This window comes from Dama dama, chromosome 6 (assembly GCF_033118175.1).
Source record: "Dama dama isolate Ldn47 chromosome 6, ASM3311817v1, whole genome shotgun sequence".
NCBI classification, from domain to species: domain Eukaryota; kingdom Metazoa; phylum Chordata; class Mammalia; order Artiodactyla; family Cervidae; genus Dama; species Dama dama.
Window position 1 is genome coordinate 6,057,131 of NC_083686.1, and position 144,179 is coordinate 6,201,309.

Here is a 144,179-nt window from a genome sequence, read left to right on the forward strand (position 1 = left end):
AGGAACACTCACACGCTTCTCCTGATGCTGAGCTCTTGGGGGTCTTTTCTTTGACCTAGTTCTTTGACAGAACATTACTTAGAAGCAAACAAACCATAGTTTAGGATGGAAAGTGAATGGGAGAACAGTATACATGGGATATATTCTCTCTCCTTTCATCTCCAGTTCCCGTAGGGTATAGTTCAGAGCTGCATCAGAACGTAAGCAGGCTTCCCAGATTGTGCTAGTGGTAAAGAAATTGCCTGCTGATGCAGGAGACATAAGAGACTCAGGTTCAGCCCCTGGGTTGGGAAGATCCCCCGGAGAAGGGCATGGCAACCCACCCCAGTCTTCTTGCCTGGAGAATCCCATGGACAGAAAAGCCTGGAAGGCTACAGTTGATAGGATTGCAAAGAGTTGGACACAACTAAATGACTGAGCGTGCAGACACACAGAACACAGGCACCCACCCAGCTAACCCAAATATTAAATCAGTGAAGTGGTTTCCTACAGTAAAATACAATTTGCTTACAATATTGTTCTCCGGTGTGCAGCATAGTGATTCAGTATTTTTATAGATTATGCCCCCTCTAAAGTTAATAAAGAACAGTGGCTGTATTTCATCTATTTTATACACAGCAATTTGTGCCTCCTAATTCCCTCCTCCTACCTTGTCCTGCCTCCTTCCCTCTTCCCCACTGGTATCTAGGAGTTTTGTTTTCCATACCTGTGAGTCTGTTTGTGTTTATCTTATTTCTTGGATTCCACATATAAATGATAACATACAGTATTTGCATTTCTCTGTCCAACATATTTCACTAAGCATAATGCCCTCTGGGTCCATAGCAAAATTGGTTTGTATTTGTTAGAAAACAACTTCTGTGCTCACTGGGGTAGAATGTCTCTACCCCAGACCTTTCTTCTTTTTCTCTGGTTCCTCCTTAGGGCTCTTCCAAAGCTTTCTCACAATCTCTAGCTAAAGGGATAATGCTGGGAAGGGTGGGAGGTCTTGGAACCCTACTCTCTGTAGCTACTGCTGACAGCCATTCTGACTGATCTACACACATGCCCTACCGATTGCTAAGTATTCTACATATCATTCCTGGTTGGTTGGGAAAGTTTTGAGCATCTTTCTCTTTTTTTTTTTTTTTTGCACACAAAGGCTTTTGATTACTTGACCTATTTTTATTGAGACAATAAATAATAAAAGCAGAAGCACTTTTATAACAATCTACACCTTGTAGATTTTCTAATACAGTAGCTTATTCAACCAATATTTATTGTCTTACCATGTTCTGTACTGTAATAAGTATTAAACACATGCATGCGTGTGCACGCGCGCACACACACACACACACACACATCACTTACTCCTCATGATAACCCTGTGACTTGGGTGCTGCTATAATAATTCCCCCCCGAAATCATGTTAATATTACCTAACATTTTTCCCTGTGCTAGGTGACGAGCACTATGCTAAGCACTGTGCATAGGTTAGCTCATTTAATCTACAACAGTATCATGAGATACGTGCTTTTTCTCATCCCCAATACATAGATCGTCATCTGGGACCAGAAAAGATTAACTCTTAAGGTGCATGAGCTGGTAGGAACAAAGCAGGCACTCTCATCCAGCTTCTCAATTTCAACTTTTCCATTGCCTTTTCCATTGTCCCCTGTTCCCTTGCATTAGGAGTGGATACGGGCAGACATCTTGAATAATAGGGCTCATGTAATTTCTAAATGGCTCAAAGTATCTTGAGCTCTAAGTTTCAGCTTTTGGATGGCCAACTTACAGTTTTCACGTTAGAGAAGGGCCATGTTCACACCAACAAATCATCTCACTGATCTCTAGATGAAGTTCTACTTCAGCTACTCAATGGTTCTTTTCTTTAAAGAGTGGGCATTTTGCTATTGGGTGGAGACTCTTTCTGTGTTTTTCTTTTACATTGTATTTAAGATTCCCTGGCAGCTCAGAGCATAAACAATCCACCTGCAATGCAGGAGACCAAGGTGTGATCCCTGGGTCAGGAAGATTCCCTGGACAGGGCAAGGCAATCCACTTGAGTATTCTTGCCTGGAGAATTCCCATGGACAGAGGAGCCTGGCAGCTACAGTCCATGGGTCACAAAGAGTCAGACCTGACTCAGCAACTAACACAAGGTTAAAATACTGAGAATTCAACTTCCTGCAGACATTATAGAGACTTGCTCCATTATTGCCCCCTCCCCACTCTCCCCTGCTCTTTTCTAATGGAGAATGCTACTGGGAAAGATTGAGGGCAGGAGGAGAAGGGGACGACAGAGGATGAGATGGTTGAATGGCATCACCGACTCAATGGACATGGGTTTGGGTGGACTCCGGGAGTTGGTGATGGACAGGGAGGCCTGGCACGCTGCAGTTCATGGGGTTGCAAAGAGTTGGACATGACTGAGTGACTGAACTGAACTGAACTGAACTGACACCATAAGCTTAGGGGGCAGGAACTGTGCCTATGTCATTTTATCCTTGGCCACTAACCCAGTGCTCCAGACATGAGAACATGATAAATACTGCTTGAACACAGAAATAAGTATGAGTGAGTGGTGGTGCTTTTTCAGGGTCTCCAAAAGAGACAATTGTCCTAATCATGATGACCATGTGCTTTTGCACCCCCAGCAAACCTCCACTCCCATCAGGTCAAAACTTGACCATGTCCAGGATATGGCCTCTGATACATGGTGCTGTCTCTTGAAAAAAAAATAGATATTTTTGGCTGTGCTGGATCTTTGTAGCTCTGGATGGGCTTTCTCTAGTTGCAGTATGCAGGCTTCTCATTGCGGTGGCCTCTCTTGTTGTGGAGCGCAGTCTCTAGGGAACATGCACTTCAGTAGTTGTGATGTGTGGGCCCAGGAGTTGCAGCTGGAGGGATCCAGAGGGCAGGCTCATGAGTTGTGCCTCACGGGCTCAGCTGACCCGAGACCTGTGGGATCCTCCCGGACCTGGGATGGAAGCAATGTCCCTTGCATTGCAAGGCGAATTATCAACCACTGGATCACCAGGGAAGCCCATATGTTTCTCTCTACACAACAAACGTTTAGTGAAATTTCCATTCATTTACTTAACTGGTGTTTGTGCACACATGTTCCACACAAGGTGATATGCTAGATTCTGGGAATACAGTGATGAAGAAGAAGGTAAGCAAGGCCCCATCTTCAGGGGGCTCACATTCTTGTTGAGGGGAGGAGATGGAAATGAATACTTCCAAAAACTAACGCAAGAAAAAGAAGGCAGAGGATAATTACCAATTGTATGAAGGGCGATGAAAAAAATAAACAGGAAAGAGAGATGGAGTCACCAGGAATAGCGATGAGAGGGGGACCTATGAGTTGAAATGACCTCAAGATGAAAAGGACCTTGTTGTGGTTTAGTCGCTCAGTCAGGTCCGACTCTTTGCCACCCCCAGGACTGCAGCACGCCAGGCTTCCTTGTCCTTCACCATCTCTGGAGCTTGCTCAAACTCACGTCTATTGAAGATGACCTACCTGTGCAAAATGATGGGATGGGAGCCTCCCAGGCAGAGAGAAGACACGGGCAGGTGCCCAGGCTCCTGGGGAACAGAACGGAGGTGGTGCTGCTGAAGTCCAGTGGGAAACGGGGGAAGGGTGAGAGCAGAAGAAGCCAGGCCTCCCAGGTCCCAACGCACACAGTGGGGCTTTTATTTGAAGAGAAATGCAAGACCAGTGAAGGGAGTGTCTTCTGCGGTCTGAAGAGGAAAGATCAAAGACAGGAGGTGATGGGGCTTGGACCAAGAAGGGGGCGGTAGACAGGGAAAGAAGTGGATGGATTTGAGTTCTACGTGAACTGAGTGTATTCGACAAGAGAAGGGGACAGAAAGGGACTGGCCTGAGCAACTGAGATGGGGAAAAGTGAGACCGGAACAGGGTTGCCATCAAGAGTTTTCATTTCGTACATATTATTTTTCCACTGCCTATTAAATACCCAAATGGGGCTATCACGTAAGCAGCTGGATATACAAGCCTTGAGTTCAGGGAGAGAGAAGAATGCGGGAGAGAGAGAGGAGCTGCAAATATTCAATTTGAGTATCAAGAGCAGATGGTGGTGGCCATTTAGCTGTAAGTCGTGTCCGACTCTTGTGACCCCCGTGGACTGTAGCCCGCCAGGCTCCTCTGTCCATGGGATTTTCCAGGCAAGAGAACTGGAGTGGGTTGCCATTTCCTTCTCCAGGGGATCTTCCTGACCCAGGAATCAAACCCAGGTCTCCTGCATTGCAGGCAGATTCTTCACCGACTGAGCTATGAGGGAACTCGAAGAACAGATAGATGGTATCAAAATCAAGCCAAGGATCTGCTCTTCAATATGTCAAGTCAGCAGCTGGCTAATTCTATGATCCTGTGTAAATAACTTCTTCGTGTCTCTATTTTCTCATCAATAAAATGGGAATAAAAGCATCACTCTTTAGGTTTGCATTGAGGATTAATAAAATAATCCATACCTGGTCAGTTGAATGCCCTCTTTGTGCTTCTTTATCAGACATGCGTCTCTATCACACTCTTGAAGTCCTGGATGGTCGTTCCTGCCCTCCGTCCCCAGTTGCCCTCTCAGACAGCTCTGATCAGCCTCCCACCCTGGGGACCCCCAGGCAAGGGGAAGGCCCCAGTCTCATGGTTGGGGGATGTCAATGTCCTCTCCTGGCAGACTTTCCTCCTTTCTAGCTTTGCTGGAGGACCACTTTAATTTGGCTTAAAGGGACAACTCTCCTTTCTCACCCCAGAGAGAAGACCAGAAAAATACTGTGATGCTCTTATACCTAAGAATCCCACATAAAGCATCATCTAGCTTTTTCTTATGTAGTTGAAGGTCGTTGATGGAGTTGATGGAACTGACAAAGAATTGGTTTCTTCACCTCTCAGTAAATCCTGCAGAAATGTGTCTAGCATTGATCTTTATAACACAGGGAATTTGTCATACATCTTAACTAGCTTTGAATTTCAGCCGGAATTCCTACAGGAAACTTCCCATTTCTCATCATATGTATTTTATTTTTAATTTTGTTTCTTAGTGTCAGCTTTATTTGCCCATCACGACCTCCATGCCAATAAATGCTGGCCCATGAGCTTAAAGAGATTCAAGAAGAATAACAGTATAGAATATTGCCTCTCTTTTCTATATGCCTCTGATCTTAGGTTACAAGTCTGCATAAGATATTATAAATTCTGTACTATAGGAGAATGCATTAAAAAATATCATCTGGGTGATGTTTGAGTTTAAGGGAGGGTGATAATTAATTGCTCTTCCTCTTCAGAGTCCAGAAACAATTAAGAAATAGAGTCCAATGTATGAAGGCCAAAGCATTAAATTTACAATTCAGGAAGGCTGGGTTGGAAAATGGAGCTCATCCTGTAGCAAACGTAGGCTCCTCCCACTCAGAAAGGCAGGCCACTACATCCAGCAAGATGAAAATCCAACTTCAAAGTCTACCATACAGAGGTGGGAGCCACAAATGCAAGCTGGTTGTTGAAAGGCAGATCCCAGAGAGACAGTGTCACATGGCCCATTTGAAAATGGGTAGAAGCAATCAGGGAAGCTTGGACAAATGGACGTCCAACTTTCTCTACCTCCCCAATCAAGATAGAGAGAGAAGAGAGAGATACTAAAATTATTCCTTGCCTCCTTTTCCTTCCTTCCTCCTTTAAGGAAAGACTGGATGGGAGATGAGTGCTCCCTCAAAAGGAAGAACTAAATGCTATCAACATTCACCTGGCAGAGGAAAAACCCTGGGAGGACAACATCATCATGAGGTCATTTGCTCTGAACCTACCAGGTGTGAACTTTTCAGGGGAAGGTGTTCAGGAAGCGTTCCTGCCAGAGAGAGACCATGAGTGAACGGGAGGGACAACTGAGTGGTCTAGAAGGACTTGAACATCAAGAGCATCCGTGGGTAGCAGAGGGAGACCCTGGAAAGGCCATCTGAACTTGGGTTGAGGAAAATCTTGGTTACAAGCCGAGGATTTGTATATATTCTTTGGTCAGAAATTGGAAGACAGGCAAAGTTTTTCAGTTGGAGAGGAACATAATTATAGCAATGCTTTAAGAAAATTAAGTCAGCCGCAGAGTTTGGAATATATTATCTGGGGAGAGTTTGGAAGCAGGAAGATAAGTGAGAGGCTCAAGTGGAAGCAATGTTAATTAGTGTCATCTTGGGGTGGACGGGGGTGCTGGAAGGCAAATGATGTGTGTGCAGTGCTTTAGAGTTTACAAAGTTCTTACTCCATCACTTATTTCTATTGATACAGCAATTGTGGGAAGTAAATAGCTCAACGGTAGACACACTGCAAGTCAATCAATTTGCATCAGTAAATCTTAATTGAATTAACACCAGGAAGACGCTAAAGGATTTGGTGGCTCAACACAGGAAGGAAGGCGAGTGAAGAGGCAAAAATGATTCACAGCCCTTACGCTAGAATAAGTCATTCGTCTGTCAAATAGTTATCAAGCTCTTACTGTAATGCCAGGAACTGTTCCAAAATCCGGGCTGCAGAGAATCTGGTGAACAAAGACCTTGCCCTCAGGGAGCATCTGTACCAGGGATAAGATTTCATCAGCAGATGTACAAAGAAATGTAAACTGTCATGGGATAAAGAGATAAAAGTCAGGGTGAGAGTATGGAGGGCGAGAGCATCAGGGAGGTACTTTTTAAGATGTGTGATCAGAGTCCTTTCTGTGGGAGTGTCAGAGATCTGGAGGCTAAAAGGGGAGCCAAAGGCCAGGCTAAGGACTTCTGGTCATTGTGCAAAAGAATCATTCATAGAGGAACACAAGTGGAAATACAAAGAGAAGCAAGAAGGTACTACAAAACATGGGTCCAGGCAAGAGATGATGATGGCTTGACCTAAAGTGTTATTTTTAGAGAAGGCAAAGACCAGTCAGATTCCCAATATATGTCTCGATAAGGCTTACAGGATCTGTTTTATTCAATGTGATGTAGTATAGAAGAAAAGGAGAGAAATTAGGATGCTTCCGAAGTTTTCGCTCTGAGTGGTTGGGTAAACAGTTGTGCCCTTCTCAGATGGAAACTAGTGGGCCAAGGAATCAAGGGCTTTGCCCTGAACCTATTATCTTTGATCAACTTGCTGAAAATTCAAGTGGAGAGTTTGCAAAACAAGGACATGATTCCGGACTTGGGGGAGATGTCAGGGTTAGAGATCTAAACGTCAAATGGCTTTTCCATCACCCAAGAGGGAGATGCTGATTCTTGTATTCATCCAGCATTTATTAAGTACTTACTGTATGTGAAATACTTCTCTAGGCCTTGGGGGTGCAGAGATCAAAGACATTTTCCTTCCCTTCAAAGGGTGCACAGCTTGTCAGGAACACAAATGAGGAAACAGCCAACCAGACTGTAATGTGATAAGTTTCATAACAGGAGTTTCCAGGGGTGATACAGGAAACCACAGAGGGGCAGTGGATCCAGGAATTCAAGGAAGGCTTCCTCGAAAAGGTGATGCTCAAGGGAAGTTTTGAGGACTGAAGAAGGGTTGTCTGGGGGAAGAGAAATCCAGGCACAGAAAGAAGGGTTATTCAGGTGGAGGGAACATAGTTAAGAACATTGAAGTACAAGATTGCATGGCATGGTCATGCACCTGTGTTTATTTAGACATGACTGGGAAACCGGGTGTTTCAGTGAGGGCAGCAAGAGAAGAGACGGGACAGAGGTGGGTGAGGACAGATCATGAAGACCCTTCTAGGCCGTGCTGAGGAGTCTGCCAGGTGGAAAAGAGGACCACCGTAGTCTTAGAAGTGCTGAGTCTGAGATATACACAGGACATGTCGAGAGGGCAACAGAAAATGGAAGATCAGACCCCAGAGAAGTCCAGGGCCAGAGTCTTACTTTCATTTCTAGCTATAATACTTAGCATCTCGCTCACAGAGATCATTGTTGAAGACATTTTTGTTGCTATTATTCAGTCGCTAGGTCATGTCGAACTCTTTGTGACCCCACAGACTACAGCACACCAGGCTTCCCTGTCCTTCACCATCTCCCGGAGCTTGCAGATGAATCCATTGAATCGGTGATGCCATCCACCCATCTCATCCTCTGTCATCCCCTTCTCCTCCTGCCCTCAATCTTTCCCAGCATCAGGGTCTTTTCCAATGAGTCAGCTCTTCACATCAGGTGGCCAAAGTATTAGAGCTTCAGTTTCAGCATCAGTCCTTCCAATGAATATTCAGGACTGATTTCTTTTAGGACCGACTGGTTGGATCTCCTTGCTGTCCAAGGGACTCTCAAGAGTCTTCTCCAACATCACAGTTCAAAAGCATCAATTCTTCAGTGCTCAACTTTCTCTAGGGTCCAACTCTAACATCCATACATGACTACTGGAAAAACCATGGCTTTGACTAGATAGACCTTTGTTGGCAAAGTGATGCCTCTGCTTTTTATATGCTGTCTAGATTGGTCATAGCTTTTCCTTCAAGGAGCAAGCATCTTTTAATTTCATGACTGCAGCCACTGTCTGCAGTGATTTTGGAGACCAAGAAAATAAAGCCTGTCACTGTTTTCATCTTTTCCCCATCTATTTGCCATGAAGTGATGGGACCGGATGCCATAATCTTCATTTTCTGAATGTTGAGTTTTAAGCCAGCTTTTTCACTCTCCTCTTTCACCTTCATCAAGAGGCTCTTTAAGACATAGACATGAATTAAATGTCCTAGAAACAGGGAATGCAGAGAAAAGAGGAGCAGGAAAGGGACCAGGTTGTAGGCAATGTCCATAGTTTGAGGGCTGGGAGAGGAACAGAGTCAGGATGGAAATCAGGGCTGGAAAGGTCCGGGATGGTCGGGAACTGAAAGAGTAAGTACATCGTCAGTGGCCCCAAGGGCAGGGGAAGATGCATGAAGGGAACGGGGGCTGGAAATGCCATATACTGAGCGAGGTTAAGGAAGGCGACATTTGAGGGAATGTCACTCAGTGTGCTGACCAAGTGTCCCTTTGTGACCTTGGGGAGAATAATTTAGAAACCTGCGGGTGAAACTCAGCAGCCAGGCATTAGAGGGACTAGGACTGGGGTGAGAAAGTGAAGGCAGAGAAGGGAGACTTCCAAGCCTCCAATCCTGAGCTCGTCCTAGTTCCTGCCTGGCAGCGGCCATCTGTATTCAACCTTCACTTGACCCTTTTTCCCTGGCTTCCTGTCGTGTCTCTCTGTCTGCTGTCTGCAGTCCCAACAGCACAGCATCTCCTGCCAACAACAATCCCAGCGTTCAGCCAACCAGCAAGCTATGAACTGAATCGTCAAGTGGACTTTATCTGATAACAAAATAGGTCAAGGATTACCTCGATGACACGTGTGCAGTCCTCGATTCTGTAAAACGATTAGGATCTCTTTGAGGACACCATCGACCTGGAAGAATCCACAAGAATCTATGAAGAGTGGTTACTAACTGGGTCCAGAAAGTAGGACATTGTGGGCGGTGGGGATGTTTTCTCCATTTCTACTATATACCCCATTTTATCATTTTAGGTTACTGTTGTTGTTGTCATTGTTTTACAACAAAAATGTGTTCGTTTTATCATTTTAAACACTTTTGGTTAAAAAAAAAAAAAACAAATGACATCACCCCCCTCCCCATGCTTCTAGGCTGCAGAGACAGCATTTGGCCAAGACCATCCACATTTCTTCTCTTTGTGTTCTCCTTTCATCAATCTCTGGCAGCTAGAATTAACTCAATGGAAATGTTGGCAAACCCTCCAGTCAGACGTTTGTTCTCTTTAACATCATGGCCATATCAAGATAATTGTTCTTCTGTATCAACTGATATCTAGCATTTAATTAATTGGCTTTGCATATCCAAAAGCCACTTATGCAAATTAAAACGATGACTCCGCTCAAGAAACTGGGAATGATAACCAGGGTCATTATGAAAATGAGTGAAGCTAATCAAAGCCCCATTGTCATAATTTTCTTTTTAGAGACCAACAGCTGAAACAAGTGGAATCAGCAAAAGAATAATTGGCCACTTATTCCAAATGCCCACCATTTATAATAATAATGAACAGCACAAATAGCAAACAAATTAAGAACTGCTCCCATTGAATTCATCAGTTACCAACGTGACGGCTTTACTTCTCACTGCTTGAATTTCGCCCTTCTACCTCTGGCCCCATCCCTCTCCCTGGACCACAACAACCGCCTCCCAGGTTCCACTCCTGTTCCTCTTAGGTGTAGACTCTACACTGGCTACTGGATTGAACTGTCTAATACCAAAAGCAAGTCATTGTCTTGCCTTGATTAGAACCCTTTGAGCTGGAATTGAGCTCTTTACCAACCATCCAAGATCGCTGGCCTCCTGGCTCCCACCTGTGGATCTTCTGAACTCAGGCTCACGGTGGATCAGCTGAAGCTGATAGACTTGGGACTATCCTGTGGCACTCAGGTTACTGCCAAACTCCGCTCTGTCTTGTGGTGAGCTTCCCTTGGGGGAATTCAAGTGTCCTCTTCTGTCCCAGCACCTTGGTCAGGACCACCACCATCCACTGTAGCAGGTTTTTCTAATTTTAAGATTTAGGGAACTTTGCTGACCAAAGTCCACATAGCCAAAGCTATGGTGCTACCAGTAGTCATGAATAAATGTGAGAGTTGGACCATAAAGAAGGCTGATCATCAAAGAACTGATGCTTTCAAACTGTGGTGTTGGAGAAGGCTCTTGAGAGTCCCTGGGACTGCAAGGAGATCAAGCCAGTCAATCCTAAAGGAGATCAACCCTGATTCATGCTGTTCAGGCCTGATGCTGAAGCTGACGCTCCAATACTTCGGTCACCTGATGAGAAGAACTGACTCATTTGAAAAGACCCTGATGCTGGGAAAGATTGAGGGCAGGAGAAGAAGGGGATAACAGAGGATGAGATGGTTGAATGGCATCACCAACTCAATGGACATGAACTTGAGCAAACTCCGGGAGATGTTGAAAGACAGGGAAGCCTGGAGTGCTGCAGTCCATGGGGTCACAAAGAGTCAGTCATGACTTAGAAACTGAACAACAACCTGGTGGTCCAGTGGCTAAGGCTCCACACTCCCAGTGCTGGAGGCCTGGGTTTGATCCCTGGTCAGGGAACTAGATCCCACATGCCGAAACTAAAGATCCCTCATGCTGCAACGAAGATCAAAGATCCTGCATGCCACAACTAAGACCTGGCCCAGCCAAAAAAAAAAAGTTTTGGTGGAAGGAGTTGGTACCTTACCTCTTCTCTTTTCACAAGTCTTTTGGGATCTTTAGGCAAATACATCTACTTCCTCCCAAGACCTCGGCAAAATGAGGAGAAGTTTGGCTAAATCACAGGATTATTTTTTTTAAGCTACTTAGTATGCCATTTCCCAAAGTCAAGATATGCCTCAATTGTTAATTTATATAAAGGATGCAACTTCTATGTGACTTTCTATGTTCACCTTTAACTAAAAAATTTCAGCACACCAGGTACTCATTATAGATATAAGCACACACATACATCTTTTTTTTTTTTTTTTTTACTTAGTAAGCAATTTTTAATGTTTCTATTCAGGTTCTTTTTTTTTTTTTTTTTTTTTCCCAGTGGGTTTTGTCATACATTGATATGAATCAGCCATGGATTTACATGTATTCCCAATCCCGATTCCCCCTCCCACCTCCCTCTCCACCCGATTCCTCTGGGTCTTCCCAGTGACACACATACATCTTAAGTCTTATTATCTCTGCTTAGAAAATGACTTTTCTGAAAACATCTTTTAATAATATCATTGCAGTTTTGTAGGTAGTCTGACACATCATTTCCTGGAGTCAATAGCACCAAGATTAGAGCCTTCTTGACATTAACCAGGAACAAAATGAATGGACTGTCTCAATTAGCTGTTAATTACTTATTCTGCCCTAGACTTCTAAAAGAAAGAAGGAAAGAAGCTAGCAATTACAGATTTCTCAGACCATTAATAGGCTCTGTTGAACAGCATCTGCCTCTGTAGCTCTCAATCACACAGAAACACAGAAAGCGGCAATAGCCACAGTTCTTAGGATCAGGTGACTCTTCGGAAGGCAAAATTTTCAAACTCAGTTTTCAAACAGTTCAAGCTCTTTCACCAAGAATAACCTTGCCTCTTGGAAGACATTACTTGGGCATCTAGAAAATGGTGACTGCAGAGACAGGACTGTCCATTGAAAACCTAATGGCAAAAGCTTTAGAGATATGATGCTGGACCGTCTGATATCAGTAAAAATTTCAGCAGGACCCACAGACATACAGTCAACTAGCAAGCTGTGACCTTTTTAAAGACCCTTCAATACACAAAAATATAGTTCAGTTCAGTTCAGTTCAGTCGCTCAGTCATGTCCGACTCTTTGCAACCCCATGAATCGCAGCACGCCAGGCCTCCCTGTCCATCACCAACTCCCGGAGTTTACTCAAACTCATGTCCATCGAGTCAGTGATGCCATCCAACCATCTCATCCTCTGTCATCCCCTTCTCCTCCTGCCCCCAATCCCTCCCAGCATCAGGGTCTTTTCCAACAAGTCAACTCTTCGAATGAGGTGGCCAAAGTACTGGAGTTTCAGCGTCAGCATCAGTCCTTCCAATGAACACCCAGGACTGATCTCCTTTAGGATGGACTGGTTGGATCTCCTTGCAGTTCAAGGGACTCTAAATAGTCTTCAACACCATAGTTCAAAAGTATCAATTCTTCGGCGCTCAGCTTTCTTCACAGTCCAACTATAAATACAGAGTTGGCCATTATGTCTGCAAGTCCATCAGCTTTCTGAGTTCACCCATTCTTACAAGGACAAGTTGAAGCAGAGAAGGAAGTAATTCCAGGACACTGGGAGCTCTGGAATCTCTGGGGTCATGTTTGGAGCCATCTGAGGTATCTAACCAGGAACAAGGCTGCCCAAGTTGGGCACATGTTCCACACATTCAGGTTGAGATTATTGGGAGAGGTTAATAAAGCTTTGTGTCTTTCTTCACATTATAGTTTCCTTTTACTCCAAATAATAGACTCTTGTAATTCAACACTTATCCCATTTTTGTCTTAAGTCTCAGAGCTCAATTTAGAGCCTCCTGCAGTAACTCCCCAACCAAAGGTTTTGGCACCAATTGCCAGGAGAAATATCAATAACCTCAGATATGCACATGACTCCACCTTAATGGCAGAAAGTGAAGAGGAACTTAAGAGCCTCGTGATGAAAGTGAAAGAGGAGAGTGAAAAAGCTGGCTTAAAACTCAACATTCAAAAAAGGAAGATCATGGCATCCGGTCCCATCACATCATGGCAAATACATGGGGAAACAATGGAAGAAGTGACAGACTATTTTCTTGGGCTTCAAAATCAGTGCAGATGGTGACTGCAGCCATGAAATTAAAAGACGCTTGCTCCTTGAAAGAAAAGCTATGACCAACCTAGACAGCTTATTAAAAAACAGAGACATTACTTTGCCGACAAAGTTCCATCAAGTCAAAGCTATGATTTTTCCATTAGTCATGTATGGATGTGAGAGTTGGACTATAGAGATAGCTGAGCACTGAAGAATTGATGCTTTTGAACTGTGGTGTTAGAGAAGACTCTTGAGAGTCCCTTGGACTGCAAGGAGATCAAACCAGTCAATCCTAAAAGAAATCAGCCCTGAATATTCATTGGAAGGACTGATGCTGAAGCTGAAACTCCAATACTGTGGCCACCTGATACAAAGAGCCAACTAGTTGGAAAAGACCCTGATGCTGGGAAAGATTGAGGGCAGGAGGAGAAGGGGATGACAGAGATGGTTAGATAGCATTACCAACTCAATGGGCAGGAGTCTGAGCAAATTCTGAGAGATGGTGAAGGACAGGGCAGCCTGGAGTGCTGCAGTCCGGGAGGTCACAAAGAGTCGGACACGACTTAGCGACTGAACAACAACAAACATACCAGGTGTCCTGGGAAACGCTGACACAGGCATACACAGGGAGGTGCCATCTGCACCCATTTAGCACATCCCATGTCAGTATCTCCAAGGTGCCCGTGAGGTCATATTTCTAGTCATCAGTATGTCCTCTTAGCTTCCTCCTTCCACTTTGCTCCTCCAGGATTGTGGGAAAAAATCTGTGGGCACCCAACCAAACGGAGCTACATCATCCAGGAGGTTCAGCTTCCACCATCCCTCCTTCAGAGAAGACAGGGATAATGACTGACCAACACAAGGGTCTGAAACAGCACCCCTTCGCCTGAAGAGAGGACCAGATGACGCAGCGCATGCGCTGAACCTCCCCATGGGGTCAGGTCCGAGTCAGCCCCAAGGCCTCGTCCATGTGGGGTCCCCCGCTCTTCTCCTCTTACACCCCTTCTGCAGGGAGCACTCCCTCAAAACATCAGAGTCACAGAAACCCCTGCCTCAGGCTCTGCTTCTAAGGACCCAGCCTAACCCAGCTGGGTTTAGCAAACGTTTTCCAGAAGGGGACTGAGAACCAACACAGACCCGCAAGGACTCAGATCTGTGTGTTCTTTGCTGTGTTGCTAAACCAAGGATCCCCAAAAGGAAGAGGCACAGAGTAGAGAACCTTCTTCTTTCTGTAGGACGATGAGACCAAACCATAACTACTTTCATGGCTTCAGAGATTTTTATTTCGTTTTCTCTTAACTGCCTCCTACGAAGCAGATGAGCATAGGAAGGAGAGGCCAGCAAATCCTCGGTGTAGGAATCTCCCAGAGTTTGACACTCATATTAAGGAGTTTCTAGGACCTCCCTGGTGGCCCAGGGATGTCTAAGACTCTGCACTCCCAATGCAGGGGGCCTGGGTTCAACCCCTAGTCGGGGAACCAGACCCCGTATTGCCACAACTAACGATGCCACGTGTCACAACAAAGATAGATGATCCAGCGTGCGGCGACTAAGACCCAGCACAGCCAAATAAACAACCAGATAAATACTTCTTTAAAAAAGAAAAGTGCTGGAGAAGCATAAAGATGGTGTGGCCATCAGATTATTTAGCTCCTATAAATCTGCCCTTCACCAGGCTCACTCTTCTCATTGTCTTTGGCAACTACTTTTGTGCACAGAAAAAAGCACACTCGCCTCCATTCCTGTTGGGACGGTGACTAGTGCTGGGAAGAGGGAGGTGGGATGGCGTGAGCGAAGGTGGAAGGCGCTCTGATCCCAGCAGATCCTGTGGGCACCTAGATGCGCAGGAACGGCACGGCGTTCCCCTCCGTGGGGCCGGGTAACCTGGGGTGCACACTGTTTTCCCTGCCGCGGCCACATCGGAGGGACTGACGAATTGCCAGGAGACTGCAGGCAAGACAGAAGGCCACGTGACATGGTGATGAGGAGGGGAGAGTCAGCAACGTGGTCACTGAGCTCGGGACATCTGATCTGTGCCTGAAGGGTGAGACGCGGATATTAACCAAGGGGGGAAGGAGAAAGAAGGCAAGCCCCGCTGAGAGCCCCAGGGGGCAGAGAGGTGATCACAGGTGGCAGGGGAAGGTCCAGGGAGTCCTGCAGGGCTGCGGCAGGAGAGGAGACTGGGAAAAGGGCTTGTGGACCTTGAGAAGGCCCACAGGATCGTGCAAGCTGTTCCCACAGGAAGCAGTCTGCCCAGCCTGGGGGGGATGGATTAGAGAGAAACAGAGAAGGTAGCGAAACCAGTCAGGAGGCTCTTGAAGTGATCTCTAGTGCTCACTGTGTACTTAAGACTTGCCAGGTGCTGTGCCAAGGATTTTCCACATTTTATTTCACTTAATCCTCACGAGGGTTGAATGTGACAAAGCCTATCATGCATCTCAAATGGCAGGAGGAAACTGAGACACGGACGTCTAAGTAAGTGGTCCAGGGAGTCAAGGCTCCTAAGCACAGAGTAGTCACTTCAACCTGCGAGTCAGGACCTCCCTGGTGTCCAGTGGTTAAGATTCCAAGCTTCCCATGTGGGGGGCATGGGTTCGATCCCTGCTTAGGGAACTGAAGTTCCACATGATGCTCTGCAGAGCCAAAAGCAAATAAAAAAACCTGGGATTCTGGCTCCAGAGTCGGCAGGCTTTTCTGCTTGACTCCAGGGGAGAAACGTTGAGGTTCTGTCTAGGGCAGAAAGAACTGGAACAGAGAAGTGTGGAAGCGTTAGTTGCTCAATCGTGTCCCACTCTTTGCAACCCCATGGACTGTAGCCCGCCAGGCTCCTCTGTCCTTGGGATTCTCCAGGCAAGAATACTGGAGGGGGTTGCCATGCCCTTCTATAGGGGGTCTTCCCAATTCAAGCATCAAACCCAGGTCTCCTGTGTTGCAGGCAGATTCTTTGCCATCTGAGCCACCAGGGAACAGAGGAAGGACAAAACAAATGACACTTGCAGGGTGAAGAAGTGACAGAGAACAGCACAGATAACTGAGGTTTCCAGCGAACCAAGGCAAGGCTATTCAAATTAATAAGATGGGGAACAGCAGCATCAGGGGTTAAAGTCTACCTGTGTGTGAGATGTGAAGTTTGCAGGGATTGTGGGTCTCACCCCTCCCCCCACCTCCCATCTTCCCACCTGGCATCGTCACACTCGCTCTGACCTTTGCTCTATCGAAACGTCTTCTCAAGGAAGTGCCTGGGACACTGGGACAGATGCCATCAACATACTGAGGCCAATAAGTGCTCTCCTCTTGGACAGCTCTGATCGTAAATGTCAGGCTTGTTCCTGTAGAAGGAGTCAGGGAAAATCAGGGAATGTGCTGGAGAGGAGGCTTCCTGGCACCACGGAAACCCTGACCTGCTTAAGTAGATGACTGTCAGTCACATACTCCAGGACAAATTCAAACCTCAAACAGAACAGTTGTTCTTGTTTTTGTTGTTCTGTGACTAAGTCATGTCCGACTCTCAGCCACCCCATGGACTGAAGCACGCCAGGCCCCTCTGTCCTTCGCTGTCTCCTAGAGCTTGCTCAAATTCATGTCCACTGAGTCGGTGATGCCATCCAACCATCTCACCTTCGGTTGCCCTCTTCTTCTCCTTCCATCAATTCTTCCCAGCATCAGGGTCTTTTCCAATGAGTCAGCTCTTCTCATCAGGTGGCCAAAGTACTTCAGCTTCAGCTGCAGCATCAGTCCTTCCAATGAATATTCAGGGTTGATTTCCTTTAGGATGGACTGGTTGGCTCTCCTTGCAGTCCAAGGGGCATATTGGACCCCTTCTGACCTGGGGGGCTCATCTTTCAGTGTCCTATATTTTTGCCTTTTCATGCTGTTCATGGGGCTCTCACAGCAAGAATCCTGGCGTGGTTTGCCATTCCCTTCTCCAGTGGACCACGTTTTGTCAGAACTCTCCACTATGACCCTTCCGTCGTGGGTGGCCCTGCACAGCATGGCTCCTAGCTTCATTGAGTTACACAGCCCTTTGACCACAACAAGGCTGTGATCCATGAAGGGGAAACAGATCAGGGTCCCCCATTAATTCAGTGCCTGTGGACGGATTGGGGTAGTTCTCAGGGTTCTCTCACAAGACACAAAAGCCCCTGGGAAGAGAAAACGCTTTGGAATGTCAGCTGATTCCCAAGGGCATATGGGGCTCCTTTCAAAAATGTTCTAGTCCCAGGCACCATCTTTTTAAACAATCAAGCATCTCTCTCTCTACCTCTCCATCTATTCCTTCCTCCTGCCCTACTATCCACACTCCTAGTGGTTTTACCTAAAGGAAGTCACTGACAAAGGGAGAAGGCTATTTATTCACTGTGTCATAATTTATACCAGCAGAGCACTGGACACAATCCAAACCTCCATCCGTAGTGGACTTATAAACTACGATGTTGTTATTACTCCTTCTTTTCAATAGCTCAGTTGTGTCCAACTCTGCGACTCCAAAGACTATAGCCTGCCAGGCTCCTCTGTCCACGAGACTTCCCAGGCAAGAATACTGGAGTGGGTTGCCATTTCCTCCTCTAGGGGATCTTCCCATCCCAGGGACGGAACTCACATATCCTCTGTCTCCTGCATTGGAGGAGCCCTCTCTTTACCACTGAGCCACCTGGGAAGCCCATAAACTATGATACATTCTCATAATCCTGTATATTCAGCCTTGAAGAAAAACAAGGTCAAAGGTATAGGTACCAATATGGAAGCTGAGATAAATGATGTGCAGAAAAGCAAGGAGCAACCTGGCAAGTCATATGCCGTGTTTTTCCTGTATATATTCTCATATTCGCAGAAAGAAATAGTAGAAGGCTATTTGTAGCAACAGCCTGAGTTACCTGCAGACTGCAGAGGCAAGGGGGGTGGAGAGCACAGGAGGGAGGCAATGGGGCCCTGAGGAGCATTCTCTCCTCTTGACTTTGGAGTCACACAAACCTTGGGTTCCAAGAATAAAACTTAACGTTTAAAAAAAAATGCAGAAATTAAAAGGAGATATTTTAAGGAAAGTAAATCCTAGGAAGCAGTCAAAGCGTGGCATATGGCCTTCTGGACAAACCCCCCAAAGTGGGGGTCCGACTGGGGCCCGCCGGTCCTCTCCAAAGGGCTTTCCGGGGATGTCTATAGGACGGGAGGAGGACAAAGGCGGGGAAAGGCAGGGATGAAGGGGACCACGTGGATGAGGAGGAGGGGGGCCCAGAGGAAGTGGCAGGAGAACCGGAAGGGCAGAGCCGCAGGAGCAAGACAGTATTTCCCCAAACCGCCCTCCGCCAGCCCACAGGAACTTCTCCCTCTGTCTTGCCAGGAATCTGTCATTCCCCCAGATTTTTTTAAAATCGGAAACATTTTTTTCTAAATATTTAGGAGAGACCCTCTTCACTCTGAGCGTTTGGGGCTTGTGGGACAGGATTCTAAGTGAAGATAGTAAATTGTGTCTGTTTCTCCACGCGTGTCCCATGCTATGTCTCTGCTCCCCGGTCCCCATCGGAGCAGGGAGGTGGTTTCACAACCACGTGTTTCACTGCCTCAGGGAGCAGACGGGGAGGGTAGACCTCAAATGCTTGTCTGTCCAGCACTCACTGCCCCACCCACTGCACCAGGAAAGAGGGAAGGCGAGCGAGGAAATGATGTCTAGGATCCCGAGAATGAGAGGATCCCTCTAATATGCCAGGAATGGACTGGACACGTGGCCAGGACTCCCCAGGCAGAGCCCAGCCCGAGACCTGCACCCCAAGCAAGGCAGGGAGACGGAGTGGGGGGACCCACACCACGTGAAAGGACTGTGCAGAGCCTGACCTACAAAGACAGGCGGTGAACACTGCCCAGCCCCAACCCCACCCGTTCCCTGGCAGGGGACGAGGTCAGGAACTGAGACACACGTCAGGAAGAGAGCCCGCTCTGGGCCGGGGTGAGGCCTTCCTTTTCCCAGCAACCTACCGTGGGTCTGAAAGTGAAAGTGAAGTCACTCAGTCGTGTCTGACTCTTTGCGACCCCATGGACTGTAGCCTACTAGGCTCCTCCATCCGTGGAATTTTCCAGGCAAGAGTACTGGAGTGGGTTGCCATTTCCTTCTCCAGGGGATCTTCCCCACCCAAGGATCGAACCCCGGTCTCCCGCATTGTAGGCAGATGCTTTACCTTCTGAGCCAGCAGGGAAGCCTGTGGGTCTGAAGTTAGTATTAAATTGGTCTACAGATCATTTGCACGCAGGGTTGATCACACACTTCGATTTAGGGGGTAAAAGATATGCCCAGTATCTCTGATTCTTTCCAACCTAATTAAACAAGGGGAACTCTGGCTTGGTGCGGAGAAACAAAAGCAGGACGTCTCTGATCTTCCCTGGGCTCTTCCAGCCCCATCCTGACCCACCAGAGGGTCACCCCACACCGGGTGTCTCTGCTAAGACCCAGAGGCAGCGGCATCTCTGTGGGGCTGGGAGGGCAACACGAAGCAAGGCAGAAGCTGAGAGAACTTGTCAGGGAGGACTCATGACTGCTCAGTCCACCTTTCTTTAATTCAGAACGAAATTCCAAGGAGGTCACACAAACACGGTTGACTCAAGAACAGCCAACGGAAGTGCCCTGTACTTTGTCCTAAAGGCAAAACAACAGCAGAAAAACAAACCAGAGAAGGGTCAGAACGGGGACAGGGTGGGATGCTAGCTATAAACACAAAGGATGCAAAGAGAATGAGGGTTCTTCGAAGTCCTGGAGGTGGTAGCTGTGTCAGCTGCTACAGAGACAAGCTTTCTTGAAGGTAATCACAGTCCTGAAACCTGTCCAACTTCCTAATACAAAGCTAACCTTTGGGTCTGTGTGAACTGGCAGGGGAAATGACAACATGTGTATCAACAATGATACAAGTGAACTCACTTACAAAACAGAAAGTGAGGCTCACAGACTTAGAAAAGGAACTTACAGTTGCAGTGCTGGGTGGGAAGAGGGATAGTTAAGGAGTTTGGGAAGGTCATGTACACATGGCTATATTTAAAAATGGATAACCAACAAGGACGCATTGTAAAGCACGTGGAACTCTATTCAATGTCACGTGGCAGCCTGGATGGGAGGGAGGTTGGGGGAGAATGAATATACTTATGGGTGGCTGAATCCCTTTGCTGTTTACCTGAGACTATCAGAACACTGTTAATCAGCTACACCCCAATACAAAATACAAAGCTTAAAGTTTAAAAAAAAAAAATGAGTGCATTTCATATGTTCAACTGCCCTCCTAAGATTGCTACTTGTGGTTATTGTTTAGTTGCTCAGCCTTAGTCTCTTTTGCAACCCCATGGACTGTAGCCCACCAGGCTCCTCTGCCCAAGGGATTCTCCAGGCAAGAATACTGGAGTCGGTTGCCATTTCCTTCTCCAGGGGATCTTCCTGACCCAGGGATCGAATCCACATCTCGTGCATCGGCAGGAGGATTCTTTATCACTGAGCCACCAGGAAAGTCCAAGATTGATACAGATTCTACAAAAATAATAATAATAATTAAGGCCATGTACTGGTCTCTGCTTCCCAGGTGGCTCAGTGATAAAGAATCCGTCTACCAATGCAGGAGGTGAGGGTTTGAACCCTGGGTCAGGAAGATTCCCTGGAGAAAGAAACGGCAACCCACTCCAGTATCCCTGTCTGGAGAATCCCATAAACAGAGGAGCCTGGTGGGCTATAGTCCATAGAGTGGCAAAGAGTCGGACACGACTGAGCAATTGAGCACGGATGCATGCACGCGTATCTGCTGACTTTTTATGCCATCTGCTTTCACACATTATTGGAAAAACTAACTCACCTGCTGGACCGTGAGCTCTGAGAGGGCTAGAACAGTGTGTTTTCATATTTTAACCCGTGTTCACCACAGTGCTCGATGCAAGGAAGCACCTAGCAAGCAGAAAGCAAAGTGATGGCTGGGAGGCTGGGGGGAGCTTGGAGGAGGCACAGCTGATACGTGTTGCCTCCGGCCTCCTTTTTTGCGAGGCAACCCAAGTACTGCGCAGTCTGAGAACACACAGGAGAAGCAGGGATGGTCAGGGTCACAGCACCACGCCCCGTGAGCAGCAGTTCTAGGTCGATGTGCTAAACCCTCGCTCACAACTAGAGAGCAAGGGTGTCAAAACATGCATGTGTGTGTGCTAAGACACTTCAGTTGTGTCCAAATCCTTGCAGCTCTATGGACTGTAGCTCGCCACGCTCCTCTGTTCATGGGATTCTCCAGACAAGAATACTGGAGTGGGCTGCCATGCCCTTCTCCAGGGGATCTTCCCGATTCAGGGATCAAACCCACATCTTTTAAGTCTCCTGTACGGGCAGGCGGCTTCTTTACCACTAGCACCACCTGGAAAGCCATGTGGCAGCTGGACATTCACTACAGCAGGTCAAGGCGGATGAGAGCATCATGGGTTTAGAGACAAGAGATAAAATCCCCTTGACTAAAGATTTTAGTGTGAATCAAACAGCAATAGTTTAAGGCAGAGCTCCAGGCCCAGCAAGGCATCAGAACATTAACTGGGACACCAACTGGACAGGTCAATTGATTTATGATGGTAACATCTCTGGGGGCACTGGGTTGCTGACTCACTGGATACAGAACTTTAGGCAGCAAGACTGATGTCAGATCACACCCCCTGGAAAGGACTGGGGTCTTCACTGTCCTTGGAGATCCCATTCCAATTCTCCCGCATGTTCACTCTCTCCCTCCAACCCACTGGCCATTAACCATGCTCAAGCCTCTTTTCTGTTTGTTGCTGGTTTAGTCGCCAAGTCGTGTCCGACTCTTTTGTGACTTCAAGGGCTTTCCCAGGCAAGAATACTGGAGTGAATGCCATTTCCTTCTCCAGAGGATCTTCCTGACCCACTGATCAAACCCAAGTCTCCTGGTTGGCAGACAGATTCTTTACCGCTGGGCTACAAGGGAAGCCCTTCTCTCTTCTGTTAAAAGGAAATAAACAAACCAGTCAACAGATAAGCCAACAAGCTTGCCTTCTTGCAGCCCTGGTTGGCTGGACAGCTTAATCCACGTCTTCTCCTCCCTCTCACTCCTCTTGGGAGTCCCCCCAGCTGTGTTTCTCTCCTGCTCGTGACAATGATGGCGTCACTGTTGCTAACGCTAAAGGACAGGCTCGTGTGTCTCCTGCACGCCCTCGGCTGCACCCTCGTCACTGACCACTGCTCTTCCATGGCCCGACTTCCATGGTGATGCCCTCCGCCGGGGTTCCTCCTGCCTCCTGCCTCTCCTCCATGCACTCCTCCTCCTCAGGCTCCTCCAACTTTCTGGAGTGTTGGTGCTCCCCCTACGTTTCCTGGATGCTCTCTTATCACACTGTCTACCCTCCTTGGGAGATGTCACCCATTCCCTTGTCCTCAACACCTGAAGCAAATGACACCCAAATCTACGTTTGACCCCAACTTCTATCCAAACCGCCATACCTAAATACATATGCTATTTCCTGAACACCCCTCCTTGACTATTAGTGGGCTGAAATAGGCCACTTTTATTCTGTCATTAGAAGGCAGTTTGATCTGAAGGACCAAAATGAAGCTGACAAGGGCCAAGATGAAACAGATTTCCCGGGAAGCTCAATGGTAAAGAGTCCACCTGCAATGCAGGAGACGCAAGAGTCTTGAGTTTGATCCCTGGGTCAGGAAGGTCCCAGGGATGGGTGACATGACAACCCACTCCAGTATTCTTGCCTGGAAGGTTTCACGGACAGAGGAGCCAGGCGGGCTACAATCCATGGGGGTCATGACGAGTCAGACACGAATGAGTGAAGAGTCAGACACGAATGAGTGACTGAGCCCTGAAAATGAGGGGCAGAAAAGTTTATGACAGATGAAAAGCTGACTTGAGGATCATATATCATTGCTAAATTTAAAAACCACAAAAATTTTTTCAGAAAATATTGGGTTAGGTTAAAAAGAAAAGCAAACTACAGTGAACAATAGCAAAAAACAGCAAATGGTAAAAAAAAAAAAAATACATATATTGCTTACAGATTAATGAAAAATTAAAAAGACTTGATTAAAGTTTATGTATATAAAAATTTGGCATGGTAAAAAAGAAAAAAGTGGACCTAAAAGGAAACTTGCATAGAAAAAACTATGATCCAAAAAAATTTGACAGTGATGAAGAAAAAGAGGTTGAAAAATCATGTCTTCCTTATGAAAGGTACATGAGAAAGATTTTATCCTGATGGAAATAACATTGGTAAGATAAAAATGAAAGTAGAAACCAGTGGGAACAGTGTTAATATGCTGCAGAGAAAGTGGATTAAGGAATTAAGTTGCCTCCAAGGCATTCACAGAATTCATCAGTGTTGATATCATCCTAACAGAAGTGTTTACATTCCAGAACAAAACCCAACAGGGTCTAAATATACAAGAGCTGAAAACGATGAAGTCAAAATGTCCCACCCTTCCTCGTGGACACTTCAAACTCCACAGTTTCCAAACGGGACTCTCTTTTCCTCCCCCCACTTACATCCCACATCATTTCTTCTCCCTCACTCCCCTCCCCTCCCTCTCACTCTTTCTGATCACATCCTGCCTTTTCTGGCTCCTAAAGGAAAAGGAGGGTAAAGTGAAGTCGCTCAGTCGTGTCTGACTCTTTGCGACCCCATGGACTATAGCCCACCAGGCTCCTCGGTCCATGGGATTTTCCAGGCAAGAATACTGGAATGGGTTGCCATTTCCTTCTCCAGGGGATCTTCCCAACCCAGGGATCAAACCCAGGTTTCCCGCATTTCAGGCGGACACTTTACAGTCTGAGCCACGGGGGGAGCTTTCTGGCTCCTAAATGTCCCCTGAGGTGTTCCCATCACTTCATCCCCACTATGATTCCTGCTATGGAAGCCACAGCACTTCAGCGTGCCAGCCTCTTTAACTGGTCCTCCTGGTTTCCCAGACTATCGTAAACCACTCCCACTCACTGGACGGAGGGAGAGCTTTCTGAATGTCTCATCTGATCACACATTCGTCACAGGCTCCCTCTGCCTCATGCCTGGCACACAGGGGCCCTCATGAGTTTCTCCACCACCATCCTCAACCCCGCATCCACTGCTCGATGATGGCTCTCTCTGCGTCCTGACCTGCCATCTTCTCTCTGACGCGAGAGCAGTTCACGGTATCCCCTGAGACCTCAAATCCTGCTGCCCGCATCCAACCCCAAGAATCCCTGTGCTCGCAAATTCCTACACGTCCTTCAAGAATGACATTGCAGTCCCTTGTTTTCTTGTCCAATAAATCATAGTGTTCTCGGGGGAGAACCATGCCTCATTCACCATTGTATTCTTAGCACAGAGGACAGTGGCCTATGTGTAATAGGAGCCGTCTCTGTGTGTTTGTCAAAGAGAAGGACGGATCGTGTTTAATCTTCGCAACAATCCTGCACAGCAGGCATTACTCCCTTTATTGAAGGAAGCACAAAGAAGTCAGGCAACTTGTCCAAGTTTCCACGGAAAGTAAACAGCAGTTAAGGTTAAACCTATAACGATTTAACCATACAGTGCACGTTTTTTTATTCCATCCTGTAGAGTCTTTGTTCCAAACTGGGTCTGGTTCCAAACTGGGAAAGGAGTAGGTCAATGCTGTATATTGTCACCCTGCTTATTTAACTTATATGCAGAGTACATCATGAGAAATGCCGGGCTGGATGAAGCACAAGCTGGAATCAAGATTGCCGGGAGAAATATCAATAACCTCAGATATGCAAATGACACCACCCGTATGGCAGAAAGTGAAGAGGAACTAAAGAGTTTCTTGATGAAAGTGAAACAGGAGAGTGAAAACCCTGACTTAAAACTCAACATTCAAAAATGAAGATCATGGCATCTGGTCCCATCACTTCATGGCAAATAGATGGAGAAACAATGGAAACAGTGAGACCTTATTTTCTTTGGCTCCAAAATCATTGCAGATGGTGTCTGCAATGATGAAATCAAAAGATGCTTGCTCTTTGGAAGAAAAGCTATGACCAACCTAGGTGGCATATTAAAAAGCAGAGACATTACTTTGCCGACAAAGGTCTATCTAAGTTAAAGCTACAATTTTTCCAGTAGTCATGTATGGATGTGAGAGTTGGACTATAAAGAAAGCTGAGCACCGAAGAATTGATGCTTTTGAACTGTGGTGTTGGAGAAGACTCTTGAGAGTCCCTTGGACTGCAAGGAGGTCCAACCAGTCCATCCTAAAGGAGATCAGTCCTGGGTGTTCATTGGAAGGACTGATGCTGAAGCTGAAGCTCCAATACTTCGGTCACCTGATGCGAAGAACTGACTGATTGGAAAAGACCCTGATGGTGAGAAAGACTGAAGGCAGGAGGAGAAGGGATGACAGAAATGGTTGGATGGCACCACTGACACAATGGACATGAGTTTGGGCAAGCTCCGGGAGTTGGTGATGGGCCACAACTGCTGAGCCTGTGCTTTGTAGCCTGTGCTCCACAATAAGAGAAGCCACTGCAACATGAAGCCCATAAATGACAACTAGAGAGGGCCATCACTGAGCCCCAGCTCTCTGAAACTTGAGAAAGGCCCACACAGCAACGAAGACCCAGCACAGCCAAATAAGCAAGTAAAATTACTAAAAACAAATAACAATGCAGTTGCAGGTGCATGGATCATGGGTACATACAGAAAAGAGACTGGCCGTGGGGGAAGGGGAGGTTAGGCAAGACTGGGAAGAGGGATATTCCAACTAGGGTTTAAAGGATGACTAAGAGCTTGACTGGGAAAGCTGGGAAGCAAATCCTTGGGCAGATGTAGACAATGAGTTTAGTTTTCTCATATACCAGTTGCTGCAACATAATAAGCTTAAGAAATTAATATTCCCTGCGAGTGCGGTTTAGATGACAAAGCACCAAATGCCAGCATTTTGACATTTCAGAACACTGAAGTGATTAAATGTGTAAGAGCGTAAGCGCCCGCGAAGGTGATTTCTCAGAAGCATCGGGCATTACGCTGGAAGCCGCTTTCCTGGACGCTGCCAGGGTCCTCGGGCAGGCCATTATGAACACATTTCTTTGTGTCGTGTACCTTGTCAACGTATTCTGCTGTTCCAAGTGCTAATTAAAATTGTACACTGCCTGCCAAAGGAAAAGTGCTTATATTAAAACAATAAGTATCTAAATTAAATGGCTTCAAACAGCCTGATTCCAAGTTGACGTACAGTTCTTACCCCACCCCAGAACTGTCGGGGGGAGAGGGGTAAGACTCAGACATATCATTTAAGAGTGTTCTTTCTGATATTTATAATTATTCAAAATAATCTAGAACTTTAATGTTCCAAAGAGCAACCTCCAAGCCATCATCCCATTTTATTCTTTCAAGAGACTGAAAGATTCGGGGCTGGGAGGTGAAATGTGATATTCTCTATGTAAAGAATACATTGCTTATCATTAAATTGCCCCTGTGATTCCCTGTCAGATACCTCATCCTTTGTCTTCTAGCCAAACAAAACAAAACACATCTTTAAGAAATGTGCATTCTGTAAACATACTGAGATAAATCTTCAGAAAAAAAAGATGTCAGTAAAAGTTAACCAGATATGATATTGAGAATAAGACTTGTTGTTGTTGTTCAGGTGCTAAGTCAAGTCCCACTCTTTGCAACCCCATGGACTATAGCACACCAGGCTCCTCTGTCCTCCACTATTTCCCAGAATAAAACTTAATACATAGTAAATGGGGGCCATCCCGATGGACAGTGGTAAAGAATCCTGCAATACAGGAGACTCAGGTTTGATCCCTGAGTCAGGAAGACCCCTTGGAAGAGGAAACGGCAACCCACACCATTATTCTTGCCTGGAGAATCCCATGGACAGAGGAGCCTGGTTTAGCCCTGGAAACAAACCTAGTCTTGAAGCTCTACTCAAACACTGCATCTTCCTGCCTTGCTCCCTCTGTCCACACTGCTCCATGTGCCCATTAAGACCTTTTAGCCACCTCTCTCTGCCCCGTTTTCCACCCTACAAACACATCTTCCAGGTGAAATCGCTCAGTTGGTCCAACTCTTTGCTACCCCTTGGACTGTAGCCCACCAGTTTCCCCCATCCATAGGATTTGCCAGGCAAGAATACTGGAGTGGCTTGCCATTTCCTTCTCCAGGAGAGCTTCCTGACCCAGGGATCGAACTCGGGTCTCCCGCATTGCGGGCAGACTCTTTACCAGCTGAGCCACCAGGGCATCTTCCAAGACCTGTTCAAAAGCCACTTGCTTCTAAACTGTCCTGCCTGCCCCAGCCCACCCCCCCCCCACCCCCACCAAAATTATTCCATCTCCCCTCTGAATAACCACAGCACTTCATTCATTCCTCTACAGTGACACTTACCATGTGTGTGTGCATGCCCAGTTGCTTCAGCCTTTTCTCTTTGCAACACCATGGACTGTAGCTCACCAGGCTCCTCTGTTCATGGGATTCTCCAGGCAAGAACACTGGAGGGGGTTGCCATGCCCTCCTCTAGGGGATCTTCTGGACCCAGGGATCAAACCAGTATTCCCTGCATTGCAGATGATTCTTTACTCATTGAGCCACTGTGGCTCAGCCATCGGGGAAGCCCTGATACTTATCATACTGCAATATATTTACTTGCAGACAGGAAATACATGTCATCTGTCTTTGTTACTCTTGGGTTCTGTATAGTAACCGACATCAAAAACACTCAACGAATGTTTGCTGAATAGGAAATACTGAAGTCTGTGGATTAAAGGTAAGCAATTTAAGATAAGCATGATAATTTAGAATAGGGAACTTGACTTCATCAGAAGAAAAATAACATTACAAGCTTTATGCTAAGTCGACATTTAACTTCAACCTAAAATACCGCCAAGAGGTATTCATACTTAAAACCTCCTAAGTCTAAAACTGAAAGGAAACTACAGGAAAATATAGCCCGTCTTCTGCTATCAGGGAATTAAGACCCAGAGCTCATCCCAAGGATGACTAGTAACGTCTTCAGACACAGTGAAGATCTTTTCTAGCCTACTGCCATCACTTGATGTTAGATTGTAGAATCTTGTCCCATCCTTGTACTAAGTCGATTCAGTCATGTCTGACTCTGCAACCCTATGGACTGCAGCCTGCCAGCCTCCTCTGTCCATAGGATTCTCCAGAAAAGAATACCGGAGTGGGTTGCTAAGCCCTCCTCCAGAGGATCTTCCCAACCCAGTGATCGAACCTGTGTCCCTTATGTCTCCTGCATTTGCAGGCGAATGGCAACCCACTCCAATACTCTTGCCTGGAAAATCCCATGGACGGAGGAGCCTGGGAGGCTGCAGTCCATGGGGTCACAAAGAGTCGGACATGACTGAGAGACTTCACTTTCCTTTTCCTTTCTTTACCTGGGAATCCAATGGGGAAGCCAGATTGTAAAGTCTATGCTGTGCTTAGTCACTCAGTCATGTCCAACTCTTTGTGAGCCTATGGACTGTAGCCCCACCAGGCGCCTCTGTCCATGGGGATTCTCTAGGCAAGAATACTGGAGTGGGTTGCCATGCCCTCCTCCAGGGGATCTTCCAAACCCAGGGATTGAACCCAGGTCTCCCACATTGCAGGCGGATTCTTTACCATCTGAGCCACCAGGAAAGCCTTTGTAAGGTCTAGTTCCAAATAAAGATGCCACCCACTCTGATACAGAAGCAAAACAGATTGTTTTGAGAAAACCATCAGCTAGCTAGAAATAAATGCTTGCATGGATGAATCCACCTGCGTGTTTATACAAGTCCCTTAAGAATCAACGGACACTGCCTATCTGAAAATTTAGTTAAAAAACTACAGATTCTGAAAAAAAAAAAACAACACTCCTAATATATTGTTTTAAAAATACCACTTAACAATCCCCACAAATACAAAGAAAATGATTTGCTTTCAAGGGAGAAGCCAATTATACTACTCTCCATAAAACAGAACATTGTCTATAAAATACCAGTGAAGGGACCATATTGTACCAATTAGGCTTTCTCTATGGAACATTATTACAATGTTAGAAGGAAACAAATGGCTGAAGATTTAAAGTGAATATTGAGCTGCCCAAACTCACCAGAATCAACTTATTTTTGAACCTGTAATTACTTAGTACAAGAATGATTTTATTGTCTGTACTAAGATAAACTGGAAACTGTGAAAGAGAATAATAAGCTTGTAAAAATAAACTCAGATTGCATGAAATTCAACAATATCTAGAAAAAGGATATCTAGCTAACCATGTCAGATCATAAATTCCAGAGTAATACATATTAAAACTGAATAAAATAATAAAAATAGCTTGCAGGACTAGAAATGTATTTTTATTTATATATTGTGTTACTACAGAGCTAAGAATATGGGTAAAAGGTCAGAGTTAAAGTCAAGAGATGATAAATAATGATCAGCATCTGATTTAGCCTATTTCCTTAACAATCAAATATTTATGTGTGAATTACCCATGCCATACTTGTAACTCCAGCATATATCTGTTATCGGTGGGCATATGCACAAGGCAATGTGAATTAATATTAGTATCAGCTTAGGCAAAGCATAATTAGGAGGATAAAACTGTCCCAAGAAAGTAATGCTTAATGGCCAAGAAAGTAAAGCCACAAGACATGTTTGCTTTTTATTGCTGTTTTGAAGAACTAGCTGTAATAATGTTTTTCTCCATGAAACTGTACACCTAAGTTAAGGTATTTATTAAGCATTCATATGGAAGATAAGAGATAAAAGTTGTTCAGTATTTGAAATTGATACTAAATTAGAAAAATATTGGAAACAACAAAAGGGTTTTACATATAAACATAAATTTAGAATATTGAAAAGGAGATTACGATAGATGCTTACAAAAAAGCAATTTGAAAATTCAAGGCCATAAACTCATACAGACAAATTTCTAAAGCCTGGATAGCAAAAACCCTTTTAAAAGGATCATTTTCAGACTCTATTATTTTGGTATCAAAGATCAAAAAGAGATAAATACTTAGGCTTGCACAAGAAGAGGCAAAACTTAAATAATCAATGTTAATAAGATCCAAGGGGTACAGTCACTTCTAACTATATCAGAAACAAAGAGGAGACATGGAAAAAAAATATTAGAATGGAAATACTGATTCATGAGCAGAAGGGAAGCTAATTACAAGGGTAGGACTGCATGTTCACAGCCAAAAAGAACTTAAAAGGGCGTGGAAGTAAAGAGAAACAGTACTCAGTTATTTTGATCCAAGAGAGCTCCACTAGAGACACTAAAAGAAAGAAAAAAATGTCCTAAATAGCATGTGAGGTCTTCTGACTACCAACTACTACTTGGTAACTGGCCAGAAGAAGCAATAAATAACTCACCACCAGGGAATAATGAAAACAGGACAATAAAAACAAAAAAATTCTGAAAGGCAAAATCCAAAAGGCCTAGTGACATGAACCAAGTGATAAATAAAATCTTCTCTGCTGCATGATTCCTAAAATTAAAACATTTGGTAGCTAGAATCCTAATGAAGGATTTTGACAGTTATCAACAGTTCAGTCTGCAAATGGATTCTTGTTAATTAACTGACTAAATGATTAAAACCAGTCTAAACATGACTCGTCTGTTTTTTTAATCGGGATAATGAAAAATGAACAATGTTTTTCTCCTCAAAGAGAGAAATCTGGACTGCAGAGTTTGCTAAGCCATCACCATGGTCTCTCCCATCAGTATTTCAGAATTTTCCAGAAATTTAAAATTTAATATGATGCAAACCTTATAACTGATCATGAATAAAAGGTCTCATTAGCCAATAAAATATGGATTTATGTTCATACACTTTTATTACATAAACAGAACCTACTTTTAGGTGTTCAGAACAGAGTATCTTTTATAAAGCATCTCTTGTAACAAAATACAGTTTTCAGTAGGTCCTGTTTAAAATGGTTTGAGTCCTATATTCTTGTGCCAGAGAAAAGCTTTTAGAAATAAGATTTTGCTCATGACCGTTTTAGTTAAGTTGTAACAGGTATGTTAGAATCAAAATCAAAATCATTATTCAATTTGTGCTACATCTTCCAGAAACAAACTGAGTTGATGTTCTTTAGAAATTCATGGAATAAAGCCCAGACAGGATAAAACATAATAAGTATGAGTCCAAAAATGATTACTGAAGATAGGAAATATTATTACTGAAACTCAGAGATTCAATAAACTCACATAAATTTACTGCAAAGGCTTGCTCGAGGGCCCAGAGTATATTTTATTTCTTTAGAACATCAGTTGCAAAGCTGCTTGGATTTTTTAAAAACCTCAATTCATACTTTTTCTCAGAAAGAAAATGGCTGATGAATTAACTTCAGCAGTACATTTTGTGAATTAGATCCGTGGTATTTATGGTTTAGAGAATAGAAGTAATGTATTGCTGAAATGAATTTTCAACTTGGAAATGCAGAATTCTTTTCAACTGTACACTATTTGGTGGTTGAATCTATACTACCAAAATGAATGTTACAGCAGTAATCATCTCAAATACTGGGTTGGGCCACAAAGTTTGTCTGGGTTTTTCATAAGATGTTATAAAAACCCAAACGAACTTTTTGGCCAACCCAATACCTTTTCAGTTGCTGATCAATGCCACCTTCAAGCAGTATTCTTAGACTTACATATACACGGGTCCAGTAAGGGAAATTTATAAAAGTACAAAAGTCCTGGCGTTAGGATTGGAAAGGTCGGCGGGAACCATCAGTTCTCACACACAGGGATGAAGAACTGATGCTTAGATTATGAAGAAGGGACATTAAAGATAACACACCTTTGATGTGCTATCAACAAAGTTATGTGCCTGCATGCTCAACCTCTAAGTCATGTCCGACCCTTTGTGACCCCATGGACTGCCACACTCCTCTATCCACAGGATTTCCCAGGCAAGAATACTGGAGTGGATAGCCGTTTCCTTCTCCGGGGGATCTTTCCCGACCCAGGGATGGAACCCACATCTCCTGTATTGGCAAGTGGGTTCTTTACCCACTGAGCCACCAGGGAAGCCTCTATCAATAAAGTTACTGCATTTGAAATCCCTGCATTCACCTTTTAGACCTGATTACAAAGTCATTCTATAACTAAGGATTTCATACTTTTCTACGAATCTTGAGAGTGTAGGCAAATATCTAGCTTTTTATAATCCAGGGGTCCAAGAATCTACAAAGGGTCAGGAAGGATTTTATCACAAAATTCTATAAGAGGACACCAGGGTCATCTAGTGCAATGGTCTAGAGCAGAGAAAATGAAACATGGAGAGCTCACATGTGTCATCTTAGGTCAAAAGACTCTGATGGGAGAGCCAGAGGCCAGTCTTCTCCAGATTCAGGGTCCTTTCAAGTCAGCAAAGCATGTGATGTTTTTGTTCCTTAGGATAAGTATATGGAACTAATTTCAAACATATTTTAGAGGCAATATACCAGAAATATCATCAAGAGGTAAGTTGCTTTGTAGTTGAAAAGTAAAACCTACTCAGTCTAAACAAAAGGAAGCATTCAAAGTTAGCACTAAGGAGGAATAAAAAGAAAAATCTTTTTTTTAGCTCCTACTACTGTGGAAAATTCTGAAAGACATGGGAATACCAGACCACCTGACCTGCCTCTTGAGAAACCTATATGCAGGTCAGGAAGCAACAGTTAGAACTGGACATGGAACAACAGACTGGTACCAAATAGGAAAAGGAGTACGTCAAGGCTGTATATTGTCACCCTGCTTATTTAACTTATATGCAGAGTACATCATGAGAAACACTGGGCTGGAAGAAGCACAAGCTGGAATCAAGATTGCCGGGAGAAATATCAGTAACCTCAGATATGCAGATGACACCATCCTTACGGCAGAAAGTGAAGAGGAACTAAATAGCCTCTTGATGAAAGTGAAAGAGAAGAGTGAAAAAGTTGGCTTAAAGCTCAACATTAAGAAAACTAAGACCATGGCATCTGGCCCCATCACTTCATGGGAAATATATGGGGAAACAGTGGAAAGAGTGTCAGACTTCATTTTTCAGGCTCCAAAATCACTGCAGATGGTGATTGCAGCCATGAAATTAAAAGACGCTTACTCCTTGGAAGGAAAGTTATGGCCAACCTAGATAGCATATTAAAAAGCAGTGACATTACTTTGCCAACAAAGGTCCGTCTGGTCAAGGCTATGGTTTTTCCAGTGGTCATGTATGGATGTGAGAGTTGGACTGTGAAGAAAGCTGAACACCGAAGAATTGATGCTTTTGAACTGTGGTGTTGGAGAAGACTCTTGAGAGTCCCTTGGACTGCAAGGAGTTCCAACCAGTCCATCCTAAAGGAGATCAGTCCTGGGTGTTCATTGGAAGGACTGATGCTAAAGCTCAAACTCCAGTACTTTGGCCACCTCATGCAAAGAGCTGACTTATTGGAAAAGACCCTGATGCTGGGAGGGATTGGGGGCAGGAGGAGAAGGGGATGACAGAGGATGAGATGGCTGGATGGCATCACTGACTCGATGGGCATGAGTTTGAGTAAACTCCAGGAGTTGGTGATGGACAGGGAAGCCTGGTGTGCTGTGATTCATGGGGTCACAAAGAGTCGGACACAACTGAGCAACTGAACTGAACTGATTGTGTAGGTATTGCCCCATTTACCAGTGAAAGATACTGAGAACCAGAGTTTATAGGCCTCATAAGAAAATTTTCTGGAGCTTGAACCCATGGTTCATATACAGTGTGTTCAATGTATTTTCTATAGTCATAAAATAAGTTATTAAACATTTACTAAAAAATGAAGTTATGTGATTTATTTTTTTTAATTATATATACTACTCACCCAATTTTCATTTCTTTAAGAAACATTTTGTGTTTTGTTCTTTTCAAAATACAGCAGCTACATGGTAGATATTATCACCATTAGGTAAAGGTTACACAGTTAATTAAGAATATGTGCAGCAATTTACAAGCTCTTGATTTAATTTACATAATCAGTTATTATGTATATATTAAAATACAATTTGAATGTATAAATCCCTTGAGAAGTTTCTCCACTCCTTGAATCGTTTTCTGTCTATCCTGTTTACATGTAGACTATTCTCAGCGTCTCACTCTTGCCCATCACTCTCCTCTATTGGACCTGTCACCCACTGATGAATCATCTCTTTCACTAGCAGTTAACCCAGTGACATATTAACAGCATACCATCCAATTTTTGTTGAATTAATGTTTTAAGTTCAATTCCTGTAGCTTATGGTCAACCAAATCCTGCTGTTAACTTATACCTTAACTCAAAATGCTTTTGGATGTGTCTTTAATGTGAGGGTTATCATGTCTTTTTTAACTACTCCTATTATTTCCTAACAGTAGCATAATAAATCTAAGCTTATACTTTTTGTTCTGCAACTGATAAAGAAAACATTATAAGTTCTATCTATTGTCCTCAGAGAACTGTTAGTTTTCTATGCTCTATAACTGTTTATGATTATGTGTAACTTGCCTTTTTGATGATACAGAATACATATTTGACAATGCCCTTTTCCTGGATTCTGAAATTTTGACAATGGGTGGAATGAACACAAAGAAACTTTTCATGTACAATAAGGTATTTGACTAATTATTAATACCTAGACAAGGAAAGAATAGTGTTGACTGAAAAAGTTATTTAATGTTCATTTCAAAAATGCTTTTTACTTTCTTTTTGGCCACACCGAGTAGTATGTGGGATCTTATTTCCCTGATCAGGGACTGAATGCAAGCCCTTGCGTTGGAAGCACAGAATGTTAACCACTGGACCACCACAGAAGTCCTTCAAAAATACTTTTTATCATGTCCCACTTCAGGGTGGGTTGGTTTGAAGTGGTGCAATTTCACAAAACATTAGAGAAAATAATGTAGCGCCAGTAATAAGATCCACTTGTCGAAAAGTGACCAGAGTTCAGCTTTCCTGTTTCAGGTTTACCCCTCTGCTGAATCACCTTCACACCTGGCCCTCAATACAAGGCGCCCTCCTTTTGCTGACTATTTTAAAGGACAAAGACGGCCTTTAGAACTCCCTGTCTTCCTCAGGCCATTACAGAACAAGAGAGAAATCCATTCCTACAACTGGCTGCCTTAGGAAACAGACTTTACAATTCCTTCCCTTCCAGCTCCTGTGGAGTTAAAAGCAGGGCCCATCAGCCAATCAACGTGGTGAGACAGGAATCGGGAACTGACAGAAACAAGCAGTAAAAGCTTATTTCCTCCTGGACTATCGGTTAATACTAGAACAGGATGATTTTACTCTATTAAAGATCAGAGAATAACAGAATAACAGATTCGAGCCTTAAGGAATTTCAGAGGCCGCACAGTTTACCTTTTGATTTTCAAAATGATTCTGAAGATTTGACCAGAGCACTTGTTTTTGATTGATTTCTTAACTCTGTTTTGACAGATGTAACCAAAACAAGAGAATTTCGTGGTCACAGGGATGCTTAGAAACGTAATCCTCCCAACGGTTCCGTTTTCTGAAGGATAAGCATGTTCCAGAGGCATCAGTTCCTCCTTTCACTGTGGTGCCCGAGGGCCAGTTCCCATCTACGCGGCCTTCTTGGTCCATCTGGGTCCCCCGCCCCCCTCTCAACCTGCTCTTAGTCTGTGAGGAGGCTGTCCTCTCTGCATGGAGCCCACAACAGCCCACTGTGAATTCGCAACCAGGTGGGTACCCGTTGGCGACAACAGAACCCTCAAGGTCTCTGTTCACACCCGCTTTTATCTATCACGGCTTCCCTGGTGGTTCAGACGGTAAAGCGTCTGGCTGCAATGCGGAAGACCCGGGTTCCATCCCTGAGTTGGGAAGATCCCCTGGAGAAGGGGATAGAAACCCACTCCAGTATTCTTGCCCAGAGGATCCCATGGACAGAGAAGCATGGTGGGCTACAGTAGTCCGTGGGGTCACAAAGAGTCGGACACGGCTTAAGTGACTTCACTTTTCTATTTATCTATCTAGCTCTCCAGTTGAGGTCTAGGGAACTTCCAGACAACCTAACGTTAAGCGAAGAATTCCAGTTTTCTTTAAGCAAAAGGGAACCCCCAGAGGCACAGGTTTTAGTTGGCAGGCAAGAAACTGACCGGCCACAAACCCCCCACCCCCATAAACGTAGCGGCCGGCCCCCTCCGGAGTCTGGAGCATCTTGACTCCCCGCGGCGGCGGCGGCGGCGGTCTGGACACCGCGCTCGGTGCGGAGTCACACACGCCCGAGCTGCCCAGGGCAGTCACCCCAAGTAATGAGGGGCGCCCCGGTTGATGAGCGAGGGCGGCCGAAAGCCGCATCCTAACCCTAACGCCGACAGGCGGCCTTAGGAGGTCCGCGGGCGCGGAAAAAAAGCAAACAAACGCAGAAAGCCCCCGGCTTCTCGGGCGGAGTCCCCGGGCCCGGGCCCGGGCCCTGCCCACTCCGCACCCCCACCTGTTGGGCAGCATCTCCGGGGCACCTTCTGGCCCAAATGCTTTGGAAACTGTCAACAACAACAACAAAACCCCCAGAGGCCCGGGATGCTGACGCGCCAGCCTAACAATGCAGAAGAGCGGGAGCCCAAGGAGCCGACCCGCGGGGCCGGGCCTCGCGGGGGTCGGGGATCATCTGGAGGCTGGCCCGCAGCGCCACGGCCGCGCCAGCGGTGCCAAGACCGGGCGGGCGGCGGCGCCGGCGCACTCCGGGCACCGAGCCTGCAAAAGGGGCCCCGGGCGAGCGGCCGGCCACCTCGCAGACGGCGGGCAGCGGGCGCAGCAGCAGCGGCTGCCGTCCCGGGGCTCCTCAGCCGACCCTCCGGCCGCCGCCGCCGCCGCGCTCGGCTTGCTCCCGCCGGGGCCCCGACCCGAGCCCCGGAGGCGCTCGCTCTCCCCGTCCGCGCGGCCCGGCAGCATGGAGCCCGGCGCGGCGCGGGAAGGCAGCGCGCGTCACGGCGACGGCAGGAAGAAGATGGCGGCGGCCGTGGCGGCGGCGGCGACGGCCGCCTCCTCTCACGCGCCGCTGACGCCAATGGTGCGCGCCGGCCGGCGGGCCGCGGATGGCGGCGGCGGCGGCGGCGGCGGCGGCCCGGGCTCCGCTGAGGGGCGGGGCGAGGCGGGAAGGGGGCCGGCCGGAGGCGGAGGCCGGGCCGGCGCCTGGAGGGAGGCGGTGGGGACGGTTTGCTGTGCTCGGAACATGGCGGGCGTCGGCGACGCGGCCATCCCAAGAGAAGGCGGCGCGGACGGCGCCGAGCGGGATGGCCGCGCTGAGGCGGAGCAGCTGGGCGGCGGCGGCGGTCACGGGCCCCCGCCGGCGCCTCAGCACACGGAGACGCTGGGCTTCTACGAGAGCGACCGGCGGCGGGAGCGGCGCCGCAGCCGCGCAGGTGAGAAGGGCGGCCGGCGCTAGGCCGCGGCCGGGGCGGCGAAGGGCGGCGACAGGCGCCGCGCGGGACTCCGGCCGCGAGCCCCGGGGGCGGCCGGGGCTTGGTTGGGCGCGCGCGGAGCCGGCGCGGCTCCCGAGGCGCCGCGGCCGCTGACAGGCTCCTCGGGCGGGGCCGCCGGCAGCGCCGAGGCCCCCGGGCGATAAAGCGGCCGCCCGGCCAGGTGCGTCCTAGAGACAGAGAGAGAGGGGGGCAGCAGCCGGGGGCGTTCGTCCCCACTCCCTTTTCCTGCTGCTTCTGAAAGGGCTTTCTTTAAAACAAAACAAAACAAAACGAAACAGAGCGTCTGGGGTCTCCTCCCGCCTCGATAACGTTGGCGAGCATCTCACCCCCCATCCCCGGCTCGGGGAGCCCAAAACTGAGCAGCGCGAGGCTGGATTTCATTATCTGTGTGCCAAGGTGACTTCTGTTTCCAGCGAACTTGAGTCATCCGAACCTGTTAACTTGCTCTCTAAATAATGTGTTCTGCCGCAGATAACGCGGTGGTAGTAATGACAGTGAAGTTTCAGCCCTTCTGCCCAGGGGATAAATATTTAGCACTCCTGCACATGTTACCTGTGAACTTTTCCTAAACCGAAACTTAAGCCACTTTAAAAAAAAAAAAGAAAAGAAAAGGCAGCACTTGTGAATCCTCCTTTCAATGACCGGTTTTTAAGCCTATTGTTTTCATATTGTTTCTTTCAGCTGTAGGATTTTATTCTTGTGTTCAGAAAGTTTTTAAAAGTTGCCTTGTATTCATACTGCACTTGTGTATGAGGCTCGAAAGAAGGGAAGACATTGAGGTGTATGTTTCATTGAATGTAGAGTGATCATAGCGTTTTAATTTTGGGTAATTCTGAGTTTTGAAGGTCAGTGGAGCCATAATTCCCTTCGAATTTCTTCCAACTACAAATTTTCTGGTACACAGTAGGAGCTGCATTAGTCGTTATTTCCTGCAGTTCGTGCTAATAAATGTTTAAGTCCTAAGGCTTACTGCATCATTGACTGTACTTGTGTATGGAAGACTTGAAAGTCCTTTAGTGCTAACTTGGTCTGATCAAGTGAGATCGTGATTGATTTGCTAATTATCAGAACTAGACAGAGGTTAGCTTTTGTAGAGATCTTTATCTTTGAAAAATTAAGTACAGACTGTGCCTTGTTTTGTCTTTCTCAGTGGGACCACTTAAAAATTCTCAACTCTGTTTGGTTAAGTTGTCAATTTAAACTTTTGCTTGGGAGAGTGTTTACTTTCTGAATTGGTCAGATCTGAGTAAGACAAAGGATTAAATCTCTTAGCTGTCTGTTTACTTACTTGGACTTGAAAATTAAAAGCACTCTGGTGCAAATAGAGAGCAGTGTGGCCAGGTTTCACTGTAATTTTTTGAGGTTCAGGAAATCCACCGTTATAAATGTGGCTTGCACGCACAAAAAAATGAAGTTGTCAGGAGCCTTTTGATGAGCACAGATGTTGGGACCCTTAACACTGTTTCCGTGGCCCTGCCCGACATCCGTCTGGATACCTGTGACCGTGGACTTCCACAGACTTCATGCCGCCCGTGCGTTCTTCCTCATCATGGGTTACTGAGGGTGGTTTACTTAACATGTTTGAAGCTGGACTTTCAACCCAGAGTTGCGGAAAGTCATTATCAGGGACACACTTCCGGCTCTGGTTGTTGGCGTAGTTAAGTGTTCCCCAGTTCCATCTGTTCAGTGGAGGTGAGATGCGTGTGGCAGCTCTTGAAGATCAGGACTTAGGTGAGGGTCCCAGGAGGGTCTCAGCTGGAGTCACCAGCCAGCGTTGTTCTGTCTTGGCCTCCACGTGGGCCCCGTGTCCTTTCTCCCAGGTGTCTGTACCTCTCTGCTAGGCACACAGCTCTCGCCACTGCCAGAACCCACTCCCTAACTCTGATGCTGCTCGGGGCAAACTCTCCTCACTGGACATTAGGATTCTTGCAGTCATTCTGAAAGGCCCTGGGCTGCTTAAGTGCCTAGTGCATTCACCCTGACCCTCCAGCATTGCTCCTTTCCACGGCTTAGCATCCTTTCCTTCTGCTCCCGTCCAGAATTTAGAAAATTCTTCCCTAGGGGCTGCCCTGGGCCAGAGGGCCTTGGAGTGGCACCACCTAGTGTCCTGTGAGAAGCATTTCTTCCTGAGTCAGATGTCTTCCAAGATTGGATGCTTGCCTGAAGGTGTTACTTTGTCCGTTTTTTACATTCTGGAGCTGCCTCTGATAGGCTGGTCTTCCCTCCTTTCCTGCCAATTCAGGGCAACCTTTGTCTTGCCTTTTGGAAGTCATAATTTTAGTGTCTTGGTGGCCTAAGCCATCAGTTAGTTCCAAAGTCCCCTTTATCATTTCTCCCAGGGAGTGTAGGACTTTTATAAGTTAGGCATTTGTTGGCCTGTCCTAACCATTCAAGATCCTGTAAATGAATATGCAGATTAGGTGATTAGCCAGACCCTCTCAGTCCAAGTAAAATAATTCAGAACATAGTGTTTGAGGTCCCTAGTTTTATTTTGTACCTGGCTGTTTATGTATATGTTTGTAGAATGTATATGTACGTTGGTTGGTATATATACAGCTACATCAAGGGTAAGCTTTGTTTTTCTCTTGTAAACTCTTGTAATCACTTTGTTCACTGAACGCACTCTGAGTCGTGTGTAGCCTGGCGGTGGGCTGAGACTTTTCTCAGGTGCTGGTACTTAAACCCTGGTTAGAAATGGCTAGTCCACTCCTCACTCCCAGTTTTGTTCTCTCTCTCATGATGGTCACTGTGTTGAACGCTATTCCACCATTGCCTCATGTGATCCCCGTCTTGAACTCTGGATATATTAGTCATCACGAACTGCAGATTCATCTCTTCTTTTTTTCTTCTTCTTAAAAAATATGTATTAATGTCACTGAGTGAGTTGTACACTTAAGAATAGTTAAAATGGTAGCATTTATATATATTTTTTACTGCAATAAAAATAAATGTAAAAATTAAAACAAACTATGACCAACTTCTATTGTCCTTTTTGCTATAAGACCAGATAATAAGTACATATTACTGGGACTTCCCTGGTGATCCAGTGGTTTCAGGACTCCACGCCTTCACTGCCAAAGGCGTGGATTTGATCCCTGAACAGGGAACTAAGATCCTGCCAGCCAGGAGGTTCCCACCCGCCTCTCCACTCCCCAACCCCCACACCCCACCAAAAAAGAGTACATGTTGCTATGTTTCCCTGCTTGCTCCCCACCTCACTGCTCTGCAGAAGTTCTAAGTGGTAGAGTTTCTGCATAACCCTGTTCCCATTTAGGAATCTAGGTCCAGCAAGTCAACTTTGGACTAAGCGTTGGGCAATGCGTTCTTGGCTTATTTCGGTTGTTGAATTGCTTTGTAGATGCTGTGCTTGCCTAATCTACTTGGCTCTGTTTCTTAACTCTGCCACTCAGTGGGTTAGTGTCCAAAGTAAGTTGGCTCTAATGACTGGAGACCTAACAATAGAAGACCTGGTGTAGAGTGAACACAGCATCTACTGGTGCAGATGGAGCAGTGACTATGTAATGCAGGTATTGGAGTATGAAACAGGAGCAGGCCTTGCTTATAGAACAAACGTGGAGTAGGGCATGGGTGAACGTGGGGTTTCTGACTATAAATGGCCCCAGTGCTGTGGGGCCCGTTTCGTTCCTTTCTCAGTGGTGACTCTTCACTTCTGGAGCTTAAACTTGTTACCACCCCTTTTGCTTCTCTTCACTTTCTTTGCATTTTAGACCTCTTGCTTACCTCCATGAGCGAGTGAATAGAGGAAGGAAAACTAAAGCCCAGAAAAACCAACTGATGCCTTTTTAGCAGCTCCCACAAAAGATTTCGTCTGGGGCTAAGGTTCAGATTCACCATGTCCTGTTGTGTAATTGAAAGTTTAATATGTTAAAATACATTTTCATATAACCAGTCCTAATCCTGTATAAAATGTTACATAGTTATACTTGTGGCCTGAGACTTATCCTGATGGACGATTAAAGGCTGTGATTTGGAAAATTATGCCCTAGAGCAAATCAATTTCTCATCTACAAAGGAAATTAAGAATAGTTGTAAAACTGCCTAAGAAATTACCTGGAGTGACACAACCCTGATACAGATAATGTAAAATTAGCTTCTTTTCTTCTGACAGATGATTGCTTTTCTTTAAAATTCTCACTTGTTTTATTTAACTAGTACCTGCAAACTGAAAAGCAATGCTGTGATCTTTGACCAGGTCAATATCTTGACCTTTTTTAAGATGTTAAGGTTTCATCTGGTCTGCCCTCCAAAATTCAGTCCTAGAAGCTCATTTGCAGCCCACTTTGGGGAACCCTTGCATGAAAGAGGTCTTTGAAAAGACTGTATATAATTGACTGACAAGTTATTGATACTCTGTTCGCATTTTTAGTCCTTTGTAACCTTGGGAAAACTCACTATTCTTTTTGTAATCTGTTTTTCCACCTCTAAATTTATGAGTATCTTTTCTGTTGTTTACTTCCCTAGATGAGGTTATTTATAAGCAGTTTGAGAGCTTTAACAGCTTAAGAGGTACCTTTACTATATTTGACTTAGGAAAGCAAGATTGCTATCATTTCTGATTCCTGGTTGGCCTTGTACAAGGGTGTGCCTTTGTATTTGTGTAATAAACTTGTAACTAATATTTTAGTGTAACTTTAGTAAAGCCTATTAAGGCTCACATTATTTAAGATCATGGAGATTAGCAAGTTTCATAGTATTGTCCTAGCAGTTAGCCAATATTACTTTCCACTTTTTTTGATGGTCAATGCTATTTTAAGAAATCTATATTTAGACATATTACTGAACATGTAAATATATTTATGATTACTCATTACTTCAAATTAATACTTTTTTATCCTGAGTTCTTTTTGTAAAACAAGCTCTCTCAGAAGATAATCATGATATTTCTTTGTTCAGGGATGAGGAGGAAGCCTTTTATACTGTACTTTTTCTCAATTTAGGATAGTGGATCACCAAGGAATTCTGTGGTAGATGTATACTAATTAAAAATAATCTGGAGGAATTGATTTGGATTTATGATATTATTTTCTTAGTGTTAAATGTTCATAACTGGCAAGGCTTACTTATTCAAATGTAGAAGCTCTTATTTCTAGTAAATAGTGAAATACTTCTGTTTTTAAAAGACTTTTACTGAATAATATTTCTTCTTGGTGAGAACTGGATAAATGAACTAAAATTGGTTGACATCTGAAAAGCTCAAACAGTATTGAGAAAACAAACAACTGGGTTATTTTATTTTGGAAAATAATTTGCACTTACACTATAAAGACAGATGTTTGACATAACAAATGAAAGTCAGTCTTGCTAAGAAGGGATGAAGCACCAGCACAGCGTGGAGAAAGCTCAGTTCCTGAGTCATGTCCAGCTCTTTGCGACCCTGTGGACTGTCGCCCGCCAGCCCCTCTGTATGTGGGAGCTCTGGTCCGTTGAGCCAGCCGAGTTCTTGAAGAATGGCAGCCACAGGTCAAAGAGCAGTAGTCATCTTCCTGAATAGTTAGCCAGGCAGTCTGCCAGTATCACAGGACAGGTGAGTTCAGGTATGTCCGTAGAATGGAGAAAACAATGTTTAAAGCAACAGCAACGACAAACAAAAACACTGAAACACAGCTATGCTTCAGAATGGAAGGTTCCAGAACAGAAGTGGCATCCTGCAGAATGTATCCATGACCAGGAAAAGGTTAGTGGAGGGTGGGGGGCAACCACACAGCAGCAGGACTACCTTATCATGCCTTAGGAGCTCGGGCCACACGGCAACAGAATCCCCTTCTGCAGTGTGAATCAGAGGCTCCTTCTGAGAGGTGGAAGCCAGGTCAGGGCTCGGTCATCTTCTCTAGTATGATTGTCAGATAGATGGATGATAATTACGGTCTAGGGGAGAGTGTGTGTTCAGTCGCTCAGCCGTATCCAACTGTTTGCAGCTCCAGGGACTGCAGCACGCCGTGCTTGCCTGTCGTTCACCATCTCCTGGGGTTTGCTCAAATTCATGTCCATCAAGTCAGTGATATTATCTAACTATCTCATCCTCTGCTGTCTGCTTCTCCTTTTGCCTTCAGTCTTTCCAGCATCAGAGTCTTTGCCAATGAGTCAGCTTGTCGAATCAGTTGGCCAAAGTATTGGAGCTTCAGCATCAGTCCTTCCAATGAATATTCAGGGTGGATTTCCTTTAGGATTGACTAGTTTGATCTTGCAATCCAAGGAACTCTCTAGAGTCTTCTCCAGCACCAGAGTTTGCAAGCATCAATTCTTCGGTGCTGGGTTCTATTCCCAACTTGCCTCTTAGCTTTTCAGTGACTTTGGACAAGTCTCTTAAGCTCTGAGATTCTTGATTTGCAAAACATGAACACTGTTAACTGCACCTTTAGCTCTCAGAGCTGTGGTGAGGATTTTATGAAATAATGTGTGCCGCACCTTTGTAAGCCACCTCAGTCAGGTGTTTCATTTGTGTTAGTCCCTCAGTCATGTCTGACTCTTTGCCAGGATCCCCTGTACGTGGAATTCTCCAGGCAAGTATACTGGAGTGCATGGCCATTCCTTTCTCCAGGAGATCTTCCCACTCCAGGGATCGAACCCAGGTCTCCTGCCCTGCAGCAGATTCTTCACAGTCTGAGCCACCAGGGAAGCAGAGGACCCTAGTTCCTTATGCAGGGCCAGGCCTTCAGGAGTGTGGGTGGGTGGACAGAGGAGTGTGGGGAGGGGGAGGTAAGAAAGCTTTCCAGCTGTCTCACCCCATGAAACTCGGTGCTTTTGTTAGTATTGCTTTAATGTTTCTTTTAAAACTGTTCTCCAACCCACTAGTATGGTGTTAATGATAGGTAAACCCTACCCTTACACTCAACTCACTGGGGGCTGGACTTCGGGAAGATCCGGATACATGGCGCTTGGTTTCAGAAAGCTTAAGGGCTGGTGAGGGAGCTGCTTAGTAAACAGTGTAACATCACGGAGGTAAACCCAGGCTGGGAGCACAGAGATTGGGGTGGGGGAGGTCCCAGTTTTCCAGAACACAGTGGCCTATTTACAAAAGCATTTAAGACAATGGTAGAATAATCTAGTGCCAGAAAGCACAGGCTTTAGGGATGGACTGCTTGATTTGAATGCTGACTGTACTGTTTGCTTCTTCTGTGACATTGGGGGCCTCCTTCACTTCTCCGTGCCTCAGTTTCTTCATCTATAAAATGGGCGTGATGATAAAGCCTGTCTCATGGTTATGAGAACTGTGTACTCAAAACATGTTTTGTCCTTTAATGCTTGGGTTTACTGTTAAATTTTCCATTGGAGAATCAAAATGGTGTTTACAACTGAAATTCTTGCATTTCTAGAGGTAGAATCCTGATACAGTACTTTTTCACATTTATAATAGAGTTAAAACACCCTTATAGGTTTATATTTTATAATTTTTTAAAACTTGTTTAAGGAAAATACCTTAGGTTATATAGTTTGTTAAATATGCTTGTTAGATGTGTTCCCTTTTATCCTTGGAAACAGGATTGCAGACATAGCTGTAAGCATTAGGTGACCACCAAACTCGGATTGGCTAGTGCTGTAGACCATGTGAAGTTACTAGTAAGTGGTTCCAGAGAGCGTGTCATGCTTTGCGGTCTTCACACCCTTTCATACCCAGTCCCTCGAACATCCTTTGTGAGTGACAAGCAGATAACAGGTGTTATAAAACGGCTCAGAGCCTCATTTCGCTTTTCTGTGATGTTGAGATCTGTGGGTCGAGCGGGGTCCCAGGACCAGTGGGGACAGAACCGGTGCGGATCCGCCCTCATCTGACTGCTCTTCCTGTGTCCTCTGCTGGACCAGGACAAAACCCTCTCTCTGGAGGAAGCTCCGTCATCTGCGGGCCCAAGGAGGACACCAGCCCGGAGGATAACTTCCTAAATAAACAAGGGTACAGGGTCGGGCTGCAGCCCGTGGGCCCACCCAGCCTGAGCTTGCCCAGGTTCAGGACCGAAGGAAGAGCCGGGACTTGGCAACAGGGACCTCAGTGGTTTAAAATGGTTGAGGGGAGGGGGCGCTTCCATGTGTGAAGCAAAGTCCAGCACACACAGTCACGTGGTGGCGGGCTCGGCTCCCAGGGAGAAGGGGGCTCTTTGGTTACTAGGGAAACCAGCTGAGGGCCAGGCCTCTCCCCGCCCTTTGACCAGCACAGTCTGGAGCCGGCCAGGCCGGGGGCGGCTCTGTAGAAAGGTCAGCCCTGCGCCTGGGACACAGGTGAAGCAGGCCCTGGTCGGTCAGGGCATGGACAGAGAGCAAGAGGACAGCCATCTTGAGTGGCCTGACCACACGGACAGGTCATCCCAGCCTTTCAGTTTAATTTGCTTTTCAAAATGTAAACTTGTGTGACAGCCTGTTTATCTAATCCTTCACATGCCGAGGTACTAGTGCGCGCGCCCCCAGCTCCACTCCCTGCCCTTACTGGCTGTGCCCCTGGGGCGGAGGGCAGGTGCCTGTCGGGGACCATCCTTTGGATGCTCACTGACCGGATGCTCCAGAGCTCTTCCCTGCTGAGAGCGCCTGCATCTCACAGCACACCTGCCCCAGTCCCGGGCGCTGTGCCCGAGAAGCTGCCGCGCTCTGCTGCCGCCACCTCTCATTCCGAATTTTGCTCTCCGGCTACAGCCTCCTCTGTGACTGCCTTCCTCTCCTCTGAGCCACACGTTTGTTCAGGGAGCATGGGCTGAGCTGCCCTTCAGTGCTGCGCCCTGAGGGTGCAGAGGGAAAGGAGAACCCCGAATGAGAGCGTGTGTGTACCCGGGCTCCAGGGGGAAACCGGGGAGTCTTCCTGGAGCCGGGTCACTGGTGAGCCCTGAAGTAACGGTGGGGCTGCGGTAGTGGGCTCAATGGAGAAAGGGTGGGGTGCAGCTTGCTGGCTAAAGGTGCCTTTGGAATTTCTAGGTGGAGTTGCCCGTAAGGCAGTGGGAAATAGGAGCCCAGGCTCAGGAGTCAAAAACGGAAGCTATGGCAACATCAGGATTGAGGTGATGGTTTTGACCTTAGACCACCCCAGGAGAGTATGTGTAGGAAAGAAAGATGAGAAGAGAAAAGGAAAGGTACCTGGTGACACATGAAACAGTATGGCCTTAAAGGGCGACCGGAATTTTACTGTGGCCTTGCTCTGTTGCATGCATGTGTGTGTGAAGTCACTCAGTCATGTCCAGTTCTGTGCAGCCCCTGGGCTGTGGCCCGCCAGGCACCTCTGTCCATGGGATTCTCCAGGCAAGAAGACTGGAGTGGGTTGCCATGCCCTCCTCCAGGGGATCTTCCTGATCCAGGGATGGAACCTTCATCTCTGGCATCTACCTGCATTAGCAGGCAGGTTCCTGGGAAGCCCGTAGGGAACCAGAGCCCCCAACCAGACCCGCAAGACCAGGGAGTCTCGTGACTCGACCCTCGGGGCTTGTGATCCCGCTTTCTGGCCTCAGTGCCAGTTTGTGCCAGCGCAGTTCCTTCTGTTTCCTGAATGTCCCGTGGCTTCCCAGGATTCATTCACATGAAAGAACTGATATTTATAGATATTCGTTAATGAGAGCATCTCTCCTCTGTCCAATTGGAAAGTCGAACTGCGTTCAAGTCTTAACTGTTTTATCTTTCTCTTCCACTTTAACTGTCCTTGTTTACAGCACAAAACACTCTTTTTTTTTCTCTCCTTCACGCAGTAGATCTTGTGCTGGATCTAGCTCGCCATCAACATGTTAGAAAGCTCCGAGCCAGAAGTTTCACTCCGCACGGATACGGTTGCCTTGAGGCACATAGGTGGAGTTCACACCTTGTCTCTGTCGTTTCAGCCGTAGTGTCCAGAGAGCGCCACACTCGTGGTCACTGTGTGGTCTGACCTGCCTCTCTGCCCGGCTGCAGTAGGCACAGGTCGGGTTCTCTCTCCACCTCTTTGAGTCTCCAGGTGGTTTTCATGGTACCACTGACTCTCCAAGTCGATTATGAATCTTGTATTTAAAGAAATCTGTAATTTGGAGGTGGGTGGGACTCTCACTTCTGCATATAAGCAAGCCACTTCACCTGATGTTCACAGAACTACTGTCTGTCCCAGTGCTGGAAGAAGTCAGCTGTTTTAGGCCCACTGAAAGGTAGTAAGTCCACTTCTGAGTCTTCCTGAAGGTTCTTCCAGAGTGTTTAGGACTGTGCAGTCGTCCCCACGCCTGCAGCCTTTAAATCCTAGCATCGCATAAGACAACTCCACATGTGGACGCTCGTAAGTGAAATTGACCTCCCTGCTTTGTCATCTGTGTGAGAACACCAGCATGGGGTTTGGGAAAGGACCATGAGGCCAGCTCAGAGCAGAGAGGCTGGTTTGCAGCCCTTGGTGTCCTGAGTCCGGGAAGAGAGGACGGCCTCCCAGAGAGTGAGAGGAGGGAGGGAGGGGTCTGAGGTCGGGGGCTGAGCGGTCACACAGGCGGTGGGCTTCCAGGAAGTGTTGCTCGCATGGTGGAAACATTGGGATCAGGTAACAGCCTTGTCTGGCATCCCAGGTCTGCCAGATACTGCCCAGTGGAAAGCGTTCAGCCTCCTCTGGCCTTTCTTTCCTCAACTGAGATGAGACGACGGAGGGTGAATTTGCATCAGAGGAATGGAAAACAGGTGGACAGGTCCACGGGGAGTGCAGTCTTCAGATGGGGTTGAGGTTCTGTCTTGTATGACTCACAGTTACCATTGTGTTGGGAAGCCTTCACCTGGGGAAATGGCGTTATTTAGACACTGGCAGCATCTCTGAGGCTGAAGAAGAAGAATTTGCACCAGTGTAGAGTGTGTACTTCACCCCAGCTCACTCCTGGGCTGGAGGCGCACCTCTTGGGTGACTCAGCTCATGTGTGTGTGTGTGTGTGTGTGTGTGTCTCCATTTTCTATGTACTTGGTACCCACTCTCTGTGTGTGTTTCCATTAGTATCTTTTTCCCTGCCTTCTACTCTGCATCAGCCCAGGCCCTCTATCACCTAAGACCCCTCACGAGACTCTCACAGAGAACTTCTGACTTATATTCTGGCTTATAACAGTGGCCCCTGGTGTATTCCCATGACATTTTCAGTTAATATCACACAAAAACGGTAGTTTTCTCACTCTCTGCTGATGGCTTATGTGCAGTTTAGTTGGGCGCGGAAATGTAGATTACTTTATTATCTTGTTTTACGTATGTATTACCTGGGGCCCCAGCTAGCCATGGAAGTTGCTTGATAAATGCTGTTCTTTTTGTTTTGTCATTTTTTTTCTTGTAGAGCTTTCACTGTTGAGGTTCCTCAGCGCTGAACTAACCAGAGGGTACTTCCTTGAACATAATGAGGCCAAGTATACAGAAAGAAGAGAAAGAGTGTACACTTGTATGCGAATACCAAGAGAATTGGAAAAGGTACTGTTTTGGGGGTTTTTTTAATTACTTGCCATCATTTTAAAAATTATGTCAACATGTTAATTCTGTTAAAAACAATGTGAACTGCTTGAGTGGAATTTTTAAAATATTGGAAATAATGTGATCATGAATAATTAGGTGGGATAGGAATTCCCAGATAGGAAGAGTCTTTAAAAGGTGCATTTTTCAGTGTCAGATCCAGTGATCTGTAACTTCGCTATTTATTAAACTTGCTGAATTCCCATTTGAGTCTTCCCTGGTGGCTCAGTGGTAAAGAATCCGCCGGCCGATGCAGGAGTCATGGGTTTGATCCCTGGGTCAGGAAGATCCCTTGGAGGAGGAAATGGCAACTCACTCCAAGTCTTCTTGCCTGGAGAATCCTGCGGAGAGAGGGGCCCTTGCCCACCAGGCTGCCCGTCCACGGGACCACAGATGAGGTGGACACTAGTGGTGGCTACACAGTACGAGCAACAATTCCCATTTATGTTCCATTCAGATAACTTTCTTCAAGGAATTACTCTCTTATTCTTTTAGGTCTCCTCAGTTTGTTTCTCCTAGAAGCAGTTTTTTTTTCCCCATTCAGCACAATATAAATTATTTAATTTCACCCTTTGTTAAAGTGTCAGTTTTTCAGAAAGCCCTCATTTTTAAAAATGTAAAGGACACTTTCTCCAAAGAAGATTGGATAGTCTGTTTCACCTTCAACACAGAAAACATCTCAGTGTGGAATAAACACGTAACAGCACCCACTAATCCTTCCATGTGGTCCTCCCTTGATGTGTCCTAGGCCACCAGGACTGATCAGATACGAAGCCAAGGCTGCCCTTTTCCTCTGCATTCACAGAGTTGATGAGTCAGAACCATTTGGAAATTTCTTATAAGAAGGAAAGAGTTAAGCAATAATTCAGCTTTCAGTTCAATTCAGTCACTCAGTCATGTCCAGTTCTTTGCAACCCCAGGGGCTGCAGCACGCCAGGCCTCCCTGTCCATCACCAATTCCCAGAGCTTGCTCAAACTCGTCCATCGAGTCGGTGATGCCATCCAACCATCTCATCCTCTGTCATCCCCTTCTCTAGCCTTCAATCTTTCCCAGCATCAGGGTCTTTTCTGATGACTCAGCTCTTCACATCAGGTAGCCAAAGTATTGGAGTTTCAGCTTTAGCATCAGTCCTTCCAATGAATATTTAGGGTTGATTTCCTTTAAGATTGACTGGTTTGATCTCCTTGCAGTCCAAGGGACTCTCAAGACTCTTTTCCAACACCACAGTTCAAAAGCATCAATTCTTAGGCGCTCCGCTTTCTTTATGGTCCAGCTCTTACATCCATGGAAGTTTCTTGTAAGAAGGAAAGAGTTAGGCAGTAATTCATCTTTAGCTGTGCTAAAACATGTTCTTGTACATTTTAAGAAACACAGAATTTGTGATATTCGGGTCGGTTCCCTGGAATCATAGTTTCTCTTAGAGTTGGTATGGAAGGGTTTAGTTGGTGTGCTTTCTCCGTGGGCTGTAACAACAGGAGGCGTGGTAGACAGTGAGAAGGGAGGGCGCGGGCGGTCTGACCAAGGTTTGTTTATTTCTAGCCGTCCTTCCGTTTGGTAGAAGGAAGAGGGTCGCATGTGAAGGGGCAGGTTGAGAGACCTTGTTTTCGTGGGTTTTTGGTGGCGGGTGGCACATGAGAGCTTTGGGGGGTTCTGTATTGGGGTGAGATTAGAGAGTGGGGGAGCCAGCAGACGTTTGAGACAATGAAGCAGTTTGGTGCCTTTGGCCAGGATCCTTAAACGCGCGTGGCGGTTACCACATCACTGCCTTTCCCTAGGGCTCTGTGCCGGAGCCAAGGCCTGGAGGTGAGGAGGGAGGGGTTCGGGGGTTGGGGGGTGCAGCCCTCCTCCCTGCGGCGGCAGCTCCCTTGTTTCATGTATTAGAGTAGCTTTGAGGTTTTGTCCAGGAGGAACCTGGGAGGTGATGTTTCTTCTGCTTGAAAAAATAATTTTTTGTTTAAAGTTATCCTTGTGTCTTTCTTAAAACATCTGAACCTGCTTTTCAAAGCTCACTTTTTTCTGTCAGTCATCAGCCCTGGGCTGGAAGTGGGCGGCCACTGCAGATGACCCTGCTGGCGGCCTACCTTCTCTCTGCAGTCTGGATGCTCGTCCACCCACCTGTCTGAGCTGCTGGCCTCCCACTTTGCTCTGGGCGAGCCCAGAGGATTATGTCCCCTGTCCGCAGGCAGACTTTATGGACTTCAACTTAGGAGGTGTCCTGCTGACCCTTTGTACCACTTTGCACCTGTGGTAGAAACAGCTCACAGTGACAGCAGCCCCCCATAACTGTCGCCTCATCAGAGGCAGGCTCAGTACACACATCCTTCTCTTTTCCTCATCTGTTGTTGTTCAGTCACTAAGCTGTGTCCAGCTCTCTGCAACCCTGTGGACTGCAACACGCCAGGCTCCTCTGTCCTCCTCTCTCTCCCGGAGTTTGCTCAAATTCATGTCTGTTGTGTCAGTGATGCTATCCAATTATCTCATCCTCTGTCACCCCCTTCTCTTTTTGCCTTCAATCTTTCCCAGCATAAGGTCTTTTCCAATGAGTTGACTCTTCACATTAGTGGCCAAAGTTTTGGAGCTCTAACTTTAGCATCAGTCCTTCCGGTAAGTATTCAGGGATAATTTCTGTTTGGATTGACTGGTTTGATCTCCTTACAGTAAGGGACTCTCAAGAGTCTTCTCCAGCACCACAGTTCTTTTCCTCATTCAGTTCAGTTCAGTCGCTCAGTCGTGTCCAACTCTTTGCGACAAACCATGAACCACAGCACGCCAGGCCTCCCTGTCCATCACCAACTCCCGGAGTCCACCCAAACCCATGTCCATTGAGTCAGTGATGCCATCCAACCATCTCATCCACTGTCGTCCCCTTCTCCTCCTGCCCTCAATCTTTCCCAGCATCAGGGTCTTTCCAGTGAGTCAGCTCTTCGCATCATGTGGTCAAAGTATTGGAGCTTCAGCTTCAGCATCGGTTCTTCCAATGAACACCCAAGACTGATCCCCTTTAGGATGGACTGGTTGGATCTCCTTGCAGTCCAAGGGACTCTCAAGAATCTTCTCCAACACCACAGTTCAAAAGCATCAATTCTTCTGTGCTCAGCTTTCTTTATAGTCCAACTCTCACATCCACACATGACCACTGGAAAAACCATAGCCTTGACTAGACGGACCTTTGTTGACAAAGTAATGTCTCTGCTTTTCAATACGCTGTCTAGGTTGGTCACAACTTTCCTTCCAAGGAGTAAGCGTCTTTTAGTTTCATGACTGCAGTCACCATTTGCAGTGATATTGGAGCCCAGAAAAATAAAGTCAGCTACTGTTTCCACTGTTTCCCCATCTATTTCCCATGACGTGATGGGACCGGATGCCATGATCTTAGTTTTCTTAATGTTGAGCTTTAAGCCAACTTTTTCACTCTCCTCTTTCACTTTCATCAAGAGGCTTTTTAGTTCCTCTTCACTTTCTGCCATAAGGGTGGTGTCATCTGCATATCTGAGGTTATTGATATTTCTCCCAACAGCGTTGAAATCACACGCAAATTTCTGGGTGGATTTCTCACAGAAACTTGTAAGCTTTTCATGTTTGTTGTTGTGAGTATTAAATTTTCTAGGAAAATCTTTGCAGGTCTTGATGGGACTTCAATATAAACCAGTGTTTTTCTTTTTTTTTTTAAGATTTATTTATTTATTTATTTTTATTAGTTGGAGGCTAATTACTTCACAACATTTCAGTGGGTTTTGTCATACATTGATATGAATCAGCCATAGAGTTACACGTATTCCCCATCCCGATCCCCCCTCCCACCTCCCTCTCCACCCGATTCCTCTGGGTCTTCCCAGTGCACCAGGCCGGAGCACTTGTCTCATGCATCCCACCTGGGCTGGTGATCTGTTTCACCATAGATAATGTACATGCTGTTCTTTCGAAACATCCCACCTTCACCTTCTCCCACAGAGTTCAAAAGTCTGTTTTGTACTTCTGTGTCTCTTTTTCTGTTTTGCATATAGGGTTATCGTTACCATCTTTCTAAATTCCATATATATGTGTTAGTATGCTGTAATGTTCTTTATCTTTCTGGCTTACTTCACTCTGTATAATGGGCTCCAGTTTCATCCATCTCATTAGAACTGATTCAGATGAATTCTTTTTGACGGCTGAGTAATATTCCATGGTGTATATGTACCACAGCTTCCTTATCCATTCATCTGCTGATGGGCATCTAGGTTGCTTCCATGTCCTGGCTATTATAAACAGTGCTGCAATGAACATTGGGGTGCACGTGTCTCTTTCAGATCTGTAAACCAGTGTTTTTCAAACTGTGGTCTGTTGTAGGACCAGTAGTAGGTGGAATAATCCATATAGTAAGCTGTAATCAATGAGGATTTATTCTGTTTAATTGAAGAATAAAAAAGTATCACATTGCATTCATTGCCTGTACTCAGGGTAAGTGTTGTTTTTCTTTTTTTTTCAAACTTTGGTTTCACTTATATGTGTGGGAAACATTATTAACGTGAGAAAAGTTTAGTGGACACCGCTCACACACACAATTGCCATTTTGTTCTAATCCTGTTTCCCATGAGAAAGGCTTTTGGTTTTAGGACTATTTAGGAAATGTTGATTTAGTCTCTGAGAACAATACTTCAGCTGTTTTACTGCTTAAAATATACAAAAGAATATCATCTTTTTCACTTTAGAGGAGTTTCTTCTATTAGGTTGGTGCAAAAGTAATTATGCTTTGGCCCTTTGATATTGGAGTACATTCTTATATAAATGTGATTATGTTATACCCCATTTTAAGGCGCATTTCTCACTTTTTTTTTTTTTTTTGCTAATGACTTATTACTTGCTGTTTGTTTTACATTTATTTTAAGACTATAAAAAATGATGTTAGACAAAAAGGAAATTTGAGCAATTTTTTAATTCAAATTCAAAATGGGTCATAAAGCAGCAGAGACAGACAGTTCATAACATCAGCAATGCATTTGGCCAAGGAACTGCTAAGGAACATATAATGCAGTGGGAGTTCAAGAAGCTTTGGAAAGGAGGCGAGAGCCGTGAAGATGACGGGCTTAGTGGCTGCTGCCCATTGGAGGTTAGCAACAGGCATTGAGGAGATTATCAAGGCAGGTCTTCTTAGAGCTACATAAGAAGTTGCCAAAGAACTAATCCTCCACCATTCTACATTTATTCGGCATTTGGAGCAAATTGGAAAGGTGAAAAAACTCGGTAAGTGGCAGCCTCATGAGCTGACCGAAAAGTCAAAACAAAATCATTGTTTTGAAGTGTCGTCTTCTCTTATTCTCTTCAACAACAACGAATCATTTCTCGATCGGATTGTGATGTGTGACAAGTGGATTTTATACAACCAGTGATGACCAGCTCAGTGGCTAGACCAAGAAGCAGCTCCAAAGCGCTTCCCCAAACCAAACTTGCACCCCAAAAAAATGGTCTTGGACACTGGTGGTCTCCTGCCAGTCTGATCCACTCCAGCTTTCTGAATCCTGGCAAAACCACTATATCTGAGAAGTATGTTCAGCAAATGGATGAGATGCACTGGAAACTGTTACACCTGCAGTCAGCACTGGTCAACAAACGGGCCCAGTTCTTCTCCATGACAACGCCCACCACACGGCACAAAACCAAGGCTTCAGAAGTTGGGCTACAGAGTTCTTCTGCCTGTTCGACCTCTCAGCGATCGACTACCACTTCTTCAAGCATCTTGACAGCTTTTTGTAGGCAAAACACTTCCATAACCAGCAGGAGGCAGAAAATGGTTTCCAAGAGTCCGTTGAATCCTGAAGCATGGATTTTTATACTACAGGAGTAAATAAACTTATTTCTGTTGGCAAAAATGTGTGGATTGTAATGGTTCCTATTTTGATGAATAAAGATGTGTTTGAGCCTAGTGATAATCTAAAATTCACAGTCCAAAACCGCAGTTACTTTTATACCAACTTAATAAGACTAAGTGACGCATAGAGGAAAGCAGACTTAGATTTCAGTTTAATTCCAGGCTTAAATATGTCTCGTAACAGCATGAATTCACTCTTCTGTCTCTAAGGCCTTTATTTGATGTGGGGAGGGGGCCCCGCTTCAGGCGTTTATCGTGAGAGTTGAGAGGCAGTCGAGACGTTCATGGTGATATAACTTATTTTTACTGGTTACCTTTGTGTTTATTTGTCTATATAAAATACCATACTAATTTTTAAGAAACTGTTGTTGTTTTTGAGGGGGATAAATGCTACTGTATTTCCACCTAACCTTTGCAAGAAGAGAAACTTGATAATTAAAGAGCACTTTGTGTCTTCAGGGGTTGCAGATGCTATAAAGCATGTAATTAATGCTTATTCTTTTAAAGTCAAGAGAAAGGTCAACTCAACATCTCCAACCAAACCTGTTTTGCGATTATTAAAAAGAAAAAAAAGACAGGTTTTTGTGTAATATTGTCAGTAGATAAATATGTTATACTTGACATTTAGTAAATGTGAATTGCTTATATAAAGTAGTTTTTCTAGTTTTATTAGCACATTTTTATGCTTGAACTTCTCAATGAAATGTAAGGATATGAAGTTTTGGAGCATTTGTTGGCTTGGGGGCAAGATTTCTTCTTTTCCTCCACAATCCTTTCTCCATGCTCCCACATGCTCCAGTGGTTCTTGTTTAGATCTGCTACTGACTGCTCATATGCTCCACTTTGGGAGCTGTATTTTTTTCTTCCACACAAGGAGGAAGCTAAACTGCAGTATCCCTGCATCCTGAACTGAGATCCAGGATATTAAAGTGGTTAAAGGGCATGAGCTCAAAGGCCAGCCTGCCTGAATTCGAATCTTGGCTCCACAGTTTATCAAGTGTGAGGCCGTGACCAATTCACTTCTGTTTCCACATGCCTCAGTTTTCTCATCCAAGTGTTAATTACATGGTAAGCCTTCTGTGGGCTTCCTAGGTGGCTCAGTGGTAAAGAATCCACCTGCAATGCAGAAGACGCAGGTTGGATCCCTAGGCAGGGAAGATCCCCTGGAGAAGGAAATGGCAACCCACCCAGTACTCCTGCCTGGATAATCCCATGGACAGAGGAGCTTGGCGGGCTACAGTCCGTGGGGTCACAGGAGTCAGACATGACTTAGCAACTAAACAACAGAAACCTTCTGTAAGTGTTTTAAAATCCTTACAAGTCCCACTTCAGCAAATTGGAATGCCCTGCCCTTGGAGAACAGGAAAAAGTTCATAAGGTTTCTTGTCCCCTGGTTGCACTGCAGTGGCCGTTTCATTTGCAGTGGGGATGGCAGTCACCCTGGGCTGAGTCTAGCGGGGAGTGGTTGGGAGAGGACTGGTTTTCAAGGTTCTCTGTGTCCCTCTTTGATCTCCGGCTCTATTTCTAACCATCCTGCCTCACTTGCAAATGAAGGGCTCTTCTTACCCTGGAAGGGTCGTGATTTCTGACCCCCAACCTCTTGGATTGCTGATCTCAGGCAGAAAGAACCTTTATGAAAAATGTTTTCTTCCTTTTCTCCTTTCAGTCAGGCTATCTGAAAGTGAAGCTTATATCTTTCATGGGAGTTTAGCTGATGGCTACAGAGATAATGCTTGCTCTTTGGAAGAAAAGCTATGACAAATCTAGACAGTGTATTAAAAAGCAAAGACATCACTTTGCCGACAAAGGTCCATGTTGTCAAAGCTATGGATTTTCCAGTAGTCATATGCGTATGTGAGCGTTCAACCATTATGAAGACTGAGCATCAAAGAACTGACTCTTTTGAACTGTGGTGCGAGAGAAAACTCTTAAGAGTCCCTGGAACAGCAAGGAGATCAAACCAGTCAATCCTAAAGGATATCAACCCTGAATATTCATTGGAAGGACTAATGCTGAAGCTGAAGCTCCAAAACTTTGGCCACCTGATTTGAAGAGCTGACTCATTGGAAAAGATTGAAGGCAGGAGGAGAATGGGCGACAGAGGATGAGATGGTGATGGCATCACCAACTCAGTGGACATGAGTTTAAGCAAGCTCCGGATGTTGGTGATGCACAAGGAAGCCTGGTGTGCTGCAGTCCACAGGGTCACAAAGAGTCAGACACAGCTTAGCAACTGAACAACCAACCACCCACCCTCATGCAGTTATTTATCTTCTTAGTCTTAGTTTTGAGTGCTATGTTCCAGGCACTTTTACTGTGGGGAAGTACAGAGATAAACATGGGACTCGTGAAGGGAATGGCAAGGTGATGAAAAAGAGGGCACTTGTGTACATTTTAGGGCATACGTGGAGGTGTGTGTTAGTGTTAGTCGCTCCATCACATCCAACACATGCAATCCCACGGACTGGAGCCCACCAGGCTCCTCTGTCCATGGGATTCTCCAGGCAAGAATACTGGAGTGAGTTGCCATTCCCTTCTCCAGGGGATCTTCCCGACCCAGGGGTTGAACCTGGGTCTCCCATATTGCAGGCAGATTCTTTACCATCTGAGCCACAGGGAAGTCCATGTGGAGGTGAGGGGGTGAGGTATACTAGGGAGACCCAGAGCTGGGAGATTGTTAGCACAAAAGAAAGGACAGGTGCAGTGAAAGGAGGGGTTGGAACTAGGGACTCTGAAGGTTAGACCAAGGAGTTTAGACTGGCATCAGAAGGAAATTAAAATTTTTTCTTGAGAATAATTTTATCTGTGTGTGTACAGAATGGGCTTCCCAGTGACACAGTGGTAAAGAACCCGCCTACTGATGCAGGAGACACAGAGACCTACCTGGGCTGGATCCCTAGGTCAGGAAGATCCCCTGGAGAAGGAAATGGCCACCCACTCCTGGAAAATCCCAGGGACAGAGGAGCCTCGAGGGCTACAGTCCATTGGGGTTGTAAAGAGTCGGACACGAGTGAGTGACTGAGCGTGAATACCTAACAGTGACTTAAACTAAAAGGTTTTTAAGAAATTTTGACAAGTCTAGAGGAAAATCTGTTTCCAGCGGATTCATGAGGCCAGCATGAACTCAAGTCCTTTTTATCTTTCTCTTTTACCATCACTGGCAGCAAATTGGCTCTTGGTCCTCTTGCTGCCTTTTACTAGAAGGATGTCAGCTGCACCTCAGACCTTGTATCTGCATTATAATCAGGAGATGGACGGCGCCCCCTTCTCCACCATCCCTTTCATAGTAAATTAGAAGCTTCCCCAGAGGTGCCCAGTGTGCCTTCTTCCTCCGATGCCTTGTTGGCCAAACTGAGTCACACAGCCATCCCGCTGCACGGGGACTGGGCTTTTCCAGCAAAGGGAGAAGCAGGTGGAGGGTGGTGATGGGGTCGTCTGCCCCCCAGAGCTCTGCTTCTGAAGCGTAGCGGTGTTCCGCATGGACTAGAAATAAGAGAAGCCGGGAGAGGTAAGGCCACTCCAGGCGTGCGCTCTTCAGGTTCAGACCAGCTGATTAATTCACCGCTTAAGAAATCTATGTCTCACGTTAAATACATGTCAGATGTAGGGGTGATTATTATGAAGACTTTTATCAAAATTTCTTTCTATGGTAACATACATTTATATAGCTTTGCCTATCCTAAGATGTAGAACTAAAGTGAAATCATAATTTAGACTTTTCTTTGCCTTATATTTCTGCATTTTGACAGTCTTTTTCATTGTTGCCATGCTTTGTACATTAGAGTTATTTATAGAAAATTGAATTCAACTGCTTAGTCTTAAATAGTAACTACTTAAGATCATTGAGTTGAAGAGATAAGTATGACGGTGGGTTTAGAACGTTGTGTTTGGGGCATAGACTATGTCACTTTTGCAAAGGACAGGTTAGTGTCACACAGGCCATCTTGGGGTGGAGACGAACAGCCTCACCTTCTCATCTCAGGTCCTCAAGGAGAGCCCAGTGGCCAATCAAGGCATTGCTTTGGCCTTGACTGTCTTCGTCTGAGATTAGGAGGTCGGGCTTGGTCATCTCAGGACGGCCAGCAGTCCATGACCCTGTGGATGAGTTTCCGCACAAGAACAGGATGTGGCAATAAGGGAAAGAGTCACAGAAGGGAGATTTGATATCTCTAGTGGAGGAACTCAATTCTGCTTTTTTAAGTCAGACAGGTGATAAACATTTAGGAAAAATAAATCAAAAACTTCCTTTCAAAATAAGGAATTGAATGAAAATATCACGTAAAGCCTTCTGTTGCTCCGTAGTGTGAGGGTGTGTTAAGAAGATGTAGCTACAGCCGCTGCTTGGCTTTTGTGTCAGTGAGACAGTCCTGAGGTGGTGCTGTGAAGCTGGCGGAGAGCACACGGGCGCTCTTGGCTTGGCTTGACGTGCGCGTCCTCCTTTCCATGCCTGGCAGCAGCTCACGCCCATCTTTCTCCTCGTGGGGGAGCTTTGCTGACTGTTCCTGCCTCTCCTGGGTGCCCACTCCCCAGCCCCCGTCCCCAGCCCCAGTTCGCGCACAGCCCTTATCTTGTCCCCAGCGCACCCAGAGCACATCCTTCATGCGGCCCTCACTCTGCAGTCCTCCTCGCTAGCTTTGAATTCCCTGGGGAAGCGGCCCCTCCCCAGTGACCTCGTATCCCGTGTACAGGACTGAGCAAGACTCAGGAGTGGACCCGAGCCTCACACACTGAGACCAGGGTGGAAAGAAAGCCCTCCTCCTGCTGGACGCCTGCTTCCAGGCCCCCACCCCACAGCAGCGCCCGTGGCTCCAGGAGCTGCTTGGGGGCTGTGGGGGAGATGGATACAGAATTGCCAGAGGTGTCTTCTGCAGCTCAGAGAGGCACCTTCCAGTCCCTGTGCTGCTTTCAATTATAGCCATAACGTTTTATTTATTTTGAAATTCCAAGTGGCATTAAAAGGAAGGCAGGAGGTTTTGGTCAAAAAAGGAAACATTTTTTAAAAATGAAGAAACCTTGCTCTGCTCTCTGTGGAGAGGGGCCAGCATTTTATTTATTACTTTTCAGGTTGGTATCTTTCAGATGATCAAGAGCAATAGCAGTAGGTTAAAAATGAGTGTGGTAAGAGCTGGTTGTGGAACTTTTCACTAGCAGGTGATGTTGACCAACAGTGTTACAGAATCGTGATTTTCACATTGAAGTTCAGATGTTAAAAACTTAATGGTAAATCTTTTTTTTTCCAACATACAAGCGCAAATCCAGTGGCAAAGTTGAGGCTGAGTGGCAGATGTCGTTGGTAGAAATAGTGCTTCAGTCTCAAAACCACGTCTTCTGCAGACCTGCGGGAGGCTGGCCCTGCCTGTGCTGCTCAGGCCCCAGGTGAGCCCCCGAACCTTGCTGTAGATTTGGGGGCGTGGCAGTGAGGTCCAGGTGGAGATGAGGCTGGACGGAGGATGGACAGAGGCTAGCACCCAGCCCTATTGCCGAATACCTGCAAAAGTCTTCTGAAACCCTGCCACACGAGATCTCCCGCAAGACAGAAAGGCAGGGGACTCTAGAGCATGCACTGAATGCTTAGTTAAGAGAGAGGAGGAGGAAGAAATCAAAACCTGAGTTAGCCCTGGGAAGTTTGCATACAAAACCTTGTGTAGCATTTTGTCATCCATCCCTGGGAAAATCCACCAGCTGGAAAAGAGGTATTAGCTGGCAGCTGCAGTGTAGGATTTCTTCCTGAAGCATGTTCATTATGCTTTGGTGTCTTTGCATTTTGTTATTCGTATAATTGCAGGTTCAGAGAGATGACGTATTTATAAGGCTTCCCCCTCCACCACCCTGTAAAGCTGAGACACAGCTAAGGCAGGAGATAGTTATAACTTACACATACTTATACATAATTTATCATCTCCTACAAGATGGGTAAAGTTGGCGGGGGGAGGGGGGCGGGAATGTGGCACGGAACTGGAGCAGGAGAGAAATGGGGAAGGGGTGAGAGAGAGACAGGGACCCAGGGTGCACGGTGACTTGACAACCATCTGATTGGATGGGTGTTCACCCACGGTCTAAAGAGGCAGATTCCAGCAGCATCGTGCTGCTTTGATTTTAGCCACACCACTGTATTCATTTTGACCTTTCAAGTGACATTTAAAGGAGACTTTTGTTTCTCAGAAGGGAAACAGAGGATGGCAAATGACACCAGTCTCTCTGCTTTGTAGTTACAGCCTCTACATTTTAGGGACAGTTTCATCAGGCATTGCTTAAGACTGCGTGACTACTTTATGGTTATTTGATCCCAATGAAAAGTAAATAATAATACTTGTCTGTTTTATCAAGGTGGGCTTCCCTGGTGACTCAAGGGTAAAGAATCTGCCTGCAGTGAAGAAGACTCAGGTTCAGTCCCTGGGTTGGGGAGATCCCCTGGAGAAGGAAATGGCAACCCACTCCAGTAGTGTTGCCTGGGAAATCCCATGGACAGAGGAGCCTGGCTGGCTACTGCCCGTAGGGTCACAAAGAGTCAGATACGACTGAGCGACTAAGCAACCACAACAGTCTACAACATTTTATCAAGATGCCAAAGCACGCTGCCTTCTATACCTAGCAAAAACTGGGCCTGAGATATTTTGCTGCGCTCACACGGCTTCAAACCTGTGGGGCCTGGAGGCAGACAGCCGCAGGGTGCAGGCCAGCTCCCTGTGGGCACGGCTGTGGGCAGGGGGTCCAGCCGCCAAAACCGTGGCTTCCTGGTGTGCCTAGCGGGGCTGACTCAGCAGCCCAGGAGCTGACGGGGGTGAAGCAGGCAGCACGGTGCTGGGGGCCCGAGGACACGGGAGGCCCCCTTGACACAGGGCCTGGGTCACCGACAGATTAAACCAGAGGCCCTGGAGCAGCAGCAGGGCACCCAGGGATTCCTCTGCCTCCCTCCAGGGTGACTGCTCTCAGGATTACATCTTGTCTATTGCCTTTTAAGGACGTTTTCTCATGGTCATTTGCAAAGGATTTAAAAGAATGCTGTGCTTTGTGAACGAGCGTAACTCCTGAGCAGTAGGTACAGGGATGGAGTCACTTTCCCACATTTCTGAACCCTGAAAGACATAGCTGGGTGCTTTCCTGGCCCCCAGTTGACGTGTCTTTGACCGCAGCCACTTGCTTTCCTTCCATTTTCACGCTGTGATCTGTCATTGCGATAGCTCCTGTGGTCCCTAGGTGCTGAGCGTTCAGGGGTGGGGGGATTTTCGCTTCCTGGGCTGATTTAAAATGCTATCGGAAGGCCCTTGGACATTTGTTACTGTTGCTTGCCCTAGATGAGAAGCAATACTAAAACAAGTTTCTCTAAGCCTAAGAGGGATGACTGTTGTCTGACAGAAAGCCTGCTTCTGTAAGAGACGCTGTCGGTCTGGTGAGGAGACCCCGGAGCGGAGCGGGGCAGGGCGCTGTCACGGCGGCATCTCCTGAGGCCTCGCCCCGCTTGTGTGCCCCGTCCGCTCCGTGCCCTGTCATCATCTCTGGTGTCTGCGTCCTCACGTCTCCTGCGGGACACACCAGTCACGCCGGATGAGGGCCATCCTCATGACCGCATTTTAACTTGATTCCCTCTTTAAAGAGCCCCCTCCCCAAGTACAGTCACATGCGGAGGTGTGGGGAGGGAGGGGTGTGGTCAGGGCTTCAGCATATGAATTGCAGGGAGGGTATGCAGTTCTTCCCGTAACAGTGTGGGTTTTAGCTACTTAGTACATTTCTGTAGGACAGTTTATTGACTAAGAATACCTGGAGTGTTGTGTGTGAGGGTGTGTACATCATACCATGTTTGTGCGTCAAATGTACAGAAAGTCATCCCTCTTAAAATAGTACAAATGTACAGAAAGTCATCCCTCTTAAAATAGTACAGGTTAACAGCCTGGGTGTGGCTACTTGCTAAGGCATCACAAGATTCTACCCTCCATCTGTGAAGTATTGTTGTTCAGTCGCTAACTTGTTTCTGACTCTTTGCAACCCCTGGACTGAAACACTTCAGGCTCCTCTGTCCTCCACTGTCTCCCAGAGTTTGCTCGGATTCAAGTCCGTTGAGTCGGTGATGCTGTCTAAACGTCTCACCCTCTGCCACTCCCTTCTCCTTTTGCCTCAGTGTCAGGGTCTTTTCCAATGAGTCCACTCTTCGCATCAGGGGGCCAAAGTATTGGAGCTTCAGCTTCAGTCCTTCCAATGAATACTCAGGGTTGATTTTCTTTAGGATGGACTGGTTGGATCTCCTTGTTGCCCAAGGGACTCTTAAGAGTCTTCTCCAGCACCACAATTCAAAAGCATCAGTTCTTTAACAGTCAGGCTTCTTTATGGTCCATCTCTCACATCCATACATAACTACTGGAAAAACCACAGCTTTGACTAGATGGACCTTTATCAGCAGAGTCTCTGCTTTTAAGACACTGTCTAGGATTGTCATAGCTTTCCTTCCAAGGAGCAAGCCTCTTTTAATTTCATGGCTGTAGTCACCGTCTGCAGTGATTTTGCAGCCCAAGAAAATAAAATCTGCCACTGCTTCCACTTTTTCCCTTCTATTTGCCATGAAGTGATGAGAGCATGAAATATAGTCCTAAATTTAACAGATAAAAGTGTACAGTGTCACCCGAAATAGGAAGGATGTGGCAGGTACACAAGAAAGGGGAAGCGATGCAAACATTAACAGCTACTCCTCCAGTTAGGAATAATGACTTCTTTGCACAGCAAGTTCAAGTGTACCTAAAATTGTATTAAAATGAATAATCTCTTTACATTAAAGTTAGAGTTTACGTTTTATCTGAAAGGTTTTCTATAACATCTCTGCAGCTTGAGGAAGTACCCAGAGAGCTACATCAGATGTGGCATAGTTGTGATTGAGGGTGATTTGTCTTTGAAATAATTGATTTGTGTAGGTGGTAAACCAAGAGCTCTGGAAGAAGAACTACAAGCTTGCATTTTGAAAGTGAATTCTTCATTAGAATATGGCTCATATACACAAGGAGAGCTGTTAACTTGTTATTCCCGTAGCTAAGTTATGAGAAATGAATTTCCTAACAAGTTTAGAAATTCCTTGATTGTTTGAAATATTCATCTACAGCATTTTAAAGAATATTTATTTTGCATTTTGTCTTTTACGTTCTTCTCTCCTTTTAAAATCCAGCTCATGGTGTTTGGAATCTTTCTGTGCCTGGATGCATTTCTCTATGTGTTCACCCTGCTTCCTGTCAGAGTCTTCCTGGCCCTATTCAGGCTCTTCACCCTGCCTTGCTATGGCCTAAGGTAAGTTTTAAGATGATGAACTATTGTAAAGGTTTAAATTATTTTTGCTACTTGTGCTTAATAATCACTTGGATAGATTTTTTTAGAATAGGGATAATTTATTAAGTTTCTTTTACAATTTGGCCCTTAATGCATCAACTAATGCTGTTTATCTTTGTAGTGAATATTATATAATATGCTTATATAATATTTCTACTTTTTATCTGTACTTTTTTTTTTCCCCCAAATGGTTCTGAACCAGAACCTGTTTTGGCCAGGCGGCAGATGTTAATCATGCAGGAGAGTGTGCGTGTGTGTGTGTTTACTTGCTCAGTTGTGTCCGACTCTTTGCAGTCCTATAAACTGTATCCTGCCAGGCTCTTCTGTCCATGGAATTCTCCAGGCAAGAAAATGGGAGTGGGTAGTTTTTCCTTTCTCCAGGGGATCTTCCCAATCAGGGATCAGACCCAGGTCTCCTGCGTTGCAGGCAGATTCTTTACCATCTGAGCCACCAGGGGGCATAGAAAGGGCCCATTGCTGAGGGTCAGGACCGACCTCATCGCCACTCTGCAGGCACAGCCTGTACCTTTATTTTCTTCCTGTCCCCAGCCTCTTAAGCATCGTCCGTATAAAGTGAGGACCAGGTTCTAGGCTGGAGAGTGGAGGGGCAGGTAGCATCAGTAGCCCCTGTGGAACCCCCACTGCAGGGCTTCTCCTCCATCTCATTTAAGAACCAGCGTCTTTGTGGCCTGGCACACCTTACCTGCTTACAGGTGAGATACCCTCTGATTTGTAAGAGGGGAAAACCCTGACAGACATTGTCCTGGTGGGAAGAATCAGACAGCCTGGCCCAGCACTGATGAACTGATGACTCGTGAGCCACTGCCTGACTTCTGTCAGCCTGGGTCCCCATCCTCAGAAAGGGGATATTTAGAGCCGGCATCTTTTACTGCAAAGACTGAGAGATGTAAAAAGAGCACCCAGCGTAGTAACCGGAACAGATACTAGTTTCCTTCCTTCCTTCTCTTCCGAAACTAGGAACAGGAAGATGAAAATGTAAAGCTTACATGAATCTTGATGCTTTATTGGTCTTGAGGTTAGAAATTGAATTTTACAGTTTTTTTCTCGTAGTTGTGTCTCCATGCCTCTACCCTGTGTAGTCCCTCTCTGTAACATTATTACAGTTCTTAGCACAGTTGCCCAAGTTGCATTTCTAACATTGCTTCACTTTTTAAAATACATTTCATTCCGTAAAGTTTCAGAATACTGAAATGAATAATATGTGAAACTTAGCTATGAAGTAGGTGACTCTTCCATGGGTATATTAAATGTATAATTAATAGCATTATTATCAATAACCACAGAAACTGAGTTATAATATACAATATATACAGAATTATATGTTTTCTTTTCAAAGTCATGGAAGTTTCTCTTTTAGTAAATGAGCGTGTACTTGATATTTAGTAAGTACCGAATGACATTCGGCCTTTTTGAAAATGAGCCTTAATCAATTTTAGTAAGGAAGAAATCCCTCCAATATAAATTAGAAGAATTTTATTTATCATGATATTATGATAAGAATAAAAACTCTCCTTTGCAAGATCACATGGAATAAAACAATTATAAGGATTAAGATTACATCATTGTTACATGTAGTACTTTATACTCTGTCTTCTTACTCTGCTTCCAGAATGAAAGAATTATGTTTTATATTTTATTAAGTACAATTAACCAAGTGGGAGAATCTTTTTTAGGAATTTACCATCAACTTTAAGGTATTCAAGTACTTGATTTATGCCTCTGGAAGAATTTTTAAGAAGGCCTTATTCATACCAGGAGTCCATTTTGGAAGACATCTGTAACATTCACAAAGCCTCACCTTGTATACTATCACTATTTCTTTATCATCTTTGGGAACTCAATAAAGTCATGGTTATTTCAGTTACGTTTTCAGAAGAGTGAAAAAAAAAATCTAATAAGACATGTACTAAACAGAAGTCTTCATGTGTGATTGCATAACAAGGATGAACACATGGAAAGTTGGGTAAAGCCAGGTGAGGCTGCCTAACATAAAATAGCTGATGCCATATATAGATTTTGATGTCTGCTCCATGAGCTAGGTTACCTCTAAGTTATTCTCAGCTCAGCAGTGTGAGGCAAGTTCCTACTCTAGCTATCTTTAAGCTTGTTCTGTGTGGCTGTTGGCGTGGTGAGGTGGAGGGTCAAAAGGATGTGTAACCTAAAGACTCTTTCCTTCTGGAGGGGCTCCTGGGGTCTCAGCCCTCAGTGGATGTTCATGGGGTGAGTGGCAAGGAGATTTGCCGTGTTCTCGGGGGCCTCTGTTTCTGGGCTCTTATTTGAAGAACCATCTTGCTGCTGCAGAGGCGTCTAAACTGTGTCCCTGTTCCTGGGGGAGCAAGGCACCAAGGTCGCCTAGAGAAGCCCTTTGGTGTTTGTTCTGGAAACCAGGAGAGCTGTTGCAGAGTGCCGGGGCGCCTTCAGCCCTCTGCTCCTGGTGTCTTCAGTGGATGGTCAGTGGTCCCTGGAGCCGACCTTTTCTAGACCTTTTCAGATTTTTTTTTTAGCAGATAAAATAAAGATGATAACTGTCAAATATTACTTTAAAATGCTTTTCAATCTAAGTTACTCTGAGTGACATTTTAAAGCAGGATTCAAGTCTTTTCCGTTTTCTTGCTCTTGCAGCCAGGCCCACACTAGAGGGCAGCCGTCACACTGCTGCAAGGCGCCGTTCTGTTTTCCTGGGCAGATGCTTCTTACTGTTCTGCAGTTTGGATCCTCTGAAAAATGACATTTTATGCCATCACTTATATATGTGTATATAACGTGAAGCGCAGTTAAAACGGTATAACAAAGCTTCAGCACTTCTGAGCACTCCGTGAGCATAGGCAGATCATACAGAGTGTGGAGACCCTGCCTTCCTGTCACAGTGCCATCCTGCTCTATCAGAATGCAGTACTTTGCTGACAGTAACGTGGGCTGCAGTTCATATTTTCTTTGAGCAATTTAGGGAGCAATGTCTTCTGAGCATTATTTTTTTTTAAAGCTCCTAACTTGAAATATAATGTAAAAAATTGTATTACCAAAACTATTGTTAATACTTGTCTAAAATCTTTCAAATATTTTAGGAGTATATAAATACATTTCCTTTTTTACAAAAGTATTAATCTAACAAGTTTTGCCTTCTTTTTCTACCAACATTCTACTTCTCTTAAGGATTATTTGACTTTTCTGTCCTGTGGCTGTATCATGTTCCATCTTTTTCAGCAAGCAAAAAGTGTTCTTTCCTTCAGTCTGACTTAATTTTTTCGAAGAGATAAGAAAGAGACCAGCAAAGAGGTCAATTGTATTTTTTTCTATTTCCTTTTTCTCACACTCCTGTGTTTTAGTTTCCTTTCTGTTAAAAAAAAAAAGTTAGGGACTTCCGTTGTAGTCCAGTGGTTAAGGTCCCATGCTTCCAATGCAGGGGCACAGGTTTGATCCCTGGTCAGGGAACTAAAATTCCACCTGCCGCTGGCTGCAGCCCAAAACAAACAAACAGACTTACTGTCTTCCTAGTCTCTTAGTTCTTAGAAATTATACCCAAAAAGTTGGGGATGGAGGAAAAAGGATATTTGTCAAAGTGGTCAGGATGCTGGCTGAAGCGCAGCGCAGTCCGCAGGCCTTGGTGCTGTGTTGTCGGGGTCCCGTCTGGCCAAGGGCTGGCACGGGCCTCCTTTCAGAAATGGGATCAGTGCTCTCACCTCCTGTTCGTGCAGTCACGTCTGGCGCGGCGTTTGTGGGGCCTGTGGAAGCTGACAGTCTCCCAGGTTTTCTGCTTTAGAATGGACTCTCTGCATCCACTTCTGAATCTTCCGTAAACCGGCCACAGGGTTTGGCTTGGGGGTTTTATCGGCCCTGTCATGAAGCCGACTCACTGCCTTTCATTCAGGCTGAGGCCGGGGCCGCTCAGCAGCGCTTACGGAGGCCAGCGTGTATTGTGGCTGCTTCACTGGCGGGCGCTTTGCCGGCCTCTGACCCTGTGAAAATATTTTTTATTTTGAGATGTTGGCAGGGTAATTTTTCTTGACTTTGTGGTTGTATGCATGTTATCTGCAAAGGGTGCACTGCTTCCATAAAAAGTTTACACCCACCCGTAGCAATTTCAAGAATAATTAGGTGAAAGTTATTGCTAACGAATTAACAATCTTGAAAAATCTTTGCTCTTATATATTTTGTTATAGGTTAAAATAAATACATGCAGGTTCTCTAGAAGCCTGTTGATTTATGTATTTCTTCCCTCTTTCTCAGGTAGGGTAGTATAATTTTGGGAAAACATTTGAGAAAATTCTTGAATTTGGATAATTTTTTAAATGAAGAGATGAAAATGAGAATGAAGTCTTGATTTATTATATGAGATATCTTTGTTTCTTGACAGAATGAAAGTATTCTGTTTTTAGAAAAGTTGACTGCTCTACAGTATAATGTGCTTCATGCTAAAGAGGCATCCAGTCTTATTTTTCTGAACCTATGGGATAAATAAATAATAACAGTTGTGTGTGTGTCTCTAATTTACCTGGCATTTTTATGAATCCTTTTTCCTCCTCCAAGCTGTGACTTCATTTTGTGTTTTAGAATCCTCAGTCTTAACTTGAGTTAAAAGTTGAGGGAAGTTGTAGAGAAAAATGATACTATCTGGTGCCAAGAACTGATAGTTTTGAAAACTTTGCTACGATATTTTAGACAGTAAGAAGTGTAGCTGAGGTTTAAGTAATAAATGCTAAGAGTATTTTTCTTTTACTGTTAGAGCAAATAAAATACGTGCAAGTAAATTTTACTGATTTCTCGCCCTGGTTTTAAGCATAACATCTCTTATTGGAGGCTTCATGTACCTTTCTGTTTTTAAGGCAGTGGTAATTTGCCCCACAGAAATCTCTCTCATCTCCTGAAGAATTAGGAATTTCAGATGCTCAAGTGTTTCTTAACCCGTTGGGTTTCCTCCCCTGCCTTACTTCCTCCAAGGTAGTTCTCCCTGAAATGAACTTCACACACAAACACACACACACATAAGAGATTCTTCCTCTCTTTAGACATAAGCCTTAATTTCCACCTGGGTGATTCTTGCTACCCTTGTCATGCTCACATCACTTCTCCGGGAAACACGGCCGGCCGTCATTTCCCCTCCCAGGCTGGGTCTCCGTGCTCATTTGTAGAGAGCGATGTCTTGTTAGAGGGTCTTCCCGCCTCCGGCGGCGGCGTCCCCTCCTGCTCCTCACCGTGGCGCTGTCAGTGGCGTAGCGACATTACAACGTTCTCTCTCTCTTTCTCTCTCGTAAATCAGACCGAAGGGAGGCGCGCTCTCACTTCCCTTGTAGAGTGGAATGTGGTGTCACAGGGACTCCTCGTGGTGAGTACACCTGATTTTTCTTCTCTTCTCTTGCCAAATTGACATCAGTACAGACAGATATTGATTATAATGAGAAACAGACATGAGCGTTTGGAGATGGACACTTCGGAAGGAAACATGCTTCCTTATCCTAACTTGGTGATAAAGTTTTGTCCACATTTGTGCAGGACATGACCAGAATCTCACCTAACCTAGGAAGATCACTTGATAAAATGAATTTCAATTATACATGTTGTCTAGATTTGACATCAAGTCCTTCATTCCCAATGCCGCATCAGTTCCTTCATGTGAGCTTAAGTTCCTTCCATGTGAGCAGTTTTTATTTTGCATCATTCAAGCACCAAACATAGCTTTATCAAGCCAGTGCTTTTTTTCCTAGTATAGTTTGGAACCATTTTAAAGCCCAAGAAACACTTTAGTCATTCAGTGTAAGCATTTGTAATTAAGTTTTCTACTGTCTGTTGCAAAAGCTTAAGGTGTTCAATTTTCAGTCTTCTAAGTAAGGAAAACCTCTTAATCTCAATAGTTTATTGCAGTTTATTTTAAAATTAGAAAATGACTTCTCTTTCAAAAATGGACACCATTTTTGACTTTTCACTTTTTTCCAATAGTCCTTTGTATTTCTTCATTCTTTCAGTCATACCATGAGCAGCTACAAGCATTAAGAGAGAAAGAAAGTTAGATCCAGCCTGTGTATTTTGAGAGGAAGTACCTCACGCTGGTACCTTGGCATGTTTGAACACCGACTTGAAAATGCAATAGGCACGGATTACCCCAGTTCCCTTGGTCATGGGTGCTGCCTGCTCTTCCTTCCTGATCTTTCTATTCACTTGTCAGCTTACACTTCAGTCTTAGTCAGCTGAGCACCTCCTGCTGCCCAGGATGAGGAAAACTGAAGCTGATCATCTTTCTGCTCCATCATTCTGTTCCCCAAGAGTGCCCTTGAAGCAGCGGGGCCCTTTATTGGATAAATGTGCAAATCCAGGGGAAGTATTTGAATGACCGAAAGATAAAATTTAGAAATGTAGAAAGTTTTAATTTCCACAAGCTTGGCTTAACCTGAAAGTTTTAAATGTTTTTAAGTTCTGTTGAATTTCTTGGTTAGTATTACTTGTCTTGTGATAACTGATGGCCAAGCTATAAATTAGATCAGTGGGTTTTTCACTTTGTCTAGCAGCTTCCTCCACTACTTTGTGTGTTTGTGTGGGATTATCAGCATTTGCAAAGTGAATTGCAAGTAACTGCTGTTTAGTAGGCATTTATGAGGAAGAGCTTCACCCTGAAAGCATTATTCAGGAACCAGTTCAGAGCTGACTGGCAGGGCTGGTGGGTAAGCTTCTTATGGAGTTGGAAACGCATATCATACAGACATCCACAAATGTCCTGGCAGAGAAGGAAACAAACAGTGGAATTGGTTCGGGTTGTTTGCACCAGATGAGCTTATCCTGAGATTCGATCTTACTTCAGAGAGGTTGTGATGCCACCTTAGAATTTTTTTTTTTCCTTCAGTTTTTGCAGCTTTCCTTTTTCATTTACAGGTACATGTATATGATAGCAAGACCCTTTGTTTCTGAACAGTTCTGCTTCTTTTATTTTTTATTTGAATAAATCAATTTTTAAAATCAATCATCTCCGTAGTAACCAGTTATGATCTAAGCAATGGAACATTTCCACCAAAGCAGAGCCTGCACAGAAAGCAGTGGATCCAGTGGAAATAGTCCTTTTTTTCCCCTCTCTTTTTAGAAATTAAGAGCAAAAATTATAGCTATATTTGGTATTTAGCACAATCATTTTTCCAAATGAGATGACAGTACAGTGATAAATTATACAGTATTAAACTATGCTGCAAGATCAAACATGCTGAGTTGCTGATTCCTGTGAGTTTAAAAAGTTCTTTTAAAGAAATGTCTAGAATAGTAGGTAGGAGTGAGAAATTGTCTTCTAGAGCCAGAGGCCAAGAGTCAGATCCTGGCTCCGCCACTTGTTAATTCCAAACTGTGCAGCTGCAGGCACGTTCCTAATACCCTTTGGGAAATTAGGATGGTGATGGTCGCTTCCTCATTGGATCTCATAGGATTATTGCGGAAACTGAAAGAGAGCATACGAAGTGCCTAGAATGGTGCCTGCCACAGAGGGCCTGTGGCTTGTAGCATGATTCTACAGCACTTCTGCATTTTCACAACCTGATTTAATCCTAGGCAACATGAAGCTAAATTAAAGTTGTTTATGCCAGATTTTTAACTTAGTATCCTCTTGGTTTAAACATTGTGGTATTAAGTTATTTGAGATTATAGCTTTTCAATGTTTGGTTCAGTTCAGTCACTCAGTCATGTCCAACTCTTTGCAACCCCATGGACTGTAGCCCATCAGGCTCCTCCATTCATGGAATTCTCCAGGCAAGAATACTGGAGTGGGTTGCCATGCCCTCCTCCAGGGGATCTGCCTGACCCAGGGATCGAACCCAGGTTTCCTTCATTGCAGGCAGACTCTTTCCATCTGAGCCACCAGGGAAGCCATTCCTTCTTAGAGAATATACTGACTCATTGTTCCATTGTTGCAAATGTTTATAAAGAGACACAATTGAACATATATGTGTTAAAAGTCCCTTCATCTCTTAAAGAGCTTTGGCTGAGACCAGTTAACTGAGTAGATGCCATTCTAGTCCTAAAAGCTCTACAGATTTCTGCTTTAGTTAGTTACCTAAATCCTTTTGGTAATTAACGCAGATTCACTAATACCATCCTGCATTTCATTCCTGTCATTTTCTTTCATTGATGAAACACAGCCTCCAGTGCTGAAGCAGAAGGCCCCGACCGTGGCTGATGTGTGCTTTTCAGCGTGTGCCCATCTGTGCCTGCACTTCTCCGGGCACGTGGGCGGGCGCTCCCGGCAGAGGCTTCCGTTTGTGCCCCGGCCATCCTGGGGGTACAGGCAAACAGTCCAGGGCCCAAGAGTGTCCAAATGTCTCCTTTTCTCGTTGTTTGCATTAGCGATGTTTACCTCCGGCTCTTGACAAATATGTGTCTCGGGGGGCGGGGTGCGCAGCGAATTCCCTTGAGAGTTGCACAGCCCTTAGCAGAGTTCCGTGCTCTGGGCTCAGTGTCCAAACTAAGACATAGCTCACTCCAGATTTCATGGGGAAAAACAGGGCCGCGTCTGCGGGGTGGGAGAAGAAGAGCATTGGAGACAGGAAGGGATAGAGAAGTGATGGTAGAGATACGTCAGCCTTGTCCTGGAGGCAGTTTTCCCCAAGATTTCCACCTCCACTGCTGAGAAGAACTCCCTTTGGTCTCTTATGCCCGTCTCAAGACCCAGGGTGTGACCTGGACCGTCCTGACCCGTCTCTCCGTCTAAGCTCATTGGTTCAGCCCAGGGTCATCCGCTGCTGGCCCTCCCTGGATGCAGTCTTCACAGAGTCTGCCTCTTCTCAGGGCGTTTGTCGGGTTCCGTGTTCTCCCTGTGAAGAGACGGAAAGCCATGCCCAGCGCACATCGCTGAGGTTCTGCGCGCCTCACCGTCACCTTACGGCACAGCGCTTGGGCAGCGGTTACCCGTCCTTGCCCAACCCAACAAGGATCTTTGGAAGAAAAGTGCCCCTGATCTGAATGTGGCCGAGGGCTCGGCAGGAGCTCAGAGAGTAGGTAGCCAAGGAACAGCCAGTAAGTGGAAGCTCAGGACGCCGGCGGCTCCTGAAAAGGGGGCTCACCCCTTAGTGGGAGCCAAAGTGCCATCACGGGGGCGGAAGTGAAGTGGCTCTGCACCCCTGATGCAGATCTTTGGGCTTTCTGTTGATCGCATGGTATGTAAGCTGCCAAGGTGGGGGCTGAGCGTTTTCCATCTTGAGGAATCAGCCTGCAGTAGACAGAGAAAGCACCTTTCCACTCCAGCCACAGGAACTTTACGTGTCGTGACAAACATCTTAATTTCTTCTTTTCTAGTGTATTTTTTCCCTGTATCTTAGGAATACATTTCCATTCACAATTTAGGTTTAGGTCTTTGTACTCTGACCTTGGAAGTAAGGAATGATTCTGCTCATATTACTTAGCAGACAAAACCATCATTGGCACTTGAGCCCCTGAGGGTTGGGGTACCAGCCTGACGCACAGTGGCCAGCCCGCCATATCCATGGTCCCTCTGTATCCAGGACTCCTCCCTGTCTGAAGTTCCTCATCCGAGGACTCAACCAACCACAGGTCACGTAGTGCTGAAGCACGTGTTTATTGGAAAAAATCCACGTGTAAGTGGACCTGTGCAGTTCAAACCCATGTTATTCAGGGGGCAACTGTATTTCCAACTTATGTTCCAGAGGGCTAATGTTTGTAATATAACAACCATCCTACAAACTAGTAAGAAGATACGAGGAGAGAATTCACAGATAGTATAGATAAATATTTAAAGAAGATGTCAGTGTTCTAGTGAGAGAAATTAACAGTAAAACTGCTAGATTGGATTTCTCACCAGTGGCATTAGCCAGTATCCCTGAATTGATGCACGTGAGCTTCCAGGCGTCTGGTGCAAGTGTAAATTGATACAACTCCTGCAGAGGGCAGCACAGGTCTTACCAGAAGGACAGAGTGAACATAACGTGAGATTCCAGTTTTAAGACTTTATCCTATAGATGTGTTTTCACTTACGAGGTATGACATGTACCTTACATCATGGTTTATAGTTGCAAAAGGCTGGAAATCTGTCAATGTTATGTTAAATTATGATGCATCCATGCAGTGGAACACTGTGCTGTCTGTAAGAACTGATCATGGAAAATAGTGTCGAACGCTACCCCTGTGTCAGAAGGGCCGTGCCAGTGGGGTCCTGGGTTCCTGATGAGCTGGGAGGCCTGTGTCCTCATTGTGGAAACCCATTGCTTCCAGGCGCTCGGCCAGCAGCCACCTGCCCTCTGTGGTCACTCATTAAGGTTCCCACTTCCTCTCATTGTAATTCTGGTCTAGTATCTTTATACTCTCTACCTGGGCAGGAAATTTCCTACTGTTGAGTAGTCAGCATAACTTTCCTCGTTAGTGTGAAGCTTTTGTTTGCCATTTCCTTTGTTTGCCACTGCCTATCCCGTAAGATGGTTTATTCAAGAGCACAGAAGGTGAGACTCACCATTCTACTACTTCTCGTCTGTTTCAGGGACCGACGTGTGCTTCAGCCCGCCCAGGTGTGTGATATCCTGAAGGGGGTCATCTTGGTCATCTGCTATTTCATGATGCACTACGTGGACTATTCCATGATGTATCACCTGATCCGGGGGCAGTCGGTCATCAAGCTGTACATCATCTACAACATGCTCGAGGTGGGTCCAGCAGGCCCGGCCCACGGCACACGGCTTCCCGCACAGGACACCCTCCTGCCGCCTCTGCCAGTGGCGCCTCCAGCCTCTGGGGCTTGTACCGTCATGGGTGGCCTTGTGAGAATGCACATCTCATTTAGAAGCCCTCGAACAAGATGGTGCCTAGGCGTCCCAGGACACACTGGGGGCAGCCAGCCCACAGGGCACCGTGTGTCCCCCGGTGGGGAGGAGGGAGATCGGCTGCTTAGACGTTTCTGAGCCAGTGCCCCCTTGAGAGTGTAAACTATCAGATGGCAGGGGAATTTTCCTGATTCATTGGAAACCCATGTGTGCTTTTTGCTAGAACTGTAAATGTTATGAAGATATTTTTAGAATTATGTGTTTATTGGCTATAATAGATTTATATTTTAAATTGCTTTTAAATTTTCACACATAACAAGTGAACAATTTCCCAGTTTCTCTAAGTATTTAATGCTTTTAATACAATATGTCTTCAAAGTGCACTACACTTTAAAGTAGTCATCCTATGAAAATCTGCATTAATATAAAAAATAAACAGTTATACAAAGCAAAAAAAAAAAAAACGCTTTGCTTTATAGGCAGAATCTTAAGGTTTTTTTTAAATAGTAGTATTAAATATTAAATAATAGTAAATATGTAAATAGTAAAATAACCTGGGTTATATCATTAACCTTTTAAGATTCAGTTTGCACTTTTCGGTACTACTTTTTGGGGACACCAGTAAGGTCTCCCTGTCTCTTAGATTCAGTTCAGTTCAGTCGCTCAGTCGTGTCTGACTCTGCAACCCCATGGGCTGCAGCATGCCAGGCTTCCCTGTCCATTACCAACTCCCAGCATGTACTCAAACTCAAGTCCATCAAGTCGGTGATGCCATCCAACTGTCTCATCCTCTGTTGTCCCCTTCCCCTCCTTCCTTCAATCTTTACCAGCATCTGGGTCTTTTCCAGTGAGTCAGTTCTTCACATCAGGTGGCCAAAGTACTGGAGTTTCAGCTTCAACATCATTCCTTCCGTTGAATATTCGGGACTAATTTCCTTTAGGATGGACTGGTTGGATCTCCTTGCAGTCCAAGGGACTCTCAAGAGTCTTCTCCAACACCACAGTTTAAAAGCATCAATTCTTCGACGCTCAGCTTTCTTTATAGTCCAACTCTCACATCCATACATGACCACTGGAAAAACCATAGCCTTGACTAGACAGACCTTTGTTGGCAAAGTCATGTCTCCAGTGGGTTTTCCAGACACGTGGGGTAATGTGGGGCTGCTGGCCTCTCTGGTCCGCTGCTGCCTGGGTGGGGACTTCTTGTCTCTTCACAAAACCGCGGCCCTCTATCCATCCTGGTTGCGCCTACATTCATCAGCTGAGGTGAGTTGGAACTACACCCCTGCTCCGCAGTGTGGGCTTGTTGCCAGGTCAGGTGAGGTGCTGACAGTGGGTTTGGCTGGGTTTGTGAAGCAGAGTGGCCATCCTGCGCCCCCTCCGTCCCATCAAAGAAGAGCCCAGGCCTCCTGTCCCCTCTGGCCGTGTGGGCAGCTCTCCACGTCAGGCCCCGCTGCCTCCTCTCTGGGGGGATTGCAGCCGACCAGGCTTCTCCCTCCCCCCAGAGCTTAAGACAGGTGCCTCCTGTTGTACAGTGCCCCCCACAAGGTGCTCTTGTTGCTGTTATCAGGAAGTGGGCCAAGCGGGAGGATCCATGAATTGCTGATCCCAGTGGTTTAAATACTCACTCACTCTGTAGTTGAGTTTAAGCATAGTGGACCAGAGTCCAGGCTCTAGAGATAACTCTCTCCAATCCTGGTTATCCTGCACGTGCGTCCAGCTGCTGAGCAGTTCTGCTCTTCGGCTTGTCATCTGTGAGATGGAGATACTAGGAGAATTACAAGGATTCCATGAGACAGCACATAGAAGGAGCTTAGCACAAGCCAGGTGTGTGGTGGGGGCTCCCTTAATGGTAGCTGTCGTTTCTTCATTCAGCAAGTGTTTAACCAACACTTCCTGCATGCTGAGATCCCCAAGAGCCTGAGGTGGACAAGCCTAGTCCCATGGCTAATACTCCACAGGTGGGAGAGAGGCAGTGATAAATACCGTGATGAATAGGCAGGTGAGAGAGAGGCAATGATAAATACTGTGATGAAGAGGAACAGGGTGATGCTTTAGAGACCATGGGAGCCACCAGAGGTTGGATGGGCCAGGAACATCCTGTCTCAGAATGTGATGTTCCAACTGAATCCTGAATGATTTGTGCTTCTCTTTATCTATTAAACTATATTCATGGAGATCAGTACTTGAAAATGTCTTCCAGGAATAAATTTGCTTATTATATTCTTATATAATAAACCTCAAACAAATCACAGCTATTGTTACTTACCAATATTAGGTATAAGGAGAATGGGTCAAATGATATTTGTCCTTAAAAGTTTAAGTTTGAGTCCTGAATTTAAATTCAAAAAGTTAAAACCAGAAGAACTATGATTTTGATGTGTCCTCTCCCTTTTATTTAATGACTAAGATTTTCCTTGTTACAAACGTGGCTAGTTAGACAAATTCTAATTCAGTTAGTGTAACACTTGGGTGTTCAGGTTGTGTCAGACAATAAGAAAATGTGAACGATTAAGTAAACAAAGATCCTGCTCTCTTTTGGAGCTTATCTCCTCTGGTATTTGTGTTACCTCTGAATTTTAATAAGATGTACAGATGGCATAGTAAGAAACATGTTTCCTTAATTTTTCTCTTTAGGTAGCAGATCGTCTGTTTTCCTCATTTGGACAAGATATATTAGATGCTCTCTACTGGACAGCAACGGAGCCCAAAGAAAGGAAGCGAGCCCACATCGGGGTGATTCCCCACTTTTTCATGGCCGTCCTCTACGTCTGTATCCTTCTAGATTTCTCGGAAACGCCAACCATCAACGCATATTTATACTATTCTGTTTGGTTAGCTGTTTCTCACACTTAAAGAGGGGTGTGTGTGTGTGTATCCTAAAGATTAATGTGAAATGTCTACTTTCTTTTGAGAAATTGGTTATAATAGTCTACTTAGTCCTTGAACAACACAGGGGCTAAACCAAGTATGGGGCTTCTCTGGTTGCTCAGTGGTAAAGAATCCACCCACCAGCGCAGGAGACAGAGAAGGTGCAGGTCTGATCCCTGGGTCAGGAAGATCTCCTGGAGAAGGAAATGGCACCCCACGCCAGTACTCTTGCCCGGGAAATGCCATGGATGGAGGAGCCTGGCGGGCTGCAGTCCACGAGGTCGCAAAGAGTCGGACACGACTGAGTGACTGAACAGCGGCAGCAGCCCGAGGGTGAATTATAACCAGTCTCTGTGTCTGAGGGTTCAGCCGCCAGCAGGCCGCTCAGTCCTGCAGTGTTTCACTGTTGAAAACTACCTGTGTGTAAGTGGACCCGTGCAGTTCAAACCCATGTTGCTCAGCGGTCAACTCTAACTGTACATTAGAGAGTCTCATGTGTGCATGCCCCTTTAAACTGCTAGAAACTGGTTATAAGGAGGGATTTTAGAATAAAGGGGTAGTTATATTTATACATACTTCAGATTTATATAGATCTATGTAGTTTTTTCATACTTAGGTTAGAATTTTATTAAGTTGCTCTTAAACCTATGAATTCTTTGTTATAACCTTCAGCTGAGAATGTATGCAGTTCTTCAATAAAAAATAAATGAAAAATAAAATGTATACAGTTCATCTAGAAGTAAAATTTGAAATTAGCTGAGGAGGAATTTTAGAGGTTTTCTTTCCCCCTCCCTCACCTCCATCTGAAAGCTTTTCTTTTGGAAAATAGATGTTTTACCATGTAACACAGTGTGCACATGTATGTATGCTATACATGCCTGTCTGTTTACATACATGTGCATACTCACACTCGTTTCATATGGGAGCTGGACTGGTTCACAGGAATGTGTCATGTGGGTTTTCTTTTGTACTGTCTTTGAAAGAGCAATGCTTAAAAGAATTGGATTAACATTTGGGAAGTTAAGGGACTGTATGGGGAAAACGTCTGTGGCGAGTAAAAGATTGTTTCAGACACAGTGGAACCAAAAGTTACTGTTCTAATTTAAGCTCTTCCATGGAATTTAAGCTCTTCCACAGGCGATATAATTCTAAAACTCATGAATGTCTTCTGAACTGGCATCTGAAGAAGAATCTTAATTACCAGACATTTCTGACTCCTGCATTCCCCATCCCCCAACGAAAACCAGAGAGGAAAATCAGTTCCAGACTGACTCTCACTTTATGTTCTTTTCTGTTTTAGGATGCAAATTATCGGAATTCACAATGTATATATCTAAGTCTCTTCTTTCAGTATTTACCATAATGTATTCCATTATTTAAAAAACTTTTCTGAGATTCCATTTCCCAAGCATCGTGCCAAATGCCACAGCTCCAGAAAGAGCAAGACGGCTGTCCTCCAGAACTCCCCATCTAATTGGTTGGGATCATTTCTGCTTTTGTTTGTTTCATAGTTTATTTCATAGATTTCTTATCCCATCAAATTTGTATCAACTATAGCTAATAGGGAAATTACAAAGATAATAAAGTACTTGTGTAAGGCATGATTTAGAAAGCATAGTCATATTTTTCCCCATTATAAACTTCTGAGATTTTAATAGCATTATCTGTTAACATAAATTGGAAACAGACTTCAGTTTTTCCCTTGACATCGCTTACTGCTAGTTTTGCATGCCATCCTTATAATGGTTCAAGCAACAACTCTGAACGTGGCTTTTAACTCACACAACAAGTCCCTGCTTACTATCATGATGTCTAATAATGTAAGTATGAGATTTTATTTTATATTTTTGAGGTTGTATGGGTATGTTAACAGCAGTATTCTAGATGGGAGAAAGTTTTTTTTTTTTTTCTTAATTGTTATTTATTCTGGCAAGTTTCACATATGGCGTGTCAATTTTTAAAACTGTGGTAATGATAAAGATGACTTTTGTGTTTTCTGTTTCAGTTTGTTGAAATTAAAGGAAGTGTTTTCAAGAAGTTCGAAAAGAACAATCTTTTTCAAATGTCCAATAGCGGTATGTATAATCAGATTCTATTTGAAGCTTTATGCAGTGTTACTGTGTAATTCATTCTGAAACTCTTAATGTCACATTTCCAACAGGCCACTACTTCTTTGACTTAAGCTGTGTTTTCTCTTAACTCTCTCAACATCTTTACTAAGTTTTTTGTATTTTGGTTATTGTGATCTTGAGGATGTTTAATATAATAAATAATTACAGGCATTTGTATAGTACTTTACCATACTTTCATACTATGGTATAGTATGGTACCATACTTTACCATACTATAGCACCAAGTTCTATAGAAATGCCCATAATTATTTATTATCTTATCTTTCTAATTCAGAAATTTCTTGAAAGCTGCTGATATAACTCCATTTTACAGATGTGGAAACTGAAACACAGAGGAAATGATCGGACTTGCTCAAGGTCACTCACTTAGCCATAGAGAGGAGAATTATGACCACAAACCTCAGATTGGCTCTTAGGTCTCAGCTTTCTCAGTTATGACTTACTGCCTCCTTCCTAATTCTGCAAAGTGTGAGGGCACAAAATGTATCCCAGAAACATTATCATAACATAGTTGTCATAATCAGAGCAGCAGTGCCTTGGTTCTCAAGGTGTGGCCCAGGGATCCCTGGATGGGTGTCTGCGAAGTCAAGACTGTTCTTGTGAAGATGCTATTTGTCTCGTTCACCATGTTGCCATTTGCACCGGATCGTCCGGTCCAGTGGCTGCCCGGGCGTGTCAGTGACGCCGAGGCGCGTCCAGCACTGAGGGCCAGCGCGAGATGCTGCAGCTGCTCCCGGAACCCTTGGGGGGTTTCTTCAGCCTTGCACGGCCGCCTGCCCTGTCACCCCGCAGCGGGAGCACAGTTTCACAAAAGGACCTGTACAAGAACGGTTATGGCAGCCTTATTCCCAGCCCCAGATTAGAAACAACCCAGACCCTCCTGTTCAGAGGAGAGCAGATAAATAAATGGGTGTGTCTATACTGCGAACACTGCTCAGCAGTTAGAACTACTGTATTTTCAACCGTATAGAGGAATCTCAAAAGCCTTATGCTGAGTGAAAAGAGGCCAGACATAAATAAGTGCATGCTGTATGATTTCATATTTATGAGGTTTGTGATCAGACAAAATTAATTTATGATAATAGAAATCAAACTGATTGCTTACTGGGGATGGGGATTGGGCAGGAAGGGGTGTGAGGGAACTTACTGCAGTGATGGAACTGTTCACGTTTTAGTTAGAGGAATGGTGGCAGAGCTTATACATTCATCAGAACCCATCAGATTCTACACGTAAAACTTTGCATGTGTGTAAATTTTACCTCTGTATTAGGCAAGGAAAGTAATGGCATGTGAATATATTAAAGCAAAGGAACGTTTGGAATTATAGGAGATTTGATAACTAGGCAGGGAACAAAAAGAGCTCATGAAAAACTTCAGACAGTCTGTGGAACAGTGGTAAAACCTTAGACCTCGAAGCTGTGAGAGGCACTTTTGGCTTGTGCCTTTCTGTTCAGTAATATTCTTTCGAATGTGTGCTGCCAGTCTCTGTGAATTTGAAATTTGAAAGAGGAAAGGGAGAGACAGGAGGGAAGCTGAGATAGGATTTCTTCTTCTGTGGAGGCAGCTATAAAAATTTCACTTGTAGCAGAAATCATGCTGCTTTTACGTAGTAGCCTGGTTTGAGTAGGCACTCTTTGTAGAGCTGTAAACTAGGCTTGCAGGTCTTTTTAAAGTTTTAACAGTTTTTAGTCTTTATTGTGTGGAGGAGATTGTGAACAATTTGCAACCTTATCACCAGTATGTTGAGATAATTAATGTCCCCTTTCCTTTCTTTTAGAAACAAGTCCCCAGAATTACAACCTCTTAACTTAGAAAAATTAGGAATTTAGTATTTCAGTTTTCAGAAAGCTCTGAAAACAATGGCATATTGATCAAGCAATGCGAGTTTACAAGAAATTCAATAGTATATTATGGCATAAATGGTTAGTAATCAGCCTGAAAAGTCTTGCTTTTTGTTAGAGGTAGAAGAGTTCATGTTACGGTGCAGTGTGGTCTGCCTTGTACCCCCTTCTATCTACCTTCAAGTTTTACAACAAATTAATTTTACCAAAGGCAGCATTAAAACCCATTCCCACATAAGAAAAAGAAAAATCTCCTAGTGAGAGATGGCACGTATGTGGGATCAAATTCAGAACCTTGAACGAGTTTAATGTTGAAAACCTAGTTTGGAAACTTTCAATTCAGTTCAGTTCAGTTGCTCAGTCGTGTCCGACTCTTTGTGACCCCATGAATCGCAGCACTCCAGGCCTCCCTGTCTATCACCAGCTCCCGGAGTTTACTCAAACTCATACCCATCGGGTCGGTGATGCCATCCAGCCATCTCATCCTCTCTCGTCCCCGTCTCCTCCTGCTCCCAATCCCTCCCAGCATCAGGGTCTTTTCCAATAAGTCAACTCTTTGCATGAGGTGGCCAAAGTACTGGAGTTTCAGCTTCAGCATCAGTCCTTCCAATGAGTACCCAGGACTGATCTCCTTTAGGATGGACTGGTTGGATCTCCTTGCAGTCCAAGGGACTCTCAAGAGTCTTCTCCAACACCACAGTTCAAAAGCATCAATTTTTCGGCGCTCAACTTTCTTTATAGTCCAACTCTCACATCCATACATGACCACTGGAAAAACCATAGCCTTGACCAGACAGACCTTTGTTGGCAAAGTAATGTCTCTGCTTTTTAATATGCTATCTAGGTTGGTCATAACTTTCCTTCCAAGGAGTAAGCGTCTTTTAATTTCATGGCTGCAATCACCATCTGCAGTGACTTTGGAGCCCAAAAAATAAAGTCAGCCACTGTTTCCACTGTCTCCCCATCTATTTCCCATGACGTGATGGGACCAGATGCCATGATCTTAGTTTTCTGAATGTTAAGCTTTAAGCCAACTTTTTCACTCTCCTCTTTGGAAACTTTAGAGCAACTGTATCCTTTCAATTTATTGCCTGACTGTGCATTTTCTTTCAGGGAATTGTCCAAGGACACGCGGAATAGAGTTTAGTTAATAAAACCCAATTTTTAAACTTTTGGTCCTTTCTTCCACTTCATGTCAGTGTAAGCCCCAGCTGAGTATGGAATCTAGGCCTTTCTGATTTGGGTTCTTAAAATGAAGAGTTTTACATAGTTTTTAACCCACTGACATTGTAAACTGTACATTCAGAAAGATCCTGCAGGCGTTACATTGGTTTGAAGTATGGTTCCAGCTCAGGGTGATTCTGTTTAAGTCTCAACATAAACCTGTGTACCTGCATTCATTTAAATAACTGTTGGAAATGAAATAGTGACTTCACGTTTAAAATGTGATTGTAAATACGTTAAAGCATATCCCTGTTAGTGGTAACTTAGAAAAAGCAGATTAATAATTTGAATATCAAAAATACTTTTAAAGCATTAGTCACCAGTGTTTTTAAGCTCCTTAATAGCGATTAAGAGAAAACATTCCCATTTTGGTAAAAATTTCACTTTTTAACTAACGTAAGAGTTCACCCCAAGTCAGACAGATTTATTTCATTCCATTTCCTAATTACATAGTATCTTAGATGATGATAAGAAGATAACAGGTTAAAAAGTGAAATGTGTTAACTAACCCTTAGCAGGAATTTAGTTCTTTCCTTTTATTACATTCATTCAGAGTAAGCTCAGAATACTTAGTAATTAAGATTACTATCCTCATGAAACCTAATTTTTGCTTTGTTTTATTCTTCTAAGTTCCCTCAGTAACGCTGTTGGCTTTGTTAGCTAGTTAAAGGAGTCATCCAGTTGGTTGTTGTATTCCAGACCTGAAATACTTACCAGATCGGAGGCAATCTGGGAAGCAGGGGTTTTATGTTACCCAAAGTCTTGTATTTTACTCTCTGCTTCTATTTTTTTCTTCTTTTGTAAAATGAAAACAGTTTCCTTATGTCCCCAAAGACCATTGGAGGAATTTGACTAAGTCTGACCAGATAGATGGTTTGAACATTTTTTGAGGTTTGTAGAGAACTGGCATTTCTGTACTAGGATTATGTTGGTTTGAAAGAAGTAAATGGCCTGCCAGTGTAGCACCACTGTATATATAACATATTTATTTCGCAGACATTTACACTGTTATACAATTTCATCATATTCTGACTAAAAATTATTTTAGATACATACTATAGTATTATATTATTTATATATACTACTTTTATGTTGAACTTTTTTTCAGATATTAAGGAACGATTCACAAATTATGTGCTTTTGCTAATAGTATGTCTGAGAAACATGGAGCAGTTTTCTTGGAATCCAGGTAAGGAAGTCTTAACAGTTATGGTGCCTTTCAGTTTTGCTCCTGAGCGAAAAATCATTCTCTTCCATGGAATAAAATGAGTACACAGAAAAGTGCAGAAAACTCCAGAAGCCTTTAGCTGGTCCACTCTTCACGTGTAGGATGGGTTGACTGTGCTCTATGGGGTGGTGGGAGCTAGACCCCCCACAGTAGTCTTTGGCCCAGCATGGTACCACTGGTAAAGAACCTGCCTGCCAATGCAGGAGACGCAGGTTCGACCGCTGGGTGAGGAAGATCCCCTGGAGCGGGAATGAGAACCCACTCCAGTATTCCTGCCTGGAGAAGCCCATGGACAGAGGAGCCTGGTGGGCTCCAGTCCGTGGGGTCGCAGAGAGTCAGACATGACTGAGCGCACGCACACGACTCCCACGAACCACACCGCACCTCCGCAGCCTGTGCCCAGTGACCCTGCTCAGCCCTGCACCGTAGATGCTTTTCTCTCTCGTAGACGAGGAAACTGGAACTTAATAGACAGTTTCCAGCGTCAGGTAGCCAGTCAGTGGCAGAGCTGATTGTCCAAAGAGGTCAAGGTGCCCTGACTGAAGCTCAGCACCTCCTTCCTGGTCAGCAGGGGGCCCGAGCCCTGCACCCTCCACCTGCCGCCAGGTGCCCCAGGGTGGGATTGCCGCGGGTCCCCACCAACATTTCTGATTTTCCTGCTCTGTCCCACTTGTGTATCCTTCTTCAAGGCCTAAGCAGATTATCCTGATGTTTGCATTTGTTAATCAGGCACTTGGTACTGATTTGATGTTTTAATAAATACAGTAAAGGTGAGCAAATCTGGCAGGTTACCTCTGTGTGACGGTGAAATAAGAGGATGGATCAGTATCGTTGAATCTTAGTGATCAAAGAGAGAAAAAAACGGTTCAGTTGACTTTAGCACATTGTCCTCCCAGTTATCTACCATCACTCTGAGGCAGCCCAAGAGGTTTAGACAGAGCCTCTTCACTCACCATCCCACCAGTCGTCCTGTACCTCTCCCCAGGGAGAGGCTGGGCTCCGCTAACCCTGGCGCCCCCCTCAAGGCTTCCTCTGTACCAAGCACGGAGTAAGCACTTGTTGAATGACTTAGCCTTTAGCCTGATAAGATATGACTCTTCCTGATAATTAATTCTATGCCGGTTCTCTCTCCATTATCACTTACTGAAAATGTTACAGTTTTACCCTGTGGAGAATGCAGATTTCTCTGGTAGCCTGTGATAGGATGTTATGGACTCTGTTCATATTAAGAGATGTAACTGTCTCTCTTCTCTCCTACTTTATAGATCATCTCTGGGTGTTATTTCCAGATGTCTGTATGGTGGTCGCATCAGAAATTGCTGTGGATATTGTAAAACATGCTTTTATCACAAAGTTCAATGACATCACAGCAGATGTATGTATTTTAATAAACAATTCAGTGTTTGGTGTTGACTTCTGATTAGTATCATAAGGTTGTAGAATAGCAAGTTAAATTTACTGAATTTATGAGTACAATAGAAAAGTACTACAGTTTTAAAGTTAGAATTATAATTTTAAATTTCTAAAAATGATTATGCTGCCAAAAGTACATTATTTCAATGTTAAACAGTTCTGTGTCTGTACTTTCCGGTAGAGGTATAGACTGACCAGTAGTTGAGATCAGGGTGTCTGTCACTAACTAAAACCATTATAAACTGTTAATACCATCATAACCTGTCTCATTAAACTTTTAAAAATCACGTTCCTATTTAAAATATTAGATATCAGAACCTCTCTCTTTGACTGACTTGTTTAGTTTTTTATATTTTAAAATTGGTTTTCTTTTCTCCTGTGATTATGAGTAGGTTTTTGGTAAGCCCTAGAAGACAAGCACCTTATATTTTTCTACTGAAAACATTTGTTGGAACTTTGAGAGATTTGTTTTATGTTACAGCCAGGTATTTTGTAGCATTTCCAAAAATAGAAATGTGGCTGTAGGCTTGATATAAACAAAATGAAACCTACTCACTGAGTCATCCTACCAGTCTAGTTTTCAAGAGCAATGCTCATTCCTAACCTAGGACCAAAATGAATAGTAATTTACCAGTATCTCAATTTGGTTTGGGTTGTGCATGCTTATTGTCATATTTTAAAAGACAAAGACCTAAAATGCAATGCAGTTGCAGCTGCTACAATTGATGACGGGATTATGGCATTTCTGAATGTTTTAATATCCTTGAATAAAAGATGATCATGCAGTTTTTTGCAAAGACCGGATATAACAATTTTACCCTTCACTCTCTTGGCTTCCTCAAAACAGGAATCCCTTTTCATGCGACATTTTCTCAGCAACCCAAGTCAAAGCTAATAGCCTTGATTCAAATATTTAGTGTGTTTTGTAGTGGAAATGACAGTTTACAAGTGCCTTCAGGACTACTGTGTTCTCCAACTCAGCTTAATATCATACTTAGCATTCACTCTTCTAAGAAGATATCATTATCATTAGATGTACATAGTAATTTTTAAAACTGTTCATTTAATTTATAATTTCAGAATTATTTTCTGTGCCTTGCACTACTTAAAATAGCCACTCTTCCTAAAAGTCTAAACTCTCAATGACCATAATCATTGAATATTTATCCCTCTTTAAAGGAAACCTTTAAAAGGCCTTGAACCTATCAAGGGGAATTGAGGCTCTTTTTCACTCTTATTGTAGGTGAACAAATAGGGAAAAACTACCCAGATGTCACTTGGTTATTAGCAACTCCTTCCTGGCTAGTTATTGAACATTTTATCTACAAAGTAAATCTTTCCATGTTTTATATTTGCACTATATTACTTAATACCTCATTCTTATTTGTCTTTAGGTCTACAGTGAATATAGAGCCAGCCTTGCTTTTGACCTTGTTAGCAGTCGACAGAAAAATGTAAGCATTATATATAAAAGGCATAATCTGAAGTTAACTGAACAATGGTTTAATTAATTAATAATTTTTTGAACAATAGTTTAATGTAGCATGGGATATTAATTAAGGGAAAGTTAGGTAAACCGCCTTATTTCTGTTCTTGACACTAAACATTTACAAAATAATAAAAATAATGCTAATACTTATTACATAGGATATGGTTTCTACAGCATTGAAGCAGTTATGCAACTTTGTATTTTAAAGTTCTTATGAATATTTAGGTCACTCCATTGTTTTACTAAATTTCAGTATAGGTACTAGGGTCTCTTCTTGCTCACAGTCTCACCTGTTTAGAATATTTGCTGGTGATGAATGAACTGTACTATTTTTTTTAAGTTTGAAACATTTCTTATTTTAATTACAATAACAATAAGAAACATTACATATAAGCACAGACAGCATTCCTGTACCTGACTTTTCTGATGAATTCTGCTTTTTAAGTTTAGCTTATCAAATCCCATAAATCCTTTTCTTCTCTCTCTGTCCAGGCATATACTGATTATAGTGACTCCGTGGCCCGGAGGATGGGGTTTATTCCTCTCCCACTAGCTGTTTTAGTAAGTCCATACGCTTTCTATGATGAGATGACCGTCATTAAAGAATATGAATAAATGGATTATCAATCAGTTTGTTCTAAAATGACTTGATAGTAAAATTAAAGGTCCATGACTTAGAAGGAAATTTTGTTTTAAATTATAATATTTTACTTTTGGATTTTGAGCCATTTAATGGATAAAAGATGTTAAGGCATATTTTACGTGATAGCTTTCCTAACAATGAGAATATTCATTTTTGCTTCTTCACTTGGCAGTGGTTTTTCTTTTTGAATGGAAATACCTGGTGGTAGGCATTGAGCGGCCACTGTAACACATATTGGTGGGAGTGTGAGTTGATCCAGCATTTCTGAAGAGCCCCATGACAGTATTATGCTTTGATGAAGTAATTCCAGTTCTAGGAATTTCTCCTAAGAAAACAGTCATGAAAGGCAAATGGTGATTTATAGGAAAGGTTATGCACTGCAGTAGCATTTATAGTAGTAAAAATTTGGCAATAGATGAAATAGATTAAATAAACACGGTTGCTCAAATGAAGAAGTATTCTATATTCATTATGAGTACTACTTAAATTTTTTTCCAAAGTTTTTACAAGGGAATTTTCTGCTGTTATGCACAGGAAATATCATATATATTTTTAAATAATGGCACTGAAACTTACTCGATCAAAAACATTAGTCATCAGCTTCTGATATTTTAATGAATTGCTCAGAACAGCCTTGCAAATAGTTACTGTAATATTTAATTAGAGCTCTAATAATGTTCATTAAGAAGATTTTGCTGACTGCACTTATATTTGATTGCATTCCTTTTTGGCTAACTATTCTCATATCAAAACAAATGCAACTGTCTTTTCATTGAAGGATATCTGAAGTTTTCCAAAGACGCAAAGTCTCATGGAAATTAAGAGATGTAGAAAGAAGTTGTAGGTCATACTAACTGTATTTTTTTACCAGCTTGCCTAACTTTTTTTTAGAGGATGAATGATTAATAGATTTAATGTTATTTAAACTTCAGCAGGACTCTCCAGATAAACACATCCTAAATGTTTTCAGTTGTGTTAGCAGTTTGTTTTTATTATATACAAATATGGCTTTCTTTTGCTTAGGGAAAGGAAGTCCTAGAATTTTGGAAAAACAGAAAATTCTGAAGAGTGAAATTGTTTGTTAATGGTTTAAGAGATAAAATAGAATTTAAGATTTTTTCTTTGTTTTCTGCAACTGGAAAAAGGATACTTGCCATGTGAAAATAAACCTAGGCTGCCTTTTTGTTTTTTTTAAGGATTAGTTAAGTGGTTGGATTTAAATGTGGCCCTGCTTTGCCAAATAATAATTTGTCTAGTAACTTACTTACCAGAAAATTCTGATCATAATTAGTATGAATTTTTTAAATTAGTATTTTTAGATTTTTCATCAATCTTCATTTTATTCTCTAAGTGAGTTTTTATGGTGGTTATACCAGAAGATTTAAGTTTAGTTAATACTTGATTGGCAGAACACTTCTGGGAAATCTGTAGTTTTGAAGGGGATTGTGGAGCTACGTGCAGACCCAGTGGGTTTTCTCCTGCAGTGTTTTTCTCACCGAGCACCAGAGTGACCCCAGAGCTTTGGCAGAAATCTGGGGCCCCTGAGGAATAAACTGAGGCCTCGGGAACCAAGCCAGTTCTTGCATTAAGGCCAAGAGTAGCAGTGTTTCCTTGTAAATGTTACTTTAAGTCCTAGAATGAGTTCATATCCAAGAAAAGTAAATCAAATCAAGGTCTCAAGGAAATTAGACTTGGGACATATGTATCTTAAAGTTACCTAATGATATACTGGGTAAAAATGAAGTCATTGAAACCTCTTTACTTTTCATATTTCTGAACAAAATTCTAGAACCATATTACTTTTCATCACAAATGTTTGATGACAGGTCATTTCCCCATTAGAGACTGAGAGATTTTATTGGATATATATGGCAGTTCATTCTGTCTAGCTCCTCCCAATTGCTCTTTTATTAAAAGCATTTTTAAAATATAATTTGAAATGTTCTTGTGTTATTTATTTAATTGAGACTCTTCCATTTGAGGATGACATTACTGGACAAGGTTGGTTATTTTCCCTGATTTTCTGTTTTCACCTAGCAGTCCCCACATACCCTAATATATGGGTACATTAAGGTGAACCTGTAACATGTGTAAATATTTTTCAGTGACAGATCCCATCAGATTTATTCAGCAAATTTCCAGAGGTAGCGTTGTTACTCTTATGTTTCTGTGAGATAAGTAAGAAAATATAAGATCCCTGGAGGAGGGCATGGCAGCCCACTCCAGTATTCTTGCCTGGAGAATCCCATGGACAGAGGAGCCTGGCGGGCTACAGTCCACGGGGTCGCAGAGTCAGACACGACTGAAGCAACTTAGCAACCATAACTCTCCAAAAGATAGAAATTTTCTGGCCTGTAAGTAAATTAGTTTCCTAACAGTATTTAGTTTGGTTAAACAGTATATGCCCCATAAGAGTTCCCTTTTCTGTCTCCCTCAGCAAGTCCTTAGGGTTCTCAGAGAGTCAAAGAACAAAGGACAGAAAATGCAAGAATGAGGGGCACGCTCACCAAGTGCTTCCAGCCCTGGTGGGGATGCGTGTAACAAGATGAATCCGTTTATAGTTTCCAAAATAATTTTTATTTTTAAAACTAACTCATTTGTATCTCTGTTAAGTACAGGTAAAAATGTCAGTCATGAGCTGGGTGCAGTGTCTGACTTTAGAGTCAGCGGTTGAATTTGGCATTAGTGGGCATTTTAGATTTGCCCAAAGAATCTCTGTCTACCATAAGAGGTTCCACAAGCAGCCAGGTTCTGGTGTGAATTGACACATCCTATAACTGCTTTCTTGGGTTTAGACAGAAGCCACAGGAATGTGCCCAGAGTGTTAAAGTCGGCATGGAGAAACCTCCTTTCAAATGTTAACTAATAACTTTGTGTGTTTTGTTTATGTGATTTGTTGTTTTGGTTTGTTTCTGGCTAGCTCATCAGAGTGGTAACAAGTTCAATTAAGGTGCAAGGAATCCTGTCTTATGCCTGTGTCATCCTCTTCTATTTGGGGTAAGATTAACTGTTCTTTAATATGTTTTTGGTTATACAGTAAAGTGTAAAGGCAGAGGGCTTCCCAGGTGGCGCTAGTGGTAAAGAACCTGCCTGCCAGTGCAGGAGATGTAAAGTGATGCGGGTTTGATCCCTGAGTCGGGAAGATTCCCATAGAGGAGGGCATGATCCACTGCAGTGTTCTTGCCTGGAGAATCCCCTGGACAAAGGAACCTGGCAGGCTACAGTCCATAGGGTCACACAGAGTCAGACATGACTGAAGTGACTTAACACACAAACACACACATATAAATGCACAATGTAGTAGAAGTTAACAGCAACCGGGTCACAACTGTCCTGGGATCTCCCTTGACAGCATGTATCCCCAAATGTATTTGTGACTCAGTTAAATTCTGGCTAAATTAAATATGCTATTTGGCAGAAGTATTGATGGCACTTTATTTTTTTTCTTTTTTTCCCATTTATTTTTATTAGTTGAAGGCTAATTACTTTACAGTATTGTACCAGTTTTTCCCATACATTGACATGAATCAGCCATGGATTTACATGTGTTCACCTTCCCCATCCCCTCTCCTACCTCCCTCCCCATCCCATCCCTCTGGGTCTTCCCAGTGCACCAGCCCTGAGCACTTGTCTCATGCATCCAACCTGGGCTGGTGATCTGTTTCACCCTTGATAGTATACGTGTTTCAATGCTGTTCTCTCAGAACATCCCATCCTCGCCTTCTCCCACAGAGTCCAAAAGTCCGTTCTGTACATCTGTGTCTCTTTTTCTGTTTTGCATATAGGGCTATCGTTACCATCTTTTTAAATTCCATATATATGCGTTAGTATACTGTATTGGTCTTTATCTTTCTGGCTTACTTCAATCTGTATAACGGGCTCCAGTTTCATCCATCTCATTAGAACTGATTCAAATGAATTCTTTTTAATGTCTGAATAATATTCCATTGTGTATATGTACCATAGCTTCCTTATCCATTCGTCTGCTGATGGGCATCTAGGTTGCTTCCATTTAGATTGTATTTTAATCTTTTAATGAAATCACTTACTTATAGTCCTCCTTATTTAAGGCTTAAGTTTCACCCATGTTTTCTTTTACGATAAAATTTGCCGTTACAGTCAGTTATTGTTCTGTGTTTTAAAAAATGTTTTTTTCTACTATGTTTGCCACACTAATTATTAAGCACACTCTAGGCCTTGTCAGACAGTAAAGAATCTGCCTGCAATACACGAGATAATAATGGGTTTGCTCCCTGAGTCAGGAAGATCCCCTGGAGAAGGGAATGGCAGCCCACTCCAGTATTCCTTCCTGGGAAATCCCGTGGACGGAGGAGCTGCAGTCCGTGGGGTCGCAAAGAGTCGGACTCCACTGAGCACACACCACATACACATCAGTGTGAAGAGCTTTGTTTTGCTTTTTTTCAGAATTTTTGCCAGATTCATTTCAAATGCCTAAAAATACTATGTACCTTTTGGCCCAGAAATCCCACTTCTGTAATTATAGATATTTTGGAGTTTATCTTAAGGAAACAGAGATATAACGTAGTTTTCTTAAGCAGAAACTTTTTAGTAGAAGCAACATGTTAGAAGTAATGTAAGTAACCAGAACTTGAAGGCTTTGGGGGGCCTGTTATACGATGGCCGGCACAGAGCAGCTTTGGAAGCCCCTCGCGGCCAGCTCACTGAGGAGCCACAGCGGGTCGGAAGAATGTTCCGGATGCATCGTCACTTACAGCCGCGGTGGTCATACCGCAGCGCTGGTGGGCGTTTCTGTGTGCCCGGCACTGTTCTGCGGAGAAGGCAATGGCACCCCACTCCAGTGTTCTTTCCTGGAGAATCCCAGGGACGGGGGAGCCTTGTGGGCTGCCGTCTACGGGGTCGCACAGAGTCAGTCACGACTGAGGGACTTAGCAGCAGCAGCGGCAGCACTGTTCTGAGCACCTTACTTCCTTTCTGGACAAACTCGGTAGGGAATTCACTGAGATCCACACAGGTCCTGAGCAGTGGAGTCAGGGCTTGAACCCACACGCTCAGCCCCCAGAGCCTCTACTCCGGCTGTGAGCGCCAATCCCCCGCCTTCTTAAAGACACCCCGATTCTGGAGAGCGAGAGGTACAAATAGATGTCCGTTCCGAGCACAGACAACAGCAGGGTCATACACCTGATGTCGCAGTGGTCGGCTCCGCGGTGTGGCATTATAACGTTTTGTTGGTTTTCATCTGCATTTGCTGAATGTCTTTGTTTTGTAGTAAGAGAATAAATGTTAGACAATTTAGCACCAGGTAAGACTTCTAAGTATAATTAGTTCTTATGCTAAAAACCAAGGAGTTTTTCAAAACTGCTTCCCTGGGGTGAAGAAGCCTCCAGAAACTCGGGTGTGCACGGGGAGCTGGCCCCGTGGCACCGGGTGGCCCTCCCTCCCCGCCGTCCCCTGCTCCCCAGCCGAGCGGGGGCGGCTGGCCCCCGTGTGCAACGACGGGCCCCCGCAGCGCGTGGCGGTGTCTCCTGGTTCTAGGTTGGTCTCCCTGAAAGTCTTGAACAGCATCGTCCTGCTGGGGCAGTCCTGCCAGTACGTGAAGGAGGCCAAGATGGAAGAGAAGCTGTTCAGCCCGCCCCCGGCCAGCGCTCCCGGCAAACCGCCCAGTAAACCACAGAACAAGTGCAGAGCCTCCCAAGGTAGGTGTGGCTCTCTGTTCATCACCTCTGAATCGTTACCTAGAGAGTCAGTCTGAACGCTCCGTGATAAAAAAATCACTGTTGAGCAGCGCTTTCAAGACTGGATTTTGCTTTGCTCGGCTGTGGATTATTAGTGTTCATGCTGAGATCTCATCGCAGACGCCCCTAGGGAAGAGCTCCAAGCCTTTTTCTGTTTGTCCCTGTTCAGTAGATGGTTGTCGGGCACCTGGTACCTGGCGGGTCCAGGGACAGCTGGGCTGCAGACGAGACGGTCGGGGGGAGAGCGGGTGGACGTGCACCGTGTCGTGGGAGAAAGCGAAGCAGGCTGGTGGGAGGACACGTGGGGTGGGGGCCCCCCAGCTGTGAGGAGCTGGGGTGTGGGTGAACGTGCAGGGGCCTCAGGCAGGGACAGCGAGAGCCAGGGAGGCCAGAGAAACCCGACCCTCGGGGAGAGGAACTGGGGGGGTCTGAGACCCCCGACCCCAGGGGAGAGGGACCAGGGGGGACCCGAGAGCCCCGACCCCAGGGGAGAGGGACTGGGGGGGACCCGAGAGCCCCGACCCCAGGGCAGAGGGATAGGGTGGGGGGGTCAAGAGCCCTGACCCCGGGGGAGAGAGACAGTGGGGGGACCCAAGAGCCCCGACCCTGGGGGAGAGGGACAGGGTGGGGGAGTCAAGAGCCCCGACCCCAGGGGAGAGGGACAGTGAGGGGACCCAAGAGCTCTGACCCCGGGAGAGAGGGACTGGTGGGGGGCCTGAGAGCCCCAATCCCAGGGGAGAGGGGCAGTGGGGGGACCCGAGAGCCCCGACCCCGGGGGAGGGGGACCAGGGGTCCTGAGAGGCCGCCCAGGACTCCCGCTGCTCTCGTGAGCATCTTGGCTTCTGCCGTGTAGGGAGAGGCCGTTGGAGAGAGGGGGGCCGGGATGCCGGGTCAGTCTCGGTCTCTGTGGAAAATAGACTCAGGAAGGCGAGCCCAGGAGTGGAGGCCGGCGGGAAAATGCCCGGCTCTGTGCACAGGTCGGCGTGGGCGCGGCAGGAGACCAGATTCTGGGTGCGTCACCAGGGGCGCAGGGCTTGCTGGGAGCTCGTGCCCTGCAGAGAGGGGTTAAGGGTGGCCCCAGGATTTCTGGCCTGGAAGACTGGAGGAGAGACTGGGGCTTAATTGTTGTCAGTGGACGGCGGTTCCACGTCCACATGAGTATTTATTCAGATGACTTTTAAACGATTTACTCTTCCGTGGCTGTGCCAGGCGGTATATGAGACCCTGGAGCTACAGAGGTAAATAAATCAAGCTCTGGGACCTCACAGACCGACAGAGGAGACGGCAGAAGTGGCTGATCCAGATCGGAGAGCAGTGGGGTTATAGAGGGGACGGGAGAGGGGTCCTTCCTGGAGGTGGCGAGGCCTGGACTGAGTCCCGAAGCACGAGAAGAAGTAGGACCCGGTGCGGGGGGCTCGTCAGGAGAGGGGCCGGCGGGGGCTCCACAGTGGGGCGGCAAAGCAGAGAGCCGGGGTCAGTGTCCAGGCGCAGCGTCTGCCCGCGACGGGGCGGGAGGTGAGGTGGAGGGGTGCCGGGCGGGGCGCCGAGTGTGTGTCAGCGCCCGTCCGGCCCTCCTTCTCACCCGGGTACCCTCTGTGGGGCGTCACGCTTACCCCGAAGACGCTGCTCAGGTTCGGGCTGAGTGTACAGTTCGCAGGTTGGTGTGTCCAGGCCCCCAGGCTCGGGATGCCCGTGGTCGTTTGGGGTTTCGTTCATGGGTGTGTTTTTAGTCTCCGATCTGAACTTCCTGGAGGTAAAATGCCGACTCTAACTACCGTGACCACACCGAGAGGCGCAGTGGTCTCGCGTCTGCTCGGCCCTGCTGTCCTGGGGGAGGCAGTGTTAGTGTTTGGGCCTGGCGGCGGTCTTCCTAGGACCTGCTTGTGCATGAAGATGGTTGTGACACAGGACTTCTGATTTTCCCCAGATCCGATAACGGTGCTATTTGTGGGCCGTGAGCCACATTACACTGTCATATACAATTTTGGATGAGGAAACGGAAATAGTATAGCCTCTTAAGTTTCATTATAAGCTATAGGGCTTATACACCATGCTGTTAATATTAGGCTATTGTTTGCTTTATCTGAAAGCATGGACAGTCGACAGTTTTTTTCAGTCCCACTATACTGGAAAGCTTGTGGTTATGATAGGCTGGTGGGACACCCTTTTCTAATTACACGGGTCTGTTTTTCCACAGAAGAAACCCTGTCTGCCTCAGTCACCAGCCAGCCCACTCATCAGAAGGAAAATGCGATCCCGCTGCTCGTGACGAGCAGCTCTGATCAGCTTCTGACCACCCCGGACGGCGACGAGAAGGACATAACACAGGAGAACTCAGAACTGAAACACAGGTCCTCAAAGAAAGATCTGTTAGAGATAGACAGATTCACAATTTGTGGAAACCGAATTGACTGAATTCCGGAGCTCCGAGTGCCAAAGACGCAGTCTCGGGGCCCCAGAGGTAGTGCCCCCGAGATGGACAGATGCTGAAGACGGCACTTAAATATTTATTTAAGAACTTAACTTATTGATGGAAAGCAAATCTTAGTGTCCTTCTTCCAGTGGCGTGGTCTGGCTGAAGGTCAGGTCACACGGGGCAGCCAGCAGCGACCTCCAGCCTCGAGCCCTTGGACAGATGGATGGCTCAGGAAAGGTCCCTCCTGCTCGGGGAAGCCGCAGAGTCACCCTGGGCCCCGCGGGAGCGACCCCACCACCCCCTCCGCTCCGTCAGCCTGTGCTTCCAGAGGACGGGACTCCACCTCAAGTCGTCTTCGGCGTCGGGATGCGCTGGAGACGGTGGAGCTCTTACATGACGCTCCGCTTCCAGCCTCATTCTGTTCCCACAGTTTTCAAACTTCATCTGCCAAAGCATTTAAAAAAAAAAAGATAACAATAATTAAACTTAAGATAAATGTTCTTACCACCAGAATACACTTCAAAGATGTATCTGAATTAATCAGAATAAAAAGCTACCTTAAATGAGACATGATGGATAGTAGCATTTTATAGAGGGAAAGGAAAAAAAAAAAACCCTTAAGCCAGTTTATTTAAAAAATATGAATGAATGAAGGTTTGCATCACTGAGAAAATGTTTCCTAGTTTTTCTGTTTTACTCTTCACAGCCAAACGTGAGCTGTGTATTGTGTAATTGCAGTGGATAAAATAGGAATTCCGCGACAGAAAGGCACTTTTTATTCTGAAAAAAGCAGAGCAGTGTTCATTTTCAGGTGGAGTTAACTGGTTTCCCTTTCAAACTGATTGCTTCCTAAGTTGTTACCATTAAAAGGGTTTGGTATTGAACAGGCTGAGGAACTGTCAGAGGACAAAACTGAAAGGTATCAACTTCAACTGGGTTTTCCAAGTCGCAGTTTTAAAGTCAGTCTTGTCCACACAAGACTGGGGCATCGTCTTGCTCGGGCTCCTAGAAAGAGCTGGTCTGCCTGTCTGCCCGTCTGCCTGTCTGTCTGTCTGTCTGTCTGTGCGCCCGCGCCTGGCCTGGGTCTGTGCTCTGGGGAGGTGGGCCCCCGGGTGCGTGTGCGCCAGGGCGGGCAGGCTGTCTGGGGAAAAGGAAAGGAGACGTCTGGGGCGTGCGGGTGGCCGTCCGGGTGTGGGCAGGGGCTTGTGTGGGGAGCAGCCAAATGGTGCTTCTTGGTTTTGTTTGAGATCAAGATTCCATTTCTGCTTAATTACCCGTCCATGGCCCACATCACAGGACAGGTTCTTTTCCACCACATTTTATCTTGAGGAGCCTTTCTGCATTTTTATAAAAAATTGTCCAGGGTCTAATTTCAGAATGTCCAGATGTTGCCGTTAACTGTTAACTTCCTTTGATGTTTTCATTGAAGTTCAGCTCTTGTGCTGATATTTCCTGCATGTGATACGGCAGAAGGTAAATTTTAGCTGATTTGTCTTATCTCCTGGGTGAAATGTAAAGTAGGCTTTAATGCTTTGACTCATTCCTGTGAAAAATAAAAGCGAATTTTAATGTGTTGCATTAAAGCTAAAGGAATCTGAAGATGATTGTTCACATAAGGTTTAAAAAAAGAAAATAATACAGAAATGCTTTTGGGAAACCAGAAAGTACTCTAAGTTAAAAACAAAAGACTTGAAGTTGCTTTGTGTATGTTTCAGTGAAGGCCCATGTTAGAATTATTATTGTTATTATTATTGTTTTTCCACCTTCTCTTCACCACCATAAGGAACAGTTCCACTAGGAATGGGCATAGCTTGGGGAAAACTGCCAAACAAAGCCCTGATCAGAGCAAAAATATGATTTGGGTATATCTTTCAGTTCAGCTTGAATGACTCTGTAACTATGCTGTCATTTTTGGAAGTTTTTTTTTTGCAGAATATATTGGGAGTTTGGACTGATGTTCATTTCTTCTGTTAAAATGGCATTCAGTACTAATTTTATAAGTGCATCTTGTGTGAAACTCAATAAATTCAATTTTATAATCTTTTTTTAAAAACGGCCACTGAATTTATTTTAATTATATTGACTGCTATATTTGGTGGAATGAATTTCCCACTCTGTAAGAATTTCCTTCCAATTCACAAGTGACAGGACACTCTAATTTGAATTACTCTTTTGGTTTTAATGATAGAAAAATGTTTGATTTTTATCTTTGGAGAGAAATACTGGCTGGATCTTGATCATAGACCATTTAGTATCTCAACAAATTAAGGTATTTCATTTTGCAGGTGTTTTGAATGTCACACCCTGCACTTTTCACATCTGGGAGTCAAGTTGAACACAGTGCTTTGGTTTTAAAAAAAAAAAATCCAAGGCACAACATGAGTCAGGCTCATAGCTTTTTCTTTAAGATAGAAGTATAAACACCAGGAGTCATTCAGAGCCTGGAGTCTTGTTATAATTAGAAATCATCCGTCAGAGACGTTCCTGCTGCCCCTGGTAACTCAGCAGTGTTGTGTACTCAGCAGCTAAGTCCTGTCTGACTCCTCGTGACCCCTGGACTGTAGCCCTCCAGGCTCCTCTGTCCCTGGGATTTCCCAGGCAACAATACTGGAGTGGGTTGCCATTTCCTTCTCCAGGGGATCTTCCTGACCCAGGGATTGAACCCACATCTCCTGCGTCTCCTGCACTGGCAGGCAGATTCTTTACCACTGAGCCACTTGGCAGCCCGACTCAGCAGAGAAAGATATAAAGGCACAAAATAATTTAAAATCCCTACATGTTGCTCTGTTTCCGTTCCATCTACCTGTTTATTCATTTAACTGAGACGTATTAACTCTTCCTGAAGAAGGACATGGCAACCCACCCCAATATTCTTGACTGGAGGATCCCGTGGACAGAGGAGCCTGGTGGGCTACAGTCCATGGGGTCACAAAGAGTCGGACACGACTGAGCAACTCAGTGCTCACTCATTAACGCCTCCTATGTGTCAGGAACCGCTCCTGCTGCTGGGACCAGCACTGAACAAAGTCCCTGCCCTCCCCGGGGGGCTGACGCTCAACAAATCAGTGAAACAGCAGCTGCTGGGGGCAAGTCACCTGATAACCGGATGATCTCATGTTTATTTCGGTTCTTAAATAAATACAATTCTGTAGCATTTTGATGGAAATCTGAACTATTTTTCCTATTGGAATTCTTAAAATAACTTCATTAAAGCTTCACCCTGCTTCTGTAAAGTAGAAGGAAGAGAAGACTGTTTCACTCAGTACTGCTCGTCCACCAGCGTCTTCCGTGGCTAAGCACAGTCGCAGCCGGGCACCTGCCTGCCTCGAGGGGGACTGTGTTCCCGAGCCCTTCTTGCTGTTATGAATCCATGGGGTCAAACGGCTGATTCTCACCCAGAGCTGGAAGCTGATGGGACTCCTCCGGCTCTCCCCTTCCCACCAGCTGGAACCTGGAGGTGTACCCTAGCCAGGCAGGTGAATGCACAGGGCTCACTGGATGCCAGAGCCTGGGGTGGGGAAGAAACCAGGCCTCCGAGTACCTCTGGGAAGCAGAGTTGCCCATCAGCTTGGAGCAGTCAGCTCAGACTGTACATGCCTTCGGTTCTGAGCCACTGAACCGGGAGGGTCTGCATTGCAGCCCCTGTGCTGTGTGAAGTCATGTCATTCGTGTCCGACTCTGTAGCCCACCAGGCTCCTCTGTCCATGGGATTCTCCAGGCTAGGATACTGCAGTGGGTTGCCATGCCCTCCTCCAGGGCATCTTCCCCACCCAGGGATCGAACCTGCATCTCTTAAGTCTCCTGCATGGGCAGCCCAGTTCTTTACCACTGGTGCCACCTGGGAAGCCCATTAGAGCCCACATTCGTATGGAAATCTGAAAGGGCCTGTTTAGAGAGAGCTTCACATCAAAGGAGTGGATGTCAGACCTCACTTCCCAAACATGTGCTTCTGCAAATACACCGGATATTTGCTATTTGTTGTTGTCATGAAAAGATAAAACGACTACACTCAGCGGTCAGACTCCCAGCTCATCTCAGCCTGGCTGAGACGACGTTAGGTGTGTCTGTAAGTGGTGAAGTCCTCTTTGTTCATATACTCTAGAGATGATGGGCGACCCCGGTGGCTCAGTGGTAAAGAATCTGCCTGCAATGCAGGAGACACAGGTTCAATCCCGGGGTCAGGAAGATCCCCTGGAGAAGGAAATGGCAACCCACTCCCGTGTTCTTGCCTGGGAAATCCCATGGACAGAGGAGCCTGACGGACTACACTTTGTGAGGTCACAAAGAGTCAGACACAACTTAGCGACTAAACAACAACTACAGAGGAGATGTGCGTTCCCCGTCTCTCAGGCCACTGTACGGGAAGGATAGATCATGAGAACAGCCTAACAGCACAGAGGACTGGAAAGAAGGGAGTTAATATAGCAAAAGAGTCGCAGAGCCCTGATTATCTGGCAAGTGGTGCCAGGCACTTAAGGGCTGCAAATACCCCAGTGTTAGGGAGGGAGCAGACCCCTCTGATGCTTTAGATTAGGCTTCATCTGATTAAGGAGGAACCCGTGCCGCTGAGACCGGAAGTTGTTAAAAAGAAATTGGCTTTCTAAGGCAGTTTGTTTTATCAGAGGAGTTTCCTTAAGAACAGCTGGTGCTCAGCAGGTGTTGTGCAAGCTTGGACTTGCTGTTGAGAATTTCAGTAAGAAAAGAAAGACTTCACACACCGGCAACTGAGTAAAAGACACGTTTTGACTTACCACAGTAAACTTGTCTTTGAAGTTGTTTGATATTTAAAGTGAAAAAGAAGGGAAGGTGTCTGACGATGTGTTTAGCTTTTCACTTACAACTTTCTCTTTGTCAGGTGAAGAAGCTGAGGGTCTTGAGAATACAGTTGGCGCCTTTTTGAGGGAATTAGGTCAGGGATTACTGAGTGTTTAAGCTCTTGAGGGGTGAATCAGCTGCAAAGTGGGTGCTTTTGAAACTGCAGTTATTTCCAACAAGCAAATTTTCATTTCATTGTAGATATGTCTACATAAAGATGTAAATACTGAGGACAGTCAGAGATCTTGTCAGGGTTAACCAGATAAGTGAAACCCAACAAAAATGCATAAATAGCTTGTCAAGCTTGATGTAAAATAGTCATGGCTCAGCCCCGTGCATGCACAGAACTGAAGACGCTGTGCTGTCAGCTCAGAGTTTATCAGCAGTCTGGCGGGGACCACTTGCCAAGGTTGGGACTGTTATGCCTGATGTCCGAATCCCTGAGCGGGAATAGAGAAGGCTTCCAAGACAATGCAACTCGCAAAAAGGGAAGTTTATTACTGACTCGAGCCAGGGCCTCTGCCGCAACCAACGCAGTGGTGCAGGGTCAGAGAGCCCCGAGCCCAAGCTGTTACACAAATTTATAGGGTGAGCACACGCCGTTGGTAGTTGGTTTAAGCGGATTGGTTACAAGTTTGCAAAGCAATTTCATTGGTCAAAACTTTCGGGCGCGCGCGGGAATTTCCCCGGGGGTTTCCGCCCCATTCCTAATTTCCTAATTGGCAAACAGCGGTCAGTGTTAAGCGAATGCTGATTGGTTGCATCCAGGTAGCCTGATAATCTTACCACCCAGAAGTAGGGAGGCCTACTCCTAATCTAAGCTGCCTGCCATGGCGTTACGTCTGCTCGCCTCACAGGGACTCCCACAAACATAGCTGCCGCTCCCAACAGAACATCTAATTCTGACGGGCTCCACCGTTTCCACTGTAGCCCTGGCATCTTGTACAGTTTCTGGCACATGGATGCAGCCAATACATGTGTATTGGATGAATAAACCTGGGAGTCATTCGGGAGGTTCATTCAGGCTTCTTTGAAAATAGAAGAAATTAAATGGATAAAACGAAGAAAGGAAGGGCGATTCAGAAGGGAACGAAGGAGGGGGAAGCACAGCATGGTTGCAACACGAAGCTTTGTTCACGGAGACATGCATACCTGAGGGCCTGCAGAGTGCCAGCCGTCATGCTGAAAATGCCAGGAAAAACAGCTTTATCCTGGGCGGATTTGGGGAAGGGGACGGGCTAGGTCTTCCAGAGCTTTTAATGCCTTACCAAGGATCTCAGATTCCAACCTGGAGGCAATGAGAGGCAATTAAGAGAGTTTGTGTTTTTTTAGTTGTTTTAAACCACTGTGTGCTAAGTAGCTTCAAGTTGTGTCCGACTCTTTGCAACCCCTTGGACCCTCCTGGTTCCTCTGTCCATGGGATTCTCCAGGCAAGAATACTGGAGTGGGCTGCCATGCCCTGCTCCAGGGGATCTTCCCAACCCAGGGATCGAACCAGCGTCTCTTACATCTCTTGCGTTGGGAGGCAGATTCTTTACCACTAGCGCCACCTGAGAAGCCCTTAAAACACTGTGGTTTATTATAATTAATTATTATATATTTCAGGAGTACAGCATTATAGTTCAACATCTATATATACCAGAGTGATCACCGCCTATCAAATGAGAAGATAAAGGAAAAAGAAAAAACTGCAAGCATACCTCATTGTATTGCATTTCACAGATACTGCATTTTTTACAAATTGAAAGTTTTTGCCCTACACCAAACAAGTCTATGAGCACAATTTTTTCCAGCAGCATTTGTTCTGTTTGTGTCTCTGTATCACATTTTGGTCATTCTTAAATTATTCCAAACCCTCCGTCAGGAAAAAGACTCAAATGAAGGTTAGGGTTTTTTAGCAATAAAATATTTTTTACATTAAATTGAGGTGTATACTTTGGGCTTCCCAGGTGGTCTAGTGATGAGGAACCCTCCTGCCAGTGCACGAGATGCAAGAGATGCTAGTTCAACCCCTGGGTCGGGAAGAGCCCTGGAGGAAGGCATGGCAGCCCACTCCAGTATTCTTGCCTGAAGAATCCCATGGAGAGAGGAGCCTGGTGGGCTACAGTCCATGGGGTCGCACACAGTCGGAGACGACTGAAGCAACTGAGCACACACACACACACACACACATACTTTTTTTCTTAAGACCATGCTATTGCACAATTAATAGATTATAAGATAAGCATAATTTTGAATGCACTGGGAAACCTGAACTGTTTGAGTCCCTTTATTGTGATGGGCTTCCCTGATGGCTCAGTGGTAAGGAAATCGCCTGCCAATATAGGAGATGTGGGTTCCATCAGGAAGATCCCCTCCTGGAGAAGGAAATGGCCACCCACTCTGGTATTCTTGCCTGGAAAGTCCCACGGACAGAGGAGCTGGCGGGCCACAGTTCATAGGATTCACAGGAGTTGGACACGACTTAGTGGCTAAAGAGCAGCAACTTTATTGTGATACTGGATTTGGCGGTGATCCAGCACCCAACCTGCAGTATCTTCTCAAAGGTGTCCCTATGCTTTGTAAACTACAGAGTGTCCCGAAACTTGTCCCAGATCACACAGGTTGCACCATCAGACCACAGAGTTAAAACCCTCTCCTAACTAGAAAGTTGTTCTCTCAACCCTGGTGCCCTCTGCTGCTTTGGGAAGAGGGCAAAGCAGAGGCTGCTGCTGCTGCTAAGTCGCGTCAGTCGTGTCCGACTCTGTGCGATCCCATAGACAGCAGCCCATCAGGCTCCCTCGTCCCCCGGATTTCCCAGGCAAGGGTACTGGAGTGGGTTGCCATTGCCTTCTCCAAAGCAGAGGCAGAGACCCCTTACGGAGGCGACTGGTTCATCCACGCCAGAGTAGCAGGACCTAAGGGGAGCAGGGTGTGGTGACCTGGTGGACATTGGACATCTAGGATGTTTACCCAGGGAAAGCTGGCTGGCTGTGCGGTGTTGAGTCGGGGGCTTCCTCTGTGTGACACTGCGAACCTCCGTCTCCTCCTCTGTCAACTGGGCTTGATAATATTGGCAGGGCTGTTGGGAGGAATGAACAAGATAAAGCATCTAAAACTCGGTTTGCAAAGGACGAAACCCTGCACAGGTCCAGGCTGTGCTGACCCGATGCCCTGCGGCCCAGACAAGTGGTCCCCAAGGCGTGGTCCCAGAGCAGCAGCATCTCATCACCTGGCAACATGGAAATGCAGATTCCAGGGCCCTGCCCAGCCCCGTTGAACCCAAAACTCTGGAATCTGTTTTCACAGATCTCCAGGTGATTGTCATGCACGATCATGTTCGAGAACCTTGCCTAGAGCCATCACTGTGTAGGATGTGGGCCTTACATTATGGGGCCAAAAACAGCTCCAGCTGCTCTTCCCAAGGTAAAGGTTGAAGAGACTAAAATAGAATTGGGGGGTGTGGGGGGGGGGGCAGAGAAGGTTCTTTTCTGGTTGTTGTTTAGTCTCAAAGTCGTGTCCAACTCTTTGTGACCCCATGGACTGTAGCCCTCCAGGCTCCTCTGTCCATGGGATTCTCCAGTCAAGAATACTGGAGCAGGTTACCATTTCCTTCTCCAAGGGATCTTCCCGACCCAGGGATCGAACTCGTGTCTCTTATATCTTCTGCATTGGCAGGTGGGTTCTTTACCACTAGCATCACCTGGGAAGCCCTAAGTTGTGCAACTGGGCATCAAAACCCTTTGTGGAGAAATGTCTATGTAGGTTCTTCTGCCCATTTTTTTGTTTTTGTTTTTTTGTTTTTTATTGAGTTGCATGAGTTGTTTATATGTTTTGGAAATTAATCCTTTGTCAGTTGCTTCAGTTACAAATATTTTCTTCCAATCTGAGGGTTGTCTTCTCGTCTTATTTATTGGTTTCTTTGCTGTACAAAAGCTTTTAAGTTAATGAGGTCCCATTTGTTTATTTTTGACATGTATATACTACTATGTATAATACAGATGACTAATGGAAACCTATTATACGGCACAGGGGACTCAACTCAGTGCTCTGTGGGGCCCCAAACGAGAAGGAAACCCATAAAAAGAGGGGATATAGATACACGTAGAGCTGATTCTCGGAGCTGACGCTCTAATACTTTGGCCCTCTGATGAGAAGAGACAACTCATTGGTAAAGACCCTGCTGCTGGGAAAGATGGAAGCAAACAGAGAAGGGAGCAGCAGAGGATGAGAGGCTTAGCATCCCTGACTCAATGGAGGTCTGTGAAACTCTGGGAGATGGTGAAGGACAGGCAAGTCTGGCGAGCTGCAGTCCATGGGGTCACAGAGAGTCGGACACGACTGAGCGACTGAACGACAGCAATAGGTGATTCACTTGACTGTGCGGCACAAACGGACGCAGTGCTGCAAAGCCACCAGCAGTTCCGTTCAGCTTCTCAGTCGTGTCCAACTCTTCGAAACCCCAGGGACTGCAGCTCACCAGGCTTCCCTGTCCGTCACCAACTCCTGGAGCTTACTCAAACTCATGTCCGTCGAGTTGGTGATGCCATCCAGCCATCTCATCCTCCATCATCCCCTTCTCCTCCTGCCCTCAATCCCTCCCAGCATCAGGGTCTTTTCCAATGAGTCAGCTCTTTGCATGAGGTGGCCAAAGTATTGGAGTTTCAGCTTCAGCATCAGTCCTTCCAATGAACACCCAGGACTGATCTCCTTTAGGATGGACTGGCTGGATCTCCTTGCAGTCCAAGGGACTTTCAAGAGTCTTCTCCAACACCACAGTTCAAAAGCATCAATTCTTCGGCGCTCAGCTTTCTTTATGGTCCAACTCACATCCATACATGACCACTGGAAAAACCACAGCTTTGACTAGACAGACCTTTGTTGGCAAAGTAAAGCCAGTATACTCCAATAAAAATTTTTTAAAAATCCTTTTCGGGAGATCAGTCCCCTCTGGGAGCAGCCCTGCTGTTCTGGGAACCTCAACACGGCAGATTAGGTAACAGCTTACTCTCCAGTGGAGAAGCCAGACACTGATCTTGAGAACAGCTGAGTAGTTCCGCAGGTGGGGGTGATGGTGCCGTAGAGAAAGCCAGGTAATGTGACAGGGATGGGATGCTTTCATGAAGCTCGATGGTCAGGGACATCCTCTAAAAGGTGACACATGCAATGTGACCTCAGCTGGTAGGAACCTCGTTCGGGCAGAGACCAGCAAGTTCAGAGTTGCAGAAGGGACAGCAAGCAGGGTATAGTCTACCTGCAGAACGAAGTCAGGAGGGCTTCGGGAGGTGACGGTGGGGACAGGTTGCAGCTTGGAGTGCCGTAAGAGGTGGGATGGGGGTCAGGGGTCCCGCTTAGCCAAGCTCAGGGACCAGGAGGAGCTAGGAGGTTCCTGGTTTCAGGACCAGGTGAGAGGTTAGGATGTCGCATTTCCCTGCTGTGTGAAGGATGGGCCGCAGGCAGCTAGCGCGGAATCAGAGACACCAGCAAGGGGGTGGTTTTTATGGAATGAACCATACTGGGGAAGCCCTAGAGTCGGGCCAAGGCAGGGCCAGGAGCCTCCCAGGCTGACCTCGCTGCTCTGTTTCCACCTCGGAAGGACAAAGGAACCCCCCCACGCCCTGCAAGAACCTTTAAAGCTCATTGGCCATACTAACAGGGAGCAGAGAATTCAGTCTAGGCTTCCTCCCGCTTTGTCAATGTCGGCACTGTGGAGGAGGTAAAATCTATCAGTGGCTGATTTTCTGTTTCTCAGCAGATGATGTTGTGATGAGTGGCCTCTGGGTCTGATAACCCTCTGAAATGATTGCCCAGGCAGGCTGGGACCCGGTCACCAGCCCAGGGTGGAAAGCACATTTGCATTACAGGAAGTGGAAGGCAACACCCCTAGAGCCCCCAGCTGAGTAACAGGAAGCCGGGGCTCAGCTCCCCTGCTGTTGGGACTCCACTGAGAACTGGAAAAAAAAGAAGCTGGTGCCGGGGTGACATCAAGCCACGTGGTTTCAGATTCAACCCGTATTCATTTGGAAATCACAGCAACAAAGAATATGACTTTCCCTTGCAAATATATATAATGGATGTTCATTTCTCCTTCAAAAGTAATGCTTTTAAAAGATGGTGTAGGTCCTAGAAGATGGGATTTTGCCTCAAAGAGGCTTTATCAGGCACCCAACCTCTGTCCCAGGGCAAGTTGCTTTCATCATGTACCCCGATGTCATCCGGCTCTGGCTTGAAGCAAGAACTGTAGTAGTAATAAGAATAAGAATGATTTTTTTTTAGAACAGTATTTGGGGCTTCCCAGGTGACTCAGTGGTAAGAATCTGCCTGCCAGTGCAGGAGACACAGGACACAAAGTTTCAATCCCTGGGTCGGGAAGAGCCCCTGGAGGAGAGCATGGCAGCAACCTCCAGTATTCTTGCTGGAGAATCCCATGGACAGGAGCCTGGTGGGCTATAGTCCATAGTGCGGCAACGAGTCAGACGCGACTGAGCAACTGAGCATGCACACAAGCCATCATACAAGGCTCTTGTGATTCTTACCTCATCTAATCTGCTCAATATGCCTGTACAGTCCCCATTTTGCAGATGTGCAAACTGAGGCTAAGAGGGTTTTTCTCAACAGCCACAGACCTCGGGAAACACAGGACCAAGATTTAAAGGCTGGTCCCTCTGATGGCAGAGCCCCGGTCCTTCACAACTGCGCAGCGCTCAGACCCCAGGACATCCCTGCATGAGAGCTCTTCCCAACAGGCGCAAGATTTTTTCCTTAAATCAAGTAGTTTTCTGGGACTTCCCTGGCAGTCCAGTGGAATACTTCGCCTTCTAACCCAGGGGGTGTGGGTTGAATCCCTGGTGGAAGAGCTAAGATCCCACATGCCTCCTGGCCAACATAAAACAGAAGCAACATTATAACAAATTCAATAAAAACTTTCAAAATGGTCCACATTTTTTTAAAAAAATCTTTAAAAAAAAAAAAGCCAAGTAGTTTGCTAACAAAAGCATGAGCAGTGAAACAGACTTTCCATTCCTCCAGACCTCTTTTCGGTTCACATTTTCCAGACTCTCATATGATTCTAATTCCCCATAGATTGGCTTGGCTGAGTGCTATTTTTTTTTTAATTTGGATTAGAAGGGGATTGTTCCAGTTCTGCTGCTTGTTGTTGAATCACCCTTTTTTTCCTCCCCAAGGAACCAAGGCAGCATGAGGCGTGATGGCGTGGCTTTCTGTGATGGTGGGCACTTTTCCAGGGGTCTCTCCTTGGTCTCTCATCCACCCCTCCACGGTGCGTCCTGATGTCCAGGTACCAACTGGGAACCCAAGGCCTTAGCTTTCCAAGAGTTTGGATGCATGTGCCAGGACCAAGGAGCAAGGCTCGACACCACGAGTTAGTCACGTGCTTGCTAAACGCGTGGAAACAGCAGGCCCTGCACCGCTATCTCTGAGCTCTGGAGGGAGCGTGGGGGTCCCCATCCTGGCTTGAGCAGTGATACGTATTTTAAACCGTTATGTTAGTTTCAATCTTCAGGTAAAAGACAACACTCATTATAGAAAAATCAGAACATTATTTAGAAAAAGGTGGAACGACTTCCCTGGTGGTCCAGTGGCTAAGACTTCAAGCTCCCAAGGCAGGGGTCCAGGGTTCAGTCCCTGGTCAAGGAACTAGATCCCACAGGCCACAGCTAAGAGTTTTCATGCCACAGCTAAAGATCCCACATGCTGCAGTGAAGATCCGGGGCAGCCGAATAAGTGAATGAGTAAAATAAACATTAAAAAATAAAAAAGGGGAGAGGAATGTCCATCATTTCACCATCTGATTTGGTGCATGTTCTTCCAAATTGCTTCTGATCATATACACACAGGTGTAGGTTTCTACATGTGAACATATTTCCATGAGGCTCTGCATTACTGGTTTACAACATGCTTCATTTCCTTCACATGGGGTGGACATTTTTCCATGTTAATGATTTAAAATATTTTGAGTGGCTGGATAGAATTCCATATACAGCCATATCATAATTTGTTTAATCCTTTCCTTTGGTTGGACATTTGATTATCTCCTTAACATAAATTCCAAGAACTGGAATTCCCTGAACAAAGGTTCCAAATGAATTTTGTTGTAGTTATGAAGCTGGATTTCAGAGGCACATGTGAGTGCACCAAAAGCCCACCCTCCCTCCAGCCATGGGCTGGCTGACTGTTCTAATCCCTGCCAGCCTTACCCATGGATTGTAGCCCACCAGACTCCTCTGTCCTCAGTTCACGGGATTTCCAAGAGTGCTAGAGTGGGCTTCCATTTCCTTCTCCATAAGAAAGGGTATGATTAAATATTTGAAATATATTTATTAGATGTTTCATCTTCGTGACATGTTTTCATATCTTTATTTATTTATTGGTATTTAGTTACAAGTGGGTCTGGGAGATGGAAATCTGAGAGCCTTCTGCTTGGCCTCCACCAGTGATTTGGGAAGTTTTTGATGAAGGCCCACATGGGAAGTATAGCTGACCCTTGAACAAAGTGGGAGTTAGGGGCATCCACCTCCTTACAGTCAAAAATCTGTGTATAACTTTATAGCAGGCCCTCTGAATCCACCCTTCCCCATCCTTGGATTCAACCAACCATGGATTGTGTACGACTATAGTAGTATAGTAGTATTTGGGGCTTCCCCAATGGCCCAGTAGGTAAAGACTCTGCCTGCAATGCAGGAGACAAAGGAGACTCAGGTTCGACCCCTGGGTCAGAAAGATCCCCTAGAGAAGGAAATGGCAACCACTGCAGTATTCTTGTATGAAAAAATTCCATGGACAGAGGAGCCTGGTGGGCTACCGTCCAATGGGTTGCAAAGCATCAGACACGTCTGAGTGGTTCAGCACAGCACAGTAGCCGTATTTATTGAAAAAAAAAGGGAAAAGTGGAAGGGTTAGTTACTCTGTCGAGTTTGACTCTTTGCAACCCCATGGACTGTAGCCCGCCAGGCTCCTCTGTCCACAGAATTCTCCAGGCAAGAATACCAGAGTGGGTAGCCATTCCCTTCTCCAGAGGATCTTTCCAACGCAGGGACTGAACCCAGGTCTCCTGTGTTGCAGACAGATTTTTTACCATCTGAGCCACCAGGGAAGCCCTAAAGTGCTAGCTGCTCAGTCATGTCTGACTCTTTGTGACCGCATGGACTTCATGTATAAATGGACCCGCACAGCTCGAGCCCATGTGGTTCAAGGGTCAACTACACACGGCACATTGAAACCAGTGTAGCACATAGATGTAACTAAAAAGTAAAATTTCACCAAATAATACTTACCTTCACTCTGGTTCACTCAAAAATTTTCTGTCTATAGTTTCTAGATGCTAGTCACACGAGTAAACTGATTTCATAATCCTGTGATAGATTGTGTCCATAGTTTGAAAAAACACCAGCTTATACCCAGCATAATCAACTGCCTGGAGCAGTTGATATTGGCTCCGAACAAAATCAAGGTTTCAATAGCACAGAAGAGAAGGTAAGGAGGGACTTCCCTGGTGGGCCCACGGTTAAGGCTTCAGCTTCCAATGTAGGTGGTGCAGGTTCGATCCCTGGTCAGGGAGTTAAGATCCCACATGCCTCTCGGCCAAAACACTAAAATATCAAACAGAAGCAATATTGTAACCCATTCAATAAAGACTTTTAAAAAATGGTCCATATTCCCCATCAAAAAAAAAAAAAATCTTTTAAGAAAAAGAGTGGGGAGAGACTTCCGTGGTAGTCCAGTAGTTAAGAATCTAGCTGCCAATGCAGGGTACATGGGTTCGATCCATGGTCTGGGATGATTCCACATACCGTGGGGTAACTAAGCCCCTGTACCACAACTACTGAGCCCATCTGCTCTAGAGCCTGTGGCCCGTAACAAGAGAAGCCACTGCAATAAGAAGCCCGCACACTGCAGTTACAGAGCAGCCCCCAATCGCTGCAACTGGAGGAAGACGGCATAGCAACCAAGACCCAGTGCAGCCAAAAACAAATAAATTTTTTAAATTGTGTTAATTATTTGAAAACAGGGGAGGAGACATCAGGCAGACCTCAGAGCCAACATCAGTCTTTGAAGGATGGGCAGGTGTGAACACGTGAGCCCAGGAGAGCAACAGGGTGAGTGAACAGAGGGATGCAGGCAGGCGAGTGTCCAGCGCCAGGGGGCTGGGCTCTGGGAAGGATGGAAGGAGGCTGGCTGGGGGAGTTGTTTGAATGCCGCCTGCCCCAGGGGCCGTGATGGGCAGGCTTCAGGAGAGCCTCCTCCGGGCTGTCTTAGCCAGTCCGGCGGCTATAACAAATTATCAAAGATGGAGTGGCTTAAACAACGAATCTTCCTCGGTTCTGGAGGCTGGAAGGCCAAGACCACGGTGCCAGCAGATCTGGTCTGATGAGGAGCCTCTCCCGGGCGGGCAGGCAACTGTCTTCGGGAAGCAGAAAGAGCTAGAGCATGCTTTCTCTCCTGTCTGTCCTGATAAGGGCACCACGATGGCTATTTTAACGTGTCAGCTTGGCTTGGACTAAAGGCTCACAGACAGCTGAGACAACGTCGTTTCTTGGTGTGTCTCTGGGTGGGGGGCAGGGGGGTGGGCGGTGTTTCTAGAAGAGGTTAGCGTTTGAATCAGAAGAGGCATAAAGAGATCTGCCCTCAACCAGTGTGGCAACATCGTCTAATCTGTTGAGGAGCTGAAAAGAACAAAAAGGGGAAAGGAGGGTGAATTCTCTCTTCTTGATCTGGGGCACACCATCTTCCCCTGCCCCTGGATGTCAGTGCTCCTGGTCCCCAGGCCTTCAGACAGAGGGGCTTAAAACCAACAACCCCCCGCCCCCCACCAGCTCTCAGACCTGCAACCTTGAACTGAATTTGACCTTCAATTCCTGATTCTCCAGCTTGCAGAGGGCAGACTTTGTGACTTCTTGGCCTCCCTAACCACATGAGCCAGTTCCCGGAATAAATCTCCTCTTATATATAACTGTATGTTTCCTCTGGGGCTTCTCAGATGGCTCAGTGGTAAAGAATCCACCTCCAATACAGGAGATGCAGGTTTGATCCCTGGGTTGGGGGTTGGAATGATCCCCGAGAGAAGGAAATGGCAACCTATTCCAGCATTCTTGCCTGAGAAATCCCATGGACAGAGGAGCCTGGCGGGCTACAGTCCATGGAGTCACAAAGAGCTGGAAACGACTGAGCGACTAAACCACAACAACCAAACCAATGTCTCCCATTGGTTCTGTTTCTCTGGAGAACCCTGACGAACACGGCACAAATTCCATCCATAAGGGCACCGCCCTCATGACCTAATCACCTCCCAAAGGTCCCACCTCCTAAGAGCACCACACTAGGATTTCAACATATGAACTTGGGGCAAGGCTGGGGAGTGGGGTGGTGGGCAGACACAAACAATCAGTCCAGAGTGACGGGAGTTATCCTTGGACAGGAGTTCTCATCTCAGATACCCAGCGTTCTTCCTTCAAGTTCATTTCAGGGTAGCAGGCTCATCCTGCTCAGGTCTAGCCGCCAAGCCCAGTGCTGGTTCTCCAGCTGTGTTCAAGCTGCAGCTATTTCTCAGCACTCTTTTTTTCACGTGGGGTAAGTTTTCCGAGTGTCTTCTTAGGCACATCATCCTCACAATCCCCCCCCCAAAGTTCTGTTTAAACTCTTCATTGGATGTTTCTCTGGTGGCTAAGGACAATGGTGCCACACGGAACGGGAGTCGTACTCAATGGGGCCCATCTCATCCTGAGTCGTGGTGTACAGACCTGATCCGATGAACTGAGCCCTGGCTCTGGGACACAGCTCACAGCATCCTCTCATTTCCCTCCATCGTGGTTGCCCCAAAAGAGTAAGGACACAGCAATTGGTCCCCATTCTAACCCAGTCAGGCTCAAGATTCCCAGTTCCCCAAAGGAGAGCTTTGCTCAGTTCTGTTGGGCTCAGAGATAAAGCATCTGCGTTTCTACCGGTGGTTTGTGTCCATGCCATCAGAGGAGTGCTTCATCAAATCTTTGATCACATCACATCCCAGGTCCTGCCTCCTGTCTATGTGGAGTGTCAGCCTCTTTGCCATAAAGCAGATGGTCAGTGATGATGGATAGAAAAATCGATCCCATTCTTATGATGCCTCTGGGACTGGATTATGCTCGTAAGGGAGAGATGACCCAACAAGTTATCATGGACTCGGCAAAAGTACACACTCCCTGCACAAAGGAATCTTCCTGAAACGGAATCTCAATTCGTTAACTTCAATTCATGCATTCATTCACTCAACAAATCAAGTGGGAGGTAGAATCCCAAAGAATCACTTGTACTGCACTGCATTGCCTGTAAGAAATAGCCCTCTGTGATTCACTGTAGTGTGTATTGGAATGCCGCTAGACTATGTGTTTCTATACACTACTTTGGTGGTTTAGTTGCTAAGTTGTGTTTGACTCTTGCGACGCCATGGACTGTAGCCCACCAGGCTCCTCTGTCCATGGGATTCTCCAGGCAAGAATACTGGAGTGGGTTGCCATTCCCTTCTCCAGGAAACTTTCCTAACCCAGGAATCAAACCTGGGTCTCCTGCATTGCAGGCAGATTCTTTACCAACTGAGCTACAAGGGAGGTTATATATGCTACTTTGAATCCTTGTTAAGTGGTGATCAAAAAAGAATAATGAACAAGGAAACAAAAATCGCTGTTCTCCGGTGAACTTGGGCTCCCAGGACATAAGCTGAGAGAAGAATCTGATGTGATCATGACAAAACCTTGCATTTGTGTAGAACTTAATACTTTCTGGATTTGTTCTCCTCAATTATCTTTAATAGGTGACATAGGTTTGACTACACCCACGTTTCAGGCCTTTCCAAGTGGCACTAGTGGTAAAGAACCTGCCTGCCTGCTGCAGCCAGTGCAAGTAGGGATCGAAAGTGATCAATGCACAGTTTGGGAAAAAGAAACTAGAAACAGAAATAAAGTCTTAAAGATGGGGCCAGGGAACTCAAGACTTCTCGGATCAAGAGCCCTGTTCCTCGGAGTCACATCACGTCTATTTAGTATCTTGGCAAGTGGAAAGTATCTGTTGTGCTACGATGAAGTCAGACTCTTGTGTCCCCGGTCACGTCTCCCATTTTATTGGTTACTTTAAACTATCTTTGGTACTTTCTTGTATAAGGGGTATCACCTCGCTGGAGATCATAGACCCACATATGCCTTGGGAAAACATCTTGGTGTGTGCACAAGCAGCGTTCTGAACTTGGGCTGACCCAGTGTTCCAAGGTCCACACTATGTTTTTCCCTAGCTTAGCAGGGCATGATGACCCCAACTAATCCACCTGATGTACTTTTATTTGGGTTATGATGTATTGCTATATTTTGCTTTTATTCTTTTCCCATGGTGATTTTCTCATGGCTTAGCCAGAGTAACAGGCGGCTGACTATTAACCCCTCCACCTGCCAATGCAGGAGACATGAGAGACATGGGTTCGGTCCCTGGGTGGGGAAGATCCCCTGGAGGAGGCCATGGTAACCCACTCCAGTATTCTTGCCTGAAGAATCCCATGCACAGAGGAGCCTGGTGGTCTACACAGTCCATAAGGTCTCAAAGAGTCAAACACGACTGAAGTGACCGCATGCATACTCATGTTTCAGAGTAGGAACACCAGACCTGGGAAGGTAGACAGCTTGCCCTACAGGCGACACATCTGGCTGGTGATGGAGGTAGGGCTCACCTGGATGCAGCTCTGTGCCCGCAGCCACAGGTTTGCCCCACCCTCCCCTGAGCAGCACACTCCGCTGCCACTACAAGTTAAATTCCTCTGATTTTCTAGTTAAAATGGCGTTAATTAGCTCTGCCATTTTAACATGGATGACTGACATGGATGCCGTCTTTCCTTCACTTTGCAAAAGTCCTTTCCTTCACTTTGTGAAAGATGACTATGCAGTTACGCCACGAGACAACCCCCACCCCAGCCGTCCCCAGCAAGCTGCAGACCGAGTTTGAAAAGCTGAAGCCATACCTCAGTGCAGACACTGTTTCCTACCTGAGACCTCGAACTTTTGGTCTCTGTGTTCCTAAACCTGTCCAAACTCACAAGACCAGCCTCCCAACCTCCTTGCTGTTTTGTTCACTAAGTCACTCCAGTCGTGTCCAACTCTTTGTGACCCCATGGACTGTAGCCCGCCAGCCTCCTCTGTCCATGGGATTCTCCACGAAAGAATACTGGAGTGGGTTGCCGTGCCCTCCTCCAGAGGATCTTTCCACCTCGGAGATCGAACCCATGTCTCTTACATCTCCTAGCACTGGCAGGCAGATTCTTTACCTGGGAAGCCCAGTTGCTGTTTTGATCAAATGATGCTACTGCTACTGCTACTAAGTCGCTTCAGTTGTGTCCAACTCTGTGAGACCTCATAGACGGCAGCCCACCAGGCTCCTCCATCCATGGGATTTTCCAGACAAGAGTACTGGAGTGGGGTGCCATTGCCTTTTCTGATCAAATGATAAAAAGCCTTTATTTTCAAAAAGCGACGTACAACTCACCCAGAGCCTGCATACCGCAGTTTCACTGGATGTTCAGGGCAGCTGGTGAGGTTAACACACAGAACATAGCTTCTATTGATGGGGGTGCTTCCTCCCAGGTCTGGACTCTGCTCACATAGCGAGAGTGCTTAGCGCATTCCTTCTGCATGTACCTTTTCTGAGCTGGGCACTCTCACGAGCTACTCCTTTCTCTAGATAAGACTCTGACTTCAGATAAAAGCCGCAAGTTCAAAGGAACACAGGAAGGGGTGGAGGCAGCATTCAAACCCAAGCAGTCTAGCTTCAGACCCGACTGAACCACCAAGCTGTTCACTCCATCTGTAGCCTTTCTGCAGCCCTGGGGCCCTGTTTACCCCTTGGATCATGATCATGTCCTGAGAGCCAGTGGGGCCGGCAGGCAGTGGAGGGTCACAGAATTGTCCTCTCCTATGAGTAACCCCCCAGAGGGCATGGACACCCACCAGCTGGCTCAGCCCCGAAGCTGAGGGCTGCAGAGAAAGGAACTCCCTTCTGTTGCTGGCCGACTTGACGGCAACGAGAGGGCTGGGTCCTTCCACACACTATTTTAATTCTTCACTGCAAGAAGGATACTCTTTTTTTTTTATTGTTTTTATTTATATAGTTGATTTACAATGTTGTGTTAATCTCTGCTACAGCACAGTGATGCAGTTATACATTGTGTACATTCTTATTTAATAATCTTTCCCATTAGGTTCCTCCATCCATTGAATTTTCTAGGCAAGAGTACTGGAGTGGGTTGCCATTTCCTTCTCCAGGGGATCTTCCTGGCCCAGGAATCAAACCCAGGTCACCCGCATTGCAGGCAGACGCTTTACCGTCTGAGCCACCAGGGGATCCCATGAGGGTTTATCACAGGACATTGACCACAGTTCCCAGTAGAACCTTGCTGTTTATCCATTCTACACACTTGCATCAAATCTCAAACTCCCACTCCCTCCCCACTCCCATCCCCCTTGGCAACCACAGTCTGTTCTTTAGGTCCCTGAGTCTGTTTCTGTTCTTAGATAGGTTCATTCCTGTCTTATTTTAGATTCCACATATAAGTGGTATCATATGGTCTCTGTCTTTCTTTCTGACTTACTTCCCTTAAGTATGATCATTTCTAGGTCCATCCACATCGCTGAAGCTGGCATTCTTTCATTCTTTTTTATGGCTGAGTAATATTCCGCAAAGAGGACAGTCTTATCTCAGGTTTATAACCGAGGAGCCTGAGGTCCAGGAAGGCCAGGTGACCCCCCTAAGGTCACGCAGCAGGAGGTGGAGATGAGAACTGAAGCCAGTTTGCTGACACCCAGGGGCCGACTGAAAGGTGAGGTCATTAATCCCATCCACCTTCAGAGAAATATTCCGGGGGTTGGGGGCGGGGGCACGGGTGTCAGTCATGAAAGAGGGCGGAGCCTGTTGAGCACTGATGAGATTCACAGTATCAACCAGACTGAGGCCGGATCAGAAGCTCCTGAGCAAAGAACCTTAACAATGCCAAGGCTTTTGTTTCTCTAGGACCAAGAGGCAGTCTAGGGGGAACGTCTTGCCTTATGGGAGACCAGAAAAATCAAGGCTCACGTTGACCTCTCTTCTGGGTGGGAAGGGTGGAATTGAGCCTGTTCTCTCAGGCAGGGAGACAGAGAGGACTCAGGCCCCACCGATGAGACCTGGGCACCCAGCAAGCTAGACTAGGAAACACACGAAGGCGAGCGCAGTTTCTAGTTGGGGTGGAGCGTTAGAAGAGGACGCAGAGCATCAGAAGAGAGACCGGGTAAAGCGGGGAGCACAGAGGGAGAGCCTTCCTCCAGGAGCACGCCGTGGGGTTGAGAGAACACAGGCTGCAGATTCCAGCCCCCACCGCTGCGCTCAGCCAGCCCCATCCTGATGCCCGAGACCTACCTGCATTCAGAGGGTGAAGCCCCCTAGTACGGCAAGTGCTTGGGAAGAGAGAGGTAACCACTGCCCCTCATTACCTGCGGGGATGGGGGAGCAGAGACCCAGGGAGCCGGGAGCCCCGCCCATCCCTGCGGGGGGAGACCCCCGGCAACAAGGCGCACCAGCTCCATCCTTCATCCTGTAGCAGACGAGGGGCAGGGAGTCCGGGGCACAGGAGCAAGGGGGCAGGACGTGGGTCACGGGGAGTGCGGTTTGCAGAGGGTCTGGGCTACAGTGGGGTTCAGCAGACACGTTCTCCTTTCCCACGCCCACTTAATAGGAAGGTCCCCTTGCACCAGCTCCCTGGGGACTAAAGGGGGGAGGATTCTCTCCCTGCCATCTGCCCACAATCCAGCCATTCGAAGGGCATCACCCGGCACAGCTAAGGCTGAGTCTGTTCTGAGGGGCCCGTGGTAGGCCTTGGGACTGTGAAATATTTTCCCTATCACCCTTGTGTGTGCTGGGCGCTCAGTCGTGTCAAGACTCTTCTGCGACCTTGTGAACTGTAGCCTGCCAGGCTCCTCTGTCCATGGGATTCTCCAGGCAAGGATACTGGAGTGAGTTACCATTTCTTCCTCCAGGGGATCTTCCCAGCCCAGGGATGGAACCCGCATCTCCTGCATTGGCAGGTGGATTCTTTACCGCTGAGTCACCTGGGAAGCCCCATCTCACCTTTGGTTCTGAATATAAAATGCAATCTGACAAAAACTGTCTACTCCTTTAAAACAATTGAAAAACCATTCTATTCCAAGCCACTTTTCTCTGTGTTCAAGTTTCCTAACTGGGGCCCACAGTTGATTTTGACCTACAAATGTTTTCAGTTGGGGCCTTCAAAAGGTGTTTTAGAAATCAGACAATTTTGCAAAAAAAAAAAAAAAAGAAAGAAAAGTATATATATATATATATAATTTCTGTTTTTTAGTTTGCTCTGGTCCTATCCTTCACTTTCCACCTCATCAGTAGCCTTGAAAAATAACCGTTTGCACTCCTGGTACTGGATGAAGCAGAACAAAGCTGGAATTCTTTCAAAACATCATTCCCAAAGAATGAGCATCATTTGAACTGTCTAGTAGTTCTCTGGAAGACCCACTCAGAAAACTTGTCTTTATTTCAATAGACGCAAAGTCCCCTCCACGCAGAAGTCTCCCACTAGGAGGGCCGTAATAAAAATAAATACATTTTAAATTAACAAATGTTGGCAGGGATGTGGAGAAATTGGAACCCTCACACATGGCTGGTGGGAACTGAAAAATAGTGCAGACTCTATGGAAAAATTTAGCAGTTTTCCAAAATGTTAAATAATGTTACTACATGAGACAGCCATTCTCTTGGATATATACCCAAGGGAAGTGAAAACAGACCTCCGCATGAGAATTTGTACATGACTCTTCATAGCCGCATGATGCATAGTAGCTGAAAAGTGGAAACAAACAACTGTCCATCAACATTAAATGGAGGAACACAATTCCATACAATGGAATATTGTTTGGCTATAGAAAGAGAAGCACTGACTCTAACTTTGGCATGGATTAAAAACATGCTAACTGAAAGGAGCCTGACAGAAAGACCACATGCTGTAGGATTCCATTTATACAAAATGGGTGAATCCATGGAAACCAAAAGCATGGCAGTGGTTTCCAGGGCTGGGGGAGGGGAAATGGGGAGAGACTGCCTAATGGGTATGGAGAGTCATTTTGGGGAGGGATGAAAACATTATGAAATTAGAGAGTAGGGATGGTTGTACAACCTTGCAAGTGTAAGAAAAGCATTCCATTTTATACTTTTAAGTGGTAAGTTTCTTGATAAGTGAATCGTATCTTAAAATTTTTCATCACTCAGCAAAAGTATAAGGAGGACTTTGCCGTGACTTTTTTTTTTTGTCTTATGGACCAAATGTCAGCTCCAGATTGTACCTTTGATACTGACCTTCTATATCTGATGTTCAGTCTGACTTTTTGAAGTGGAAAGTAAAGAATATGAATATTTATTCTGGATTTGATTGGAGAAGAAACAAGAGCAGAGACTGGTTTTAAGCCATTTCAGGAGCTGGCTTTCTAACTAGCTATTGTCAGCTTGTTCCTTGTGGAACTCCGTTGCTGCTATACTCATGTAGAGAGGAGTCAGTAAGGGAACATTTTAAAGTCTAAAAATAAAAGGCAATAAGAAAAATAAATGTGAATTGTCAAGTTACAATGAAAAATCATGAAGTGTGAAAATATTTGAAAATTATATAACAAAAGTCCAATGAGAGGGGAAAAAAAGCATATTCAAAATTGATTCTTGAGAAAATAAATGGATACAGGCAATAAACATACAAATATACAGTCTCAGGTAACTTAAAGATCACAAGTTGAAACAATAACAAGACATCATTTTTTTACTATAAAATATGAAATTAGCACAATGATTACAAAGAACTATAAAACCAGTGTTGCTGAGAGTCAAGAGTACTTGCCTATACTTTTTGTGGGGCCATGCAGGAGACCCAGGTTCTATCCCTGGGTCAGGAAGACCCCTTGGAAAAGGGAATGGCAACTCACTCCAGTGTTCTTGCCTGGAGAATCCCATAGACAGAGGAGCCTGAGGGGCTATGGTCCATGTGGTCACAGAGTTGGACATGACTGAGCAACTTACACAAGACATAGATTATCATGAACTTTCTGGAGGGCTATTTGACTGAAGGTATGGAAAGAATGAAAAGCTACAGAAACTTATTCCGTGTGTTTAGGGATCAGAAACAATTAACAGCATAAGTTCCCAGTTCAGTTCAGTTCAGTTCAATCACTCAGTCGTGTCCGACTCTTTGCGACCCCATGAACTGCAGCAAGCCAGGCCTCCCTGTCCATCACCAACTCCCGGAGTTTACTCAAACTCATGTCCATTGAGTCGGCCAATAAACATTTCATCCTCTGTCGTCCCCTTCTCCCCATGCCTTCAATCTTTCCCAGCATCTGGGTCTTTTCAGATGAGTCAGTTCTTCGCATCAGGTGGCCAATGTATTGGAGTTTCAGCTTCAACATCAGTCCTTCCCATGAATATTCAGGACATAAGTTCTAGAATCAGGTAAACCTAAGATTTGATCGCAATCTTCACCATTTACTAGCTGTTTAACCTTGGACAAGTCATGTGATATCTCCAGACCTTAGTCACTTCACCTGTAAAGTGGAGTTAATTCTAGTACCAGCGTCCTCAATTTCTCTGGGCATTTGTTAACTGAGACAACATTTGTACAGCACAAGCAGTCACTGGCCCTTATAAACACTCAACAGATATTCACTATTTATTGTCATTAAGAATTTATTCTAAGAACATGTGAGGTTTATGACAGGGTTCTTTATACTAACGCAAAAGAACGTCTAAAAAGGAGAAATGTTAAATAAATTATAGCTCATCTACATAATAGATTTCCATGCAGATATTTTAAAGTATAATAAAAATCTTTATTTACATATAAAAATATTTACATTATATTGCTAAATAAGGAAAAATGGGTTAAAATGCTATAACATGAAACTATATAAAGAAGTCTGCAAAACTCCAGGCACACAATTCAGATGGTTGACTGAACATGGATGTGTGTGATCAGTCTCTAACTGATTTTTTTTCCCTTCAAGTGATTTATTTAAAAAAAAAGTAAGCCTTATTTTTTAAGGCCAGTTTTAGGTTCACATCAAAACTGAGTGGAAAGTACAGAGTGTTCCCATATGCTTTCCGGTTTTAGACATTCACAGCCTCCACCCCCTGATCAAGATGCCCCAGGGAGTGGTACCCATGCTACAAAGATGATCCACATGGACACTTCATGATCACCCAGTGTCCATAGTTTACAGGAGGGTTCACTCTTGGTGAGCACACATTCTATGAGTCTGGATAAATATATAATGACATGTATCTACAGGATCATCCAGAATAGATTCACTGCCCTGAAAACCTCCTAGGCTCTGCTTTTTCATCCCTCCCTCCATTCCCCCAAACCCTGGCAACCACTGATCTTTTTACATTCTGTGTAATTTTGACTTTTCCAGAAAGTCAGACTATTGGACTCATACAGTATATATATAGCCTTCTCAATTGCACTCATCTCAGACACTAGCAAAGTAATGTTCAAAATTCTCCAAGCCAGGCTTCAACAGTACATGAACCGTGAACTTCCAGCTGTTCAAGCTGGATTTAGAAAAGGCAGAGGAACCAGAGATTAGATTGCCAACATCAGCTGGATCATTGAAAAAGCAAGAGAGTTCCAGAAGAACATCTACTTCTGCTTTATCAATGACACCAAAGCCTTTGATTGTGTCGATCACAACAAACTGTGGAAAATTCTTAAAGAGATGGGAATACCAGACCACCTCATCTGCCTCCTGAGAAATCTGTATGCAGGTCAAGAAGCAACAGTTAGAACTGGACAGTCTAACAACAGACTGGTTCCAAATTGGGAAAGGAGTACGTCAAGGCTGTATATTGTTACCCTGCTTATTTAACTTATATGCAGAGTACATCATGAGAAACACTGGGCTGGAAGAAGCACAAGCCAGGATCAAGATTGCCGGGAGAAATATCAATAACCTCAGATATGCAGATGACACCACCCTTATGGCAGAAAGTGAAGAAGAACTAAGGAGCCTCTTGATGAAAGTGAAAGAGGAGAGTGAAAAAGTTGGCTTAAAGCTCAACATTCAGAAAACTAAGATCATGGCATCTTGTCCATCACTTCATGGAAAATAGATGGGGAAGCAATGAAAACAGTGACAGACTTCATATTTTTGGGCTCCAAAATCACTGCAGATGGTGGTTGCAGCCATGAAATTAAAAGACGCTTACTCCTTGGCAGGAAAGTTATGACCAACCTAGACAGCATATTAAAAAGCAGAGACATTACTTTGCCAAAAAAGGTTCGTCTAGTCAAGGCTATGGTTTATCCAGTGGTCATGTATGGATGTGAGAGTTGGATGTTGAAGAAAGCTGAGCACCAAAGAATTGATGTTTTTGAACTGTGCTATTGGAGAAGACTCTTGAGAGTCCCTTGGATTGCAAGGAGATCCAACCAGTCCATCCTAAAGGAAATCAGTCCTGAATATTCATTGGAAGGACTGATGCTAAAGTTGAAACTCCAATACTTTGGCCACCTGATGCGAAGCACTGACTCAGTGGAAAAGAGCCTGATTCTGGGGAAGACTGAAGGCAGGAAGAGAAGGGGATGACAGAGGATGAGCTGGTTGGATGGCATCACCGACTCTATGGACATGAGTTTGAACAAGCTCTGGGAGTTGGTGATGGACAGGGAGGCCTGGTGTACTGCAGTCCATGGGGTTGCAAAGAGTTGGACACTACTGAGTGGCTGAACTGAACTGAACTGAAGATTACTCCATGTCTTTTCATGGCTTGATAGCTCACTTCTTTTTTAACACTGAATAATATTCCATTGTCTGGATGTATCACAGTACCCCTTCAGCTACTCCAGGCATCTTGGTCCCTTCCATGTTTTAGCAGTTATGCTATAAAAGCTGCTATAAACATCCATATACAGGTCTTTGTGTGGACATAAATTTTCTTAACTAATTTTCATGACAGCTTCATTGAGCTATAATTCATACAGCATAAAATCCACCCATTTAAGGAATATAATTCAATGATTCATAGAATACTCATAGAGTTGTGCAATCATTAGCACAATTAGTTTTGAACATTTTTGTAACCAAAAAAGAAACCCTCATCTCTCATCCCAGCCTTAAACAAGCACTAATATACTTTCTGTCTCGAGATTTGCCTGTTCTGGACATTTTTGCAACATGTGATCGTTTGTGAGTTCTTTCATTTAGCCTAATATTTTCAAGGTTGATCCATGGTGTTGCCTCTGTCAGTACTTTGTTCCCTTTGTCCCCATTGTCTGGAAAGAGCACCTTTTTCTATACCTCTTCATCAGCTGATGGACATGTGGATTGATTCCACTTTTTGTCTCTTGTGAATAATTCCGCTGTGAACATTTGCGGGCAGACTCTTGAAAGATTGTTGCTGAGCCATGAAAGACACTGTGAAAGACCTCTGGAGGAGTGGAATTCAATCTGGGGCCAGTGATGAGGCTTGGCTGCTCAGAGCTTTTGTGTAATAAAGTTTTATTAAAGTATAAAAGAGACAGAGAAAGCTTCTCACATAGACATCAGAAGGGGGCAGAAACAGTGCCCCCCACTAGTCTTTAGCTGGATGTTATATAGCTACTAGAAGTCTGCTAATTAGAGAAAGGAAATGTCTCAAAACTCAGAGACTGGCACCAGGCCCCTCACCCACAACATGCATTCTGAGATAACATTGGCACGAGGTGAGTTTTCCCCGGGCCCTAAAAATGATTGACATAAATCTCGAAGAAAGGCAGGTTACCAAGCAAATACAGTCTCATGAACATAGCTTAAGAGAAGATTTGCATGAGTAAAACATACCGGTTTGTCAAGTCGGAACTGACTTGAAGACAGAGTCTAGGGTAAATACACAGTTCATTAACATAGCTTAAGACAAACATTTCCATAAGAAAAACTCATTGGTTAGCTCAAGGTTTGCAGAAAAGTTAGGCTCAGGTGGGAGGAACCAGGTGTCGTCATGGCAACACAGAATGTGAAAAGCAACCTCTTCTAAGATTTGTGTAGAGAAAGGGGAAAACCTAACACTTGTTTGTTTCCTCCTGCCACTTAAGAGAGAGAGAAAAAATGACACTTGCAGCCCATTTCCTCCCTTTGGAGACCCCCGGCCTTCCTGCCTGTTACCCTCTCACCCTTATGTGGCCATATGCTTTCATGTCTCTTGGGTATGTCCCAAGGGGTGGCATTGCCGGGTCACAGGATAGTTCTGCTGAACATTTTGGGGAGCCGCCAGACTGTTTGGCAGAGCCGCTGTGCTAAGGCCAGCTGAGGCTGAGGCTCTAATCACTCCGCATCCTCACAACACCTGCTGTGATCTGCGGCCGTAGAGTAGGTCCCCTGCAGAGGAACCTTCAAGCTGCGAGCTTTCAAAGATGCAGACGTGCGTTGGCACGTCCCAGCGTGTAAGTCAGTAGTTCACGTGTCTGGTGCACATTGTCACACGCGTGCGTCCTCCGCAAGTGGCTGCGCTTGTGTGTGCTTTAGTGTGCAGAGTCCAGCAGTGCAGAGTCTCTATTTCTTGCCTATCCACGCCACGCCACCCCTGGGTGCCGGCTGTTGTACTGTCCTACTGTACTTTTCAAGGTACTGTAAGGCTAAGAATGTTTTATTTTTTTGTGTTTCTTTGGCTTTTTATTATTATTTATGTGAAAAGTATCATAAGTCTATTACAGTAGAGTACTGTATAGTTCTATATGACAGTCCCTTGGACTGCAAGGAGATCCAACCAGTCCTTCCTAAAGGAGATCAGTCCTGGGTGTTCATTGGAGGGACTGATGTTGAAGCTGAAACTCCATACTTTGGCCACCTGATGCGAAGAGCTGACTCATTGGAAAAGACCCTGATGCTGGGAAAGACTGAGGGCAGGAGGAGAAGGGGATGACAGAGGATGAGATGGTTGGATGGCATCACTGACTTGATGGACATGGGTTTGGGTGGACTCCGGGAGTTGGTGATGGACAGGGAGGCCTGGTGTGCTGCGGTCCATGGGTCACAAAGAGTCGGACATGACTGAGCAACTGAACTGAATTGAACTGAACTGTATAGTCTATGGTGTTAGTTAGGGTACCTAGGCTAACTTTGTCGGATTTTCAAGCAGCACGCTCAGAACAGAACAGAATGGAACTACTTTGTTTATAGGGGACTTACTGTATGACCCCTGTTGTCATTGTGGTGATTTATTTTTATACATTTCTCAGTCTTACAATGAGTGTGTATCACATTTGTAGTTGTGAAGGATAAGTTGTTAATACAACCCATAAAAGTTGTGAGTGAAAGAGTGCAAAGAAATGCAGATGTCTTCTGGAAAACGGGGCGCAACCAGCAAGCTGAGACACTGGCCTTTGTTGACGTAGGGGAGCGCTCTGTGGTCTGCCACCCCTGATGTCCTCTGACCCTGCTCACCGAACAGTTCCCTCACTTGGTTTCCCCAACTCCAGGAAACGCACATTCAGGGATTGGCCCTCCCTGGTTGAATTTGGGGTTTGCCTCCTCATCATCCTGCTTTGAGGCTTGGCTCACTTTGCGGCTTACCTCATGGGCAGCAGAACACATACCACGTGTGGAAGAACTATTGGGATATTTCAGGGAGGTGCTGGAAACCATCCTTGTTAGCAGCTCCTCTCATAGGCAATATTATCCCCAGCAAGGCCCAAGTCCGCATGGAAAAATGAGGTTCAAAACTACTCGCTTATCCCCAGGACACTGCTATTCACTTGAACCTGGTGCATCTAAGTGCTGCTAAATAGCGTTTTGATGAAGGGGAAAGAAGAGAGTGAAAAAGATGGCTTGAAACTCAACATTAGAAAAGTTCATGGCATCTGATCCCATCCTTTCATGACAAATAGATGGGGAAAAGTGGGAGCAGTGACAGATTTTATATTCTTGGGCTCCAAAATCACTGTGGACGATGACTGCAGCCATGAAATTAAAAGATCCCTGCTCTTTGCAAGAAAGCTGTGACACATACAGTGCACGCCCAGTTGCTGCAGTCCTGTCTGACTCTTGGCGACTCTATGGACTGTGGCCTGCCAGGCTCCTCTGTCCAAAGGATTTTCCAGGTAAGGATCTGAAGTGGGAACATTCCCATCTCCAAGGAATCTTCCAGGGGATCCACACTGCAGGCAGATTCTTTCCCATCTGAGCCACCAGGGAAGCCCTTGACAAACCTAGACAGCATATCAAAAGCATATCAAAAAGCTTTGCTGGCAAAGCTGTGTATAATCAAACCTATGGTTTTTCCAGTAGTCATGTACAGATGTGAGAGCTGGACTATGAAGAAGGCTGAGCAATGAAGAACTGATGTTTTAGAACTGTGGTGTTGGAGAAGACTCTTGAGAGTCCCTTGGACTGCAAGGAGATCCAACCACTCCATCCTAAAGGAGATCAGTCCTGAATATTCATTGGAAGGACTAATGAAGCTGAAGCTCCAATACTTTGGCCACCTGATATGAAGAGCCGACTCACTGGAAAAGACTCTGATGCTGGGAAAGATTGAAGGCAAAAGTAGAAGGGGGTGATAGAGGATGAAATGGTTAGATTGCGTCACGGACTAAATGGACATGAATTTGAGCGAACTCCGGGACATGGTGAAGGACAGAGGAGCCTGGTGTGCTGCGGTCCATGGGGTCACAAAGACATGACAGAGTGACCGAACAACAGGTGCTCCCAAGTAAGCACGTGTGAGCAGAACTGTGCCCCTGGGATATTGCACTGTTAGTGGATAATCAGATGACAGGGATGATTTCCCTTTTTAACTGCTAACTTAGTGATATGGTCCTTGTGGAGCCCAAGTACACAGTTCGGAACAATAATGAGAACAGCAGCGGGCTCTGCGGCTGGAGGACTTGATGCCTTAGCTCCGCTGGCAGTTTGTACACATCTGTTGATCCTCTGACACTCAGCAGCTTCCTTGCGGCCTGATTCCTCACCTTCCAGACGGTTGCAGGCGCCATTCCTCACGCAATCGGTCAGTTCTGCAGTAGCAAAGACACCATTCTTGTATTAATCAGGACTTTTCACTCTGCATTTTTTGATGCATTGACATCTTGGGCTCCTGCCGACCCTGGAACCCCTCCCAGGGTAACTAATTCCTAGAAACAGCCAGAGGCTGGCCTGTACTCTTGTGTTTCCTATGCAAACTGACCAGTAATGCAGAGCCCAGACCCCCAGCCACCTCCTCCAAGGCTTTCACCATCTGAGCCACCGCTCACCTGCCCTACTCCCCGCCAAAGCCGGGGACCAGACTCCCAGGGACAGCATCCATGCCCCAGAGTCTGCTGAAGTTATTTCCACCAGCCAACCCCAAGCCAGCCTGCCCTCAGCCAGTCCCTTCCCCTGGAAACAGGGTAGAGGCTCTCCTTTGTCCACGTTTTCCTCTTGCTCTCACGGCCTCCAAAGGACCGTGGTGCTTTCCCACGTGGCTCTGCATAGCTCGCCAGACCTCCTGTTTCGGGGGATCTGTGAGCATGACACACTTCTTCCTTGACAACAGTCACTATCGTATCAGTTTCCTAATGTACCGATGAAAACAAATCCTGTCTACTCTTTACACACTGCTGGAGACTCAGCTGACTTGTGTGTGTGTGTGTGTGTGTGTGTGTGTGTGTGTGCATGTGTGTGCTTGTGCTGTGCTGTAAGCAGGATCTTACTTCCCTGATCAGGGATCACAACTGCACCCCCTGCAGTGGAAGCACAGTCTTAACCACTGGAAAGTGAAAATGAGTCACTCAGTCGTGTCCCACTTTTTGTGACTCCCTGGACTATACAGTTCATGGAATTCTCCAGGCCAGAATTCTGGAGTGGGTAGCCTTTCCCTTTTCCAGGGGATCTTCCCAACCCACGGATCGAACCCAGGTCTCCTGCATTGCAGGTGGATTCTTTACCAGCTGAGCCACAAGGGAAGCCCAAGAATACTGGAGTGGGTAGCCTATTCCTTCTCCAGCAGACCTTTCTGATCCAGGAATCAAACCAGAGTCTCCTGCACTGGAGGCAGATTCTTTGCCAACTGAGCTATCAGGTAAGCCCTTTAATCACTTAAGCACCAGGGAATCCTGGAGATCCAGTCTAGAGCTGCCCCCTCCCCCGCTCCCATTTTCTCAATAGCCTTCAGATGACTTTGTAACCATCTAATTCCCTGTCCTAATTCTCTTTCTGCCTAGAAACCACTAGAGGGTCTTGTTTCCTGCAGTAAACCCCGGTGATAAAGCCACGTAGCCAACTGCACAATTGGCCAAGAACAAAGACCCACAGCATCTGCGCCAAGCACCCAGGCCCTCGACCAGGAAGCCCTGATCTGTTTGCCCTGGCATTTGCATCACCACCTCCAGTCTCAAAGGTGCCCCCCTCTCTGAAAGCCCATCTTCACCGCAGAAGGCTGGTCAGCCTCCAGGGGAATCTGTAGCCTGAACACGTGTTTTGCAATTCCTTGAAGTCCGGATCATTTCTCTGCAGTGACCTGAGTTCGGGGTTTGGTTTCAGTCCCCGGAGAAGACCTTCTGTGAAGCTGAACTGAGCATTCTTTCCGTTTTGGAAAGTCACCAGGGATGGCGGGGATTTTGAGATCACTTCCTGCCATCACCCGTGTCTTCAGAGTCGTTCTGGCTCCACCTGCTGCAGCTGAGGGGGGAGTTCCTATCAGAGCCCATCAGATATTTCTACCTGCACGTGTCCTTGGAGTCCTTTCCCCGTCTGGGCTCTTGGAGGCAACTTCCCACATGGCATAGGTGGATTCGGTAGCTCATTCTGGCTATTTTCAGACAGTTAAAGATTTCAATCTAATCTGAGGCTGACTTGTTTTTTTTTTTCTTTTTCATCTCATGTCTGGTTCAAAGCAATGTCCTTCCCCCAGTGCAGGCAGAACCGCAGCAGGCGTGAGGACACTGTGTGTCCTTCAGCTCATCCTGTTTCCTCACCTTCCAGAAGGTTGCAGAAGCCATACCTCACGCAATTGGTCAGTTCTGCAGTTGCAAAGAAACCATTCTTGTATTAATCGGGCCTTTTAACTCTGCATTCTTTGATGCTTTGACATCTTGGGGCTCTGCTGACCCTGGAGCCCCTCCCAGGGTAGTTAATTCCTAAAGACAGCCAGAGGCTGGCCTGTACTCATGCGTTTCCTCTCCTTTCCTCCGTACACCTGGTGTGTCTGGATCCTCCAGAGCCAGAGGAGAAGGGTGAGCGAAGAGGAAGGAGATGTGCAGACAGACAGCTCTATTGAATTCCTGTTGGGATCTCAGGCTGCTGGTTCCTGCTGGATGGGCTTCCCAGGAAGCTCAGTGATAAAGAACCTGTCTGCAGCGTGGGAGACAGGGGAGACCTGGGTGCGATCCCTGGGTAGGGAGGAGCCCCTGGGGGAGGAAATGGCCCCACACTCCAGTATTTTTACCTGGGAAATCCTCTGGACAGAGGAACCTGGTGGGCTACAGTCCATGGGGTTGCAAGGAGTCAGACACGACTTAGCAACTAAATAACCACCACAACCTGCCATGCAACCAAAGGCGGGCCCTCTGGTTAATTTCTCAGGGTTGCCGTCCTAACAAACCACCATGATCTGGGGCGCTTAACCCAACAGAAATCTACCCTCTTACAATCTGGAGGCCAGAAGTTCAAAATCAAGGTTTGGGCAGGGCCACACTTCCTCCGAAGTCTCAGGGGAGGCTCCTCCCTGCCTCTTTCAGCCTCTGTACGCTCCTGGTATCCTGGGCTGTGGGCAGCATGACTCCAGTCTCTGCCTCTGTCTTCACACAGCCTCTTCCTCTCTGCGCCTGCGGAGTCCCCTCTTCTTATAAGGATGCCAGTCACGGGGGATTAAGACCACCTCCTCCTCTGAAGATAAGGGGTGACCTCATCTTCACTAATGACATTAGCCACAAGCCCATTCCCAAATAAGATCACATTCACAGGCCCTGGGGTGCAGGACTTCAACATACTTTGAGGGGGGTATGTAATTCATTCTTAACAGCCCCCTTTCTCCTCTTTCCTTCATGGGGTGTTTTGTGGGCTCTTCAGAGATACCCCCATCCCTCGTTTCCCCACCCTTGTCACCTCCTGGGGCTCCTGGTGCGGGAGGTGTACTCTGTCTGACCTCTCACATCTTTTTTTTTTTTTTTTCGGTTGTACCACTTGGCATGTGGGGGTCTTAGTTCCCCTACAAGGGGTTGAACCCATGGCCTCTGCAGTGGAAGTATGAGATCTTAACCCCTGGACCCCAAGGGAAGTCCCATCACATCTCTGACCCGAGGGGTTCACCTTGGAGGTTGCCTTGACTGGCCAGAAGCCTCCTGAACAGTTTTTCCAGGAAGGTGCTAGTCTGGTTCCTTCCTTGACTTCCCATGGCCCGCCCGACCCCAGGGGAGCAGGTTCCACCCCTTGCTGCTGCTCCTCCATGGGCCTCCAGAGCAGCTCCAGGAAGGAGATGCCACTTGCCTGGGGGCCCCTGAAATCCGGAGGCCGAGCCCTCAGGCCCCGGTGTCCCTATCATCTGCTCAGGAGCCCAGGCGTGCAGCTCAGGACACGTCCAGGAGCCCGAGGTTGGAGGGATGCAGACCCCAGCCAAGGGATGCCCAGAGTTGCCAGGAGCTGGAAGAGATGGGAAAGGACACGCCCCCAGATCCTTTGAAGGGAGCACCGCCCTTGACTTTGGATTTCTCGCCTCCAGAACTGTTCAAAAATAACTTCCTGCTATTTCAGGTCACCAAATTGTGGTAGCCCTGGGAAATGGCTACAGTAAACACTCAAGTAAAAGTCTGCTATGTGAGTGAATGAATGAATGAATGAATGCTGCCCACGACGGCAGTGTTCAGCCCCTCTCTATGAGATCCTGGGGAGCCCACTGCATCAAGACGTCACCCCAAAGGAAGAGCAGGGGTCAGGACCGCTGAGGGTAAGTCCCTGCTCTGCTGCTAAGTGTCAGTTCAGTCCTGGCCACAGTCTCCCCAGTTGGAGAGGGGGTCTCCAAGGTCCCTGGGGTCGCCATGATCCGACAGGAGTGTGCAGAGACCTCAAAGGCTCACTCCAGGCAGCTGCACATGCCCCGGTTTGGAGGCCTCAGCTGGCAGAGGACCCCTGGGAGCCTCCCCGCGCCCCCGCCCAGAGCAGGGCACAGGCCGCGTGCCCAGCAGTGGCAGCTGCTGTGAATCTGTGTGTCTGCCCCCGGGGCCTCGGGTTACCTTAGTGACCGTCTCTCCCCCAGGCTCCCCGCGGCAGATGGGACCAGCCGGCGGTGAGGCTCGGGGAGAACTGTCCCCTAGCTGGGAGACAACTCGGAGCATCATGAAGGGCTCAGCTCTCAGCCAAGGCGGAGGACCAGTGGTTCAGGGAATTCACAGCAGTGCTAGAGACAGGCTTGGCTTCCATTCAAGGGGTGCAGGGAGGCACCCCAGGATCGTCCTGTCTCCTGGAAAGTCTGGCCAGATTCCCCAACACAGAGAAGGAAGACTATTTTTGGCAGCTTGTAAGGACAGGCAGAAATGTATCCATAAACCCTGCCTCTGTATTCTCCCGGGAGGACGCTGGGATGGCCAAGGTGGATGGTTAATTTCAGCAGGCTTGTATGGGTTTTTAAAAAAATTCAGATCTCAGTGCATCTGAGGTGAAGCACAGCTGACTTCACTCTTGTGACCCTTCCAATGACCGCTTCTTCCCGCACAGCTGCTGCCCAGCGGGGTGACCCCTGCCCCTGGCAGCTGGGTGCAGTCGAAGGCCTAGGTCCCAGGACACGTGAGCATGAGAACAACCTGGGTGACTTTGAAGAAGTTCCTGCTACACTCCAGGCCTCTGCAGACTCATTTGGGAACTAGAGATCACAATGTCTGTTGTGCCCCCCTCCGGGGACTGGGAGAAGGTCCAAGCGGGTAGACACGTTGGAGGGACTTTGTAAGAAAAGGCCTGGGCCCTCCATTCCAGAGAAACAGATAGACAAGCTGGAGGTAGAGGCGGCTTGGTGCGCAGTAAGGCTGCAGTCCCCAAGCATTCTGGCGCCAGGCACAGGTTTCGTGGAAGACAATTTTTCCAAGGACAGTGGGGGTGTGGGGGACAGGTGGGGTGTGGTTCAGGCAGTGATGCAAGCAAGCAGTGAGGAGCATAGATAAAGCTTCACTCACCCGGCACTCACCTTCTGCCATGGGGCCCACTCCTAACAGGGCAAGGACCAGTACCAGTCTGAGTCTCAGGGGTTAAGGAGCCTGCAATAAAGGACTGATTGTGCCCAAAGGTGTGGCTTTGCCTCCAGCTCCTGGGAGGTAACCTCCAAGCCCTTGGAATGTTCTGCCTGCTAGCAGTGCCTTTGGTTACCTGGGTTTGGGGCTAGGCCAGACAGTTTGCCCTGACCTTGTGGTCTAGGGTGGGGCCCATGGGCCAAGCAGTATCAGCTGGCCCTGCTGGAAGGAGCTACATACAAAAGTCAGCCACAGAGGCAGTCAACTGTGTCTGAATGGCTCATCTCCATAAAGACCCTGGACACCCAGGGTGGGTGTGTGCAGTTGGCTGGCTAAGGGCACAGTGCACACGTCTCACGTGCACGTATCACAGTGCACAAGTCTCACGTGGCGGTCGGGAGGAGTGAGGACCATCCTGAGTCTCCTGGGAGAGGACCACGGGCTACTCACCCCTGGGATTCTGGACCCTTCCCCAAGCCCCATGCCCCGCTTTTTGTTGCTGTTCACACTCTCTGAGCTTTTGCTATAATAAACCACAACCCGTTCAGTTGGACAGGGGTCCACACTCATTTCAATGCTCTGCTGTCACCATCTTTAAATCTTTTTTCATAATTTTTGGACAAGGAACTCACATTTGGTTTTGCACTAGGTCTTGCAAATTATGCAGCCTGTTTTGCCTGGCAAGGCATCAAGTATCATACAAGCCCAGGATCTGGTTATAACCTTTGCTTACCAGGAAATGATCTGATCCATCAAGGTGGTTTTCACAGCTGCCTCTTGCAATACTGTTATTTATTTTGTCTTAGACTTCATGAAACTATCACCTGTCCCACCTGCCATAAGCCCCTGAGCCGAGGTGGCCAAAGTATTGGAGTTTCAGCTTCAGCATCAGTCCTTCCAATGAACACCCAGGACTGATCTCCTTTAGGATGGACTCTAGCTTAACTAGCCTCAACTTCTTTCCTGCCTCCATACTATTACCTTACTTGACACGTGTCCCTCATTAACACTGTTCCTACAGTGATTTCCAATAGGGTGTTGGGTGTGTCAGAACCTCTGGGCAGGGGGCTGGAGTGGGAAAAGGGTGTCAGTTAGCCAAAGCTCCCTGGAGCTTCTGATAAACACCCTAAAGAGAGCATGACCTCCAGTTCCAATCCCTAAACTCCCAGTTGAGAGTCACTGCCTGGAAGGAGTTGGTAGCCACCTGCGTATTACTTACGATATTTACCCAGCTCTGCACCAACGGTTAATACAACACTCCCTAAATCAAGGTAGACGTTTAGGTCTCACAATACTGCCTGCCTGTGTGCCAACCAAGTCTGGTACAGACATCCCATGATTGTCAAAGACCGAGGCACCTTCTATCTCGTTTCATATCCCCAGTATATGATCCAAAATGTCTTCTGCACTCCAGTCATCATTTCTGCATTCCAGCCAGCAGGAGCCAGACTGAAAGACACTTTCTAGAAGCTGGACTTGACCGTCCATCTCCTTTCCAGTGGCTAGATATCTAAACCGAAAAAGATAGTCTCTGTTCCACACTGTGATGACCCCAGCTAAAGGTGGGTTGCTCTTCATCCAAAGAAGTTACTGTTAGTGGACAACAACATCTTTGTCCCTGTATACAAGCAACACTCTTAGGTGGAACCTGCAGGAAAATTCACTTCAATGAAGGAGATACACACTTTGCTTTTCCCATCATCTCTCCTTCTCGCCTCCAATTTGGCTGTCATGCACTGGACATGGATCAGAGGTGACCTTGAGGATATATGATGATGGAGAAGCAAAAAGTAAAAGGAACCTAAGTCTTGATGGCTATGAGGTCATCATTCTACCCTGAGCAGTTCATCTCCAGACTTGGTTACATAAGGAAGAGATAAACACCTGTCGTGTTTAAACCCCTGTCAGTTTCCTGTGTAGTCACACACAGGAGAGCCAACCCTAAGGCCTAAACGATACAGGCATGAAGTCAGTCCCTGGCTGGCAGGCAGACCCCAGCTGTGATTCCCACTGTTTCTGTCACCCAAAGATGGATGAATTCACACAGCCACTGAAAGTGCTGGGAGTTCTGCAAGGGACCTCAAGAGAGGAGTGGAATTTTGGCAAAACCAGTCTGATTCAAGTCTTAAGATCCAGAGGGGTGTGCAGGGGATCTGAAGATAGTCTGGAAGCTGGTGTTTGAGTTCCATTCTGACTCAGCTAATAGGCTATTTGGGATGGAAAAGGCCTGGAATATAAACAGAAGACCTACCTGCAAACCATAGGGATTATGGTCAAGGTGATCATAACTCCAGCCTGGGGAGGCTTGAAGACATTGGGAGCATGAGGCATGTATGTACAATGTGTGTGTGTGTGTGTGTGTGTGTGTGTGTAAGAGAGAGAGAGTGTATATGTGTGTGTGAGTGTGCATGTGCACATGTGTGCATGTGTGTGCATGTGCATGTGTGTGTGTATATGTGTGCACATGTATCTATGAGGGTGTGTGTGAGTGTGTGTGTGCATTTTGGAGGTCACTAAATGCACATTTGACCAAATTCTAAATTGGCAGATGGTAGAATCAGTCTGTGGTCAAACCCAAGACAAAGCTGCCTATAGAAACCCTAAGAGAAAATTGAAGGAGAGTGTGATGAAGTGATGCTTTCTGCCCCAAGGCTGCCCCTCCTGGGATGCTTGGTCTATGGGGAGCCTGAGTGTCCAGATGCCATATCCTCAAAGGGATGGACACAGCATTATCGATGCTATTCCTCCAGTCAGGCACACTGACTTTCAGGGTCCCTATAACTAATGGTTGTTCAGTTGCTCAGTCTTGTCCAACTCTGCGACCCCATGGACTGCAGCATGCCAGACTTCCCTGCCTTTCACCATCTCCTGAAGTTCGCTCAAACGTGTCCATTGAGTCAGAGGAGGCAATAGTTAACATTTTCAAGCTGCAGGGTCAAAGAAAAACTCCAACCACAGGGAATCACATTTTCAGGATCAAGCTCTGCAACAAGAATTCTGGTATTTTTGTCTGATGTTTAAATATATGTAAATGAAAATCTCATGAAGATACTTGAATTTAAACACACTCTGCTGCTTTTCACAACCTTTATGCCTCCCAGCCTGCCATGAGCCATATCATCTCATGCCTGGAGACTGGGGTTGCTTCCTAATCATTCTCCCCAATTCCATTCTTTCCTCCCGGCAAGTGGTCCAAGGGTTTCATATGTGGACACGGTACAAGAGAAACACTTCATTTGGGGATCTCAGTCCCATGGTGGGCAGTGAGAACCTTAGGTTACTAATGGTCAGGTTCTCTGCTTCTTGAAGAAAGTTGGTCAACAGTCAGAGAGAATAAAACAAAACAAAGCCCTGGCAACATCACTGGAACGATTGGATCCGGCTCTGCCTGGATTTGCCCCTATTCTTTCTGGACACCTAAGTCAACAACCTTTATGTTTAAACTCCTTTGGAGCCAGGATTCTGTCCCTCGCCAACAAAAGACTTCCAGCAAGTGCAATTGTCTAGGTCTCGGCTTCCTCATCTGCAAAGCAAGTCACCTTCTGAATCTTAAGATCAGATGAACTAGGGCTGCATCAGACCTTTGTGAATGTGAAGTAGAGTTCTCTGTTGTCACGTATGGGTCAAAAGCACTTAACAGCTAGCATGCTCTGGGTTGCAAGAAATAGACTGCATAACTAAAATGACTTTCAGCCATGCCTACTCTAAGACAGTAAAGAATCTGCCTGCAATGCAGGAGATGTGGGTTCGATTCCTGGGTCAGGAAGATACCCTGGAGAAGGAAATGGCAATGGACTCCAGTATTATAGCCTGGAGAATTCCTTGGACAGAGGAACCAGGTGGGCTACAGTCCATGGGGTCGCAAAGAATCGGACAAGACTGAGGGACTAACACTTTCATTTTTGACTCAGAGTGTAGCCCAGGATCCGCATAGGCATCATCTGAGATTTGCTGGAAACTCAAACTCGGGAGCTTCTCTTAGCCCGAACTCACACCCCTGTGCTTTAACAAGTTCCGCCGAGTGATCCTCACACACACACTCAAGCATGGACAGCAACAGCTTCAGCAACTACAGATTTATTCTCTCAGATACAAGTAGCACAGCGTCAGCTGGGAGCGGGCTGTCTAAGCTGACCCAGGGCCCGGGTGCTTCCGCGCTGCTCGTTCACTGGCTTTGTTCTCAGCTTTGTCTCGTGGCTGCAAGACAGCGCTCAGCCTCTGATCAGAATCTTCTCGGAATCACGTCCGGGAACAGGAGGGGCGATTTCTCCTTACACATCCTTTCCATCAGGGAGGAAATCCTCCCCCAAGCCCCAAAGGACCCTCTCCTTTTCCCTCAGGAACCAGGGTCACCTCCCATGGCCTAAGCCATCATGGATGCGGGCGGCGAGGGACCACGGATGGCTCAGACCGAGCCGCATCCACTGCCGGTGGGCTCAGCGGGGCCAGCTCCCTTGAGCGGGTGGGAGAGGGGATGCCCAGACCTGGCGGGGGCTTTGGCAGCAGGTGAAGAGGGTCAAGCCAGCTGAGAGGCACCCCCAGGAGGGTCTGCTGCACAGATGACAAGAGGGTGGTCTGGAGCCGTGGTCCCCAGGCTTCTGGGCACCAGGGGATGGTTTCACAGAAGACAATTTTTCCACAAACCAACGGAGGGGAGGGGATGGTTTCAGGATGATTCAAGTGCATTACATTTATTGTGCAAAGTGACAAGTGTGACAAAGTGAAAGTCGCTCAGTTGTGTCCGACCCTTTGCGACCCCATGGACTAGACTGTCCATAGCATTCTCCAGACCAGAATACTGGAGTGCGCAGCCCTTCCCTTCTCCAGAGGATCTTCCCAACCCAGGGATTGAACCCAGATCTCCCACATTGCAGGCACATTCTTTACCAGCTGAGCCACAAGGGAAGCCCATTGCACTTTGCCTCTATTATTATTTCATTGTGATACATAATGAAATAGTTATACGCCTCACCAAAAGGCAGAATCAGATCGTCAGATTCTCTGAGGAGCATGCCACCTAGACCCGTGGCAGGCCCAGCTCACAGTAGGTTCTCCCTCCTATGAGAATCTAGTGCGGCCCCAGGTCCGGCAGGAGGCGGCGCTCAGGCGGCGATGGGAGCGATGGGGAGTGGCTGTGAATACAGAGGAGGCGTCACTTGCTCGCCCACCACTCACCTCTTGCTGTGCAACCCGGTTCCCAACAGGCCATGGACTGGGCCCGTCCGTGGTCCAGGGGCAGGCGACCTCTGCTCTAGATGTTGGAGCGATCCTGTTGCTTTGTCCCCTGATCCGTCAGTTAAACTCTAGGGTGGGGATCTCCTCTGTGTCTGGGAGCCTTCTCCATGGGTCATGGATGAGCAGGATTTTCCAGGTGTATCAAGTGAGTTTTCACTTGTTCAGAAGGGCCAAGGAGAGAGGCGGGGCAGGCAGAGTCCCCCAGGCATCACCTGCCCCACGGGTCTGTCCCGAGTGGACGTTGTGAGTCTTCCCCGGTGTCAAGGCCACACCCAAACCCCAGCATCACCATCCACGCAGCAGGGCTCCGCCTGCTCAGTCCTCTCATCACCTAGGGTGCCTGACAGCCTCCAGGGACACAGTCCAAGGCATTTGCAATGTCTAAGTTCACGAACAAGGCTTCACTTGGGGATGCCCTGGGAACTGAGGAACCCGGAGGTTTACTGGAGTCCCGCCAAGCCCCCAGCTGGAGGACGCAGGAGCCTCACTGGAGGGAGGGGTGTTACGCTTCCAGAGTCAGCTTCCGTCCAACAAGCCAGGCCACCTCACCGACATGGGGCTCCCCGGGGGACAGCAGGGACCCAGGCAGCGCGTGGGGCCCTAGTAACGAGGGCGCAGCTCCTGCCGAGAAGTGCCCTCATCTCCAGAGGCCTCCAGACAGACAGAAAGAGGATGGCGGGGACGAGAGCCCTGCAGGGATTCCAGCCATGCTTGAGCGCTGGGGTCCTGCGGTCCTCCACGGCGAATTATCTGTGATGCTGACTTGGTCGGGTGGTGTTTTTAATTCGCATCCTGGGAGAAGGCTGCAGCCTCGAAGCTCTCCCGTGGAATCTCAGGGAAGGCTCCACGCCCCAGGGGATTGTTCTGGTTACAAAGCAACGCTGAGCACGCTGAGCCGGCGGTGCTGAGAACTCTGGCCTGAGGCGTTTCTCGGGGTTGCTCAGGGCTCATTCTGCTCCGGGGCGGAGGGGAAGGCCCCCATGGACGGCGTCTGAGAGGGGCGGCCGGGGCCTGGCTCCCGGCCAGCAGCGGATGGGGCGTCCTGGCGCGGCCTCGCCCGAGGGTCCTGGATCATCTCCGAGTGGCCCCGGGCGGCCCCGGAGGCGGGGACCCGGGCGCTGACAAGTCGGCTTCCTCAGGGCATCTGACTCCGCTCTGCTCTCCCGGGGCCCCGCAGGGGTGTGTCCAGGTCCCCCCGGAGACGTCCAGGCCCCCGACCACAGCCCTGCGGACCCAGGAGGAAGAATGGGGAGCTTGGAGCCGCACAGAGGTGAGGGCCCCGGCCAGGCGGTCTCCATCCCAGGTGAGGGGCCTCTGGTACCCGGGAGGGGGCCGTGGGGGCGGGACGGAGGCAGACACCAGGTCTGCTGGGAGCCAGCTCTGCCCCAACTCGCTGTGTGACCGCCGTCACCAACCTCCCAGCACCTCGGCCTCCTTCTCTGCAAAAGAAGACGGTGATGACGACTGAGCGCACCCATACTGGAAAAGCAGTGTTTGCTTCCTTTTGCCTTTTGGCAAATTGCTTGACCTCTCTGACCTGCGGTTTCTTCCTCTGCAGATATAATGATGCCCATGACATTGATCTGTGGGGAAAATATGATAATAACTGGGCTTCCCTGGTAGCTTAGTTGGTGAAGACTCCGCCTGCAACGCGGGAGACCTGGGTTCAATCTCTGGGTTGGGAAAATCCCCTGGAAAAGGGAGAGGCTACCCACTCCAGTATTCTGGTCTGGAGAATTCCATGGACTGTATAGTCCATGGGGTCGCAAAGAGTCAGACATGACACAGTGACTTTCACTTTCATGCATTGGCTCAGCATTTATTCTGTGACCTCCATCTTCAGTTCTTCAAATGTATTATGCACTCATTCACTCTCTCAATCGACCCCTGAATTAGGTACTATTTTCATGTCCTTGTACAGATGAGGAAAGGCAATACGGAGGTCATGAAACCAACCCCAGGCCCGTAGCCAGTAGCACAGCCTGGCTGCTCACTGATATTAGCTTGGGGGGAAAAGTGGGAGATTTATCTCTGAAATATTAGCATAGTTATTCTGAGTAATGGGACCAAGAGCCATTTCAAGTTTCTATTTTGGTATTTTTGTCAGTTTTTGGGTCTCCTGCCATGAAACGTGTGATTTTCATTATAAAACCCACACATGAGAGTCTCAACATAGGATAACATATATCAGAATGGAAACCACAGTTCAGCTGTTCTTGATCTGGTGTTCTGCAGGTCGCTGAGAAGAGAGGGTCATACAGTGCCATTTGTGGGAAGTATCCTGAAGAGGTGACCCCAGCAAGGCAGATGCAGATTGCGGGGAGGGGGGGCTCCTGGGGGCCGGGGGAGGGGCGGAGCAGTTGTTTCATGAGGTCGGAGGTGACCTTTCTTTGGAGGTGATGAAGGCGTGCTCGGACTAGACAGAGACAGTAGTTGTCCAACATGGCGAGTGGACTAAATGTCCGTGAACTGTACTCTTGACAAGGGTTAATTCTATGTGATGTGAATTTGTCAATGTCAATATTTTAAGAAGGAGAACAGACTGGAGCCTCTGGCTTATTCCTGTCCAGAGGTTGGATCTGCTGGAATACCCCCCCCCCCCCCCCCCCCCCCCGCCCCGGAACACACACACTTCCTCCCAGAGAAGGAGCTCCAGTGGGGAAACCCTCCTCTGCAGGTTTTGCCTGAGGCTCTGGGGGAGGCCAGTCCCCTGTTGGGGCCCCAGCATCCTGTGGAGGGCACTTATCAGGCCCCTTGGAGCCTTAGGGCTTTTTCTGGATGAGGAGCCCCCCACCCCCACCTCCTGCCCGCTCCTGGCTGCCTGGAAGATCCATCCTGTCACAGAACTCAGAAGCACCACCCCCACCCCAGCCCCAAGCAATCTCCTGGCCTGGAATCTTCTCTCGGCTCCACAAACCCAGCCCTGGGGTGGTCACACCGCACCTGCCCTGTGGCCTTGGGGCCTCCTCGGTGCAGGGACCAAGCTGGTTCCCAGTTTCAACGCTTTTAGGAGCAGGGGTGGGTGAAGGGGTCTGTGACGAGAGAGCTCCGAGGCCCTGCAGGCGCAGCAGAGAGCCCTCCTTCCCTCCTACAAAGTCTTCCTTGTGGCTCAGACGGTAAAGAATCTGCCTGCAATGTGGGAGACCCAGGTTCGTTCCCTGGGTGGGGAAGATCCCCTGGAGGAGGACATGGCTCTTGGCGGACATGGCGCTCCAGTATTCTTGCCTGGAGAATCCCATGGACAGAGGAGCCTGGTGGGCTACATCCATGGGGTCACAGAGTCGGACAGGACCGAGTGACTCATACTCTCACTTTTCCCTCCTACAAACAGCCGGCGCTTGGCAAGATTTCTCCGGAAGATTTCTATGGGCAGACAGTAAAATCTTGTGTTTCAATCTGAGCTCTGCTTTCTCTGTGTCCTTGAACTTGGGTTTCCTTCCTTGTTCAAGGGGGAGGTAGGAGCAGCCCCTGTCCCCAGCCCCCAGGCCCCCCAAGGGATAGAGAAGCCAGCCTAGGCAAGGGAGTGAAGGCCAGCAGGCCCTGCGAAGGGGCCAGGAGACCCCGAGCTGCGGCTATGGGATGTCGGCAGCCTGGGAGAGGGGCCGCCACCAAGGCCCGCACACTGTCGCTTTCACACATTTCCCAAAGCCGCCTTATTTATTTTCCCAGGGATCAACCCCCTGGGGTTAGAGCTGGAACTCCCAAGGAGGCTTTCATTAGCTTTCTGATGTAAATAAGGAAACTTTCTTCCTCCTGGCTGCCAGGAATCTGATCCCTTCCCTCCCCGGGAGGGAGGTGTCCTGCCCTATGTGGGCACCAGGGAGATCACTGGACCAGTTTCCACCTCACCCTGGAAGGAACGAGTGACCATGGTTACCGTCGGGGCCTCCTCCGCTGCAGCGCAAGGGTGCAGCCTGCTCCAGGCCTGGGAAACCCCAGGGCCCCCCGACCTCCCACGCCCCCACCTAGAGGAGCAGCTCCAGGCGGTGGGAGAGGGCTTGGCCGCCCAAATCTCAGCCTCCGACTGGGTGTAAGACCCTTCTTGCTGTTGTTGTTGCTCAGTCGTGTCTGACTCTTTGTGTCCCCAGGCTCCTAAACCTGCCAGGTTCCTCTATCCAGGGAGTTTCCCAGACAAAAATACTGGAGCAGATTGCCATTTCCTTCTCCAGGGGATCTTCTTGATCCAGGGATCAAACTTGTGTTTCCTGCTCTAGCGGGCAGATTCTTTACCACTAAGCCACCAGGGAAGCCTTGTGGGGAACACGAAAACTTTATGAGCTTCAGCTGCCTTATCTGTAAAATACAGACAACACCTCTCCCTTCGTGGGGTGTGGGTTCATTTGCTCAGGCCGCTGTAGCCAAGTGCCACACACAGACAGGACTGTCTCACACGAGGGAAGGGTCTATCCTAGGACTCCCTCCTTGGCTTGCAGGCGGCCATCTTTGTATCTCTGTACAACATCGTCCCTCTATGTCTGTCTTTCTGTCCAAATGTCCCCTTTTTCTAAGGACACTAGTCAATGTGAATTAGGACCCATCCTAATGACCTTACCTTAACAATTACATATGTAAGGACACTGTCTCTGGAGAAGGTCACATTTTCAGGTATTAGGGGTACAAACTTGAACATGAATTTGGGGGGATGAATTCCACCCATGCAGACCCTAATGCTGGGAAAGACTGAAGGCGGGAGGAGAAGGAGATGACAGAGGATGAGATGGTTGGATGGCATCACTGACTCGATGGACATGAGTCTGAGTAAACTCCGGGAGTTGGTGATGGAGAGGGAGGCCTGGCGCGTGCTGCACTCCATGGGGTCGCAAAGAGTCGGACATGACTGAGCAACTGAACTGTTCATATCACGGCAGTTGAAAAGACACTCTGAGGCAAAACTCTTGTTACTGAGTGAGGGTTCATATGTTTGATGCACCAAGAGCCAAACTCTGACAGCAGTGTTGGCAGCAAAGTCAGGGTTGACTTGCAGGAGAACAGGGAGACTCGGGCTCAAAAGACCTGAATCTGGGATGGCTTGCAGGTGAGGGTTTTGGAGACAGGGTTTAGGGAGGGTCCTAGGATGCCTGACTGTGGGCCTCCTTCTGATTGGTCGGCGGTGAGGTAGCAGGGCCACAGTTCAGGGATCTCAGTCACCACCCTTCTGAGATGATGGTGATCAGACCACCAGCCTGGGGTCTCCAAGCTTATGCTCTGCACAGTCACCACACTCCACCTGGTGGGGTCTTAGCTTTTACAGAACAACTCAGGGTGTGCACCAGATTCCTGTGTGTGTCTCCAGGAGGAGTCAGGAGTCCAGTGACTACTGTTCTAATCCTTAACTGCTTGAGTCTGCTCTTTGGAACTTGGGGAAGGCATAGGGGACTCAGACCTTTTTTCTACAGACGAGATGGTGGGACTTGGAGGGGCTTTTACACCCAGGAGGGCCCCCAAGGTCCTGCTTGATCTGTTACCTCTTTCCTTTGACTCTCCTCAATCCTGAGGAGGGCTTCCCCGGTGGCTCAGACGGTAAAGAATCTACCCACAATGCAGGAGACCCCGGGTTTGATCCCTGGGTCGGGAAGATCCCCTGGAGGAGGAAATGGCAACCCACTCCTGTATCCTTGCCTGGAGAATCTCCATGGACAGAGGAGCCTGGCGGGCTACAGTCCATGGGATCGCAAAGAGTTGGACACGACTGAGGGACTAACAGGTTCAGTTTCAATCCCGAGGGGACCTGGGAAGGACAAGAAAGGAAATGAAGTCTGGGATAGAGAGGTTAATCATAACTCAGTGAGTGAACTCAGCCTTAGGCGGACTCGGTTTCACTCAGGAGAGATCAAGATGGGGCTCCAAGACCCTGGGTGCCGGGGAGGGTCTCCCACAGCGACGCTGGTGTCAATCAGGCCGGAAGAAGAGGATTCTGGGACAGGAAGTGGAGTGGAAGGCGGGCCTTGACCTGGTGAGGAGTTGGCTGCCTGCTTCTCTGAGGGCCCCTCTGAGGGGACCGGACCCCGGGGGCAGGGGGCTGCCCAGGAAGAGGCGGAGCCAAGCGGGACAGGCAGTTGCAGGTGGTCTGGAGGGTTCTGAGAGCCGCCATGGCGGGAACAGTTGTCAGTTACTCTATTAGCGTCCCTCCGGGGGTCCCTAAGCCTCCTATAAAATCCTGCGAAACCGTCCAGCCGTGTCTCAGCTCAGGGTTGGGGCAAACTGATGGAAGGGCCTGTGTTCAGGGTTAGGTCAGAAAGTGAAGAGGAGCGGCGGGGGTGTGATGACACCAGGGAGACGCTCGGGGGAGACGGGAGTGTCAGAGCCAAGCCTGCCACGGCCCGCCCCATCCTTACGGGCAGCCGGAGGAGCAGGGTGAGAATCGGATGAGGAGGCTGTGCGGGGGAGGCACAGCCACCCACGTGACCGCATCCCTGCAGACATTGCCTTTCCGAACTCGAGTGTCTAGGCTTGTGCGCCATGGGGGTCACTGGGGCCAGGGCTTTGTGTGAGGGCAGAGGGAGCCCACGGAGGGTCAAGAGACTTTGCCCTGCAAGAGCCAAGTTCATATTCCGGGAAGACCAAGCTCAGAAGGTCAGAGCATGATTGGGGGGCATGTTATAGAGCTTAGGGTTTAGGAAGCTTCATCTGCACCCTCAAATCTCTGACCTTGTTTCCTGGCACTGCCCTGGGAACACCTAGGCTCCTGACTCTTGCCCGAGCCCGTGGAGCTGCCCGAATCAGGGCCTTGCCACTGCGACGCTTCTCCCCGGAAGCCTCTCCCACAGTTATTCACATAACTCGGGTCTCTGGTTAAGCATCGTCTCCAAAAGACATCTCTGACCGCCCCTGGAAAACAGCTCTCATCCATCCGCTACACTTTTACTTCACAACTCTATTCCCCAAATTTCATTCTGTCTGTTGCTTAGCCGCTCAGTTGTGTC

At 46.4% G+C, this 144,179-nt stretch overlaps 1 protein-coding gene across 2 annotated transcripts; it reads left to right on the forward strand.

The window, feature by feature from the left end:
• Positions 1-37,429: 37,429 nt before the first annotated feature.
• Positions 37,430-98,046, forward strand: TAPT1 (transmembrane anterior posterior transformation 1). 2 transcript variants are annotated; one of them, XM_061145462.1, is made up of 14 exons: positions 37,430-37,634; positions 48,941-49,071; positions 64,108-64,226; positions 74,743-74,905; positions 77,660-77,795; positions 79,616-79,713; positions 79,899-79,968; positions 84,199-84,279; positions 85,584-85,693; positions 87,126-87,185; positions 87,713-87,781; positions 90,784-90,860; positions 93,378-93,538; positions 95,775-98,046. In XM_061145462.1, exons 1-14 carry the CDS (start codon positions 37,445-37,447, stop codon positions 95,990-95,992), a joined length of 1,683 nt encoding a protein of 560 aa, XP_061001445.1. In that variant the 5' UTR covers positions 37,430-37,444; the 3' UTR covers positions 95,993-98,046. The 2 variants fall into 2 exon arrangements, with proteins under 2 accessions (XP_061001445.1, XP_061001446.1); XM_061145463.1 differs by lacking the exon at positions 37,430-37,634 and adding an exon at positions 60,208-60,335 and having other exon boundaries at positions 48,968-49,071.
• Positions 98,047-144,179: the final 46,133 nt, after the last annotated feature.

What these genes read in the sequence shown, in the direction of transcription:
- TAPT1 (XM_061145462.1), top strand. Translation starts at nt 37,445, where the DNA reads ATGGCGGGCGTCGGCGACGCGGCCATCCCAAGAGAAGGCGGCGCGGAC. An exon ending in CTATCATGATGTCTAATAAT is followed by an intron (nt 79,714 to 79,898) that starts GTAAGTATGAGA and finishes TTTCTGTTTCAG; the next exon opens with TTTGTTGAAATTAAAGGAAG. An exon ending in CAAGTGCAGAGCCTCCCAAG is followed by an intron (nt 93,539 to 95,774) that starts GTAGGTGTGGCT and finishes GTTTTTCCACAG; the next exon opens with AAGAAACCCTGTCTGCCTCA.